The 122,240-nt window shown below is 37.3% G+C and overlaps 13 protein-coding genes, 2 long non-coding RNA genes and 2 pseudogenes across 24 annotated transcripts; 8 read left to right on the forward strand and 9 right to left on the reverse strand.

Moving 5' to 3' along the window:
• Positions 1-13,004: 13,004 nt before the first annotated feature.
• LOC126790735 (indole-3-acetic acid-amido synthetase GH3.10-like) lies at positions 13,005-14,215 on the forward strand. The gene is made up of 3 exons (XM_050517079.1): positions 13,005-13,327; positions 13,752-13,945; positions 14,031-14,215. Exons 1-3 carry the CDS (start codon positions 13,005-13,007, stop codon positions 14,213-14,215), a joined length of 702 nt encoding a protein of 233 aa, XP_050373036.1.
• Positions 14,216-16,115: 1,900 nt separating this feature from the next.
• Positions 16,116-17,094, reverse strand: LOC126790736 (L10-interacting MYB domain-containing protein-like). Its single transcript, XM_050517080.1, has 2 exons — positions 16,777-17,094; positions 16,116-16,667 (listed from the first exon to the last, which is right to left on the reverse strand). The coding sequence occupies exons 1-2, from the start codon at positions 17,092-17,094 to the stop codon at positions 16,116-16,118; spliced, it is 870 nt and encodes a 289-aa protein (XP_050373037.1).
• A 181-nt stretch (positions 17,095-17,275) lies between these two features.
• On the reverse strand, positions 17,276-22,633 carry LOC126790737 (transcription termination factor MTEF18, mitochondrial-like; annotated as a pseudogene).
• Positions 22,634-23,808: 1,175 nt separating this feature from the next.
• Positions 23,809-29,423, forward strand: LOC126790523 (stomatal closure-related actin-binding protein 3). The gene is made up of 12 exons (XM_050516789.1): positions 23,809-24,105; positions 24,227-24,355; positions 24,752-24,844; positions 25,157-25,297; positions 25,559-25,627; positions 26,256-26,339; positions 26,985-27,165; positions 27,578-27,694; positions 27,844-27,902; positions 28,512-28,646; positions 28,863-29,012; positions 29,108-29,423. The coding sequence occupies exons 1-12, from the start codon at positions 23,821-23,823 to the stop codon at positions 29,138-29,140; spliced, it is 1,476 nt and encodes a 491-aa protein (XP_050372746.1). The 5' UTR covers positions 23,809-23,820; the 3' UTR covers positions 29,141-29,423.
• A 615-nt stretch (positions 29,424-30,038) lies between these two features.
• On the forward strand, positions 30,039-32,647 carry LOC126790530 (uncharacterized). The gene is made up of 5 exons (XM_050516799.1): positions 30,039-30,252; positions 30,336-30,458; positions 31,430-31,540; positions 31,976-32,042; positions 32,137-32,647. Exons 1-5 carry the CDS (start codon positions 30,142-30,144, stop codon positions 32,424-32,426), a joined length of 702 nt encoding a protein of 233 aa, XP_050372756.1. The 5' UTR covers positions 30,039-30,141; the 3' UTR covers positions 32,427-32,647.
• Positions 32,648-33,502: 855 nt separating this feature from the next.
• LOC126790524 (E3 ubiquitin-protein ligase PRT1-like) lies at positions 33,503-37,517 on the forward strand. The gene is made up of 7 exons (XM_050516790.1): positions 33,503-33,642; positions 33,939-33,967; positions 34,076-34,255; positions 35,272-35,643; positions 35,737-35,919; positions 36,532-36,647; positions 37,091-37,517. Exons 1-7 carry the CDS (start codon positions 33,557-33,559, stop codon positions 37,460-37,462), a joined length of 1,338 nt encoding a protein of 445 aa, XP_050372747.1. The 5' UTR covers positions 33,503-33,556; the 3' UTR covers positions 37,463-37,517.
• Positions 37,518-40,555: 3,038 nt separating this feature from the next.
• LOC126790532 (cyclin-dependent kinase inhibitor 5-like) lies at positions 40,556-43,336 on the forward strand. Its single transcript, XM_050516802.1, has 3 exons — positions 40,556-41,064; positions 42,489-42,692; positions 42,804-43,336. Exons 1-3 carry the CDS (start codon positions 40,691-40,693, stop codon positions 42,871-42,873), a joined length of 648 nt encoding a protein of 215 aa, XP_050372759.1. The 5' UTR covers positions 40,556-40,690; the 3' UTR covers positions 42,874-43,336.
• Positions 43,337-47,033: 3,697 nt separating this feature from the next.
• Positions 47,034-49,719, reverse strand: LOC126790533 (cytochrome b5). Its single transcript, XM_050516803.1, has 3 exons — positions 49,514-49,719; positions 47,880-47,946; positions 47,034-47,456 (listed from the first exon to the last, which is right to left on the reverse strand). The coding sequence occupies exons 1-3, from the start codon at positions 49,598-49,600 to the stop codon at positions 47,206-47,208; spliced, it is 405 nt and encodes a 134-aa protein (XP_050372760.1). The 5' UTR covers positions 49,601-49,719; the 3' UTR covers positions 47,034-47,205.
• Positions 49,720-53,344: 3,625 nt separating this feature from the next.
• On the forward strand, positions 53,345-59,749 carry LOC126790517 (26S proteasome non-ATPase regulatory subunit 1 homolog A-like). The gene is made up of 13 exons (XM_050516779.1): positions 53,345-53,632; positions 54,700-54,769; positions 54,868-54,973; positions 55,160-55,271; positions 55,345-55,513; positions 56,096-56,559; positions 56,682-56,817; positions 56,903-57,151; positions 57,232-57,452; positions 57,544-57,802; positions 57,907-58,139; positions 58,338-58,851; positions 59,134-59,749. The coding sequence occupies exons 1-13, from the start codon at positions 53,490-53,492 to the stop codon at positions 59,464-59,466; spliced, it is 3,009 nt and encodes a 1,002-aa protein (XP_050372736.1). The 5' UTR covers positions 53,345-53,489; the 3' UTR covers positions 59,467-59,749.
• Positions 59,750-64,542: 4,793 nt separating this feature from the next.
• LOC126790519 (type IV inositol polyphosphate 5-phosphatase 7-like) lies at positions 64,543-69,905 on the reverse strand. 2 transcript variants are annotated; one of them, XM_050516782.1, is made up of 14 exons: positions 69,507-69,905; positions 69,313-69,400; positions 68,823-68,891; positions 68,621-68,705; positions 68,418-68,522; positions 67,880-68,329; positions 67,564-67,840; positions 67,284-67,477; positions 66,803-66,911; positions 66,552-66,700; positions 66,161-66,425; positions 65,587-65,653; positions 65,293-65,491; positions 64,543-65,198 (listed from the first exon to the last, which is right to left on the reverse strand). In XM_050516782.1, the coding sequence occupies exons 1-11, from the start codon at positions 69,534-69,536 to the stop codon at positions 66,203-66,205; spliced, it is 1,779 nt and encodes a 592-aa protein (XP_050372739.1). In that variant the 5' UTR covers positions 69,537-69,905; the 3' UTR covers positions 64,543-65,198; positions 65,293-65,491; positions 65,587-65,653; positions 66,161-66,202. The 2 variants fall into 2 exon arrangements, with proteins under 2 accessions (XP_050372739.1, XP_050372738.1); XM_050516781.1 differs by having other exon boundaries at positions 67,564-68,329.
• Positions 69,906-87,295: 17,390 nt separating this feature from the next.
• LOC126791679 (uncharacterized) lies at positions 87,296-88,720 on the reverse strand. Of its 2 annotated transcripts, none has more exons than XR_007671844.1 (3): positions 87,987-88,720; positions 87,796-87,872; positions 87,296-87,605 (listed from the first exon to the last, which is right to left on the reverse strand). It is a non-coding gene; the product is annotated as an uncharacterized LOC126791679 (long non-coding RNA). The 2 variants fall into 2 exon arrangements; XR_007671843.1 differs by having other exon boundaries at positions 87,796-87,881.
• Positions 88,721-90,978: 2,258 nt separating this feature from the next.
• On the forward strand, positions 90,979-93,922 carry LOC126791618 (DExH-box ATP-dependent RNA helicase DExH16, mitochondrial-like). The gene is given in 6 exon segments (XM_050518095.1): positions 90,979-91,288; positions 91,746-91,802; positions 91,805-91,883; positions 92,253-92,374; positions 92,459-92,649; positions 93,803-93,922. Coding segments are annotated over 6 exon segments (633 nt in total). The 5' UTR covers positions 90,979-91,224.
• A 687-nt stretch (positions 93,923-94,609) lies between these two features.
• On the reverse strand, positions 94,610-96,584 carry LOC126791619 (uncharacterized). Its single transcript, XR_007671836.1, has 3 exons — positions 96,462-96,584; positions 95,942-96,005; positions 94,610-94,714 (listed from the first exon to the last, which is right to left on the reverse strand). It is a non-coding gene; the product is annotated as an uncharacterized LOC126791619 (long non-coding RNA).
• An 857-nt stretch (positions 96,585-97,441) lies between these two features.
• On the reverse strand, positions 97,442-98,739 carry LOC126791772 (pentatricopeptide repeat-containing protein At3g22670, mitochondrial-like). The gene is given in 5 exon segments (XM_050518245.1): positions 97,442-98,046; positions 98,048-98,180; positions 98,183-98,340; positions 98,342-98,581; positions 98,583-98,739. Coding segments are annotated over 5 exon segments (1,116 nt in total). The 5' UTR covers positions 98,735-98,739; the 3' UTR covers positions 97,442-97,613.
• Positions 98,740-99,315: 576 nt separating this feature from the next.
• LOC126790285 (protein RDM1) lies at positions 99,316-107,420 on the forward strand. Of its 8 annotated transcripts, none has more exons than XM_050516465.1 (6): positions 99,316-99,460; positions 99,815-100,057; positions 100,319-100,565; positions 100,673-100,813; positions 101,033-101,090; positions 101,168-101,517. In XM_050516465.1, exons 2-6 carry the CDS (start codon positions 99,882-99,884, stop codon positions 101,299-101,301), a joined length of 756 nt encoding a protein of 251 aa, XP_050372422.1. In that variant the 5' UTR covers positions 99,316-99,460; positions 99,815-99,881; the 3' UTR covers positions 101,302-101,517. The 8 variants fall into 8 exon arrangements, with proteins under 8 accessions (XP_050372422.1, XP_050372424.1, XP_050372427.1 ...); XM_050516467.1 differs by having other exon boundaries at positions 99,863-100,057; XM_050516466.1 differs by lacking the exon at positions 99,316-99,460 and adding an exon at positions 99,481-99,584.
• Positions 107,421-107,793: 373 nt separating this feature from the next.
• LOC126790286 (flavanone 3-dioxygenase 2-like) lies at positions 107,794-109,573 on the reverse strand (annotated as a pseudogene).
• A 3,692-nt stretch (positions 109,574-113,265) lies between these two features.
• LOC126791134 (disease resistance protein RPV1-like) lies at positions 113,266-119,552 on the reverse strand. The gene is made up of 10 exons (XM_050517540.1): positions 118,890-119,552; positions 117,684-118,800; positions 117,209-117,502; positions 115,920-117,082; positions 115,767-115,826; positions 115,239-115,501; positions 114,733-114,861; positions 114,424-114,566; positions 114,251-114,310; positions 113,266-114,112 (listed from the first exon to the last, which is right to left on the reverse strand). Exons 1-4 carry the CDS (start codon positions 119,411-119,413, stop codon positions 116,015-116,017), a joined length of 3,003 nt encoding a protein of 1,000 aa, XP_050373497.1. The 5' UTR covers positions 119,414-119,552; the 3' UTR covers positions 113,266-114,112; positions 114,251-114,310; positions 114,424-114,566; positions 114,733-114,861; positions 115,239-115,501; positions 115,767-115,826; positions 115,920-116,014.
• Between the last annotated feature and the right edge of the window lie 2,688 nt (positions 119,553-122,240).

The raw sequence follows: 122,240 nt of genomic DNA on the forward strand, positions 1-122,240 counted from the left end.
ATGTGGAATGCAGCAAGAAGTAGTACTGAAACTTGGTATAAGAAGCACATGGATGACTTAAAGATGTTGAGTCATGATGCATTTAACTGGTTTCATGACAAACCTCCAAGGCATTGGAGTAGAGCTTTCTTTTTTTATGACTCAAAATGTGATATTCTTCTCAACAACCTGTGTGAGTCCTTCAACCATGTCATCTTACCTTGTAGGGATAAGCATGTTCTTAACATGTTTGAGAAGTTGAGGATGGATATGATGGTGAGGAATGCAAACATAAGGGTTTCTTGTGAGCAGTCGAAGGGAGTTGTTGGTCCTAGGATAAAGAAGATAATAGTTAAGACTGCAGAGATAGTAGCACAGTACATAGCACATAGGAGCACTAAGTACAGCTACCAAGTTACTGGAACATGGGAAAATGGTAGCAAGCATGCAGTGGACTTGGGTCTTCATACATGTACTTGCAGAAGGTGGCAACTTAGTGGCATACCTTGTGTACATGCCCTCTGCGCAATGAGATTCAAGAAACATGATCTTGATTTGCACTGTGATGACTACCTCATGGCTTCTACCTATTTGCAGACATATACACCTGCCATAAGCCCCATTGCAGGGCATGATGATTGGGAACAAGTTGACTTCTCAATTGCTCCTCCTCCATATAAGAAGCAAGCTGACATGCCAAAAATGAAGAGGACTAAAGAAGTGGTGAGAAGAACAAGGGCATGGCACCACCAGCTCCTATCCAGGGGAAATTGGGATTGAAAACTGATAAAACTGGTATTCAGATGACTTGTGGAATTTGTAAACAACAGGGACACAATAAAACTGGTTGTCCTATAACTAAGGCTAAAAAACTTGCATCAGTAAGTTCTTTTCACTCACCTACATTGATTCATTGCATTAGAGCTAAGGTTTGTTGTTTATTTTTTTTTCAATTAAATAATTTGATTTGTTATTGAAACAGGGGGAATGACAATCTAGTGGAGCTAGCATAAAGAAGAGAGTTAGAGCTAAGGTTTGTTGTTTTGACTTAATTATAGAGTAATGAGATTGTTGTCTTGCAATTGTTGTGACATTGAATATGTGATTTTGCTTTGAAATTTTACACTGATTTAGGTTACCAGAGCTGCAACCCCATCTACAGCTGCTACTAATGTCAAGGACCAAGTCATAAGGTCTGTGAAGGGCTGGTATAAGAGAAAGGCAACAGAAGGAGGTGCTTCTGCTGAGTTTGTTGCTGCTTCTTCCTCAATTCAAACTCAACATGTAGCTACAGTAAAAAAAATGTTGATTATGAGTCCTAAAATGTGTAATTCATCCAACTAGGTCCCTTTATTATACTCTTACACTTATGGTGTTTAATGACAATATTTAGTGTACTTAGAACTCAAAGTTATTTTAATGACGTCTCTTTTTGAATGCATACATGCAGTTCAATTTCCATCCATATGTTTTTCTTCTTTGTATTTGTGTTAGTCAATCACAGTACCCATACTTTTACATGGATGATCAATGTAGTACCCAGAAGATGGAGGGAAAATGATGTAAAAGAGATATGACAATGGGCAGGAAAATTTGATTTGGAACGCACATAAAATAGGGTTATTTCAATAAAAACCTTTTTTTTGTGGTCAAGTGCGGAGCACGTGACCAAACAAACGGAGCCGTAACGGAAATTGGCGTCAGACCCCTCATTAATAGCGAATAACTAGTTTTGGTACTACATTGGTACAACTCAGAATTTGGGTACTACATTGATCTTGCCACAAGAGCTTGGGTACCGATGGTGAAATTTTCTCTTTGTTCAACTCCACGCCAAGAAATCATCAATCTTCATTCCACTAGCCCAGGCTATAATGATAGATTGAAAAGAAGAGTTAATCATATAGTTACTTAATTACTTGATAGAGTTTAATGTCCGTAGCAACTCGATCTGAATGGTTCGAAAAAATAATCATTAACAAAATCAAATTATAATTATAGTTCAAAAAAATAATAATTATATTTTAATTTAAATCAAAATGTTATCAAATGAATTTTTTTTTTGAATACGCCTATCTAGGACCTAATTTATTTAATAATGATAAAATCTCACAACTAGGGAGGACATAGAGCCTAAATCCTGAGCTACAGAAGCACCACTACATATATCCTCGTAGAGAATGTCCTGAAGCAAAAGTCTCCACGGTCAAGTTTAAAATCATGCCTACTGATGATGATGTTAGAACATGAGTAACAAATTAGATACCGATCAATCCTCTTCCTTCAATCTATTGAAATATAATATATAAAATCTTACTGTAATTGAGAAAACTAAAACATATAATAGAATTACAAATAAATCTATATATGTAATGAAGTAAACACTAGCAATATATATCATTAACTATTGTAATACGAGTAACAATATTTAAGAGAAGTATGAATGAAACTGACTTGTTTGTTCGAATTGATAGAGGCTTGCGGTTGCAATCTCTTAAGACAGAAATTTGCCCGTATTAGTGCTCGTACAACTTGCAGGATACAACTATCAAGTTCTTGTTTATGCACCCAACAAAAACTTCTAGCAAACGCTAGTTTGTGTTTTCTCATAAAATAGAATAGGGAGAGAAGTAGAGATTGTTATGCCTTTATGCCTTGATCACGCCCAATGAAGGGATACGATGGTTTTGTCATCCCTTTTGAACAGAACCAACGTTTAAAATCAAATTCTTCCAACAATTACAACTGTTTGCAGATCTGTTGGGTGTACTAATCAATTTCAATGAAGGCAATCTACAAAAAAAAATTCCGTTTTGGGCAAGTGCCCGCTAAACCCCAAGGCCCAATGCCTGTGGCATATATTCATCAAAAAAATGCCTGTGACATATATAGAGGCACATACAGGTCCATATCTATTTAACAAGTATTCCATACAACTAGTTATAAATGATACAACTAGAAGTTTTTCTCAGATGTGGGGTAAAACTCCAACAAACTCCAACATTGTTATCTCTTCCATTGAGCAGGAGGAGGGTGGGGGTAATGAAGATCATGCGTCGATTATCAAGGAGTACAGGAGCAAGAACGAGACTGAACTGAGCAAGATCTGTGATGGGAATTTTGAGCCTCCTCCAATCCCACCTTATCCCCTCAGCATCATTTACTGAGTCCAAGGCGTTCATGATATTTAACTTAGTAATCAATATGATGATATTTGTTGTCAAATGACTCAAAATGTAATAACTAATAAATTTGTTCACCTTATAAGGTACTGTATATAGTCAATAGTAACCTTATAAATTAATTGCATTCATAAATACATAATGTTGGTTTTCGTAAGTTTTCTTCTTTCATTGACTGTGACAATCCACATGTATTCAACAATTGAAATTGAAATTACCTATTATGTTTCTTTAAATATGCAAATGACCAATTCTTCACATGATAGTATAAGTAAGAGTTGCACACCACGTCTTTCTTCACAAAAGGATTCGGAAGTTAAAAATGGCTACCACCGCAGAAAATCATGTGCCATCATTGTTGCTTGTCTCCTTTTTATTTTGTCTTGTGTGTGCTTGCAATGCGGCACCGCTATATAAAACAAAGTTAGTCGAGGTCACTAATGATTTAGGTGGAGGATATAGTCTTGCTATGAACTGTAAGTCAAACGAAGAAGGTGAATTTGGTCTTCATATACTGCCCCCGAACGGTAAATATGAATTTAAATTTCGGGATTCCACTGCAGTCTACTGCAATTGGAAGTGGGATAGTGTATTTCACAAATTCAATATCTTTGTCCAGTCCAGAGAAAAGCCTCAGTGTACTGATTATCAATGTACTGTTTTGTGGAAAATATTTACCTCTGGGCCATGCCAGTTTAACCCAGACACCAAGAAATATGATTATTGTTTCAAATGGAGTTAAATAAGTATCTCCATCCCCATTTTCTTTATATAATTGGTTTAGTTTGTTAAAGTTCGACCATTAGTCTATTCAATCACCTATTTCGGTCCGTGTTGTCATGTACAATGTTTGAATAATAAAAATGGGGTACTTTTTTTATTTCAATAAAAAGAAGTGGTACTTTTTCTGACCATGTTGTCTTTTTTTTTTTAAGACATGACCATGTTGTCTTGTAGTAGATTGATATTTGTTTTTTCAATATATGAGATTGTTGAAGTAGAGTCTTCTAACAGCAGCGGAAGGGTTAAATATTTTTGTTAAATTTGAATTTAACTGATGATGTGGCACAGTTAATTTTGATAAAATTCTTCTCTAATAAATTGTTTTTGTATGTTTTTTCTATCATTGACCGTTACAGTTTTGATGTATCTAACTATTAAAATTATGAAAAAACTTGGCAAACCGGGCATGTGACCACAACCATTCATGTGATCACACATCTATTTTTAAGTTCGGGGTCTTTTATTGCTGTTAAACAAGATAGCATATAGGCTGTGTTAAGTTAACCCAAACACTTACTCTAATTTAGCACCCAACCTGCATCTGCATCCAACCATCTCTTTAACTTTTCAGGCCTCCATCCATCTACTCAAGGCGGCCACCATAGATGGCATTGCCGTCAACACAAGAGCTTTTTGGTTCGTACAGGTACCAACTTATATCTCAACTCAACTTTTGAAAACAAAATTCAATTACGTAGAACCAGAACTGGGTTTTATTGGTTTGAGTTGAAATTGCTTGTACATATCTCAATTCAACCCTGATTCAAATTTTATATATTTTTTTGGATCAAACAGCTCTTTAATTGGTTGATGAAGATTGTACTGGAGACACTAGAGATCGACTGTAGCAATTTGTACCTTTCACAAGCAACATAGCAATTTTCAAGTTATATTGAACTAATGAAAGAAGGACTTCTGGAAACAATAACGCAGAATGAAGGGGAGAGTTGTTGAAGTGTTTGGGGGTTAAAGACTCTGTCATCACATGAGTGGCTATGGTTAGTTAGAACTGATCATGCCTGGTCTGCCAAATTTTATCCTTAAAATTATATTAATATTATGTTTCCATAAATATGTAATTGACCAAAGTCGCCCCCTACATCCGAGACACATGTGTTCAGCCAAAGAGGATTATATAATTTTTAAATGTTAAAGTTGTGCACGAGAAATTTAGAATAATAAGAATGTAACCCGAATTCAAACCCAATGATTTCAATTATCGGAGAAGCTGTTGACTAAGGCCAGTTTGACACCGATGTGAGTTTTTTATAATCAGTTTCAGTTAAGTTGATTGAATAATTAACTACAATTGAGCGGTGAGAATAATTATTTGTGAGTACTTGAAGTGTTTGGTGAATATTAGTATAAAAGTGTGGTGAATTTATAAAAGTGTGGTAATAAGTTAATAAACATATTATAATCTCTCTCCTATAATCATAAGCTCTAATTTGTAGCTTTTAGAATTTGTCTGTGTGTGTGAAATTCTCATATAATCACCTACAATTTCTATTTATCAAACATTTCAGTCAAATTATTTGAGAATTTAAGCTCATAATCTAGCAAAAACTTAGGATCGAACTAGCCCCTAATGGTGATACTTGTTTTTCCATAAGCCTAAAACCAAAACTCGGGGTCGAACTAGCCCCTAATGGTGATACTTGTATTTCCTTATTCTAGCAGATTCACCCCATCAAACCTCTCTCTGCACCAAGCATCTTATTTCTACATGTTGGCATAGGCTTATACCCGCCATAATCAGCACAACTATCAAGCGCATTAAGGCTAATGTATAGCACAGTCTTACAATACTAATAGCAAGTCAGCCGTACTAGCTACGCAATGGGCCTCTCCGCGATCCAAACTGACTACGGATGCGCCCTCACGCGCATCTCAAAGGATACTCTAGAGAACACCTTAATCGGACGTCGTCCCACATCGAAAGATAGATAAACGATATATCCCAACTCAACAATAAAAGGTCAAACTCCTGACCTCATAAGGTAAGTACACTTAGCTCCCTACTGTAACTTTGCATAAATTACCATCACTCTAACTTAAGCGTCAGAGAGTTGAAGACCACGCCGTCGTGGTCTCTACTTTGACGACGTGTGTTACCTGTGACAGGAAGGAGACAAGGAATATGGCGTATCATATCCACAAGGAGTACGGCGTAATAAATCGAGTGCAATCACAACATTAACACTACAACTCATGTGCTTCTAGCTCCTACATCACACACTATTTTGCAAGCCCTTATATGTTATCCTATTCATTGGAAGTTTAGAAATATGCAAAGTGTCTGCCCCCAAATCAGAAGAATCATGCAACCGCAGTTCGCAACAAGCCGATATTACCACAGGGAGATATGGGGAAACACAATGAGCTTCTTAAAGCTTTGGGCTCAGTCCTTTAACTCAGATGAGGTTTAAAAGATGAAATCATGCCATCAAGCAATTCTAGCTACCTCTTTTATAAAAACCCTCTTACACTTAATCCACTAGGATTTGGTGATGGAAAAACCACTAGAATTTATCATGTATCTAATAGGTTTTTAAGAGAGAAGTTGCCAACATTTTGCTGAATAGTACGTACTGCACGTAGAAGTTAGCATAACTTCAAATTTTAAACCCAACACTAAAATTTTAATTTTTTCTCTAGATTCAATTGTTACTTCGTTTTTATAAAAATAACACAATAGTATGTAAAAATAGATCGAATACACAGTGTTATACGCTAAGAGTAAATCTTCACACTTCTCTCTTTTGAGAAAAACGAAACCAACAAACATTTTCAGTAATTTTATATTTCAATTTTATCGTTTCAGATTACTAAAAAATAGATTTTCCATACCTAAAACTATAATCTCTCGCATAATAAAGGGGAAAATAATATATATTATTTGTAGTTTGAATAAAATGCTATGATCGGATGACTCATAATATAATATGTATTAAGTTAAGTTAAGTTCATTTGGAAATATATTTGAATATAGTACGAGAATTCATTTACTAAGTAAAAAATTAAATGAATGATTAGATAATATAATTAATAAATAAAATAAGGAAAAGATGGAGGTATAAAGGAGTTGGCATAAACCGATATAGGGAGGGGATTAGAACAAAAGGAGGCGGTGGAAGAGATAAGGGAGAAGCACACCGACTTTATGTGGGGGATTGCTAGGGTAACTAAGCTCAGACCGACCGAGGTCGAGAGCTCTGGAAGTGGATGAAGTGGGGAGGAGTTCTTCGTCGTCTGGTCGTTCCCTAGTGACGTCCTCGTAGCCACGGCTTCATTTGGACGTCGCCATCCTTTCGAACTTCTAGTTCCATCATTTGAGCTTCAGGGAAAGAGAATCAAGGAAGAGGAAAGCTTGGGTTTCGGGTTATGTGTTTACAGCCGTGTTCTATTCTTTACGGTGACCGTAGTTTTCAATTCAGGTGGTTTGGGATATATCAGTTTTATCAATAGGCAATGGTTTAAATAACATTTATCAATCTTGTAAAAAGATTATATAACGGAGATATATCAGATTTATCATTTTTATTAATTTTTAATTAAATTTAATATATTTATAAATATATACATCAAAATATACCAAATAAATTTGAGAAATTAAAATTTATAGAAGTAAATGTACTAAATAAACTTCATACATTTTTTTTCTTGTTTTGACAATTAAAATACATAAATATTATTAATTAATAAAAATAAAAGGTGATCATTCATCATAAACTCTCTCGTCATTGAATGCTATCGAACAAACTTTCATTTTCTTTAAATTATTTTTTCAAAACGACGTGGTTTTAAAAATAAAATAAAAAAAGCACCGATATATCAGGTCAAACTCGGTTTGACCCGATATATCGTCATTTGACTTGATTTTTCGGGTTGACCGATATAATAAACTGATAAGCAACTTATCGTATCGTTTTTTTAATATCAGAGATATATCGGGGATATGTCGATGATATATCAGTAATATATCGAGGATATATCGGGATATTTAGAACATTGCATATAGGACATCCCGGATAAAACTCGGAACCCAGATCCTAGCTCATAAATGCTCTCTTTCATTTATTTGTCTAAATTTCTAAAAAGTATAAATCAGTGATCAAATATGATGATATTCATTGTTGCGACAAATTTGTTCCTATCTCATAAATGCAATAAATTTGTTCACCGGTCAATAGTAACATAAACAACAAATTGACTGTATTCATAAATACATAATGTTGGTTTTGGTAAGTATTATTCTATCATTGACCGTTACAGTCAAGATGTATTCAACTCTTGAAATTTAAATTAATTATACTATGTTTTCATAAATATGTAAATGACCAAGTCTTCACATGTTAGTATAACTGTATAAGTAAGTGTTGCACACCATCGTCATTCTTCACAAGGGGATTCAACAAATCAAAAATGGCTACCACCGCAGAAAATCATGTGCCATCATGTTGCTTGTCTCCTTTTTATTTTGTCTTGTGTGTGCTTGCAATGCGGCACCGCTATATAAAACAAAGTTAGTCGAGGTCACTAATGATTTAGGTGGAGGATATAGTCTTGCTATGAACTGTAAGTCAAACGAAGAAGGTGAATTTGGTCTTCATATATTGCCCCCGAACGGTACATATGAATTTAAATTTTGGGACTCCACTGCAGTCTACTGCAATTGGAAGTGGGATAGTGTATTTCATAAATTCAATATCTTTGTACAGTCTAGAGAGAAGCCACAGTGTACTGATTCCCAATGTACTGTTTTGTGGAAAATATTTACCTCTGGACCATGCCAGTTTAACCCAGACACCAAGAAATATGATTACTGTTTCAAATGGAGTTAAATAAAAATCTCCATCCCCATTTCCTTTATAATTGGTTTCAATTTGTTAAAGCTCGACCTTAAGTCTATTCAATCACCTAAAAAGTGTTGTCATGTACAATCTTTGAATAATAAAAATGGGTTACTTTTTTACTTCAATAAAAAGAAGTGGTACTTTTTCTGACCATGTTGTCTTGTAATAGATTGATATTACTTTTTTTTTTCAAGATATGAGATTGTGGAAGTATATAGTCTTCTAACTATTCCGCTACCATGCTTTATTGCTTTTCTCATTTTTGTTCTTCCATAACGGGTATCTAACAACGTTTCTCTTGTACAACCAAGAGAGCGAGAGCTCTCATAATTTCATTTATTGGTCTATAATTTTGAAAAGTTTAACTCAGTGGTCAAATATGATAATATTGGTTGCCAAACACAATAAAATTGTTGATCGTATATAGTAATTGTAAAATAAGCAATAAATTGATTTTAATTATAAATACTAAATGTTGGTTTTCATAAATTTTCTTCTTTCATTGATCTTTTACAGTCCAATGTAGGGCTTTCAATTTCGACACGACCCAAAACCCGCACGAAATAAAGCGGGTTGAACCCGCACGATTAAAAAACGGGTCAGCGGCGGGTTAACCCGCCATGACCCATTTAATAAACGGGTCAACGACGGGTTAACCCGCTAACACGAAATGAACCCACATGACACGTTTAATAAAAAAGTCGAACTAAATTCTATATAAAATACGCGTACATAAGCTATTTAAAATGATAATATTATATGTATATAAAGGTTTAATAAGTTTTTTCTCATTTTGAACTAGAATTTTGAGTAATACAATGAATTTTTTTTATTTGATTATTGTTTTAGTTAGTTATCGTATCTAAAACGACAAATATATTTATTAAATGTGTTAAACGGGTTGGAAACGGGTAACTCGTTTAATAAATAGGTTGGGTTTGGGTTTACATTTTTTATAACACGCGAGACACCTTGACCCGACACGACCCATTGACAGCCCTAGTCCAATGTATCCTACTCACGATATTTAAATTAATTATATGGTGTTTCCATAAATATGTAGATGACTAAGCCTTTTTTTTCTCATGTCTTCGCACACCATCATCTTTCTTCACAAAAGGATATTCGACAATTTTTTTTTGAAAGATATTCATTAATATACGCATGTCATGATAATCATTACATATCCACCAGATATCATCTTTTTTCATGATATGACAAGGCTTCATGGTGTATACACCATAGTGATACATATGATATGTCAACTATCACTAGGCCAATTATGCCTTCAAGCGATATATCTGTTGTGTTGCTGGATAAAAACCAAATATGTCGCATAATAGCTTGTCGCCGTTATAGGTATCAGGAGACACATATTACATGTTGGCAGAATTCATATCAAGCGACACAAGACATTTTTTTTATTATATATCGCCTGATATGAAATCCGACGACATATAATATGTGTCGGCTGACACTTATAACGAGGACATGCTACTAGGCGACATATACAAAATTCAACGTAAGGCGACATAATTACATAGGTTATAAGAAACCTTTTTTGGGTTAGTTAATAACAAATATATTAGTTAATAACAAAATATTTTAACGAGATATTAATATATCGATAAATTAATAATTTATTAATTTATAGATTAATTAATAACATATTAATTTATTAAGGTATAATAATTTTTTTTTTCACTTTTTCAAAGAAAAAAGTCTTACATTTTGTTCATGCATGACATTGTTGGATTTATCATAGATACCATTGTTCAAAATATTTATATTATATGATGTATTGTATTATTTTATTTGATAATAATTAAATCAACAAAATTCTTCAATAAAATCCTCATAAATGTAAAATTTATTATATAAATTATTTCATTATTAATTTATATATTCGATCGGGTCTATATGAATTTTCAAATTTCTATTATCTTACAAATTTAGCGAAATATTAACTTAACACGTTAGCCCCGAGTTGAGACTGACAGAAAGTATTATTTTAGTGAGGTTATTAATTAATCGGTTATTAATTTAACGAGGTTCTATTGTACGTGTATATCCATGTAAATACTAATTAGTTATGTATACTGATGTCAACCCTGCCTTTATATAAATAGAGGTATGCTACCTATAACTTATGGGCGTTATGTTATTTTTCTCCTACGATGAGGGTTATTTTTATCCCATTGGATTTTTGTTTATCCGACAAGATTTTTCACGAGACAACATTAAACGCGTCAAGTTTAGTGCTGATCCAAATTCATTTGGCAACATTATATATATGTGTATGTTCACGTAAGTACTCATTAGTTATGTATATTGATGTAAACTCTACCTCTATATAAATAGGCTAGGCTAATAAGAATGAGTCAACTTTCATTTCCTCCCGACTCCTCTCTTTACCTTTTTTTTTTCAACTTTACAAATTACACAACATAAACATACATGTGCCAAAATGACATAGGCCCACCTAAATTGACCTAATCCCAAGTATAAACGAGCCGGCGCTTGACACACACACTACCCCATTCCATGACGGGTTTGGTGTAGTGGTCTTGCCTTGTCGGGTTTTGATCCCCGGTCTTGGTTCAACTTGCCAGCAAAAATGGCTAGGCGCTCTGCTGCAATGCGGGGCTGGACCATTTCACATGGGCCGACGAATTAGTCTCTTGGGCCTAGATAGGCTTTGGGGAACCGTGACTGTAAAAAAAAAATGACGACAAGACAACCACCTGCAAGAATTCAAACATGCAATACATGCATGATGCATTGGATCGACGCAATGTGCTTCCCCATCTCTGAGCGCAACACCGACAACATCTCAGACCGCCATGGATCCCGACCAACGCCCTCTAGATCGACAATCACGCACCACCGTTGTCCAACACCGCTATAAACCAAGGACGAACCGCTTCTTATAACCCGCACCCGAAACTACCTGCCTCCCCTCATCTACCACCATTAACTACCCATGCCAGGCCACGACTAACCCGCCTCAACTCCCGTTTGACGGTAGCGTTAATGGACGCATTATTGGAGGGAACAAAACTTTTTTCCAAAACAACCTAGAACGTTCCAATTTTGGCCGTGAGCAGCAAGCAATCCTAATGTTTGAGATAGTGTATTAACCTATTGTGACCCAAAATTTGGAGAATTAAATTCGAAATTTAAACTTTTTCTCAAGATTCAAGTCACACTTCGTATTTGGGGATCACTCAGAAGCATGTAAAATATATCGAATAGATCCCCTTATATACGCTAAGGGTAAAGATCTTCTCATTTTCTAGTTACCAGGATCATCATCATATTATGTAAACAAGTTAAATCTTCTTAGTCTTCAAGAAGAATCAGTCCGCTTTGTCATAACTGCTGGGGAGGCAATCCCTGTAATGACTGGTGATGGTGCCAATGCTCATATTAAATTTTTCGTACAGTTGGTCTCAGTAATCAAGCGCTCCAATGACTGCAAGCGTATAAGCGTAAAGAAAAAGTTTCATTAGCATCCTACGTATAAAGCTTATTTTAATCTGAGCAAATGATCTTGAAAATACCCCCTTTTTTTCAAATGTCGTACTCCACAAATTAATATGGAAGAGCATGCTTGATAGTGCTGCAGAGAACTCTTTTCTCTGTTTAAAAAACAAATGAAGTTATTTTGTAAAAAAAAAAAAAATAATAAAATAAGGACAAAATATTGGTCACTCCTCATATTTTATGGGTGTTTACAGTTTACTTATTCCACTTTCAATTTCGACCAACCACTCTTTATACTTTTAATTTTTGACCAACTCCATTCCGTCTAAATTAACCATTAATTTACAGATATTATAATTTAAATGACATTTTTACCCCATTCTTTCTTCTCCTGTGTTTCTTTCTTCTTCTTCTTCTCTCAGACAAGGATGACTCTATACATGTTGAGTGGTCTACAAATTAACGTACTGTTTCTAAGATGGACGGAGCTTCTGCAACATGAGGAGGTTGGTTGAGCTTTTCAGTAAATGACAATAAACACAAATCTATCAGAGGAGATGATTGAATATAAGCATCTTTATGACTTTATGTTTATATGTACAGGGGCCTATGTATAATCATATATATGATGTGCAGTGTGCACTACCATATAGTATGGAGAATTAGAGATACTCGTAGAAACTTCATTTCTGTAGTACTTCTCAGGTAGCCTTCTCAAATGGAGCCCGATGTAGTGTGCAATAACCACAGCAACGGCCATGACATCATTCGGTGGTTTGAAGATGTATCGGAGAACGCAGAGTCGGTTCAAACGCAGACGCTGAGGCGAATAGTTGAGCTGCATTGGGGGGTGGAGTATCTCAGGAAATGGTTGGGGGACGTCGACATCCATAAGGTTGATGCATGTGTATTGGAGTCACTATACACCTCTTTGGTTCCTCTTGTTTCACATGCGGATTTAGAGCCTTACATTTTGAGAATTGCAAATGGGTACTCGTCTCCTATACTTACCCAACAACCTCTGACTACTCTCTCTTTGAGGTTAGTTCCTGTGTGTTTATGTTCTGCATAAAGGCTATAACTGAAGGATTCAGTGTTTAGTTTTAACCAGACCTTGTTGTACGTCTTATATCTGCTATGAACATTTCTGCTGTTACATTGGTTTTTAAAGAATTAGAACCAAGTTTTGGACTTTGGTGTCATCTTTTGCAATCTTGATGAGTCTAATAAGCTTCCTGTGTCATTGGTTTTTAGTTCCGGAACGACCGAAGGAAGACAAATGTACCCTTTTCTCGCCATAGCGCACAGACTACGCTTCAAATTTTCAGGCTGGCTGCAGCTTAACTTATGTCGTTCTCGTCATTAGCCTTTTAATATGGCTGAACTAATTTATTAGTGTGTGTTAGACCAATGATTAAAATGAAAGTACATTTCTTTTACTGGCTATTTTTCATAAACTTGGTAGGGTTTATCCAACAAGCGAAGGAGGAAAGATCCTAGAATTCTTATACAGCAGCAAACAGTTCAAAACAAGGGGAGGACTAACTGCAGGAACGGCTACAACCCACTACTACTATGCAAGTCAGGAATTCAAAATCAAACAGGAAAACACCAAGTCATTCACTTGCAGCCCAAAAGAAGTCATTTCAAGTGGAGACAGTAAACAAGCTACATATTGTCATCTCCTTCTTGGCCTCTTCTTCTCTGATCAAGTAGAGTTCATAACCTCGACTTTTGCCTACAGGCTACAGCATAGTCCAGTCCTTTATCGCATCTGAAGGGCTTTGGAGTGACTTATGCATTGACCTTAGAGATGGCACTTTGAGTAAAAGAATCAACCTACCCAAAGTGAGAAAAGCAGTGTTGGATATCGGCTGTGTTTTGGTACAGCTGAGCTTATTAAAAAAACTGGCTTATGCTGATTTCTGAAAATAAGTGGCTGATAAATAAAGTAGCTGACTGTTTGGTAAACTGGCTTATATAAGTGGCTGTTCGTGGCAGAAGCCATAACAGAGTGTTTGGTAAACTCAAACTGACTTATGCTTTTAATTTGTCAAATGACTAATTTGGACATGTAAAATAATTTTTGGTCAATTTTAATTTAAAACAATAAACAAAAAAATGATATATTAATATTGGATAGTTTTTAAATTATCTTAAAACCAATATATTCTTATATTAATAACTTGGTTTTGATTAGGATCATGTAGATATATAAATACTCAATCACGCGCATCCATTAAACTTTGAGTAATCATATTTCTTAATATATCCATTTCTTGTGCGCCATGATGATTTTGTTCTCCTACGTCATCATCATTTTCTTCCTCATCTCCACCACCTTCCCTTCCTTCGCCTCGGACAAAATGTCTATCACGTTGTGCATATCTTCGGATATAATTATGAAGTGTCATAGTAGCGATGACAATCTTCACTTGCTTCTCAAATGAATATCCTTGCATGTCTTTTAAAATCTTCCATTTTTTTTCCAAACTCCAAATGACCTTTCAATAATTCCTCTAAGTGAAGAGTGTGCTTGGTTAAATAATTCTCTTTTATTTCTTGGTTCTCGCCCACGATATTGTTGGAAGTGTTGTGGTGGCCCTTTATAAGGACCAAAAAACCCAGACATCGTGGAATATCCTGAATCCACAACATAATATTTTCCTACAAAATTATCATGTAATAAAATTTTAAAAAATGTCATTTGAAGCATGAATTGAAATGAAAAAAAATGACTAAAATTAAATATATTACCTGGTGGAGGATGAGGAAAGTTCATATTAGGATTTCGAAGAACCGATTATAATACTCTTGTATCATGAGCTGATCCTTCCCAACCCGCACATACAAAGATAAATTGCATATCAAAATTGCATACCGCCATAACATTTTGTGATGGAAATCCTTTCCTATTGATGTATGGAGTTTTTTCGTCATCACATATTGAAGCAGGAATATGCACTCCATCAATAGCCCCAATGCAATCCTGTAAATAATGTTGTTATTTGACAATTATTATAGATAATTATATCCTCAAATATTTGTAAGTAAACAATAAAATTACCTTAAAATATGGATAATATCTTATATCCCTCATTATCTCCGGCGCAACTCCATTGAACTCAGGATCTTATGGTTTAATTAACTTTTTGCTTAGCTCACACACTAGATCAAGTGCTTCACTAATATATCTACACACGGTTTCACTAGAATGCTGAAATCGTTCTCCTACCGATCTAATTCCACATCCTTGTCCTAACAAATACAATAACATTCCTAAGACCTCCATATGACTAGTTCTATTTGAACCTAACAACTCCTTGTTTATAACTTCCAAATCAGTACATAAGCGATAAAATACATTTTTTTGCATTCTAAAAGCATTATAACACCGAGTTTCATTCCCACCTAAAACTTCCATTATCCACCTATAACCTGTTTGTTCAGATGTCATGCAAGGAGTTTTGTGAACATACTTCTCATAATAATGTTGAATCAGCAGAGCATTAAGTTGTACAGCTCGCAAGAATATCTCTTCGTCAACTTCATCATCATGACCTGAATTATTCATAATTCAATGACAAAACCTGCAAATTTTAAGGGCTAAACATGTAAATCATATAAATGAAAAATATTCATATAATTTAATGATCAACAGTTTAATAAAGATACAAAAATATAATAAAACTCAGATACATATATATAAAGGGTGTCAACATGATGAAATATAGAAGATAAAATATAGTTTCATGGTCTTAAGTAACATTCAAACTTGGGGTATGATATGAAAATACAAAACCAATTATCTCTCATAAATAACATAAGCTCATTTCTCGGTCATCTCAAACTTCAACCATTCTAACTTCATGCTAGGATCATCCATAGTACAATACATCTCTCTCTTCTCTGGACTCAAAAACAGTCGAGTAGCAAAGAACCACAAGCTAGTGCCTTGCTCAGCTCCAGGCAATGCAGTGACATCTTTCATTACTTCGACAATATTAGTGCGGGCATTATGGACTGCTGAAGATGCAGTACTTCTACTTTCAATTGCTGAACACATTCTACCAATTTCTTTGGCCAACTGAGCAGCACCTCCAACCTTATCCTTCTTTGCAGGAAGTTTTCCCTTATCTTTCATAGCTCTATCACTTCTTCTCCTCTTAGGCAAAGTGTTAGTGGATACATCTCTCTCATCAGAGTCACCACTACCTTCACAGTGGATATCATTATCACCTTCCTCTGGACTATCTGGGATAAGAAGTGTAGAAGATGGTGCCCATGCATGTTTTCCAGTGGCTGTAGTACCTAAGAACAGCTGATCCAACTTAGCTTCAAACTCAGGTGATATTCCCTTTTTTCTAAACCTTGCATATTCCTTTGTAATATACATAAAAACAATATCATTTATCATAAGATGTTTGAAAAACAGTCCATTGTAAAATATATTTATCAATAAATAAATAGAAAGAAACTGATTCACATACCCCAATTTGTTCACGCCAAAACTCCTCATCCGCATCAATAGTGTTGAGGATGGGATTCCACCCAAGACCGGTCTTTACACTCTTCAATGTTTTCCATAATTTCCAGTCACCTTTAAGGGAATCCCACTTATTTTTAAGTTGTTTTCTAGTATAATCTTTTCCGGTTTGTTCAACAAAACATTTGACAATAGTCTTCCATCCATTTGAACTAAAGTGAGAACCTGACTTTGAATTTTTATGCACCTCCTTGATACATAGGTCAACAAAAACTTCAACTAAATTCTCATTCCAACTAGCTTGTTCTTTGGAATTTGGCATCTATCACATATACGTAATGAAAACACACAATCAAGTACATAACTATACAAGAACATGCACATGTCACCAAATACATAAGTTAACATGATGTTCAAGTATATAGTTCATGAGTTGTTAAGGTTTGAATTTGAGAAGCATACTTGGGAACACTACTGATTTTCTTTTATTGTAGCTCTCTCCTTAAAAATTCTTTGTATCCAAGTCCTTGAGTTTTTCCCTGTAAATTGAACAATTTGAAAGAGTTATACTTGTTAAAGTTGTGATATGATTAACTTACGGTGCAATTATATTGATTAAGATTTCATTTTATCATTTGCTTGACTGCATTCACTGTGTACAACTTGGGTTTGTACACTAACAAGGTACCTTGACAGAATATAGATTGATGGAAACTTAGAGAAATATATCTAAACTAGCCAGTACCCACATAAAGCAATTATGTTTCAGAAATTCTAGTACACAAACTCTAGGAAAAACAGAGAAACAAGCACAAAGGAAGAACAATGTATATAAGATAAGAATCACATGAATTCAACATCCAAAAGTACCCCCACTATACAAGTAACTACCAGTTTCACTGAAAAACTGTTACAAACACCCTTCCTTACTCAGCTCATTAAGCAGCAAGACTGTACACTACAACGATACTGCTTATTGCAAACACCCCCGAGCTGCATAAAGAAATTAGAAAAACGAATGCCCAACACCCCAACCAAAGCTCTTCTCCTTCTCCAGTTCTGTTATTATTATTGATTTTAGGAAATTTTTTGTTAGTTTTTGTGTTGTTTATTTATTTGTATTTCCCCCCTTTGTTACAGGTAGCTGCTCCATGTAATTTAGGTATGAAAAATGCAATGATGTTGAATTTGTATTTGGGTTTCATTTTTTATTTTGCTTAGTGGAGATTTTCCAATAGAATATATATTCAAATGTACATCATCATTCTGATTGAAGCTTGGTACAATTATCAGTACATAAGAATCATAGTTTTAGTTCACATCCTATTAATAGTTAAGCACTTGAATGTGTTTTGGTTTTCCAGGTCCTCTACATATTTGATTACTTAGGCAAATTGGATTGGGACTGTTGTGTAAGTCTATTTAAACCAATTTTTAAGCTTTTTAATAAATTTGTTTGATGACAGGCAACTTGTTAAATTCATTCGACTTGATTTAGATGCATATCAAGTGGTCAAATTATAATGAGTAAACTTATGGGAGCAGATTCCTAGCTAGCTTGTCTGCCAATGATTTCAAATTTAGGACATATTTTAGTTTGGTAGTAGATTAGTTCAAAAATGTAGCAAGAAGTCTAGAACTATTACTGCCTCCAAGTGTTATGTTATGATCAATGATAGGTTGTGGGATAGTTCTTAGTCCTTCATGCTCATGTACCTCACTTTGCAATATCTACTTTAGTGATATTAAGTTGATTTCGTAAAATCCATATTCTTTAAGCTATATATGTTTCATTAACTTTCAAGCTCCTAGATGATTTTAGAACCTGCTTGCACAATGACATACAAATGAAAAACAGGTAAGAAAGTATGCATGAGTTTTGTTGTGTGTTTCTTGGAGAAAGTATGGATTGTACTGGAGAAAGTCAAGAAACTCATGGTTACAGTGAGTTTTGAATTGAACACTGTGAGTTGGAATACAAACTCTTTTGTTTTGTTACTTATAACATTTCAGTTTTAATTATTCTTCTTAGGTGGAATTATCTACTAATTGGTTTCAATTTGTAGTTTCAATGGCTATGATAAGTACAACAAACCAATGTGGACAACTACGACATTTGATATCATGATATGGTCAGTCAATTTAGCATTGTAATCTAATTGATGAAATTATTTTTCTCGTATAATTTTTCTTTGTTCATTTAATCTGGTATAATATGCAATTCACTTGGCTCTTGTCATCAAGATTCAAGAGCATGTCAAGCTATTTAATTGCTAGCAACTGAGGCATATAAACAAAAAAAACAAAACTAAAGTAGAATCTGGAATAACAATTTAACAATCCATACACAAACATAAAAATATAAACATAAACCCTCATTGAAAATTACTAACTGGTCTCTACCATGTAAGAGATTTGACTATCCTTAAAGCACATGAATCAAGATTCCATGAAAACCAAATGCATGATTTCTAAATATGCATCAACAAACACCCATAAATTCATAGACGTCCAAACTTACAACCTGTCTACTTCATTCCACATAGTTTATTTATGTCTGGTTTCACTTACAAGTTGCTTTAAGATTTGGAAATCCAAACATAAATTTCCAAATGAGACTAACATATTGTAGAACTTTGAGGAATGTTACAAGGGTCCAACAATTATTAGGTAACCAATATATATAAAAAAAGCTAACAAAGTTTACTTCATAATGCCAAATCCATACACAGCTCGTAATCAATCTATTATAACATTTCAATAAAAAGGTTTCACTATACAGTAGCTAGTTGCAGGGACAGAGCCAGAACTTAGAATGAGACTGGGCTAGCTAAATGTTCATTTGATTAAAATGCTAAAATGAGTTTAGTTTTGCAAAACCAAAAATCAATTCATACAATACAAGTATATATAATAAAACATATTCACGTTAAATGTGTAGAACACATTAAATTTTGATGCAATCTGAATTAGGAAAGTGCAATTACAGTGAAAAAAATGAATAATATTTAGGAAAAACATGAATTGAACAATTATCAACAAGCTAACTATGTTTGACACAGATACACGACTGGGCTAACATTCTTCCCTCTCACTAATTAGGATAATTAAGCCTTGGTGATTCAAAGATATAGAAAACTTTGTCTGGGCTACAACCCAATGATAGGTGTACTATCCTTCATCACTGGCTAGTTGAGAACTTGAAAGCAAAAGAAGAAGAGAGACCAGATCAAGAAATATCAAGAGAGATTCGGTTAAATTGCTGAACAAATTTCATCATAAACATATATAGCACTCACATGCCGAATTACATACAACCTAGAACAAATTAAGAGTCAAATTTGAAACTGAGATTGCTAAAGGACTAACCTTGAATCAGATTGCCAGGAGTCTAAGACCCAGTGCTTGATTTTGATTCTTACACACAAAATCTTGATTGATGATGAAGATGACAGCCTGCTTAAACCCAAAACTGTGATCGGTCATTCACGAATCGTGATTGAACCCAGTGTCGATTGATGTCGTTCAAAGAGAGAATGGAGTGAGAGATTCAGAGAGCGGCGCCCTTGTTAAGAGAAGACGAGGGTTTCATGGCAATTCTCTGTAATTCATGGAAGCATACAAGGGTACCTATCGGTATTACAGAAGATTCATTTTACTACAGTGTTTACCGCTACAGTATTGCAACGGGCTTCTGCTTCTAAAAGGAGGTGTCGATCAGCTTTGGCTTATAGAAAGAAAAAGCCATTACTTATGGAAGCCACTGACAAGAAGCTGGATTACCAAACACAACATTTGACTTAACTTATAATTACCAGAGCCAATAAGCATTACCAAACACAGCCATCATCTCCCCAAAACCGGCATTGGCTTCAAAAATCGAAGCTGCGTGCAAGGAATTGGAAGACTTGGATTGTATTCGATTATAAGTCGGTTTATATCGAAAGTCTTGTGATTGGTCAAGCCTCAACTTGTTAGATAGACTAACACTGCACGCATATACAAATATATGGTTGGCTACTTCGATCTCTGGCCGGGCCTCTATCTATATCTCGATCATGAAGTCTCATAATTTGATAGGAAATATCCATCTCTCTATCATCATGCAATATTGACTCGTCAAAAGCTACACAACACTCTGGCCTGGAACGGCAGAAACACGGTTTTGAAAGGTCCAAGACCAACCTAGAGAGAGAGAGAGAGAGAGAGAGAGAGAGAGAGAGAGAGAGAGAGAGAGAGAGAGAGAGAGAGAGAGAGAGAGAGAGAGAGAGAGAGAAGAAAGAATGGGGTAAGAATGTCATTTAAATTATAATATCTGTAAATTAACGGTCAATTGGAAGCATAAGGAGTGATCGGTCGAAACTAAAGTAGAAAGAGTAAATATTTTGTCCTTAGAATAACATGTCGCATACATACATGTTGATCTAGACCCAATTTCATATTACAGCATTTCTTAGTTCTCATTTGCATTTTGTTAAGGTCTTCTACACATTCGTTGATCAAGATGTAACCAATTTTATCATAATTTCCCTTTAGATGTGACCTAAATAGCAAATAAATGTAGAATCATGCAAACTACAAGGAATTGAGAAGGAAACTTGGGAAAGCATTCAGAATTTAAAAGGTAAACTGGGGAATTTTAAAAACTCTAACTTGATAACATTAACTGAATTGTAAAGATGGGGATACAAGGGACTACCAATGAGTTTGTGTGGCAACAGACACCAATCGGAACTCGAACGATCATACATCCTGCACATCGAGTACTGCCTGCACATCAAGCTCCCCTTGATACACACTCAACAGCTCAGGCACTTCTCTGACATATTTGGTCACAAACTTCTGCTTGAATCGCTTCTCTGCGGGCAACACAGCAGTCATCAGGCTCAAATTTTCATCCACCAATCCTTTCTTCATCAAAAGTTTGAGAACGGAACACCTTGGGATGATTCTGTTCTCAAAACTGAAACACAATATGACAGGGTATGTGGAAATAATTGATGCAGACCATCCCATCTTATTCACCAGAAAATCCATTGCCTGCATAACTTTCTTCTCAGACAAATTCATGCATTGAGGGCACTTCCTAAAAGCAGACAGAACATCATCATCAGACCAACCCCAACTGCTTTTAAAGATGTCTCGATTTAGATTCCAGATTGCCCTGCAGCTCTCCCCACACAATGCTCTCATTGCCACAACAAAACTCGACTTCTTCAAATCAAATCCCATCCCCCTAAGCTCATCCACAAGCTGATCAATGACCTCAACACTGTACATCAAGACTTGAGGCTCATGAGCAAGCAACAGAGAAATGCATGAGCTCGGCATACCCAACTCTCTCAAAATGCTCAATATTGGGTACCACATTTTTTGAATAATTCTGCAAGAACATCCAAGACCTGCGTCTCAAAACCGCCACAACATTCTCCTGGGAAATTATAACAGGGCTTAATCTGATTCTCCAAGCTTCTACTCAAAAGATATGGATTGAAAACCAGAACTCCAGCAAGGTCCTCCCTTGAAATCCCAACAGATCTGAAAATTTCAATCTTGGGTGAAAGGGTCTTCTCAGGATCAGCCACAAGGATATTTGGTTTTGTTCTGACCAAGTTCTGATAAGCCATGGCTGCTCAAAAGAGCCAAAACAGAGTGTGCTCTTTTTGGGGATTGCAGCTCTACCTTTCTGGCTGCCAACTTTGCTTCTTCTGGAGACAACCCACATGAGTTTCTGAGCTGATGAGTCTCTGAAGCCACTCAATCTGAAGTGAAACATAGGAGGGTCTTAGATTCCCAAGACCCAAACTTTTGATGTCGGAGGAGAACAATCTGCGACAAGCTGATCTGAGCGCCACCACCATTTTAGGCCATCAACTCTTCAATGTTGACAGATAACTCCAAAACCCTAGTGTCTCTCTCTCCCTATGTTGGGTTTTAGTAAAGTTGGGACCTTTAGTCATTTTTAATTCGATCCAATTAGAATACTACAATTTCTCATCTGAGTCTGAGAGACTAGACATAGGATACTATAATAATGTCACGCGCAAGTTGTCACGCGCCACTGTGGACTGGGCTACCAACCTGGCCGTTGGGGCTGGGTCCGGAGTCAGTACATGGGGCCGGCGCGTGAACCCAAGTAGAGCGGGGACAGTGTTTCAATTTGCGACACTTATTTACAGAGTTTACAATGATGATGAAGGTTAAAAGAAGAACTGGAATGCAAAAGGGACCATTTTGAAGGCTTTTTCTTTATGCTTTTGAAAAAGCAAAACCCAACCCACTTCTTTAGATTCTTCTCCTGCTTCTTCTTCCTCTTGTTGTTTCTGGCTGGGCTGTCTTATACTTTCCTGTGTTTCTATACTTTCTAGTTGGAAGTTGGAACAACAAGAAACAGAGGAGGATCTCTTACCATATTGTTCTGGTTGGACCTTCTGTTATGATCTGTAAGTATGCTTAATTACACTTTATGAAGCTACATTTATATTTTTTCTTTTCTTATTTTCATTTTGTTTTGGGTGCTCAGCTGGGTTTTAGTTCATGCATTGAAGTGTTTGATTTAGGCTGTGCTGGATGGAGTTGCATGTGTTTGAACTTCTGGGTTGCTCCTATTTGCATTTGTGAGCTACATATTGCATAGTGATTAGCATAATGTTTGTACTTTAGTATACCTTTTTAGATATTTTGTGGTCTGCTTGATGACGATCATAATATGTGGAAAAACTTTGGAATGTAGTTTCCTATGATGGTTCGGTTTGTAAATAGGAACAGATGAGTGTTATGGGTATTGAGTTAATCTCTAGTCATCAGAGATACTAAGATTATCTGATCTAAGATGGATGATTGAATTTCAATCTTCTATCTCTCTTTTGGATTGAGCTTCCCTGATAAGAAGTCTGGGAATAGGTGGGATGTCGAACATGTATGCATCTGCTGGTTTGATCATTAAATACTTTTTATGGTTCTTGTTAAGAAGATCTGATTGTTTTTTAATAAATATTACTGAGGTCTACCTTTGTTTTGGCTTCAGCAGAGGATATAATCTGAAGTAATGACGAAGATAAGTCCTGAATTTGAAGTGAATTTCACAACAGGGGGGGTTCTTTCAGTTTCAGCTGATGTCAGCTTCATTTCTAATGGTTTCCCGAAGTACAAATTAGGACCTGATAATCAGATACTGGACGAGCCGAAGGGTGGTAGCGATGGTCCATCCTTAAAAGAGGTAGTGGAAGAAGAAACCAACCAATTGTCAGAGCAGCATAAACGCCTTTCAGTTCGCGACCTTGCCAGTAAATTTGATAAGAACTTGGCTGCCGCTGCTAAATTGTCTGAAGAGGTTCCTTTTTTGGCTTTTTCTACACTTTCATCAGTTTTCGTTCTTGATGTCCTAAAGCTCATACAAATATAATGGAATGATGACAAGTTGCGCTCTTCCATTTTTAATTTAAAAAAAACAGGCAAACATTAGAGAAGTGGCTTCTTTGGAAGGACATGTTCTTTTGAAGAAGCTTAGAGATGCATTGGAATATTTGAGAGGGCTTTTAGCAGGGAGAAACAAGGAGGATGTGGAGGAAGCTATTTCAATGGTTAGTTCTCCATGAACTTTGGTTTTAATTGCCCCGCTCATATTAACGAACATTGTGGGATGCGTATGATTTCATTCACTTTAACTACCACAGTGCTTTAATAATTAAATGAAGTATCCTTGTAACATATTCCCTTGTATGTTTTATATTTCTTTGAAAACCAAAGTATGAGTGACCGTCTGCCGGTTCAGAGGTCTTTTGGTTGTTTCAATTCCAGGGTTTGAAAGGCATTACTTGACCAATTGACTTGTGAACTTTTGATAATACTGTGTAGCAAATGTAGTAGATAAAATTTGATTATGTAAACTACGTATACCTTCAGTTTCATTATCTTTGGTATTGTATTACATTTTGGTGAATTGGAATTCTAAACATATCCATCTGTCTTCTTTGCAGGTGGAAGCTTTAGCTGTAAAGTTGACTCAAAAGGAAGGAGAATTGATACAGGACAAGTTTGAAGTGAAAAAGCTAGCCAGCTTTCTCAAACAGGTCTGTTGCGCCTTAAAGAATATGCATATGTCTTCTCTAGAAATTTATTTCTGTATAGGACCGTCAGTAACTCTTAGGAAGAGAAAGATAACAGAAACTCTTCCATCTTAGAATTCTACATCTAGCAATCAGATGTGAATCTGTTGTAATTGTGATAACATGCATGCAACTGAATGACCAGCTTCAGTTTTCCTAATCCCTCAGCTTCAGTTCCTTCCAAAAGCCCCTAAATTGGATCGGCTCACCCATTAAATTATTATAAATCAAGTAACATGAAATTGCTTCTGATTTTGTTTGCTTTTTCATATATAGACTTCTGAGGATGCTAAAAAGCTGGTCAACCAAGAGAAATCTTTTGCCTGTGCTGAAATTGAAAGTGCAAGGGGAATAGTCAAAAGAATTGGAGAGGCTCTTGAAGAACGAAGCAGAGCTACAGAAGATCCTAAAAAACAGGTTCATATAAAGTCCATATAATTCTCTTTCTCATCATATTATACATCTTTTGTAGTGAATTGAATTGGGATATCACATATACCCATAACAGGTTCAAATAAAGTCCATATAATTCTCTTTCTCATCATATTATACATCTTTTGTAGTGAATGGAATTGGGATATCACATATACCCATAACAGAAAGTAGTGTCAGAAGCTTGACCGTTCATTTCTACATCAAAGAAACTGATGGTCTCTTATGTTGTATTTGAAAATCCAGGATGTGGAGGAACTAGTTGAGGTGGTCCAGGAAGCTAGGAGAATTAAATTGATGCATCAGCCAAGCAAGGTGTTGTGCTATTCACTGAAGCTCAAGTCCTTTTTTCAGTATTGGATTTATGCTATTCTTGATGCTACTTGTTTGAACTAATCCATGAGTTTGTAAAGTTTATTGAAAGCATTACACGTGGGTCTATCAAAGGAAATTAATACCTTATGGTTGAACTAATAGTTAATAAAGCATATGCCTCACGTACATAATTAAAACTCTCAGTTTAGTATTGGAGCAGCTCTAGTAGTGAATTAGAGCAACACTTGCAGCAACTTTCGTGTTTTTTAGTGATAAACCATTATAGCAACACTTCAAGCATATGTAGCCTCATTCCGTGCTTGTTTAAAATGATTTTTTCTTAATATTTAATCTGACAAAGTATGCCTTTCAGTTGTCTTATAAATGGTACTACACTACTAATTAGAATTTTGTTGAGAACCACTCATTATTATATGCTGCAAATTTTCTTGGACTTATAAAGTAGAATGATTTTGTTTACCCTTCAACACGGTAGACCTGCCACTTTCTTATCATTGCGACTCCATAGCTACACCTACTGATAAGAAATTTAATTTTAGTCAGACTAGCCAGCATTTTTTATTCTATATTTGGATTACATAACTAACCTTGGTGCAATAAACTTCAGGTCATGGATATGGAACATGAGCTTCGTGCATTACGAACACAGATTCGAGAAAAATGCATAGTCTCAGTGAAGCTTCAGAAAGAGGTCTGTACAGTAGAGATTATACTCAGATATCTCATTTCTTTTTGGTATGCATGTATGGCTTCTATACTATAATCCAGATAAACATGAACCTTAAGGTTTAATAAAGAACTCACGGCAGAACCAAATTGTTGTTGGGGTCTGCTGTAGAAACAGCTATCTTCCCTCAGGAATTTTTTTAAAAAAAACACTATGTTAGAGACCTAAAGAACCTGTATGAGTTATATTGAGAGTTGAATCTCTTAGTAGAATGAGGGAGAAGAAAGATCCTCCAACAGTTGTCCTTTTATTTCCAAGTAGTGATTTGATATCAGTATCATTTTTGCAATCTACATAGGCATCACTCTCAGAACAAGTGCTGCAGGTCCTTTATCTGCATCTTGAAACTCTATCCCTGAGTGTTCGACCCATTTAGAAGTTTATTTCTGCTAATTTTCTGGTGCTATTATGAAAGCTGTGTAAAACCAATATTGACTCAGTTATGGGTTGAGGTCTCAGCAAACTTTTCCTATGTTTCGTGTAATTGTTCGTGATTACTCTGATACAACATTTCCTTTTCATTTCGTCAATATCTCTATTGTTTATGCAACTTCCAGAAATCCTGATGTTAGTATTTCTATGCCTACTTTATTTCCATATGCTTCTCAGCTGGCAGTGAGCAAGAGGGCAGAGGAAAACAAAGCTCGTGGATGTGCTATAGTTGGTTCTGAGACTCTAGGTTCGTATCTGCAAATCCAACCTTGCTCAGAAAATGCTCCACAGCTTTCAAGCTGTTCAATCCAGTGGTATCGTGTTTCACCAGATGGCAGCTTGAATGAAGCTATTTCAGGTATTCATACAACCATAGTATCAAATCTGAGTCCTGATTCATAGGTTTGAGATATATCAATCCAATACCCCAAATGTCAATTAAAATGCTAGACATAATATTTGTATCCCTTTAATGAGGCTGCATTTGCAGCATATGATGGTCAGGTGGTTCTCTCGCACTATTATAGAACTTTTTCTCCAACTGCTGTATGACAATGTCAGCAATGAAATTTTAACCCCTAAAGTTTACTATCCTATATGCTTTCCCTGTTGATTTGTTCTGTGGAGAATGGTTACCTCCTTCTGTTTTTCTGTTGTTGGTTCACTTGTACAGGGTTCCTTCAAAAATAAATATGAAAATAATGAATAATATCTGATACAAAATCTAATACAATGTCCAACTTATATTGTGTGTAATCCTACCTCATCAGGTGCCAATAAATTAGGTTATGCTCCAGAGCCTTTGGATGTTGGAAGAACCTTAGGTGCAGACATTATTTCCAGTGTTAAAAAAGTGACCGTTACGACTGCTGGCCCAATTGATCCTGGTAGGGTTTTTTGTTTGACCTCGATTGTTGTTGATCTGCACTTAATTTTCTCATTGGAATCTGAGTTGGATCTCTTGACTTGGACATCCTTACTGATTATCCATTGTATTCGAGAAAATGAAACAAAAAAATCTAATTACTTTTAACAGCGGCAGGACTTGAAAGCTACATAGACACACTTCTGCGAAAATCTAACACGGAATTTCATGTAAGTTCCTACTTCTTTCCTATATCTCATTGTTAAGTGCTTGATGATCTTATTCAGCTAGTATAAGTACTTCATGGATACCCAAGTGAAGTTCTATTGATAACGGTGACGACTCCAAATGTCTTTTACGCTTTAATGCCCAAAATATATGGGCTAGTAATTTCTTGGGGCTTGATCTTGTTAGTATTCATTTATTGAATCCAGCAAGAAATTCAGCTTGTATCCTCAAGTCAATAAGAAAGTGAAGTGTTGGATGTGTTTTGATCATTGATTCAAGCCGATTTTCATCTGCTCCTAACTTAAGCTGATTAGCATTAATCTTTGCTACCATATGAATGATATGATCAAGGTTTTAATTCAAGTCTAGTGTGTTGTATCATGTGTTATGGAGAATCAACTAATGATTACTATTATGCAATGAATTGTAATGGAAGAGTGCAATTAGTATCTCTTGATTGTACAATTTAGTATTGACTGACTTGAGAGTCATTTTCTACATTTCTCCTTACTTTTACCAACATGTTTGTACCCAAAAATAAGTAGATTCATGGGTTATCTTTTGGTGACACTTCTTTCGTTTCTTATGTAGCTATATATCTAATCTTGTAGGTTGTTATTTCACAAATGAATGGCCGTGATTTTCCATCACGTTCTGTTCATGTCTTTCATGTGGGGAAGGTGAGGATGAAGCTATGCAGAGGATGGATTACAAAGTCTAGAGAAATATATTCCTCATCGATGCAGGTAAGGGTCTTTCTGTTTTGATAATGTATATTATTTGAAAACTACTACCTCTTTTTTGTTCCCAATGAAAAACTAAAACATAATGGATGACTGAAACATGATCTCCATAATAATCCATGGAAATGATGCAGTTAATCTTTATTTTCATAACTTGTCGCTACAGCATTAGTTTCACAGCAGAAGGGAACGTATAGACTTACTATATCCTATGTACAGCTATGTGGCGCTAGAGGAGATGTTGCTAATGCGACCAAGGGAGTGTATTGGCAACCAAGGAAGGGTCTTTCATTTGTATTAACTTTTGAGTCGGAGCAAGATAGAAACGCAGCAATACTCCTTGCCAGGAAATATGCTCTTGATTGCAATGTGAGTTTTCTTGTCACTATGACATCGACTTCCCTTGCTCCAGTGAAGTTGAATCCCTTAGCATGAAGTTTGATGTAAAAATGGTCGAATGACAGGCCTTGCTTGCTGGACCAGATGATAGAGTATAGAGGGAAGGCCGACTGAGTTTGCAAATGTGTGTACAATCAGGAATTAGAGGTTGAGTGTGTGTTGTGTGTATGTGTGACTGCATGTTTGTTTATTCACGAATCACTGTATTGGGTGTCTACTAATTCGGGTTGCATCATTTAGGCAGTGTTTTTGTTTGCCTAATTAGCGTTGAGACGGTCTGAGTTGTAACAAGTTTCTTTCTCTATTCTTTTGTTTGTTGGTAAGAGGTTTTAACAAGTTTTCAATTCATTATTAATTGGTTCTTTGTGGCTGATTTGCTTATAGATCCTTGCATTGCATTAATTGTGTTTCTTATATGTATGTTTCTTGGTACACATTCAGCTGCAATTCGGTTTCTTAACCAATTCTACGGTTACTACCAAGTGAAACAAGTTCCATGAAAGAATACCTTTCTGTGCTAAGAGGTGAGCAACTTGATTGGCATTGTCGACGAACATGAGTAATCCAAGTTTGAGTGATTAAATGTGGTGTTGCTCAAATACATAAACAATATCCTGGCAGTCGGACTCAACAAGCAAAAGGGTGAAGTCTTCTCACGGAAACCACCCATGTTACAGCCGTGAAAGAAAGATTTGCACTTCACATTTTACAATTCACACTCGTCATTTCTATATTAAGGTAAAATTCACATGTCACTAAACAAAAAAAAAAGTTAATTTACTATAAGGCATCCCTTACTGTAGAAAGAAACTACAGAGTGTTGAACGTAAAATTAGGAGTGCAAATTTCATTTCTCAGTATTAATGGTTCACTTTGTAAAATTTAATAAAAACCGAGTCCGTTTCGTAATTTATCAGAAGTTGGAGTAATCCCCTAAACCCAGCCTTGTCGCTCTAAAATCAGATCAGAAGCCGTTATAATTCTGTCTTCCTCCTCCGCCGAAGGCGAACCACCACCACCACCTCCTCTAGTTCCACTCGAGTAGATTGCTTAGGTCCTCCTGCTACTCTACTCTAGTGAACTCTCTGATTATAAAGCCATGGTTGGCTGGCAGAGGAATTGCATTCAATCCCTAACCCATCATTTTCGGAAAACAACACTATCCGACACCCAACTGCGCCGCCCTTTTTATCTCTGCTCCCAACACTCGGTATAGCTCTGACCATTTGTTTTGTTTCAGTTCCGAGTTGCACTTGTTTAACTTGGTTTGTGTTTGGGTTTTTGTCACCGCAGGGAATCTCCAGTTCAAGGAACTTACTTGAGCAATCCTCATCTCATGTCCCATGTCCCAATACCCAAACTCCACCGCCTCAAGCTTTAAAACAAGTTCAATATGTCTTGAAGGGTGTTACTCAGGTACACTCGATACGTCGATTCGCATTTGTTTTTGGGCTCAGACTCAAACTTGGTTTTGTTTACAATGTCTGCAACTAAATATCTGTGGCTCTATAAGAGTCGTTGTCTTGCAAAGTTTGTTTCTTTTGGGTAAAAGATGAGCACTTTGGAGCATAGAGTGTCAATTAGGATTAGACTCTTGCGTTTTCGTGTTAGGAAATGTTTATGTACAAGTCACTATGGCTCTCCATACATTCGATTCTGCTACCTTTAAGACATAGGTTGTATTTCCATTGAGTGCAGCAGCCTTTTCCAACTATGAGAACAGCTATTCTTTTGCACCATTGATATTGGTTGCAGCAGGACATTCTAAATTGAGACTTAGAGGCAGGTTCATGACCTCTCCAGAGTCCTCTCACTTTCAACGACCGGGAAGCGCCTTTGTCAATAAGCCAAGGACCATTTTCCCCTGAGAGCGTGTGTTGTGAACCCAGAATACGTGGATTACGTGCACTATGTAAAAGCCTCGCAATTTATTAGCCAAGCACACTATATGTGTTTGGATAAAAGTCATCTTCTCTAGGCTCGTCTATTCATGTAATTGGAGAATGGAGAGAGAGAAATTGCAAGTGCAGCATGCTCAAGCAATATTATCTCACTGATGCCCGAAACATTGAGCTTAGATATTATCCTCATCACATTTTAAAGAGTCTGAGAGTGTGTTCCCACATAGAGAAAATGCATTGTGGGGGGGGGTGTTACAGACCACTACTTTTCGGTATTCGTATTTCTATTTTGTTGGTTAAGATTGCCTTTTGTAATACGTAGCCATGTTTGTTATTCTATGCCTTTAGGTTGACAGCTAAAATTGGTTAAGATTGCTACTAGGTTTTTGATCTTTAAGTTTAAAGATCTTATTATCTTATTGCCTAAATGGTTTCTCAATAAGTACTATGTATGGGAACATTCTCAAGTTTCTCCCTTTTCCTCAGGACCCTAACAAGATTGATCTGGTTGGCAAACTTGTTCGTGGTATGCGTGTTGAAGATGTGTTGTCACAATTGTCAGTGACAGACAAGCAAGCTGCAAAAACCGTGTATCAGGTGAGTCAGCAATTTTGCACCTTGTTTGGCTAAAAAGCTTGTTTAAGTAAAATTAATTCCTGGTTTACATTATTTGTGCAATACAAAAACATTTCGCGTTGAAGGCAAGATGGAGTGAATGGTTTTCATTGATTTTTATAATTCTAACTTGTTATGTGCTATACGAGTTGGAGTGCAATATCCTGTGATCAACTATTTCATCTGGTAAGAAACCATTACTTTCACATTTACATCCTATATATAATTTAGTGATTTGAATATTGAAGATTTGGAATCAGTTTAAGTACATAATCCTCAAATGCTTTAATTTAAACCTCAACTCGCAGATGCAAATGTCTAAATGCTTGAATGTATGTATTTTAGACTCTCCAGGGGAGATTTTCTTTTTTATATTTTACAACCGGATGACTTTATTCAAGAAGCTACTTTTTGCAGGCTATTTTCTCAGCTCGAGCAGATGCGACTTATAAACATGGGTTGGATCCAGATCGTCTACTTGTTGGTAAACAATGCATACGAAGTGAAATTTCATTTCTCTATTTCTATTTTGTCAAAAGTTCTGCCCTCCTTATTATGGATTCCCTCATAAATAACAGCTGGGGCATCTATTGGAAAGGGATTTGTGGGATTCAGCAAAAAGAGATTAGCCTACCACGGTAAAGGCAATGGAATTAAAGTAAGACCAAAACACCAACTGACGGTGATTTTAAGGGAGATAGCCCCTGAAGAAGAGGCGCAGATAGCCGAACAAAGAGCTGACAATTTTCTTTATCTCAGTAAGCGCCTCAGGCTCACAAAGGAGGAAAATCAGCATGTTCCTCCCGAGCTTCTTCGGAAAATCAAAGACAAATACTGTAATGCTCTGCCAAGTGGTGTAGCTTCATGAGCAAGCTACTTCCTGTGCCTCAGCATTATAAAGAAAGTTTTGAGATGCATTATAGAACTCCCTCTCGGTCTTTAGATCTCAATAAATTTGTTTTGTACAACTGCTAAAGACCAAGCTTCTTTGTTGTTTCAGTTTCATGTAGTGGCCTTGTGTGATTTTATATTCCTAACTGTTGATGACATTTGAGTTGTCTGTGATAATTTTGAATCCTTATCTATTCATCCTTGGCCATCATTGAAGCCAGTAAAAGAAATCGCTCAGGTCGTTTATGATTGTGAACTTGCTTACCATGCTTGTAAACTTTATTATGACCGTCCCTCATTGGTTGTCCACGAATTCCAATGATTTTTATTAGTACCAAGTTATTTATTTTTGGTTCATAGACTACAACATTCCATTCTTTTCGTATATACGTTAAAGGTTCCCTACATGTGTTTTTTTTTTCGACAAAACTCTACATATGTATTGGATTCGCTTTATAGTATACTAGCCTCATGACATACATATGTGTATGTTATGCATTGTTACCATTTGACTTTTCTTCTTTTATCAGAATATAGAAAAACAAAATCAAACAAATTTTTAAAATTAATGAAAATAAATATACTTATAGTAAGTAGTTTATGTAGTTATCTTCACAATAGTTGGTAGAATCGTAGTTTTCTCATTATTTTTTTCTTCCGCATAAATCTTCTTTTTTTCTTTTCACCTTTTATAATTTGTAAATTACAATCATACCCTTAGCACCATATTCACATAAAATTCAAAGATTAATAAACCGTGTGTATTTTGGGTAATTCAAAAATTTAATCAGTTAACATATCAACTCTCTTTCCTGCTTTATTAATAGATGAGAAATTTTAAATACAAACACCCATATTTACTTAATACACACCCTATTCTAGTTGAAATTAGCAATTAAGGATATATATTAATATGTGTGTATTAAGAACTTAAACATGTGTATTTAAAATTTTTCTAAATGTATACAAAACAAAAAAAAAACAAAAAAAAAACTATTCAAGCAGTGAAACGCACGTGTTAAGATTGATGCTGTATGAAGGGAGGAATCTCAGTTGAAGAAAGAACCATCTTCTTCTCTTGCGACTCTGAAAAAGACCCTATTCGATATGGATAACAACAAGGAAACCTTAATGAAGCAAGAAGAAGAAGAGCCTGACAATTTCCGAGAAGACTTTCAGTGCTGTGTTTGCCTGTCAGTATTTTCTGTCTTCCTCTTCAATTCCTGATATCTTATCCAATGTCTTTTATTGCTTTCAAGATTGAAATCATTCGTTTTCATCGATGTAGCTTAAAGATTCCATTTTGGTTTATGATTTAGCCCTATGTAAGTTGATGATAAAAATTCGAATGACCCTTGATCTCTGTGTGGTTCAATCTTGGATTAAAGCTTCAATCTTGTTCTACGGTGTTAAACTTGATATGAGCTGAACTTTTTTACCTGCAATTTTCTTTGGTAGTTACATGTCTCACTCTTCAATTACTTTTCAGGGAACTTCTTTACAAGCCAGTTGTTTTAGGTGAGGGATTACAAGATTAAGAGAATTTCTATTTTTTGTTTGTCTACTTAGCCATTAGCTCTAATGAATGCTTAGTTATTCCTGTTGAAGTCATTCTGTTGTTTGCAGGATGTGGCCACATTTCATGTTTCTGGTGTGTCTTCAATTCAATGAATGCATTCTATGAGTCCAGCTGTCCAGTTTGTCGGCACCCATATAATCATTTTCCTAGTATCTGTAATTTGCTGCATTTCCTACTCCAAAAATTGTATCCGACAGCATATCAGAGAAGGGAAAAGCAAGTGGGAGGTGTGTTTCAAAACTTTCACTAAGCTGCTTTACTGGCTATACCACTTTTTATTAGTTCTCTGCTCTCTTAATAACATAACAGACACACACACACACACACACACACACACTATTTTGCCTATATGTAATGTAATATGTGCGTGTATCTTGCGTTTATAATTATATATGCTTTTAAATAGTGAAAACATGTTGGTCTTCAATACCTCTATGCCTTTAAGATAATTTATTAATGCATTTTTTGGCAGACGAAAAGTATCCATTTGCTTACAATATTAATTATTAAACATGTGCATGTATGGTTCTTTTGACTCCTTGTGTACTGTAGTACTTAAGCATATGTATGCTTTAAGATGAGGTGATCTGTATCCAGAAATTTTGTATCCAATGAAACACAATGCCTGTAGATATATATATATATATATATATATATATATATATATATATGTAAGAATGCAAGAACTGTATTTGGTTCAATGACCTTCAGTTAATCAGGACTAATAATATGAGTAAATGCACACTAGAGGAAGGAACAGGAAATGGTGCCTTATTTGTTAAACTTAGTCAACAATACAATTCTTGTTTTAAAGGTGTGCAAATGCTTCTCCTGTATGTGAACTGTTCAAAAGGAATGTGTCAAATTTCTTCAGTTTATGCACAGACGATCTTTGATTTTGGGAATAATACATAAGTTGTATTTGCACCCCCTTTGTAGTTTCTTCGTCCTCTTTATATACATAAACTCATAACTAGAAACTTTTGGGCTGTCAGTTTTTATTATTATAAATATATAAAATATTTTCTTTTGGAATATTATGAGGTGAGAGAATAGCTTTTTAAATGTTACTTATGCCTCACAATTTTCTGTATTGCTCTCATAAGTTGATGTTCTCTAATATGCTGATGTCCATATATAAGTTCTTTTCCAGCTTGTGGTTCCTTAAAAATGCATTCTCATGGTATGCGACATGCTGTTGCCTCATCTAATCATTCACTGTATTGTCTTCGTTGGCTTCCAGATGAAGAGAAGGAAGCTGGCAACTTCTCACCTGAAGTTCAACATCCGCTAGCCAGACCATATCATACTGGGTCCAATATTCCTCAACCTTGTCCAGAGTCAAAGATATCTGAATGCTGTTCTTCTGGGGTAGGAGAATCTCCTTCACATGTAAATTCACCAGAAACAACGATAGACCATGAAGCTGATATTTCAGTTCTTCTGACATCTTCAAAGAATGTTGAACCAACTGAAAATGCAGCCATCGAAGAGCACTGTTTACATGGTAATGATCTTGATAATGGAACTCACAAGGAGATTTCTGTTTCAGATCTACTATGTGTTGCGTGCAAGAGTCTGCTCTTTCAACCTGTCGTTCTGAATTGTGGCCATGGTAACCTATATAACTTATAAGTTATAACTGTTATGATGACCTAAAAGTTGAGGTATATACCAATACTTACTAATCCAAACTTTTCTTTTGCAGTATATTGTGAATCTTGTATAATTATTCCAGAAGATGGAACTTTTAGGTGTCAAATTTGTCAAAGCATGCATCCAAATGGATTTCCAAGTGTATGCCTAATTTTAGAGCATTTCTTGGAGGAGCAATATCCTGAAGCTTATGCACAGAGACGAGTATCTTCAGTAAAACAAGCTGATAGTCAGGGTGAGAATCTAAATTCCATTATTTCGATGCTTTCATGTTTACTTTCTTTTTTATAAGTTTACATTATTATCTAGTATTTATGGATAACATCTCGGCAATTAAGATTGCTTTAGTAATTGTTTGTTTTCAAACTAGTCTAGTCAGCTATGCATCTGTGAAAGCTCTTTTCAATTGTCAACAAGTTATAGGGCCGAGATCTTCTTTGAGCTTCAGAGTTTTGATTTTAACAACATTCTTCTTTTATGTTCTTATCAACCATATTAAAGGCCAAAAGGGAATGACCACAACCTACAATTTATAAACTCAGGTTGAGGGTTTGTTTAGAACATCTTTAAGAAAGATGAAAAATTTTATTCTTTCTTTACTCAAACAAAGAAAAATGAGATTATAGTGAACAGATTAAATTGCATGGTGGAAGGTGAATTTCTGAAATCTTTAAATGTGCGGATGTCCACATTGATTCTGCAAGCTTTTGACTAAACCGAAGATTTTCCTAATTTTCAGATGTGTGGATGTTTTAAGTTTTTCATTTTTTATGCCTCTTTTGTTTTAGTTTTTCTATACCTGTTTGATTTCTGGTGTTCGTATGAGAATAACTTACTTTGCATCCAGTGAATGTTCGTCGACGTGTGGGCCAATCATCATCAAAACTGTTTGATGAGTACATCTCCGGCTGGTATGGTGTCGGGCCAAAAGTTCACTTTGGAATTGGTTGTGACTACTGCGGGGTAATGCCTTTTTATGCCTCTTGCCAACTTTTCATTTCTGAATTTTAGCACCTAGGGACCTGGTTTATTGGTTGCCTTTCTCTCAATGAGTAGTGCATTTAACCTAAAAATCACACCACTTGGTAGACGCCAAGATGAAGGATCAACAGCATAGGATGAAGAAGCTGCATCAACCTGGTGATTCGTCATGTGTTAAAATCTTTCATGGTGCTCATTGTTTCCCCAGCCAATTTAGGCGATTCACCAATTGCCTTGCAATTATTTATGTAATATATTTTTTTGAGCGATGATTTATAACTTTAATGTTAGAAGACTTCAGTAATATTCCCAACACATGGTTTTGGAATTGAGGTGGTTACATTATGTATATGGTGGATATATAAAATGATGCATGTTCTTTCTCACGAGCGTATAAATACTCAACTCTGTTCTGTTCTTTGCAGATGTCTCCAATTATTGGCGAGAGGTACAGATGTAAAGACTGTGTGGAGAGGATGGGTTTTGATCTATGTGGAGCATGCTATAAAGCCCCATCCAAGATCTCTGGTCGATTCAATCAGCAACATAAACCAGAACACAAACTTGAGATTGTAGAGCCAGTAAGAATAAACTTCCTTACCTACCAGTCAGATGAAGATGGTGCTGAGGTGCTGGAACACTTGGGAGATGTCCCTCCCGTTCCACTTCCACAAGAACCAGAAAATGGCTCTAACAATCAGCAAAATGATTCTGCTGCTATTCTGATGTCAGCTGATACTTCACGAGATCCAGATGATGATTTTAATGATTGTTTACCGGATTTGACTCAAGAATGAAAAGGTACCGAACAAAATTTTTAAATCAGACTATATTCAAAATTCTTTTCAGATCCATCACTTAGTCAATGCATAAGTAATGTGGTTTCATTTTGCTTTCTAGTAATGCGTGAGAAAAATATGTGCATTGAACTTGAGATACGCTTTCGGTAGGACATGAAAAAGAGAGCAACCAGTTGCAAATTGCTTAAAATTTTTATAGTCGAGAACAGTCTGTTGCTTCTTTTTGGTTTCAAATGCAGAGATTTCTACATTTTTCGTTTCATCTTGTTGCTAGATAAGTAAGCAGGTGGAACTTATTTTGACCTGTGAAGTTCTGTTTCATATCAGTTTTGTTTCGATTAGATATCGATGCCTCGATAGTTCTTCACACAATTTAAGATACAAGTTTGCTGCCAGAGACCCAGAGTTGGAGAATTTCTTTAGATTTAGGCAAGAATTAATGTGTTAACTGCCAATGCCATAGGACTATATTGCTTGGGAAAGAAGAGGCCATATGCTTTTGAAGTTGGTCAACAATTCCATTCTAAAAAAAGAAGTTATCCAGCAACTCGTGTGAGCGTTTTCACCTCTGTTTTTTTATTTGTTTTCCAAATCAAAAAACTTGACTTGTATAGATTCTTGATGAACTTGTTGCCTCGCTCTGGATTATTCGAGTAAACCCCAATCTTACATAGTCGCGCATTTGAACTATAATTTCGTCGCTCCACCTCCGCTGTCACCCCCATACCTCGGCACTTGACCGCTGCCTTTCTTCTCCGATGACACCATCCACCTCCGGTGAGAAACTATAGGATTGTTGTACCAAAGAGTATCAAAGTAATATAAGACAACAAAATACACAGCGGAAACAATTTGCCACAGCAGTAGCACTGCAGTAATAGAATCAGAAATAACAAGAACACGAGAGCCTACGTCCCGGAGCAGCAGAGACAAATTCACTATCAAAGTCTGATTACAGAGTTACACACACTATGAAACTCACACCACACACAACAACTAACTGTAACAGCTGCTCTTTTCTTTCTTATGTAAACTGCCTGAGCAGTTACACCTATAACTACATATTCCCAGCAGCTATTAATAACTACTTAGAATAGAAAACATATTGAGCCACAACACAACAAAGATGATCTGTCGTACTGTAAAATTGTGTGAAGTAGGTGATTTCCACAGGGGATTAATGTTTGTTATCAAGAGTTTGAATAAGAGTACTGTAATTTGATTTAAAAGAAGAAAAAAAAAAGAGCTCGAATAAGTAATGGTTAGTGTTCAACATTGTTATCTGCTAATCCAAGAGAGCTTATTTTCCTTGCACCATTTGCTCTAAGGCGTCTTGGTAAAATATCTTCGCGGTTGATCACAAAATGACACTAGTTTTGTCTTCTCATCTCATTCAATAGAGCTCTTGTTTGTTTTGAATCCCAGGACTTACTGATGATAGCTCTGCCGTAAGTACAAGGGCAAGTCCAAGATTTATCATAAGATCAACTTACAAAGCTTAGTGTACTGTTTTTACATCATCCTAACAATCATCTATACCTTGACAGGAGAATTTCATTATACTGTACACCCAATTTCTTACCCCTTCAACGTCACACGAAACACCTCAATGACCTTCCTTTTCGTGTTTATATAATCACAGAAGAGCTTACAATATGATCTTGTAGCTTCTTAAGAAAGTAACAAAAAAATAGTGTATGTAAGAAATTGCCATATTTAGCGAAACTCAGAAGAAGTAATTGTTTTCACATTTTACCTAGCCTGATTTAAGTTGTGAGAAAGACACTGCTGAATTTGATGGGAAGGGATACAGTTACAGGCTTCATAAGAGGCATTTGTTTCTACTGTAATTTCTGGGTCACTTTCCAAATCGATGCCCTGCCCTGCACCAGGTTCACTCTCTGGACCACTCTCTCTCTCTCTCTCTCTCTCTCTCTTACTGTCCGAATTGGGCTACATGACAATGTGTGCAGGCGCGTGTCGGTCAAGGGCCGGGTTGCGCGGGTGGCGGATGTGACAGGCTATAAGAGATGAAAAATGGGTACTGGAAAAAATAAAGAAAATTTTAAAATGTACTTTCCAACGTGGCCACTGAGAAGGGAATCCAATGACTTGTGCCTTTCAGCTCTGCAGCTTCTTCTCTTCAGCTCGTATCGCGATATCATGGAAATGTGGTAAAACTCATGAGAACTGCGATTTTGGAGATTTCAATTATGATTGAAGTAAGGGAGGAGATGTTCATTTATGATGAATCTCGATTATAGTTTGTTTTTTTTATAACGAAAAACACATAGATGATAGATTACACATACTATTTATTACAGTTTTCACCATGATCCGAACCAAATAGTGAAATATTATGAATTTGTTAATATCTCAAATAAGTCAAGCTAACTGTTTTGAATCCATACCACTAATATGATCCTTTGTATTAGGAATTTAGGATTATAAATCTTAACTCATATAAGTGATTGTACACTTAATTGGTATAATAAACCTTAGTTGTCTTATCTAAAACATAGCGCAAGTTAGTAACTAAAACAAAGGGGTTGAATTTCAACTCAATTTGTTTTCTTAAGTTATTTTCTTAAATTCAAAAGTATAAGCAATTTAGGTAGTAAAATTCAAAATCAAATTGCTTTGGTAATAATTCAAAATAGTATCTTTTGTAGTAATAATTTGAAAGAAACAGATAACACTTTGAGAAAATACAAAGGTGTACTAAACATCCCAAAAGAACCTTGTTTGGCAACAAAAAGAAGTTTTGCTCTAGTAGAGAAGCTAGATCTTATCCAAAATGATTGAATCCCCTCTATATGCCAAGAATCTAAACACCAAAAAAAAAATGAAACAGTCTTGTAAGAGAAATAGGAGCCAGAGAGAGAAGAGGAGAAATTGAAAAAGAGAAATTGAAGTGTGTGTGGGGGTCTGAAATTGTTGTCCTTAACCCTACCCTAGGCCTCTCCCTTCTTTTCCTTCTCCTACAAAACAGAGAGAGAGAGAGAGAGAGAGAGAGAGAGAGAGAGAGAGAGAGAGAGAGAGAGAGAGAGAAGGCTTGTTGTGTGTATTAAGGTACCAAAAAAACAAATTACAAATACCCACCTCCACCCACCCCCACCCAACCTTCTTCTCTCTCTCTGGACGACTCGATGAGACCCAGCAGCAACGCCAACAGAGGAGCCTGACCGGAAAATAACGACTACCAGAAGAAGAGAAACAGAAGAAATGGGCAAGTACATGAGGAAGTCCAAGCCCACCGGTGACGTGGCGGTCATGGAAGTCACACAGGCCGCCTCTCTCGGGGTTCGCACCAGAGCCAAGACCCTAGCTCTCCAGCGCTCCACCTCCTCCTATCTCCAGCTCCGCAGCCGCCGCCTCGAGAAGCCTCCTATTCACGTCCCCAAGAGGCACCACCACCACCCCAAGCAGCAGCCCTCGCCGCCGAAGCCCGAAAAAGTCGCCGAGGAATTGTCGCCGCCGAAAGCGGAGGAGGAGGAGGAGGACAATAATGAGTTAGGTGGCGGCGGAGAAAATCACGGCGAAGATGAAGAAGAAGCTTCGTTCGGTGAGAATGTGCTCGAGTTCGAAGGTAGAGAGAGGTGGGTTCTTCATTTTTCAATCTCTTTTTTCTTTTTTTTTTCTTTTCTTTTTTTCTGGGAAGAAATGAAATTGGGGATTTGGGGGTTTCAGATTTCTGGCCAAGTTGGGATTTTTTTATTGAATTCAAGTGTCGGGTGGTGTTTTGATTTCGACCCTTTTACATCTTTCCAATTGGGGATTGATTTTTATGGATTTTGGATCAAAACTTTACTGAATTGAGGACTAATTGCTTTGGGGAAAAGCTAATGGAAAGTTGTAAATTGAGAAATTCGGGTTGCTTTTTTGCATGACTTTGCTGTTTGATCGTGGATTTTTCTTTTGATAAAAGCTCTAATTTTTATGATAAAAAGCTTTGTTTTTTCCGCCAGAGAATTGAGATTTCCTTTTTTCTTTTTGTCTTTTTGGGTGTTCTTGCATGTACAGTTTGGTAGCACTGGAATTGGGAAAAGTAGTGAACAAGTAACATTGCTTGAATTTTACCGAATTGTGTAGCCCTTTGTTTTCGTTGAGAAAATCAAACCGAAACTAAATCTTTTGATTTTTTAAAGCTGTCTGCTTCAAATAGAGCAAAACTTGAATCTAAGTAGAAAAAAAAGTTAGGCTTTTGATTCACTGAGTTTTAGGGAAAACAAGATTTCTGTTTTGTGTTCACAACTTTATCACTCAATTTGATTTTATTGTTAAGCCATCCACTGGAAAATGAAGCTGAGACTAATTGAATGCAGTGCACCTTCCATTTGGAGCTTTTGTTCCAGTGCTCTACCAATGTGGTTCTTAAACATTCCTTTGCTTGTAGTTTTATCATTCTGTTATCTGTTGCCTTTTTTCCAAGGCTATCCATGGCCCAATACAGTTGAGAGGTCATTCAACCCAACTTGGAGCATAGGACTTAATCTCTTCATGTTCTCAGTTTACATAGGTTCAATATATCACAATCTAATTATCAAAACGATTCAGTATCTGGTTGATACTGGGTAACAGAGGAATGTTTCAGGATATAAAATGATTGATATATTGGTGAGTGATGCAAAACGAGGTTGGGGAAGGGGACCCAAGTTAGAGAGCTGCAGTGAAAAATATGGGATAGAAGTTGTCAAGTGAAAATTTTCACCTTACCATGTAATTGCAGGAATGCATCACTTTAATGTTTTAAAGCATTACAGCATATGGTCGGTCAAGTCTTGTTTAGTTGACGATACATATCAGATATCCTGCATTTTAAAGTGGGGGTATGAATAACAAGGATAATATTAGTTGTTGTCTGTCACTTTGTTAGTCATGTTATTGCATTAAACTTACCTATATTTGACTACCATTTGATGCAGAATTTGTATGCCTCTTTTTATAAATTTCTGTATCATCTTACATTAGCTTGGCTTGCTTGGTTTTGATTTTACATGGAAGTGAACTTCTTTTTTTACAGAAGCACTAGGGAATCCACGCCTTGCAGCTTGATAAGGGACCCAGACACCATCAGAACCCCTGGTTCTACTACGAGGCCTACTGATTCAGCTGATACTAACAGGAGAATACAGAACTCATCACAGAGACACATACCAACAGCACATGACATGGATGAGTTCTTTGCTGGTGCTGAAGAAGAGCAGCAGAAGCAATTCGTTGACAAGTTACTATTACTCTTTAACTCCTTCAAGTTTGAAGTTACAGTTTAAATCTCCTTGCATATTTTATCCTCTCCCCATTCAGTCTAAATTTACTATTATGCGTTTATCTGCAGATACAACTTTGACCCTGTGAATGATAATCCGCTACCAGGACGGTATGAATGGCAGAAATTGGATCCTTAGAAGACACACTAGCTCTCTGACAGGAGACTTCCTTTCCTGCTCATTATGGGTTGATCTTGGGCTTAGGATATCTAAACTAGCAGGTTTTAGTTTTTAGTAGTTGTGGTGATGGTGTTATTTCGATTTTCCGTCGCCCTTCTTTTACTTGTAAAGAATTAGGACTGGCTGAGATGTGTAGATTAATGGTCTGTAACATAACAATATGTTATGAGTACACAACAAATACAAAGCCCTTTGTCTAACAGATCATGTGGGAGAAGAGGAAGGGAATTGAAGAGGGTAGGGGATGTAGTAGGGTTTAGGGTTAGGTTCAGTCGATTAGGTGATCAGTCTATGTGGTACAGAAACTTACTTAGATTGGTCCTCTTTTTCTCTTGCACTGTAATTTCTTCTTCCCTTCTTTGTCTATACTTGTACTGATGCAACTTTAACTTTTGGAATAAATATCACCCTTTTCCCCTCATTTCAAGTTGTAATATTTTTCTTCTGATCTTGTTTACATCGGTTTTCTTGAGCAACACTATTAAGTACCAACTGCTGTTTCTGATATTCCCTGGTGATTCGTTTGGTGGATTTGACGGTAGTTGTAGGGTAGCGTCCAAGCTTTGATGCTTTATGGTTATTAGAAGAATCTTCTTCTACTCCATTGCACTTGAAAATTTAACATGTATTACCAACCAGAAACGTGAACATTTAATTGATTGAGAGCAACGCCTGTACCTCTTAAACTTCCTAAGCTTTTGTGTGGCCATATGAGTCATGGAGGGTGATGGACTGTGACAGTGGGAAAGTGAGTTGCAACCATTTGTTGCTTGAAACAAAGGCTTTATCGACTTTTCTCTAACAAGATACGAGGGAGATCATTCATTGTCTGGATGCATGAATGTTTGCAATTAGATGAGTGTAGAATATCCTTTAGCATATGCTATGGGGTTTATGTCTCGGTTTTGGGTGGATTAGGAACAATAAATCTTGCAGGTTGCTAAAACGAGGCATCTGAAACTCAAGTCTGTAACGCAGACTCACAAATTATCCGCGGATGAGGATGCACAAAAAATGTCTTGGATGATCACAGAAGTAGTGTCATTTACTAGGTAAGATTAAACCCTACATTGTATATGGATCAAAACTCAGCTCCTTGTTATAGTCAAGGTCTTGGAATGGTTTCAATTCAGGTTCATTCATCTATCTGCTGGTAATGAATTTCAGTCCAGAATCCTAGACACAGATTTCAGTAAAAAATTGCCCATCTTTGCAGCATAAACAGTAGAATGAAGAACCGTAAAAACAGTTAAAAGCACCAAACATGGTACAGTCTGATACTTTTTCCTTCATGATGAATTGATGATATTCATAAAGTTGGAGATTGCATCAGGAAAGTAGGAGTCAGAACTTCGTAGGTTCTGATAGCAACGCAGCAGGTTATGTGTTGCCTCATTTAGAAAGGTGTAACAAAGCATGGTGAAGTGTTAATATCAGGCACTTGAAATCACAAGGTAGCAGTGATGGGAAATATGATGGGGGTCGTTTGAGTGGAAGTTGGTACTGCTTAAATGGTATTGGATGAAGCCAAGGAATCTTCAATTTCCAATGATGATTTTCTGGTTTTCATGGAGTGAGGAAGGACTATTTATTGTTGTTATGTATTCAACTGTGTATTCATTGCTTTGCTTATCAATGGAAGACCAAACAAGGAAGCTGTCTCCCACATGCACCAGTCCTTTTTTTGGTGTTCATTTGTACAATCTAAATAGACATTTGATTGATGGATTGAATCACATAATGAAATATGAATAACCAAAATGATGTATACAAATAATCTTATGGTTGAATTATATATAACCGTTTATTTCATTACAAATAATTCTAAGAAAATTGGATTCTATGTTGTACCTGCTTTTGTTTTTTGTATGTTTTTATCGGCTGATATTTGATGATAAGCACGCTCACAAGTCACAAGCCACAAAGTATTGATGATTCTACCACAGCATGAAGAAGAGAAAACACCAACCATGCAAGAATTTGGACTCTATTTAGAGAATAGGTTACGGTTAAACATGCATTAGATTATAACATAGGGTTGACAATTACCGACCTCTTTGTCTTATATTACTTTGTTCGCGAATTTAAAGTTTAAAGACACAATTCATCTAACACTTTGCCCTGGAGGAAACGAGTTATAAAAATTTCGGTAAATTTCATCCATAGGTCACATGTTGGCAAAGACAAAGAATGCTTTCGCAAACAACATCATCAACCCCCCAAAGAAAATACCCCCATCAATTCCCCCTAATATAATTTCCCTCACCAATCTGTGGCGGTGGAGGTTGGTGAACTTGAAAGGAATTGAAGACGAGCACATGAGACAGGGTGAGGGTCTGGTAGGGTTACCATTAGATGTTAACATGTAACATGCATGCTTCTGGAGGAGGCAAATGCCTCTGCTTATCATCAGGCATGGACTCACTGTCTGGCCATTTCTGCATACATAACTGTTTAACGGTAAACTGTAAACCCTTAACAGTATTCCTTCTGATACACACATGACCAGTATCAGTCTCACAGTCACAGTTGCAGAGGCTCATCAATGCTCAAGGTAGCAGCCATGGATTCACAAATAGAAGTGTTGTATTGAGAACTCACTCACCTTTGGCTAGCCTCTGCATTGATCAATGATTATGGCAACCCCGGCCATAGGATGCTCTTCATTTCTTCAAAAATATTAAAACCTAGGTCCCATTAGGCCTTAGATATCATGACCAGGCTACTATTGTGTTTGGAATGATTAGACCCAATGATCATTGAATTATCCCCTAGCTAGTCAAAGATACATTGAAATTAGTATTTTCTTCTCTGAATCTATTCAAGTTCGAGCTTAGTGCTAGACTGTTAGTGGTTGTTCAAGAATTCTGCAGATTTACTGAACAATTAGTCTTTCTATTGGTGATTTGCTGCTAAATAATTCGAGACACTCGAAATGATGGTGGTTCAATCCCACCAAAATGCTATTCGTTACCTATAAAATGAAGGTGAGATTTTGTAAACCACATTACATTGACTTTGGCTGTAACTAGTTCTACACTAATAGCATAAGATATGGTGTATATCGGTGTGATAGCCACAAAAATCCTTCTGAAGTAAATTGGAGAACAAGTTAGAGACGACACCAAAATTTGAAGAATTGAAATTTCTGGACAAGGGTGGTTATATATCACTGTCAGTCAGGAGTAGAAAAAAGTTTGACAAAAGTGGGGATCATGGTGTGTTTTGGTTGCAGAACATGCATGGTTCAGGGTTGATTTCAAAAGCCTACACTTAAGGAGAAGTAGCCTGGAATGGATCCACTGCCGACCCCATCTTCCGTGCTCTCTGCTGCATCTACTTTCTGGTGATGGGTCTCCCATGCCATACCCCAGCCATAAGCTCTGGCCGACTCCTCTGTACTTGAAGAGTCGTGCTTCTTCTCAATTTGTGTTTTCCTTGTTGACACTTTTTCTCTACCTCCCTAAAAACTGAACAATGGGGCTGCGATTATTAGTCTGTTGTGGTGTTTCCTTTTGAATCTGTTGTAGTGTTTCCTTTTGAAATCATTCTCATTTCTAACTTGCGGAGCAAGCATCACCGGCAACTGTGTTGGATGATCTCTAACACATTCTACATTATAGCAGACAAAGCTTAGCCCGTCTGAATGATGCATATAAGAAGAGGACGATCACCTACAAAAAAAATCCCTAAAAACTGCAGTATCCCACCAATTCCTGCATATCCACTCCCAACATTGCATGCTAAATTCACAGTAAGAGACCAACGTGATAAAATATAGAACCAGAGGAGTAGGGTCATGCTTCTTCAGAAAGTCTCCCTCGTGGTTCTCTCACCTAAAAATATGAATGGGTGAAGGGGATTTCAATCTAAAAGACCCGACTGTGGAGCTATGTGTTATATGAGTACAACCACTTGTAGTTATAGGCTTAAAAGAGCATATCCCCTATAACCACACATCAAGATCTGAGTTCGCATTATCCATTTCCTTTTAACCTGAAGAGCAAAGAGAAAGACATAGGCAAATAGTGCACTACTTTAGGTTTACTATTATTTGTGCCAAATGATTGAAACATGATGGACTACGGGAGGTAAAAACTGCAAATAAAAGGATGATGAGACGAGCAAAGATTGTCAGTAAAAGAACAATCCAAATGCAAGAAATAAAGAGACAACAAATCAAGTCGATTGCAATCCTGATCGGGTAGTAAATATGTGAGTCATCACAACAGCTTTTGTCCTGTAATTTTAATTAACTGCTGGAATAACATAACCTAGAAGACTCTAATCTTAAGATGACTTGGTGTAAAGGCGGATGCCAAAAGCCAAACCCAATATGGCAATGGGGACAAGGAATTGGAGAAGTTTGATGATGAACTCCGAAGTCTTGTCTTGATTGTAATGAGGCTGTTTGGGAGGAGTGTATTCGGTCTTCTTGGTGATGGTAGAGACATCGATCTCTCCCACATAGAAGTCCTTCAACATGTCTCTGGCATTATCACTGTGACCAACATCTTCAAAATCATCAGTTGCATCCTTCCCTGCATTGGCACATAAACACATGAATTAGTGGTTGTATCTAAAGATCAGCATAGAGACCATCAACAATATGTCACACAAATTCTTGCATACGGATGCCCCCACACACCATTTTCATTTGGAATTCAGACATCAGATTAACGCAGACCGTTGATTGTGTTATTAGAATGGCAAAGTCAATGGGGTCAAAAGCATTAAGGGATGTACTTAATACATTAATGACTGAGAGAGAGAGAGAGAGAGAGAGAGAGAGAGAGAAATTCATCAAAGCCATTCACATTTGACCTATAATTAGAAATATGATTAATCATCTAAGGTTCTAACAAAACAACTTCATCCTTTACGGTCACACTCGTTTTATGGAGTTGTTTGAAGCAGTCCCAGAATTACAGCATCATGATGATATATCTTAATCAATTACATACCTGTAGCTGACAACAAAACATCATCACCACCAGGATGGTCCTCCATGAACTTGGTCACATCATAAACCTGTTTTAAGATATAATTTGGCAGTAAGAACATGATATCATTGGCAGACACATTGTAACATGGACTGCTGCCTAATATAGGTTAATTCTTAGTGATGTTTCTTCAAGCTGTTCAAGACTTCAAGTAAACGTTCTATTTCCTGAAGATGCACTTTTTAGCAGTTTAAGTATATGACACAAATAAAGTGGCTTATACATCAAGGCAATAAATTTAGTACTGTTTTGTAGTTGGTACAATGAATCCATAAATTTCATCCAGAATATCATGACACGGAAGAAAAAGGCAAAAGCATATCAAAGTTTGGCATTAAAAAAAGGCTGGCAAGGTCTATACTGACTTACTGAGTGATCATCTTCAACCCTACTTAGGACAGCTAAATGTAAAATGAAATATGACAGGAACAATAGATTAACTCAGAAGAAGCTAAAGAGCATTAAAGTTATTTTTGAAAGTTCTAAGATATAATTGCATCCTTTTGGCTTAGTTGAACACCACATATATGGTATCAATCTCATATTATATACAAGGAAAAAAGACAAGACATCTTGAAAATTTCCTCGACTATTCTAAAGTCCAGTACCCTATGAACATGTTCACAAACCATAGAAGGATGGTAATGACTATTTGGAAATTGATCATTTCCAGCTATGTGAAACACAGAAATGAATAAGAAGAATTTTTATTTTCAGTACCTCTTATTAGAAAAGTAATATTGGTTGATGGCTGATGTGAATAATATAATCAAAAGAGCTCTTCAGATTTATCCTTTTATTGAGTCAAACTATCATGGAATCTCATGACCAAACCAGATGTTCTGAAAAGTAATGAACCTAATCTCTCTTTTTATTTGAATCTCTAGAGTGAAGTTTGACAGAATAAGACAATGAAGAATATCATCTAAGAATTCTTTGTAACTACAGATTTTGGGAGTACACTTGCAAAGTTCAGGAGAGGGTGAGATCCCTCTAGCCAAATCACAAAGCTTAGAAGACGGAATGAAATTGACAACTTAGCCAAATCACAGGCATTGATAATTTGATAAGCAATCTAAGACCCAAGGAGAACATATATTCTTATGAACCAATGTCAAAGGGTTTGATTGGAACTGACCATTTTAAAGATCAAGGTCTACATCCCATCAATCTTGTCAGTTACTCTTTTCAGAATCAAGCTACTGACAAGCTATGAGAATGAACTCTAATCCGGGCTATCTCTACCTCAACACCGTTATTAATCTAAGTTATCTATCCGCATTTACAAACAAGAATTGAACATCGGATTGTAGGAGATCCAGTATTCTATCATAAAGGCTAAAGCTTGAGTATTAAATTGCCACAGATTCCAGGTTGACTTATCCCTATGAACATTAACATGCACCAGCCAACATAAACAAAAGGCAAAACAAAACAAGATCCGCAGTGTCCCGATTGTCAAACTTGATCATATGTATGACTAAACAAACATGCAAGGCCTTCAAATTTCCCCCTTTAAAAAATCAGATTCATTTGATGATCGAAGAAAGAAAAAGGAGAGAGCTTTATGTTGAAAGAACGGGAAAAGTGAGAACCTTGCCATTGATGATGAGCCAGCAGTCCTTTGGGGCGTTGTGGTCGGAGACCTCAGCCAAAGTGAAGACCTTTCCATCGCCACCCATATTGCTCTTTCTTGAAATCTCCGATGCAATCTGGGTGGCAAAAGGTTGTATGCTCCTGAACCAATGTGTAGATGGATCGGTTAATAACAAGGGTTGTGGAGGGGGTTGGTGTTTAGTCGAGAGAGTAAATAATGAGGAAAGAGAGTCGTGGTAGGTAAGATGGACTGGGTTGTGGCCTTGGTGGGTAGGCAAATTCAAGACCCAGAGCAATGGGGTTGGTGAGTGAGCTGTGTGATTATATATTTCTTTTTTTTTTTTAGAAGGAAAAAAAGGAAGATAATATTTAGCAAAATAACAAAGGTTATATTCATACTTCCTAAATTTGACAAAAAAAAACTTCCTAAATCGGTATTTATACATTTTGCTTAATGGACCTCTTATTCTCTTTAACAAAAAACAAAACTGTTTTCACCTTCTTAATTTTCCTGAAATACCCATAATCTAATAAATTAATTTAAAAAATTCTAAAAACTTTTCACACTTTAAAAATTCAGCAATTAAAGTTCTTTTAATTTTTGAATCTCATGAACATATAGTTATACTATCAAAATAACTACTATATATAAATTCATAAGTAAAACAACAAAAATAAATAAATTTTCTCTGATCAAACTTTGAAGATGGTGAGAATTGAGTTAGGTTAAGCAAGTATGATTATAAGCGCTTATAGTTTGTTAGGTTTTGTATCATGTACAGTAATAAATGTTTGATTTGAGTCAACCGGATGAGTACGTTAAGGATTATCTTATATCTTCTATTAATAAAACAAGAATGAGATTGCAATGGTTAAATTTTTGAACTATCAGAAAAACTCATAGTTTATTAATTTTCACAAAATTGAACTTAATATATATAAAATATTATCGTAATTTAGATATAAAACTGAAAGCAAAACCACACAGAAAATTGTGAGAGGGTAGAGAAAAAATTAGGAGCTTTTGCACACGTACATATAGAAAGATATTATAATGAAATCATTATCTTGATTTAATATTTTTCCTTTTTTTGGTTCAACTGTTTTGGTAAATGATATGAATATTAATTGTGTTTCCATATTTTAATTAACATATATGTTTATTGCTATATTTTTAATTAATATTATGTGTATTTATTTGTAATTTTATGTTAATTGAAAAGGTCAACAACAATTTGAAGAAGAAAAAACTAAATATCGTTTTTTGAGGTATGAATATAAGTAGACTTGTAAAATGGGTAGGGTATGGTCAGCACGACCCTAAGATATGAAAACTCACATATTACCCAGCTCATGCCTTTTTAGCCGTAAGAGTAAAATGGACAGAACATGGCTGGCTCTATCAAGATATGTGAAGCTCGTGCCCACCCTTTAGGCAGATAAAGTTTGGGCTTAAAAAACATGTTCATAGCCCGGCCTACATTTGACCTGTGATTTTTAGATAATAAAATATTTTACCTTTCATTTGAAAAAATTAATTGAGATAAAAGTTGAACTCATAAACTCATTCTTATAAGAATAACACATTTGTCAATTAAACCAACATAATTTGTTGGTTATATCAATAACTCATAAATTAATAAGAACAAAATACTAGTCACTCCTCAAACTATCATAAACTTGACAGTTTACTTATTTAAGTTTCAATTTCAACTGATCACTCCTTATACTTTCCAAATTCGAACAATATGGTCATTCCGTAATTTTTCCATATATTTTGAGTGTTAAGTTTTTTTTGGGCAAACATAACTTAGATGGACTTAACACCCAAATTGGATGGAAATATGACTGAATGACCAGATTACTCGATTTTGAAAAGTATAAGGAGTGATAAGTTGAAATTGAAACTTGAATGAGTAAACTGTCGAGTTTGTAAAACTGTAAGGAGTGACTAGTATTTTATCCAATTAAATTTTATATTTGACATTGAGAATGAGACAGATTATGGGCCGGCCATATAATATACCATATGGGCAGGGTTTTAGGTCGGCCCATGACATGAAAAGTGTTGTTCATACCCTACCTATTCCAAAACGGGCCGAGTAAAACCCACCCATTAGTTTGACCCGCGTCCTAATTTTTTAGGCTAAGTTTGGGTATGTATGTCGGTTTTAGGCTTAATTTACAGGTCTAAATATAACCTCCTTTTTTAAAAAATAAAAGATCTTATGCAACTATGCATAAGTTGTCATCTTTTAAGCCATTTGAAACCATGATTTTAGGGAATTGAAGAATAATCATGTAGAGGTTAAAGAGTGTTGGGGATTTTGTGGCGTTGAGTCTAACTTCAGGGTCAGCTTCTGGGGTGGCGGCAGTGACATTGGTCTTGGTTGAAAAGGGGAAGAGCTTCTCACATTCAAAAGTCTAGAATGGCTCTCCGATCAATGGTCGATGATGTAGTGGTGAGGGCGCCGCTGGTGGAGTAACAGAGTGGCCATCACCATACGGCGTTTTGGGTGTCATCGGCGGTAATGCTGGTCGTTGGTTGGATGGGTGCTTGTACGTTTGGAGTTAACGATCCTGGTCTGGGTGTGGGCTTGGGTCTTGGCTCAGGCCTAGTGAGGTTAATTATGGCGAGTCTTGGTTTCTTAATGTGGGTGATGTGGGGATGGGTGCCAACAAGATGTTGATATTAAACTACTTCACCTGAGCATGAGAAAGAAGTAGCGGTACTTGATCGAGTTGGTTCCTTAATTTACTAGGGTTACACCCGTTGAAGTCCTAGGAAACTAGTTTATTTTTGTTCAAAACTTAAGTGGTGTGGATTTTTTCCCCTTATTTGTAATCAGTGAAAGTAACAACGATGGTGCTTAAAACCTCAGTTTGCTACTTAGCCTAAGGACAAAATGATAACTAAATGAGTGGCATCCTCGAAATCGACCATGAGACTCACCTAGATAGAGAAAGGACAGTTTCTTGAGACCTAACACTGCCTCACAATTGCACTGTTGCCCCTAACCTAACCAGTAACCACTTACCCAACTCAGTGACTTTTGGTCCAAATTTTTCATAACTCATCAAACTCATATTGAGTTCAAACATTGCGATTGCTTATCCATATAACCAACAATGGCAATATGTTGAGGGTCAAAATTCTCATACATCTCTTACGGTTTATCGCCATTTTCAGTGTCCCAAGCGATAAACTCATTTTAGCGTCCCAAGTATTTCCAGTGTGTGTTTAAGTAGGAAAAATGATATTTCCCTTGTAATTTTCATTTCCACATGGCAGTAGTGAAAATTCCTGTCCATATCTAGGCAATGTGTGCCCTAACGAGGTTTAGTTTTATTTTGGTCGACAAGTTATTCTTAAAATTTCTTAATGTACACGGTTGTTTTTTACTTGTTCGCTGAATTAAATAAAATGAGTTTAGTAGACTTAATACATTAGCAATGTACCTAGGTTTTTGTTGCTAGTTATACCATTCTTTGTTGAAAGTCGATACAATCAACCCTTTTCATTTTAGATGACAAACATAGTGACAGAGTGAGCTACCACTCCAAGACACATAACAATTTAGGTATAAAAATCGTCTAAATAGATGTATTTAAATGAACAAGGGGTTTAAAACAAAAATCTCATATTACCAAGAGGATCCATCCACATAGCGTTATCATCATAATTTTATCTAAAGCCAAACTTTTTATTTTAGTTTTCAATTTCTGGCTTGTTGGGTAAGAAGAATACTACTGTGGAGAAACTATTTTAGTATTTAAAAGGAAATCGGGGCGAAGAAAATAAAAAGAAAAACAAAGAAAAGCCTAGCAGACTCCCCAACACCTCTCTCTCTCTCTCTCTCTCTCTCTCTCTTCGTCTCTTCCATTATTCACTCTTTCTGCTTCTTTAGGGTTTCGAATCTCCCCAAATCGATTCAAACCCAATCCCAATCGAATCGGCCCCGTCTCAGTCCAGCAATGGCGACCTTAGTGAGCTCGGCGGGTGGCCTACTCGCCATGCTTAACGAGACCCATCCGGAGCTCAAGCTCTATGCTTTGTCCAACCTCAACAAATTGGTCGATGGCTTCTGGCCCGAGATCTCCACCAGCGTTACCATCATGTACTCTCTCTCTCTCCTCTCTCGCTTCTTCTTTTTCTCTATTTTTGCTCAGATTAGGGTTTTTTAATCATCTGTTTTGATAGATTTAGGAACTTTGGGTATCCAAATATGTGCAAGTATTGAACTTTGCTTAGTAAAATTGCTCATGTTAGGTTGCTTTTTCTAATTGATTTGATTTTTATGTGTAATTTGGAGTATTGAGTGATTGAGGACGTGTACGATTGGGAATTTTGTGCTCTATCGACTTTAGTACTTTTCGGATTGTACTGAAAGACGATTCTATATATGTATGTATTTCGGCGATAATGGTGAGATCAAGAATTCAAATTGGGGTTTATGGGTTTTCTGAATCCCAGTGAATGCAATGTAAAATGTACTATGATGCAGTTCAGATTTCGTCGACTGTTTATGTGTTTAAGTAAAGGAGAATGCTTGGGAATAGTTATCGCGCTATGCTTTATCGAAGCTTTACATGACAGCTGCTTTAGGATTGGTGCTGACTTTAGGTATTAGTTGTCCAGTGCAGCTGTAAGGGTTGTCATTTGTTTGTCATCTTCTATCTGTACCCCCTAGATTAGTGGAGGTCCATTCTGAAACTGAATTCTAGGACTATATGCTTGGAATAACTGGATTAGGTGCTAAGTTGTTAGATTCGAGAACATTAGCAGGATATCCTGCTAAATCACTTTGGCAAGGGCTATATACCAGAAATGATAGTTTGATGGTGTTGCACTGTATCTGACTTCAGCTGAAACAACAAAGTCTTTTTCTGATTCAAACAGAGCTGCTGCATATGTCTGAAATGGGATGGTCTCTATTGACTAACATGGCTTTCACCGTTCACTGTTCAATCTCTCTCTCTCTCTCTCTGTCTCTCTCTCTCCTATTATGTTGTTACAGTGGATCGGCAATCTTTTGTCTGTTTTGTTACAACAAATTTGTTTAAAGATTGGTTATTCTAGTAGACCTCTAAAACCTAAGCTATCCTCACCTTCAAGAGTTTCGATTATGAATGCATTCAGCTATGCTCCTTTTAATGCTTATATTTATGTAATTTTTTGTTTCAGAGAAAGTTTGTATGAAGATGAAGAATTTGGTCAGCATCAACGACAACTGGCTGCATTGCTTGTTTCAAAGGTAAAAGCTTACTTGTTGTTTGTCAGAATTAATTTTAGTCCCAAATAAATGAGTTTGAGAAATTCTTTACATGACTCATGTTTTCCCTCACACCCCAGGTCTTTTACTATTTGGGTGAACTTAATGACTCTCTGTCCTACGCCCTTGGTGCGGGACCCTTATTTGATGTGTCAGAGGATTCTTATTACATTCATACTCTTCTTGGTAAGTAAACGTGTTATTTTTATACTAACACAAAAGACACTGTATGCTAACTCTTAGATATTAGATGTGTCTGAAAAATCTGGTATTATGCCATTAATACATAGAACTGATAAAAGTGAACTAGTGGAAGTTGAGAGAGTATTTCTGTGACATGATTTGTTTTTTTTTTTTCTCCTTTTCTCTCAGCTAAAGCTATAGATGAGTATGCCAGTCTTAAGTGTAAGGCGGCACAATCAAATGCTGAAGCAGCAAATGTGGATCCTAGGTTGGAGGCTATTGTGGAGAGAATGCTGAATAAGTATGCAAGCTTATATGCTCTTCTAAGTGTAAAATTTGTTCTCTCAGCTTTCTGACCATTTTTTTTACGACAGGTGTATCCTCGATGGGAAATACCAACAAGCTATGGGGATTGCAATTGAATGTCGAAGACTGGATAAACTTGAGGAAGCAATAATAAAGAGTGATAATGTTCAAGGAACCCTGTCATATTGCATCAACGTCTCTCATTCATATATTAATCTCAGAGAATATAGACGTGAGGTAAGGCTTTGTTCAACCACTCATGATATGTTGGTCTATATGGTTCTGATACTTGCGACTTGGTACTCTCTCTTCAGTCACTTTGTGGCTTGGATTTTTAGATATATGTGCTGTCCATATCCAAGATATTTTATTTTTATGAACATGCCGTGATACATTAATTATTTATAGCAGTTCGCTAATGATGTTCTTACAGTTCCACAGCGTAGTTTATATGTACCTCTTTCACAGTAATTTCATGGTTGAAAGAATTGTAACCCTTTAGGCTTTAGGTTATATATATTCAAATAAAAGGAGAGTATTTAGACTGCTGGTGTTGCAATATGGTCTATTTTTTGCTCAATTAAAGATATTATAGTTAAAATAAGAAATTGATATTATTAATTTAGAACCAAGACCATATTCTTCCAGACAATTTTGTTTGAAACTTCTATGTTCATATAATTCCCTTTTGATCACGCTTCTTGATGCTTTTCTTTCTATACGTTCATGCTTCTATCGTGGTTGTTAATGCTAGTCATGCACTGTGAAATTATAATTTGTCAAGGAGAGTGACAAACATCTCCTTTGTTCTTTGTGCAGGTGCTTCGTCTTCTTGTCAGAGTGTATCAAAAGCTGCCTTCTCCAGATTACTTAAGCATTTGCCAGTGTCTCATGTTCTTGGATGAAACAGAAGGTGTTGCAACCATATTGGAAAAGCTCCTGCGCTCGGAAAACAAGGAAGATGCACTTTTGGCATTTCAAATAGCCTTTGACCTTGTAGAGAATGAGCACCAAGCTTTCCTCTTAAATGTAAGAAATCGCCTTTCAGCTCCCAAGACTCAAGCTTTAGAGCCAGTGCAACCTGAATCTAATGAAGCTGCGGAAAATGAAAGCACTGCTCCAGCGGATGTTCAAATGACGGATGGAAACTCTACTACCAGTGTGACTCTGCCTGAAGATCCCAGTGAAGTGATGTATTCTGAGAGACTGACAAAAATTAAAGGAATTTTGTCTGGAGAGACGTCAATAAAGTTGACTTTACAATTTTTGTACAGCCATAACAAGTGAGTTTGCTCTATTCTTCCCACTTGATTTTATTTATTGTACCTATATTTTTCTTTTCTTTCCTTCTGAGAAGCTAGAGGTTGAGAAGTGCTTAAGACTGTCTTTTGTGACTTGCTTATAGGTCCGATCTGCTTATCCTGAAGACAATAAAGCAGTCTGTTGAAATGAGAAATAGTGTATGCCATAGTGCAACGATTTATGCTAATGCAATTATGCATGCTGGAACAACTGTGGATACATTTCTGAGGGAGAATCTGGTGAGAACCAGTTATCTTGATTTTCTCTTACCACCCTTTGCCATATATCACTTTTGCTGACAAATTTGTTTCTTAAAATCCTCAGGACTGGTTAAGCAGAGCCACTAATTGGGCAAAATTCAGTGCAACAGCGGGGCTAGGTGTTATTCATAGAGGACACTTGCAGCAGGGAAGATCTCTGATGGCACCTTACTTGCCTCAAGGTGGGGCTGGTGGTGGTGGAAGTCCATACTCGGAAGGCGGTGCTCTGTATGCTCTGGGACTCATCCATGCCAACCATGGGGAGGGCATCAAACAGTTCCTTCGTGATAGCCTACGCAGTACTAATGTGGAGGTAAGCACTGCATAAATTGTTGATCACAGTTCTGTGCAAGTTTTTTTACTAGATCATTCTAATGAGTTCTTGTGACGCAGGTTATTCAACACGGGGCCTGCTTGGGTCTTGGCTTGTCAGCTTTAGGAACTGCTGATGAAGAGATTTATGATGACATTAAAACTGTGCTATATACTGACAGTGCTGTGGCTGGTGAAGCAGCTGGTATTAGTATGGGTTTACTCATGGTTGGAACTGCAAGTGAGAAGGCCGGCGAGATGCTTGCTTATACACATGAGACATCGCATGAAAAGATCATCAGGTATAGACTATCACCTTGGAGTCTGCAATAATATGTCAGGAAAATGGTTCTATCTGGAAATTACATTTCCTAACTGTATTGTATGTTACAGAGGGTTGGCATTAGGGATTGCCCTGACGGTATATGGAAGAGAAGAGGAAGCAGACACCTTAATTGAACAAATGACAAGAGATCAAGACCCCATACTGCGTTATGGTGGTATGTATGCATTGGCATTGGCCTATAGTGGGACAGCAAACAACAAAGCTATCCGCCAGCTGCTGCATTTTGCTGTATCAGACGTGAGTGATGATGTCCGGAGAACTGCTGTTCTAGCCCTTGGTTTTGTCTTATACTCTGAGCCAGAGCAGGTCAGTATTTGCCAAAGAAACTTATTTGTTACTTGCTACCTTCTTATTTTTTATTTTTCCATATGTTGTTCTTTTATCTCTTACATTGCACCGATGAACTGCAGACGCCTCGTATTGTCTCCCTACTATCTGAGTCCTACAATCCCCATGTTCGATATGGTGCTGCTCTTGCAGTAGGAATCTCTTGTGCTGGTACTGGCTTGAGTGAGGCCATATCTCTATTAGAACCTCTGACTTCAGATGTTGTTGATTTTGTGCGGCAAGGTGCACTCATTGCTATGGCTATGGTCATGGTTCAGATCAGTGAAGCTAGTGATTCCCGTGTTGGAGCTTTTAGGTACTGTGTCTATTGGATTCTGCATCAATTATAATCTCTCTCTCTCTCTCTCTCTCTCTCTCTCTCTCTCTCGTGTGTGTGTGTGTGGGTTCGTTCTATGTATATATCTATATAGTTTTCAACTCATGTTTTCTAGACATATAGATGTATCTTAAGTGATGCCAGCTCATACTTATCTTCATCATATTTTTTATATAGGCGACAATTGGAAAAAATAATTCTCGATAAGCATGAGGATACCATGAGCAAAATGGGAGCAATCTTGGCCTCGGGAATTCTTGATGCTGGTGGAAGGAATGTGACAATAAGACTGCTTTCTAAGACAAAACATGATAAAGTCACTGCGGTGGTTGGCCTTGCTGTTTTCAGCCAATTTTGGTACTGGTATCCCCTCATATATTTCTTGAGCTTGGCATTCTCACCAACGGCTTTCATAGGACTGAACTATGACCTTAAAGTTCCGAAGTTTCAGTTCCTGTCATATGCAAAACCTTCTCTGTTTGAATATCCTAAACCAACCGCTGTGGCAACCACTACATCGGCTGTGAAACTCCCAACTGCTGTTCTGTCAACATCAGCAAAGGCCACTAAAGCTAGGGCCAAGAAAGAAGCTGCAGATCAGAAGGCAAATCCAGACAAGACCAATCCTGGGGCAGAGAGTTCTTCTGGTAAAGGAAAATCATTTAGTGAGAAAGATGGGGATTCTATGCAGGTAACTCATCAATTTATGTTGTTCCTCTTTCTGTCCGCATTTACTTTAGAGAGTATTGTTGCTCCTAATTGGAAAGTAGGAAGGAAAGAGATAACACATGTTGAAAGATTCTGTAGCTTGTTGTAACAAGTTTCATACAACCATTTTACCAATCTTTTATATGCATACACATATCGTCCAAACTAGGCACATGTGGAAGGCAAAACTAGTGGAGCTAACCTGTACAGATCTAGTTTATGACTACATATTCATAATTTGAGTTCCGTCTTTTCCTTTTGGCAGGTTGATAGCTCAACAGAGAAGAAGTCAGAACCTGAACGGGCTGAACCTGCTTTTGAGTTTTTGACCAACCCAGCTAGGGTGGTTCCTGCTCAGGAGGAATACATTAAATTTATGGAAGAAAGCAGATATGTACCTATCAAGCTAGAACCTTCAGGATTTGTTCTCTTGAGAGACCAGAGACCTACTGAACCAGAAGTGCTCTCACTTACAGACACACCCTCTTCTACAGCATCCACCGCTGGTGGACCAGCCACTGGACAGCCAGGATCTGCTTCAGCCATGGCAGTTGATGAAGAACCTCAACCTCCTCAGCCTTTTGAATACACCGTCTGATTCTCAAACTCTACTTATTTCTCATGTTCAGTTGGCATATCTGCTATTTGTTGTACGCTGCTAGATTATTAAATTTTCATGTATACAAAGTTTCAATGAGTTTCAGTTCAGCGTCATTAGTGATACTTATGTTGTCTAGATTTACTTTGCTCAGATGATTGCGTAGATTATGATGTTAAGATTTATGATCTAAAGCATACAGTTTGATATCAAGAAAATTTCTTAACATGAGCATTGTCTATTTGAGCTTTTGAAGGCAGGGAGATCCATTATATTGTCTTTAGAGGCAGCGATATATAAAGTTCTTGACTTGGATACGTGAGTTTGTTTCATGTGGTGTTTGGCAATTTGGCAAAGATGTGTAAACTTGGAAACCTGCCTTATATCCTACAAATTTAGGACGCGACCTAATTTCAGAATTCACCTTTTTTTATGTTAGGCAATTTCGTCGTACAATTACTCGCCCAGAGGATGTCAATGGCTGAGTTGTATGGACGACGATCTCTTCTTTCAACTTGAACAAATTGGTTACCTTTTGCCCCGTGCACGCATATTTTCATGGATATTGCATTTCTAACTTCTAAGTGGCCGGAAACTTTAAAGCACCTGTCCTATGAGCCGACGAGAAATGCTATTTGTACGCAGAATAGTCTAGTTAAGATCAGGTTTAAATCCAAGTCTGGACCTGAGGGAAGCCATCTAGGACACAATAATAGCTAGCCACGAGTTATTGAAACAATAAAACTAGAGCCATGAAAGTGAAATTAGCATAGCACATTCTATAGCAAGTAGAGAAAAAATTATTATTACTGCTTAGAAGTTTATATTTAGCAAGCACGTTCTATACCCTGCTCTTGTTGACCTTGTTGCTCCTGTACATGTGCCTCTTGTTGCTGACCCGGCTCTTGTTGACCTTGTTGCTCCCGTTTCTCTTGTGCCTCTTGCTGCTGACCCGGCTCTTGTTGCTCAAGGCCCGGCTCTTGTTGACCTCGTTGCTCTTGTTCTTGTTTTTCTAGTTGCTCTTGTTGTTCTTGTTCAATTTTCACCCTACACTGTGTCTGGCATTGCTTTACTTTTCGTTTTGATTTTCCATTTGGTTGCCTCTTGTAGCTTAGCCTGCATTGCTTGTATTGCAGTGTATGTTTCTTCTGGCAACTTCTCTCACACAGTTTCTACTGTTGCTGATCATCTCCACCCACATCTCCGCCGCGCTCTTTCTGCCGCAGACAACCCATCTGGCAGCGGACGTCTTGCGTCGGACACTGCTGAATGCATTCGTCTAGCTCATGATCATCGAAGGATACGGATGGAATGAAAAGAGTACAAAGGAGCAGTAATGAACGGAGACTAGACCTAGCTTTGAATGCCATGGTTATTTCGTTTAACAGCTTTTGCTCGCTTGCTTTTAAGCCCAGTTAGAAGTCTAGCAGAGAGTGTTGTATTGTATAGAACTATAGATCGGGCCATCGGGGATCGGAAATTAAGGAGCATGATGCACGTACATTTGTCTAAGCTGATAACATGCCAGGTGACTGGTGTCCTACTTGACCCTAACTTATGTGTCATCAAAGAAGGAACCTTGCAGAGATGGATATATCATATATGTGAATATGTGACTGCATGCATGATAATCATGTGATACCGCATGGACTGTACACTCTGAAACTGAGTCTAAACTCACGACTTTTTACACTAATACATCGACCCCATGGTATCAATTGCGTATTCTCAATGTTAGTAAATCGAAAGAAAAACAAGAAAGAAGATTTTCTTAACAGAGCTAGAAAATTAAATACAGACAATAGAACCGCACAACCCTAATTCTCCACGAACAGTTTCAAATTAGGATTGCGGGTGGTTTAAGTCGTGCTTGGCTCAAATGAAATAGATGAAGCAAAGGAAAGAGCCAACCAAAGGGACAAGAAGGCCCAATCAATTAGCCCACATCCTAAGCCCAACAAATCACCAAGGGCCAGCTGTGTGGCCTAACAGGGAAATTCTCCGCCGACCATCAACGCCGTCGGTCGGCTTTCTGTGGTTTGATCCGACCCTCCACCATTGAGCAGAATCACCGCCTACTCACCAAAACAGATGGTGTGGATTGAACAAACGTTCTCTGAGAAACTTGAGAACTCCAACCCCTGCACAGTCGCTCACCAGCGCTGTCTTGTCAACCCCCAAAACGCCACTCACCAAAGAGTAGGTCGGATGCCGCCTCTGTCCTGGAGATCTCCTGGGTTCAGATCTCAAAAAAGAATTTGAGAGTTCCCCACCTCCCCGCCTTGGAACCGTGAGCGAGCCCCTGCCAAAGGAGAAACGCCACCGCCCTAGCACTCCACGAGCGACGCCCTGGCGAAGCAACTATGCCGTTGTCTCCACAAATTCCAAGGAGGGCTTTGGATTTCGCTCCGAAAAGGACGGAGCTATTTTTTGTGAATGGTGTTTTTTTACTAGGTAATAAGTTCATCTATTTACTGTATACCATTTATAGGCGATATATGCAACCTACTGAGCATGAGTTCTTTGTTACGTTGGAAATTAAATGGTGCGCGCTTACTTGTTAATTAGAAACTCAAGCAACATGATCGATCTTTGTTTACGTACGCTTGCTTTGAGATCGAACTGCATGCCCACTGTGAGCTAGCTAGTGAGAACCAATTTATAATGTCTATACATATATCATTAGCATATATTGCATTCAGCAGTCGTCCGCACGGTTCACACCTTGATTCTAACGGCGGCGCGGATGGTGCCGACCATACTCTTCTCCTCCCGACACTCCTGTCTGTGTCGGCCGGAGCTATAGCGCTGGCCAACACAGATAAGAGCATCGGGAAATAGAGTACAACCGGCACCATCCGTGTCGTCATTACGCGTCGCCGGTGATAAATCACCGAATCCGCACTGTGCGGATATCCGCAATTGAGAAATTTTCTTGCATTCTCATACCCATAAGGAGAATTGGAGAAATAATGAATATTCTATGCTTGGTATGGTTATATATAGTTAGTTGCAACTTAGTATATCATGTCGCGCATATACTGACATACGCATACAGAAAATTACTTCTCATTTATTTATTTATTAAAAAAAAGCTCTTTCCAAAAGCAAAATTCCAGTTCACATGTATGTGAGCTAGCGACTTCAAAGCTCAACACACCATACGTACGTACATGACTCTACATGCTACTACGATCTGCAGTCATGTACATTATTTATTTACATGTTTAACCCCTCAAGAACATACATTTCACCTTCTTCAGATGTCAGTTTTGACCGAAGGATCTCTGATTCTCTTTGCGGGTTCTCGCCCCCTCTTCCTATTTGTTCTTGTTGTTCCTTTACTTGCTCCTCAAGTTGCTGCATTCTCTGGCATTGTTCATGATCACCACGTCCCTGCATTTGGCAACTCCGCTGGCATTGCTTTTGCTCCTTCTTAAGCTCCACGCAGCGTTGGTGACACTGTAGCTTCTTTTGTTCGCCAAGTTCCAAGACACAACGCTTCTCGCATTGTTGCTCCAATTGGTCTCCGGGATATCTACTTGGATTAACCATGTCTGGTTCTCGTCCTCTGTCTCCATATAGATCCTCGCACCTTGTTTGCATGCAGGTTTCAGTTATAGAATGCTGGCTACCGTATTGATATATTGGTAAATGGGCGCATGCATAAATAAATATGTGATGCAACTTTGAGATGTACTAACTTGAGAGTTGAGATGTAACTTTATAATTTCCAATCTTTTCAACCTTATATCGGAAGATACTGAGGTCCAAATCCCCAGTCATGTAAAATGAAATGGTACAATAATCTAATTAGCTGGTACAAATATCATATTTTTGTTTGATGTAGCTAATTATACCTAATATATTCTATGTGAGCGCAAGTGTATGTTTTGATCATATAAAGTTCTTACACCATGCAGCAACTGAAATGATATAATCATATAAACAATCTACATGTACGATCTATATACCAATAATGCAAATGTTAATTGTTAATTTGGATCATCTAGGCCATGTTGAGATATCACCCACTCTGATTGTTTTTTGTTTTGTTTTTCTTTACCAATATGCTGAAATGGTAAAGTAGTGCCCAACCAATAGATCAATTTTAATTTGATAATGTATTGATCAATCGATATACTGATACCTATGAGTTGAGTTTTCTCTAGCTTAATTTAATATATCTGCGCTAGATCGTTTGTTTTCTATCATATCATACATACCTTCTTCGGCAGCGTTCTCCACCAGTCTCTTGCCTCTCGCAACGCCGGCGGCATTGCTCAATCTCGTGACGAGGATCAACTGGCCTTTCGCCCCCTGGTCGATGACGATGACGACTGCAAGCCGCCACACAAACTTGACGTTCATGTGCTGGTCTGTCCGCACAGCGCCGAGAGCACTGATCATAATCGTACCGGTCATCGCCGAGAGTGAGAGATCCGGAGCCAAGCAAAAGAGAGGAGATGAGGATTAATGTGAACATCAAAGGAACCCTCCCTTTGATCACCATTGTAGCTAGCTATACTTAGTACTATAACTGTACTATCCAAGTGCGAAAATTAGCTAAGTAGACCAGGAATCTGTGCAGGTATTTATGGAAGATGATGATCTGATCGAAGCGGTGAAGGTTGATATGGATGAAGCATGCATGCAAACAAATAATGTTGAACATTTGTCAATGCAGGCTACATGCAAGGTGACACAAACTAAATCGACATGTCCTTGTTAGATTAGGGACACCACGTCCCAATTCATCTTCACGCGTGATAGCACAATATTAAGAGCTAAATTGCAAATTGTTCCAAATCATCAATAAGCATCATCGATCTTCATACTATCTACGTTATTTTCAGAAATTGCACCAGTAGACGCATACTTGAAAACTATAGCTTACGAACAACAGCTAGTTGAGGATATCATACTGGCCAAGTCCAGTTATAAAAACGATGATGGAAAATTTCGGGTTGAATCCTCTCCCGAGTGTTCTTGATTTTCGTTTACATACCAATTAAAGAGTTCAGGTACTTACAAATGGAGAAGAGAATGCAATGCTTTGAATACAGATGAAATTAAAAACCAAAAGGATTTGGCAATTTCAGCTGGGGTGGGATTGCAAAATGCAAATGCATGCGAGGAAGATTATATGCATGCTCATTATGGAGTTCAGCCATTTCCCACTTAGTTATGCTGCCATTCAAAATTATGGCACTTCTCTTTTTGATCATGCTTGCATCTGTGCTCAGTGGTCCTTAATGGAAACTAAATCAGGCCAATTTGGTGCAAATTGCTAGAGATAAATGTGATATGCAATCCCCACTACAAAAGCAAAGCAGATTGTAAATCATGGCTGCAGTGTATTACCTGCCAAATCTGTAAAAACTGACTCATGCTTTCCTAGATTGTTATTCACCAGTGTTAAAAAAGCAAAAGTACACAGCACATAACAGAGCACCAACTTTTTTCAGTAAAATCAGAAGCAAAGAGAACAGTGAGAACAGATGGGCTTCAGATTTCAATCATAAACACCACTGTTTCATTTTCCTCTTCTTTCTTTCACTTTGACAATAGCCTCAACAGAGCATCAATTGATGTTCTACTTCTTTTGCATTTAAAACAAAAAGGTTGCATTTCAGTCATCATATCTATTCCTAATTCCTAAACAAATAAAGAATCTTGAATAAAAGAATCCTCATCTCCTCACTCAGCAACTTCTGGTTGGACAGTTAATCCTGCAAGAGAAAAGCTTGTTATGGTAAGCTCATGAACAAGTCATCATTACTATAAGTTTATGAGTAATCACTTTTCAAAACAAAAATTTAGTACCTAATAATCGTGCAGAACACAAAATGGAACACTTTGAGATGCCAAAAAGGCAAGTGTCTGTTAATTGGGTGACCAAATAATGCACAGGGCTGGCTACTGGAGCTGAGTTTAACCGCTACCATGCTTTGATAATCAACTGTAGTTACTGTACAATTTGCTGTTGATGTATGTATACTAACCAAAATTTCAATATTAAAACCTGATGAGAGAGAACAAAGATAACAATTAGACAAAGAAACAAATGCATACAACAAAACAAAACCAACTAAAGTGAAAAGGAAAAGAAAGACCAACCTTTTTCGATTTGTGGGACAAGGAATGTCTCCATCAGACTTCATGAGTCGTTCAAAGTGATTCCCGCCTGCAAACGGGGACCAAATTCTTAACAAGAACAAAACCAAGCAAGTATATACAGCTCAAGAAAAAAGACTATGAAAGACGCTTTCAACTTTACTTAAAAAAGGCCCTATCTCTCTCAATTCATGAGAATTTTAGGTATATTTCATCAGGATTTGAAGGCTCAAAGTGAGCCTGACAACTGCTGAGGTAAACGACACTGATTTACTGAGCCATTGATACACCTCAAGACAACCAGAATGGTCAAGATTATGACAAATGAAAGAAGGGTCCATTTGGAGAAAGAGAACAATACTTGGTTTGCAGGAAGATAATTAAACCTAATAAACAGGAACGAAATCATAACGAAAATGATCAAGTGAAACATAGGGAGATTACTATATCATTTTATTTTATTTTCTGTCAGACATATCATTTACTCCTGGGTATTAGCTTTCATAATGACCATGCCTATCATCAAAGATCCAAACTTTAGTGTGTAAATAAACTAAATTTGAGTGAAGGAGCATACTTGATATGGGACAGATGTGGGTCATCATTGTTCCCTCATCCTTCAGAAAAAGTTCAGATCAGTATATCCATGTGAATATGGCAGAAGCTCCTCTACTTCAATCCTAGAACTAGAATAACTGGTGCTTTTCTTCAGTTTGTTGTGACTTGACTCAACCTCCGCCCAAAACATGCCATATACTGGTCTATGATCTGAGAACCGAGACTCCCCACGGACATAAGATAACTGTTGGAGACCTTCGCCATACCACAATATTCGATCACACCTTCATGAACACAGAAGTAAAAAATTTAGCAGGTGCAACATTTTGGGAAATTAACGGCATAGCTTCTTTCTATAATCGAATCATTTTCATATATAATTCTACATGAATTAGGAAAATTAGTCTTACCAAGCAGGTGTTCGACGTTTCTCTTTCGGGTGCATATCATCCCCTGCATATCTATCTGAGTTAGTAGAATACTTGTAAGTAGGTGGGAAGTAAATCTTCCCCTCATTCCAGCCCACAAATGCACGACCACGTTTTTGCTCTATCCTTAACTGCAAAACAATCGACTTCAGTTTTAATGTAACATGCCTTGTTCACTAGTATTTAAGACAAGGTATAGAAAATGAAAGAAGTAGGAGGACTTAAAATCATACCTGGTCTCTCTCCAACAAGGCCCTCCAGTTTTGCATCTCAACTAATGCCTTAGCAGAGCGGTAAGAGAGGGAAATCCGATAATTCAAATCCCCAAGCCATATAACTCGACTAGATAAGAAATAAAAAAACACATGATTAGGTAACTAAAAAGAATTATGTTTGGGCAATGATCAAACAAAAAGGAGATATATACCGGCAGCAGCTGAATTATTTGCTAGCATTACACATAAGTGCTTAATTGATGATTTAATCAGATGAACTAAATCTCAAGTCAAAAAAGAAAATGATATTTACAGATGCTTAAATCAATTAGATGCCTTTTTTTTGTTTACGATTGCTTTGAGTCATTAAAATCCCAGGTAATTTTTCAACTATTTAATCAGTTTAATTTGAAAGAGGAACATTTCCAGAAGTTATTGTACATATGCTCAAGATGTAACCATATTCGTTAAATCAATAGTTGATGAGAAAGACTCTTACTCATGCTCCAGGATTGTTTCTGGGTTTTTCAAGGCACTAGTGCCATTAACCTTTGGAAACCTTGTCTTCCTAAGGATCTCCATTACATCAGAATTCCTTCTTAGCTCATCACCCTCCTTCTGTCCTGAGGTTAAATGAGTACAGATAAAGCAAAAGGTTGTATCGTGCAAGGACATGCTGACTGAAATGGATCCCTGTTAATCCAAGCAGAAGATTGTCATTTTCTCAATTAATAAAATTGAAAAGAATCAAAAACAACTACAATCAAGACGAGTATTACCTTATTTCCAAGGTATCCCATTAATCCTCTTCCAACACATGATACTTTCATGTTTTTGACATGATCCCTCAGCTCACTTCTGACCCATACTGTAAGGAATATGCCCACCATTTGCTTGCTAGCAACTAAGTTGTACCTTGAATGCCCTGGCATTCTATATCCAGTTTCATTGGATGCAGATCCAGCATAGGACATTGGTGAGAATAAAACAGTACTTGGTGAATCTCCTGGTCCATTATCATCATCAGACGAACCCCACCTGGAAAAGTCACTCGGCCTTGAGTAGTCACTAGGCCTAGCATAATAGTCACTCGGCCTTGAGTAGTCACTAGGCCTAGAATAATAGTCACTCGGCCCTGAGTAGTCGCTAGCCCTTGAATAGTCACTTGGCCTATGACCCCATCTGAAGTTGGGATCATAGTCACTTGGCCTGTGACCAAAGATCACCCGATCACAAACACTGAATCTTCGATCAAGTCGGGGTTGTGAAGCTGAAGGGTCATTCTCTGTTCTCCAGCTTGGGGTTGCCTGGAATGATCTTCTTTGAAAAAAAGATGAGCTCTTCTGTCTAGCAGATCCCTCAAAATCAGCATGTAACTCGACAATTGGCTGTGGGATGGGAGATGGTGTATAACAGCCACCCCCACCACTAGTACCAGGAAGATTGTTTAAGGTCTTCCGAATGAGGGCCAACCATTTCTTGGCAGGGCCATTGTCTTCTGCCCCCAGAACATTACCAGCATTTAATGGAACTATCTCTTGAAACCTGAAAGAGAGAAAGAGACATCCATTCATCAGTAAATCAAAAGGTAATTTGTTTAGAAGATGTTTATATATAAACAATAAAAACATACCCGAGAACATAAATGTCTGCAGGAGGAGCGGCATGAAGCCACTCATCCATATTTAAATTGCTTGGTGGAGATCTTCCGGCCACATTCCAAGTAGCAACAAAAATGCTGGAACAAAACCAAAAGAAACAAAAATTGTAAATAATACAATTGGGAGAAAGCTCTTCATGAGAGTACTTTAGTAAATGGAAGAAGTAACCATATACCTATGGTTCTGCACATCTATAATTCGAGGGTGATCAAGATTCATCTTTCGTCGACGGACCTGGTCAGTGTTCTTGCTGAACTTCTCTGCGCATTAAAGTGAGAACAAAATGAGGAAATGAGACTAATCACAACTTCTGAAACTTGCCTAATATGTAAATTGTCAAATTCCGGTTTGTCATAGAAGAGAACAGTAAAAAAAACCTGTTTTGCTTTTCTTAATCGTGCATGGTTCCCCCTCTGAGAAGCTAGTCCTGTATTCAACCTCAGCTCCTGAACAAGAAAATTATCCGCAATGTATCAGTTTTCAGCTCAAAAACCAGAGCAGAGATAAGGTCAATAAGTATCTAAAACATTTTCAATGCTTAGAATAGATTTCATATTAGCAAACACTAATTTGGGAATTATGCGGTAACAGATAACTATGATTCAGAACAGAAACATTGCCGAAAACCCGAGACATTTGGAACCAAATTATGCCATAATTTTAATTTCTCAGCCTTCTCAGCAACCAAATAGTTGGAGAAGAATTACAAGAAGGGACCATTCTGAGGGAGAAAAGTGAACACTGAAATGCTGAAGTTAAGAATCTTTAAGATTTGACACCCAAAACCCCAATAATGATTAAACAAACAAAAAACCAAACATATAAGAAACCATGGGGAAGGAAACAAAAACAAAGATTCTGTCTCACCTCCATAAACAACATCATCTGCCTGAAAGTCCTCAGTTTTGCTCTTGATATTGAACCACTTCCTGACCATTTTCTTTGACCATGAGAGCTTCACCAAACAACAACAAACACACAACCAGCTAATCATTTCCACAAGTCAAAGCAAACCAAAAACAAAATCACCAACAAATCCCTTAGTATCTCCATGAAAGTACCTTGCTTTTCTTGGAATTCCCATCTCCCATTGTTTCACTATCACTTCATACAGCTATATAGGCCTTCTGGGTTCCTCCCCGCCTTCCCCAGTATCTGGGTTTTCACTATGATAACCCAAAAAGCCGAGTTCTTTGTGATCTCCCAATGATCCCAAAACCCATGAAATAGGCGTCAAATGTTGAAGGAATGAAAACAAACAGCAAATGGGTTTTCTTGTTTAGCTCTTATTGCATACACACTCTTTAAGGAAGTCTCAAGCAGAAAGAAGCAAAGGCCCAGAAGACCATGAAAGACTCGAGGAGAGAGAGAAACAGAGACAAGCTACCCTTTAATGAGTGGAAGTGAGATGAGAGATTCTGAAGAAGAACAAGACAATGCGGCAGACATAGAGAGAGAAAGAGAGAGGGAAGAAAGAAAGCAAAGTTTTCTCGTTCTTAGTAACAACAGCAAAGTATCGAATTTGAACAGTTTAAAGTGAAGGGGTCTGGTCTTTGGGGGCTTTTCTTTTTTTAATTACAGTTTCAAATTAATTTTGATTAAGAATTAAACTCCAAAGCTCAAGGCAGGGCCAACATGAAGGGGGCAACGGGCATATGTCGTTTAGCTTTAAGCTCTGAGCAGAATGACTAGGGTCAGGAGAGCAAAGGCTGCCCACGGTCAGCAAAGTGAAGCAAGAAGAAGAAGAAGAACGGTTGGAGATCTATATTACTCCTCTAGTAATGCCTCTATAGATTGATAGCTGTATTCTTGCACCCATTTTGGTCTCTACCCAGCAAAGTTAAAGCAGGCAGGTAAAGATAGAAAAAAAGATAAAGAGAATGTGTATCTGCGCGCGCTCTCTCTCTCTCTCTCTCTCTCTCTCTCTCTCTCTCTCTCTCTCTCTGCTGGTGGTAGAGACTGGTGCTGACTACTATATTTGGTTTTCCTATTAATTTTTGTATTTCTTTTTTTTCTGGCAAAGAATGTTTGGAGTTGAAGGTATTTAGTGTGACAGTGTGTATTGACAAATTGATGATCTGCCTCTCTGAGTTTTAAAATTGTTCTTGTGATGTTGTTGGGTTTTGGGGTTTTTCTGGGTTTACATGGGTGGCCAAGGTGCTCTGTAAACTAATGTAGCAACAACCTTTAGCAAGTATAATTCAGTTTCTTCAACAACTTAATTCATTTCTTGTCTTTACAGGTTTGCAGACCTAACAAAGGTAGATATTCATTTTTGGATAGATTTCAGCAAAGCCACAACAAGAATTGGCTAATGCATTCATGGTCCTTTATCACATAAACTGTGTACGTACCTAAAATTGATATGTCGCAAGTGTACAAAATGATGTTCTTGATAATAAGATAAACAAACAGATGACAAACTTACGAAGTTAGCCTTTAGTTGCTTGCTTACATTCTCTGGGGGTTACATCATAGAAGATTTGCAACATCATTTTCAGATAGATTTTTCCTACTCAACAGCATTATTGGTTTGATTATTCGATCATCTTCGTAGATTATTAGCTGAAATGACATGCACGTTGATGGAATGTTCTGTGAACCAGTTTTGAGGTCTTCTTAGCTCAATTTAGGTGTCTTTAAAAACATTGGCACCCGTCCCGAATTTATGTGTTGGGGTCCTTCTTTTAGTGTTTGGATAGAAGCTAGAAGCTCTTTCCAACGAAAACCATATTGTTAAGGACTAGTTGATGACCACTTTGTTTCACAGAATTCTCGATCTCATATTTAGATCTCTACTATTTAGTTTGTAGATATATATGAGTAAATCATCTCTGCAATTTTTTTTAATTGACAATTGTTAAGATATTCATAAATGTGATTTACTCATTATGAACTTAAACGGTTCATGTTCGACAGTTTTGATTCGTTCATTAATTTAACATGCTTTGATAACGTAATGATCATTAAATTGGGTGAAAATTGTACATCTAATCTACTCATATGTACCTAATATCTAAACGATTTAGATGAAAAAATGTGTTCGAAAAATAAGTTTAATTAACAATTAATTAGAAGTCTTCAACAAGATGGTCCTCTTTGGAAAATCTCTGAAGCTATACCAAGTACCATCTTCGATTTGTATTATTTATTTTGAATGGATAGCTAGCTTGCTCACTTGGATCTACTCCCTATATCTATGTGGTGATTGTGGCAACAGAAAGTGTCCTAGTTCTTCTAGTTTGATGTGCCTCTCCGGCCGCCGTCCATGCTACATCTAGTAAGCTCCTTCCTCAACTTGAGCGTTCAACACTCCCATGTTTGAATTGGTTTGAGCAAAACAAGGAGGTATTTGCCTCTTTTGGGGCTTTTAGAGGCTCTCAAAGTTTGAAGTCTCACCTCAATTGTGACTCGTATTAAACTTCCTAATACACATGACTCCATGAGCATGTAAGATGCCAAGAGCTAAAGCTAGACTAGCTAGGATGTCTATCTTTGTTTTGTTACAAATATATATATATATATATATATATATATATATATATATATCCTCAATTTATCATGATTGTTGGGTTCTAACTTCTAAAGTCTAAACCATTTGATTAGGGCCATTACTTATATGTTAAGAGGACAAAAATTATTGAGCTGACGGCGGAACACTCCTAGTTGGGGGGTACCACAGCAGCTTATCAAATCAAATCGCACCCACACATACATTCCAAATGGAAATCCTTTAACAACTTCATTAATATCCACTTAACCATTTCTGGTTCGTATGATGACTAGTTGGTCCCAAATGGATATCCTAGATTGGGACGTATATAAATACTTGTTGCCTTTGCTATTGAGATTATACAAAAATCGAAGTGACATAACATTTTTGATTTAATTTTTGAGTAATGTTTGTTTAGAGCAGATTCCACGCACTAAACTAAATTTGCACCATCAAGTCATATACAATGTTAGTTATTTTCAACTCCATTATTGTTCCTAGTATTGGGTGTTATGAACACCGTTTTTCTTGTCTTGTTCCGGTGATATCTATTCACTGACCATGCTAAAATTGTCCTATATGCTATTTTTCTTATTTATTTTAATATTTCATAACTTTATAAATATTTAGGCAACTTTTGAATATTAATAGTCTTTCTCAAAATCAAAAATCAATATAAGTATCACGTGAATAATTTGTAATTAAAATAAATTGCTGACATTGCATATTAATTGTCGATTCACTTGCAGTTTGGTGCGTAAAATAATTTTCATGTTTGTTTATATGTTTCATGAAGCTTCAATATATATATAACTCACCAAAGCACATAAATAAATAAATAAATAAATAAAAGTATTAACTTGAACACACTTTATTTGTTATTGATGCTTATGAATGACTATTTAATCTGCTTTGATGTTGCGATGACAAATGAAAAGATAACTTGACAATTGTGAAGTATAGAAATCAATAACACAGAATAATTACCACCATGTTGCTATTGGAAATATACTCGACAACACTTAAGTTCGTTATGTCAATAGGAGGCAACGACCGTGATGCCGCTGGATTGATGTTAACGATTGTAACATATCAAATGATTCTATAAACAAATATGATTTTTTTAAAAGAAATTAAACAAAATATTAACTTCATTCAGGATTAATAATACCTACTGATGAAATGCATCAATATTTGGAGATGAAAAAAAAAATTATGAGGCACTAACGAAAACGTTTTGTCCTATTTAAAAAAACATGTATAATGAGTGGACTTCCATTTTGTCTATGAAGGCTATCTAATCAGCCTCAAATCATTAATCACTCCTTGATGCTGAATTATGTGCTTTTGCTTTGTGTGGATTTCAGAAGGACATTGTTTTCATCTTTGGTTTCGACTAATGTAGGTCTTAGGGAATGATTTGAAGCAACAACGAGAAAAAGTGATTTCTTGAAATAGTGCAAAGAAACTTGTAAAGACAGAGCTATGGGTCATCCACTGTGATTGGATATGCATCTAATTCAAGGGAAGACTAAATAATCGACCCTACAATATTTGAAAATAATACTCCATTCTCCACTTTGAGAACCTTGACGATTCGATGAAGGATCTCATGAAATGCTTGGTACCTCATCAAAAATCAAATTCTTTACGGATTCAATGAGGGCATGATGAAAGGAGAAATCTGGACATGCATACGCACCATATTAAGGAGAGGGAAGGAGGCTTACAAAATGTTTGTTCTACATGCATGATTTAGTTTGGTTTTGTACAAATAAATAGTTTTTTTTAGGGGTACAAATAAATAGTATTAGTGTCAAATAAATATACGTATGTTGCATGTCTTACTTTAACAAATACAGCAACCTTTTCTCCTAAAACTCGTCTCTCTCGTGCTCTGCTGTCAAGGGAGAATTCTTGTTGTGCGGCTTCCATCCATGGATGTTTCGCCAAGACCTCTGACTACAAAGCTTGCAACGGAATTGTTTCTCAAAGATGTAGAAGAAGTTGTTGCAACCTGCGTGCCGGGAGATGGATTTCTTAGGCCAAAATTTCTTCTCGGTAAAGAAAGTGTATACCTCCCGCATGGTACCAATTCCTTTAGCACCACCATTAGGGCTATGTGGCGGCTCATGGTGCCAGTTCAAACTCATGATTCAAGTTTGCTAAGGAACATAATATGATTCAGGTCAAGTAGTGTGATCATTGAATGTATGAACGCACAATGATCTTACTCAATCACTACAGTAGCTCTAGCTAGTGGCGCATGCATAAAATTATATAAATAGGGACAAAAAATTTAATGTTTATATTGCGTGAAGCCCAGAAAAAAAAATTTAGGTGAAGATAAGTGTTGTTATTTCAACCATTAATGCTGCATTGTCTGATCAGCAGCAAGTGCAGCAGCTGTTGCTTGCAGAGCAAGTCAGCTGCAATCTCAGTCTTTTTTCTGCTCAAATCAGCTGATTAGTGACCTTACAACATTTAGCTTCTCAATGTATATCTCCTTAGGTTTTACCTGCTAGATCCTTAATCTCGTTTTAACCTAGCAGTCTTTATCTAGTTCTTGTTGTTCTATTTATTCTAGTATTCTCCTTGTTGAAGTGTTCAAGATATATACAGAAACATTCAAGCCTTGTTCTTAGCTCTTCTCATATTTCAATATGGTATCAGAGCAGGTATCCTCATAGGACCTGCTTCTGCAAAATCCATTACTTCTTCATCTACCTTCTCCATTAAGTGATAATGGCTGGAGGAAACAAACCTGATGAGGGAGACAACAGTTCTTCTTCAAACCATGATTCAGCTGACACAAGTCAGCGTCTTACCTCAACCCTCCTTAATGAATTCAATTATCTTCATTGGTCTCGAGCGATCAACCTTGCTCTTACTGGTAGATACAAGATTGGCTACATTAATGGCACAATCAAACCTCCCGCTGCATCTTCTCCTGATTATAATCATTGGATGGGCCAAGACAAGTTAGTTATGTGATGGATACTGAATTCCATGGAACCAAAGATGAGAGAGATCTTTGGCTATGCAGACACTGCATTGAATTTATGGCGGGAAGTCAAAGGTATGTATGGTAGCTTGAATAATTTTGTGCGTGTTTTTCAACTAAAAAGGGAGTTGTCCGAGCTTCATCAAGGTAACTACTCCTTCATCCAATATCTTGGAAACTTGAAGTCAAGATGGAACGAGTTAAATCAGTATCGTCCTCATACCACCGACTCAAAGATCTTGCATCAACGTGCTGAGGAAGATCAAATCTTCATGCTACTTGCTGGCCTCAACTCAGAATATGAAGATCTTAGGAGTCACATCTTAATGTCTTCAACTCTTCCATCACTTGAAACTGTGGTCCAAACAATCACGCGTGAGGAAACAAGGAAGAAGGCTATGAGCACAGATGAAGCTGGTCATAATCATGAGGCAAGTGTATCTGAAGCTAGGGCTTTTGCTAGCACTAGACCATACAAAGGGAAAAGGCCAGACCTAAAGTGCTCCCACTGTGTTATTATTGGGAGATATGGTATTGGCCACTTAAAGGAGACATGCTGGATCTTGCATCCTGAACTTAAACCTAAGTTCAATGATGACAAGAAGTATAGAGGCCAAGGTAAGCAGTCATACATTCCTAAAGCACATGTTGCGAGTAGTAGCAGTCGAGAAGGAGGAAGGGATTTTACTTTGAGTCTTATCAGTCTCATAAACGAGTTTGCCTCGTTTCTGCAACAACGACAAGGAGGAACTGAGAGCAGTGGAACCACAGCCGTGTTGGGACAATTTGCAGGATATCTAGCTGATGGAAATTTTGCAAAACATGATGAGATCCCAGGTATCATATGCGCTATCTCTACTGCTATTGAACTTAGTCATAGTCATGATCTATGGATTGTAGATTCAGGAGCCTCTGATCACATGTCACATGATGCATCATGTTTAAATGATTTTCATACATTTGAAAAACCAACTTTCGTGTCAGTAGCAACTGGAAAAAAGGTCCCTATTGTAGGTAGAGGAAAGATGAAAATGTTCTCTCATAATATTGACTCTAGAGTAATGTTTGTACCGTCATTTCCTTTTAAACTCCTATCTGTGGGAAGGATAGCTCATGATTTAGATTGCCTTGTGTGTTTTACAACTCAAAGTGTGAACTTTCAGGATCGTCAGACAGGAAGGAAGATTGGTGAAGGTTTCTTCCTAAATGGTCTATATTACATCTCCATCCTGTCTTCGGTTTCCAAAAGTCTCCATGCAAAATCATCTTCACCTAGTCAGCTCTTATGGCACAAACGTCTTGCTCATCCTTCATCTCAAGTGTTGTCATCTTTATTTCCATTTTTGTGTAATGATCTGGATCATTGTGAGACATGTCACAGATCCAAAGCTACTAGGTTGCCCTTCCCATCTCTAGGTTCTAGAGCTACTAGAGTTTTTGAAATTATTCACTCAGATGTATGGGGTCCTGCAAGAACAACTTCTTTTGATGGTTTTAAGTATTATGTTACCTTCATTGATGATTACTCAAGAACCACCTTTGTGTACCTTCTTAAAGCTAAGAATGAAGTTGCAACCAGCTTTACAAATTTCAATAACTTAGTGAAAAATCATTTCTCATCTAACATATGCATCCTGAGATCGGATAATGGCACTGAATATACATCTAAGACTATGACTAATTATCTTAATGATCAAGGCATCTTTCATCAGACAACTTGTGTAGGAACTCCACAACAAAATGGAGTTGCTGAACGAAAGAACCGTGATCTGTTGGAGAAAACAAGAGCAATCATGCTTCAAGCAAACGTGCCTAAACGTTTTTGGTCTCAAGCCATTCAAACAGCTGCATACATCATAAACCGACTCCCCAGTAGAGTATTGGACTACAACTCCCCATTTGAGGTACTTAAAGGGAGAAAAATCAACATTGATCATCTTAAAATATTTAGTTGTGTGTGCTATGTTCATGTGCAATCTCACAACCGAGATAAACTTGATGCTAGAGCCATTAGATGTGTCTTTCTTGGTTATTCATCTTCTCAAAAGGGTTACAAATGCTATGATCCTACATCTAGAAAATTGATTATTTCTAGAGATGTTCGTTTTGATGAAGGAAACTATTTCTATCAAGAATCCGAGAATGATATTGAGGGGGAGTTATTTGAGCAGCTGAGACCAACTCCTATCATTGCAACTGAGGGTTCAGAAAATGTCTCCACAAACCCGGGTGACACTTTTGTTTCTGAGACCAGAGTTGAAACTCAAGATCATGGGAATGAAGATCACGAGGAGGCTGAAGAAGAAGGTGACATTCAAGGTGAAGCAGAAGCTCAAACTGAAAATGAATCAGTTACAGTTCCAAATCCACAAACTAAGAGGTATCCTAGTCGGACTAGGAAACCGAGTACTAGGTTACAAGGGTTTGAAACTTACAAGCCTCGACATGCAATTGGTAATGCTGTGTATCCAGATAAGGTAACAGCTTCTCATTATTCCTTTTTAATCAAATTGCATGATGTTGTTGAGCCAAAGTCCTTTGAAGAGGCTAACTCCTCTTCGGTTTGGAGACAAGCCATGCATGATGAGCTTAAGGCCTTAGATGACAATAAGACATGGAGTATTGTTAATCTACCTAAAGGTCATAAAGTTGTAGGTGCAAGATGGGTGTACAAAGTTAAATTTCACTCAGATGGCACTGTGGAGAGGTGTAAAGCACGGTTAGTTGCGCGGGGATTCACTCAAACATTTGGAGTGGATTATAAAGAAACCTTTGCTCCAGTGGCAAAGATGAATACAGTGCGTGTTCTCTTATCTGTTGCGGTTAATTGTGGCTGGTCATTGTCTCAAATGGACGTGAAAAATGTGTTCTTACATGGTGAGCTAGAAGAAGATGTCTATATGAAATTGCCTCCAGGTCATCCTCAAGCATCAAATCCTGGAGTGGTATGCAAGCTTCATAAGGCAATCTATGGATTGAAGCAATCTCCTAGAGCTTGGTATTCTAAACTTAGCTCAGTTCTTTCTACTTGTGGTTTCAAGAGAAGTGTTGCAGATTCTTCCATGTTCATTCGAAATGGTCACGCTGGGAGACTAATTGTTTTGGTGTATGTGGATGATCTCATCCTCACTGGTGACAACGCAGAAGAGATTCAAGCTCTCAAACAAACTTTGCATGCTACATTCTCCATCAAAGATCTTGGAGCATTAAAGTACTTTCTTGGGATAGAAATGGATCAATCTACATCCGGTCTATTTTTGAACCAAAGAAAGTATATTCTTGATCTTTTGGCAGAGGTTGATATGGTTGATAGCAAGCCTGCACATACTCCTCTTCCTTCGCTCATCAAGCTGGAAGAAACTAGTGAACTTCTCACAGATTTGTCCTCTTATCAAAGATTGGTGGGAAAGCTCATCTATCTTACCATCACTCGTCCGGATATCACTTACGTTGTGAGTCTTGTAAGTCAATTCATGCATGCTCCCACTCATTACCATTTCAAGCTTGTTAAACGTATTTTGCGATATCTTAAAGGCTCAGTCACTAGAGGAATTTTCATGAAAAAACATGGTCACTTTAAACTTGAAGGTTACACAGACTCGGATTGGGCAGGTAACTCACTAGATCGAAAGTCTACCACTGGCTATTGCACCTTTGTTGGAGGAAACATTGTTACATGGAAGAGCAAAAAACAATCAGTGGTTGCACGGTCCAGTGCAGAAGCAGAGTATAGAGCCATGGCCTCAACAGCATGTGAACTGATTTGGCTCAAGACCTTGCTCATGGATTTGCAAATCTCTTGTGCAGAACCTATCACCTTGTATTGTAATAATCAAGCCGCTATGCATATTGCTGCCAATCCTGTGTTTCATGAACGCACAAAACACATAGAAGTGGATTGCCATTTTGTGCGAGATCAGGTGCAATCAAAGACTTTGTCACCAGCGTATGTTAAATCGTGTGATCAACTTGCCGATATTTTTACCAAGATCCTTCCCTTGGCACAGTTTGAATGTTTATTGTCCAAGCTTGGCTCGAGAGCTGCCCTCGATCCAGCTTGAGGGGGAGTGAAGAGAAGTGTTGTTATTTCAACCATTAATGCTGCATTGTCTGATCAGCAGCAAGTGCAGCAGCTGTTGCTTGCAGAGCAAGCCAGCTGCAATCTCAGTCTTTTTTCTGCTCAAATCAACTGATTAGTGACCTTACAACATTTAGCTTCTCAATGTATATCTCCTTAGGTTTTACCTGCTAGATCCTTAATCTCGTTTTAATCTAGCAGTCTTTATCTAATTCTTGTTGTTCTATTTATTCTAGTATTCTCCTTGTTGAAGTGTTCAAGATATATACAGAAACATTCAAGCCTTGTTCTTAGCTCTCCTCATATTTCAATATTAGGTGAGTGAAAGTAAAGAAAAAAAAATTTGGTAGGAGAAAGGGTCACGTTCTCGTATCTACATGATTTGGTAGTCGATTAAGGAAAGTTTTGCAAAACCCTAACTAAAAACATAGGAGGATCCGGAGAAGTGTGATGAAACTATACGACTATTCTTAGTGCGAAGAGAGAGTTTTATTTTTATTTTTATAAAAGTGTTAAAAATAAGGGTTCGTTTGAACTAGCAGCACCACTAACCAACCCTGTCTGGGTTGTGATGTGTCTATTTTGACCCTTTCTCTCTCTCACTTTCATTTAGTCATTCTCGTTCTCTTTATAGATTTCATTCTTGGACTCTTCATAGGAATCTGAACCGGAAGTTGGAGTTGAGTTTCTTGAGGTCAGTAAGATAAATGAATCATTGTAAGATAGTTAACACCATGCTTATTAGTTTCAAGAGAAAAGGCTAAAGCAAATGGGTGCTACGGTGAGAAATGTTTCAGCACACATGGAGCGAAGGAAGATGGGTGAGGAGAGGGAAAAAGTTTTTTTTTTTGATCGAGGAGAGAGAGGGAAAGAGTTGCAAGGGCAATCATTGGCAAGATTCATAGAGCAGATATCAGAATTGATGTTATTCTACCGCATCATGACTCAGATATGCTCCTGACTCTTTAGAGAAGAAGATAACCGACCCAACCAATTGATCAATTGCTTAGTTTCCATCTGCATACGAAATGATACTCGAGAGCCATAACAAAGTATTCTAAGCTTCATTCCAAGCTGGTGCTTCATTTAATATTATTACTCTACAAAAGAATGAAGAAGAGAAGAAGAGAGAGTTGTTGATTGATCCACAACCTAATAGGAGAAATAGCCTAGTAACAATCATACAATATATTATCATGTATATATGATTATGATTGAAAGCGAAAAAAAAAAAGGGAACCAAATGCCAACATGTCAAAACTGAGTGGGGGTAGCTGCCGCCGCTCACCCTCACATGTATCAGCTTATGGATAGCTCCTCACACATCGTCGTTGTGCACTCGTGCCGTTGGACTTTGTTTGGATTTGGGCTGCCATCTCTAGTTTCCCCTTACTCTTCTCACACAACCTACGGTGATTCTACTACGAGAGACAATTGGTTCAGTTTTGGTTGTTGATCATCATGGACATGGAGTGTGGTTGCTCTTCCCTTGAATGAGGAGGTACAACTGACAAGAAAGATTAGGTTTTCCTTTGTCCGCGTCATCTCAGTCTCCTTCAATTATGAACATTTGTTGGGAAGATGTCGTGAGTGTACCATGATCAATCATGTCAGTCTTGCTACAAAGGATGATATATGTTCTTCTGGTCATTGCTACTCCAGTTATGGTTTTAATGTACGAAGAAATTTTAGCTAATTTTAATTAAGAATCTTGAAAAAAAACAAAAAACAAAGTCACATTTAGAAGAATTAAATGGAATAATTTATAAACGACTCTTTGGATGTACCACGATTCTCAAGCAAAAAATCAGATTTTATTTGTGAATCAGATTTGAACATTTTTTTACAATAATCTATATTTACAACGCATAATACATTTATGGAACATGAATGAGAAAAATGACATCTTATAGACTCACGTTAGTGAACCATGTTGGATTTAAGCCGAACAATGTTGTTTTAGTGATTTGATTAGATATTATGTTTTCATTAAGGTTTTAGTTTTCTTTAGAATATATCTTAGCATATACAATATTAGTTCTTAGTTCTAGTATGTTTCTTTCATGGCTTATATAAGACACCTTTTAAGTTGTAATTTTGGAGAGTTGTGACGCCTGACTTGGAAGCTAGCAGATAAGTAAGTCACATATCTCACACATCGCCTGAAGGAGAGTAGATGTTGTGCTTATATAAAAAGACTCAACTTCTTATAGTAAGACGCGTTTTGGTATATGGTGAAATCTCAATAACAAAATCGTGTTAGTGAGTGGGGCCATAAGCATACAATATCTCAGTTATGTAGACTGAATTGTTACATATGGTATTAGAGTTTGTCTTCGATCAGAATTGGGCGATTCTAATGCCTAACTAGGAAGGCTTAGACAAGCTGGCTATGCATCAACATCGCCTAAGAGAAGATGAATATTTTGCTTTTATGTGCAGGGTCAGTTTCTTATAGCGAATTACATGTTGGGGTGAAACCTTAAGAATAAATTTTTGCGGGTCAGTGGGTTTAAAATGGACAATATTTCAACTATATAGACTAGACTATTACAATACCTAAGTGTTATATATAGAAGTTTCTTAAATTTTTTATAGATGTGCTTGTAGTTGTTAGTGATTCACTACTTGCGCTAGTAAATCCTAGTTGATCTCATATAGGATTTCAACGCTTGGAGCATCATATGTTATCATGTTCAGGCCTCATGAATCAGGTTTTCAGGGATTTGTCCTCTTTTCGGTGCCAACTCTTTCACAATTGACGGTATCTCTTCTTCGGTAGCACAAGAGGAGGCTGGTTGTGATCCAAGATAACGTACATGATGTGAATTTAGGTGTGAATTGTAAAATTATTGAGGTTTCACTTCAATATTGCAATATGCATATTGAAGAGAAAGGAGGTCCCACACACAACGCACCCAATCATCAAAATTTTGATCCATTTTGAATAGAACTAGAGCAGTCGAATTCCATGAAGTGGTATCTAGGGAACAATACGTTCGTGGATTCAGTTTATGCATTTTAATTAATGTATGAAAATCCATGAGATGTTTCCGGAGAAACGAAGAATGGTCTTGGTCGAGCATATCTTAGTTCCACCCATTGACTATGAGAATGAGCTAGCCAGGAAAATCCTTAGTTCCACTGGAAGGACTTAAATCTCTTATTTGAGTGATGGATCGACTCGATCACAATTCACCATCTCGATTAATTAGCACCATCCATTATGCTTGAGAATGCAGATAGGCTAACTAATTAGTTCTAAGGGTTTGTTTTAGTTGACCCAATTCAAACTATATGATAATAAACAGTATATAATTAACTTGATTAGGACGTAATAAACCTCAAGCAATCAACAAGTATATATAGATCAGTAACACTTCGCTAAAAGTATATATAACCTTTAGATTTTCCCACATAATGATTGCTTAGTCTTCTTAAGAGAAAAGGATCGAAAACTTGAGATTGCGTTTATCACAATAGAATAAAAGATAATTAAAGAAGTCGAAGAAAGAAGATCTGGTCATTCTGGTTCTGCTTTTTCTTTCTGTTTCCCTAACCAACGTACCCATCTTGTTATCTTTGAATTGTTGAATCCATATTGGTGAATCATAAGTATAAACACAAGCAAGATTTACGAGGCAGTCAAAGTATGCAGATGAACTTCATTTTCTTGCAGATTCTTTATCGCTTTTGTTTTCTTGGCTTTGAGACTCAATCCGTATTCTCCTCTTTGCTTCTTTTACTTTCCTGAGATCTTGTATCCGTTTTAAGACAATGTTTGGTTTGTTTTTTGTTTTAAAAATGTGACAAAGCTTTTCTCACATGTCATTTTCTTTGGCATCTTCTCTTTATCTCAGTACTGATCGATTCTCAGGAACAAAGTTCATTTTTCCTCTGTATTTGCACCAAATACGTACATTTGTATGTATGTAGATTCGATGTAGACCTCACATGATACTATTTTATATAGTTTTAGTACTATGTGTACGGATGACTTGTCTATATAAGTGCATGTACACGATTTTGCAAGTGTAACCCATATATGAGATTTTGCGTGCGTTGGCTGCATTGAGTTAGACAACACATATAAAATGTATATATTTTTATAATTTAGAGAAATTTTTATATTAATTTCACAGGTACATGCTACGTACATAATAGGTGAGATAAATGCTTTCAACTCTAGCTATTATGCACATCGATCATTTTGAGAAAAGTCTCGAGCGTTAATGTATGTACAAATTGAATGATCAACCCTAAACCATATTAAGTAGGGTTATTGGGGGTTCAACGTTCACAATAATGCATGCCAAGATTATGGTCCTTGCCTCATTTTTGTGGTTCACATCCTTCTGTATATGGTGCATGTAAGTTTCACAATGATTAAGATGATGAAGATCGATCAACATTAATTCCAGTGAAGTTACAATTTACGATGGCAAAGAATCTGCACATGATTTTGCTATATCATTGAACCCACGTATAATAGGGATATATATCTAATGCGAAATGATTCTAACTATTGATAGACAGAGTATTTCAAATCAATATCAAACTTTTTGCCTTGGAGATCTTACGTCGCTTTTACTCTTACCAATGCCTTGAAACAAGAAAATTCTTTTGGCTTATAACTATAAATTACTGGCCTGTAGCTAGTTAGCTATATTCCTCTATGAATAATTGAATAATTAGTATCCCTTTCGCTATGAATGTCTTCTTTTGAGTTCTATACGTAGTCGATCTCCTTTTGGAATTTACGAGAACATTGTACATCTTTTGTTTCTTTTGAACATACCCAGATTCATTATTTCCATATCTGTCTTCTAATTGGTAGGTATGTATACCTTTCACGAGAATTATATAAAAAACTAGGGCATGGTCCAGACTCAAAGTACGTAGCCATCTATCTTGTTAATTTAGGACCACAGTTTTGAGTTTGAATGGAATAAATGGAGCGGAGTCTATTCAGTGCTTCACCGGTGCTTGCCCATTGACAACACGTGGTTAGGCACGTGATTTCTTTTCAAGCCTTCCGTCTACCACCGTCTGCTCTATTTTTTTGCAGAGCTCCGACCAAGCTCTCCATGTACTTCTTTGCATATTGGATCTGGGCAAGGAAGATCGTCTACCTCTGTTTGGTTAGTCAAAAATCAAAGTTTTTGTCAAGAAAAAAAAAACAGATATGATGATACGACTTATGAGATAAGATAAGATAAGATAGACAAAGTCAATTCGATTTGCAGCAATAATTGCTCTTAGTTGACCACCATCCCAAGTTCTCTGGTATGAGAACCCAATCCCGGCAACATTTTGAAATTGAAAATCATGGAAACCTTGTCAATCTCTACCGCATAACACTTTTTCATGATCTCTGGAGCTTCAAAGATGCTAGAATAACAACAAATGTATTTACAAGACTAAATAAAAGGAAGTAACCCAGAAATCATTGAGTTGCAACACTGATTGTTGACGCGAGAATTTTCTTCCTTGTATTAGTATTATGAATCATAAGCCAGATATCCAGTATCCCACATTCGATTATTTGTTCATCTTCAAAGATCTATCAGACAAATAGATTGGTAGTCTTCGCCGGGTCGGCAAGCCTCAATCCCGACGAGAGCCTATGCACTCACCGACTTGGTGTCTCACCCAGAATCAATGATACCTCCCTCCCTAGACCCAGTTTGCTATCAGTCGAATCAAGTCGTGTCTACTTCCTCCTTCCTCCTAATCTCATTACTTACTCTGATTTGCCTCATTCGGTCTTTAGAAAGATAACGGCGTTAATGATCAAAAATGCCTCAATGTTTGAAAAGGCAAATAAATGGCTATGATTGGTTCTTGGTATTAAAATATTCACCGGTGACTGCACTCCATGGTGTATAGAATCCGTTTCCTAAATGGAGTCATCTTACCTAATTTGCTGCCCCTGAAGAGACTGGAGATCGAGTGGAGAGGCAGAAATTAACAATAGAAGTTTTGCCCTGAAATAATGTGTGATAAGACAGTCACAGTTCTAATTGATCCCGAAAGTGATAATGATTATAATACCCCTGGTTACTGAGGCCTGGAGTCAGTATTCATAGTCTGCATGCCCTAATTCATGAGTCAAAAACTCATAATGCTAGCTTATATTCGGATTCAGTTTTGCTCACCCCCACTCTTAGTGTCATATTACCACCCCTATGAAATCTTGCCACATTAGCACGAAGAGGCCGATGCGGGGGCCAATGGTGAAGACGCGTGTGATGATGCCAAGGAAGCTGATGTGGTTGCGGACGCGGATCACGAAAAGTGTGGTGGGTGTGGAGGACACGGCAAAGGGTTCAGAGTCTTCGTTCAAGTAGGAGTTTTCCACGGTGACGAAGAAGGAGGAGGAGGAGGTGGTGGTGTGGAGAGGTTTGGAGGCATATGAGGACGGTGATCGGCGGAGGGAGTGGAGTGGAGGAGTGGGTTAATAATGCGAGGAGGTATGGTTGGAGAGAGAGAGAGAGAGAGAGAGAGAGAGAGAGAGAGAGAGAGAGAGAGAGAGAGAGAGAGAGAGAGAGAGAGAGAGAGAGAGAGAGAGAGAGAGAGAGAGGAGGTAATATGACCCTCTAAGAAGGAAGTAAATTTGCCGACCACCCTTCATTTGTCAACTTTATACCCATCATTCTAAACTCATACCATATGTTTTTTCTCAATTCATATTTAGATAATAATTGAGCAATTGAACACATGTCATAAGGTTAGAAGGGTGGACACAAAGTGGGCAAATAGAGGGTAGTCGGCAAATTTGTTTCCCCCTAAGAGTGGGGGCTGAGCAAAACTGATCCCTTCTATTCGTATACTTGGTCAATTATTTATAAGTTGTTTAATGATGGTTGAATTTCAGAGGTCATTTTCCTTAATTATTAATTGATGAATGAAATATTGGTCATTCTTTTAATTTTTAGTAACTCGACAGTTTAGTATTTCATGTTTTAATTTCAACTGATCATTCCTTATATTTTCAAATTTTAAACAATTTGGTCATTCCGTTAAATCTGCGTCTAATTGCACCGTTAAATTGCTGATTTGGCAAACATCACATAAGAAGGAAAAAAAACCATTTAACGATATAATTGGACGGAGACTTAATATAAACTAAATTGTTTAAAATTTGAAAGTATAAGGAGTGATCAGTTGAAATTAAAAATATAAAAGACTAAACTGTTGAGTTACTCAAAATTAGAGAAAATGACCGGTATTTTGTCTTTAATTAATTTATGGCAATCTCAATCATGACATTATTCGCTTTTGACCTTGCGTTGCATGATTACGAATTTACGATGCGAACACTATCAAGGCCATTCGTCACATGATGACTACGTATGCAAGACTAGCTACTGCTGTAACTATCGATGGCATGTAATATCTTCAGCAGGATACATATAACTTCTCGCTAGCTAGCTACGATAGCATGTATACTTTCGATCCTTAATTAGCTTCCTCACGGTTTTGGGTTCCAGGGTTTTATAGACATATAACTACAAATTATGCTAGCTTATTTGTATTATTTCAATTCTTAGGAAAAAAGCTCGATCGATATCCTTGCAAATGATCAGTACGCAAAATTCTTAAACGTGTTCATGTGTTTGACCTAGAAACTATTATCACTCTACTTTATACTCACGATACGCATATGTATGCATGCGTATATACATGCGTGTACAATATATATATATATATATATATGTATGTATAAGAATATATTGTTCATTTTCCTACCTGAGCAAAGTAACAAGTAAATGTGGCTTTGAACAAAGAATAGTGTGGATTAGTCAAACTTTCTCACTCATGCAATGTTAGCCAATGCTGATTGTCACCTCACTACAAATAACCCATTCAGAGACAAAATCAATTTGACTCTAAAAACTGAGACTTTGTCGCCCAAAAAAAAGACAGAATTGGTTTGTGGCTAAAGTCATCTCCTAAAGCTCGTCCCTAATTGTTTAGGCCAACGAATGATAAATTATGTCTTCTAATATATTTAGGGTACAAATGTAAATGACCCCTAATTCAATAAACTTTCATCTCTTATTTTTTGAGTCAGACGGGAATTTAGCACCTATGATAAAAAATGGGAGACAAAACTCAACCTGTCTCCTTTCATTTATTAAATTCTGAACTTTCTTTTTAAAATTCAGTTTTAATTTATATATAAATTTTTGATCATTGTAGGCAACAAATTTATGTGTCACTTATTATTGAAACAAATGCTTTTGCATCCTGGACAATATAGAAACAATGTATAACACCAACTTTACAACTCAAACTAATGAACTTGAGCACTTTTACTAATATCTTTTATACATCTTCAACTAAGAACATTCATGTGTTAATATAAGATAGACAATGCTCTAATAAACAATTAACTTATGAAAATCTAATAAGCACAAGGCATATAGCTAGCATCCGCCTAATCTGCAACATCCTTTCATGAACATTCAATCCTCATCAATACCATCATCACAGGTAGCTAGGCTGACCACATTGCTTTTTAATATGTCAAAGCTTGGTTTCCAGCTCCTCTGTTGTATATACCATCTTCAAAATCACACCTGCATATAGGTTTGCACACGTTTCGAATTATCAAACTCAGAGAGAACTCAATACCTTCTAAAAAAGTCACAAGAAAAAAAAAAAAAAAAAGAAGAAGAGAAACTCAATACAACAAAGTGAAATTTAACTTTCCAATTGTAAGTGACTAGTTTATATGCTGGCATGTTCATATTTAGAGAACTTAGTTACCTACAATGAGAGTGATGCTTCAAATAAAGCTAGAAGACAAGCTCTTACTACAGATGGATCAACAACATCTGTTTGCCCTGAAAATTCTAGAGATAAAAGATAAGTAATAAATCTTAAACTAGAATAATCTACAACTAAATAAGGACATTCAGATGTGAACAAAATAAGCAAGTTCATGAGTAATCACTTACAAATGCTGAAAGCCGATTACCAACCTTGAGTCTCAGAAAAAATAATTTCCTGCACACAAAAAAAAAGACGTGCTAGCTAATTGAATTGTAAGTATTAAAAGTTGAAAAAAATTGAAAAAAGTTCTATGTGCACAACATATCCTTATACGATATAGAGTCAAAAGACTTGGGTTATGGAAATAGATCATTTTTATATGAAGCTAGCTAGACTAGACATTAGATAAAAAAAAAGTACTTATCCAGAGATAACATGCATGACTCCACACGAATGAAACTACAGATAGAGAAGGTAGACATTTAGCACTGTGTTTCTTTTCTTAAATTCGTAAGAAAAGTCCATGATAGATGTGAACAAATCACACCAAAACCACATGAAAAAAAGATCACATCCTGGTTTCAATTAAAAACTACATGGAAAGGTACTCACCTACGCTGTCGTTTGGATAGTCGTAGTACCACTAGATCAAATGCTATGGTATCAAATAAGTGGATTATGAACTAATTCAGTAATTCCCATTGAAATAATTCACATCAGGGTTGAATAAAAACAAAGCATATAATAAAACTGAAATTTAACCCTTAGCAAACTTGTAATCACGGTAAGCAGTCAGAATGACCATTTTCAAATCCCCCATCAATGCCTCACCAAATCTCTTGACCCTCGGAACCGACAACAAAACAACAACAGTAAAATGATTGAAAGCTCTAATATCATTCTTCCCGAGGCCCATCACCTCCTGAAGGATCATGCTTCACCGCAAAGTTAACATGCAGCAACACAGTCCCTTCCCCCTGCCTAACAATAGATCCCCCCTTCCTCCTCCCCATTTTCGCCCCGAAAAACACCACAATCCCCTCAATCACATCCCTCTTAACGAACCCCCTCGACATGAGAACCAGCCACTGGTACACGAGCGACGTCAGGTCCTGCAAGTCCAAGCCAGAAATTCCATCGCACACCTTGTCTACAAACTCCTTGGCCTGTAGTTTATCAAGAACCAGAAAGTCCCTCACTATTGAAACCATCTTGATCAACACTCCTTTGGAGTATCAAATTCTGAATCAAATAAATCACGACGATACAGAGATTATTGAATTACAAAATGATGAATCGGTGTTCAAATTCTCAATCCGAACAATCGCAAATTTGAGTCGGATAAGTACTTACTGAAAAACCAGACAGTGAATTTTGGGATCGAAAGCTTGATCGGCGTTTCTGGCCGTGGTGGTGTTCAAATTTTTTCTTATTGGTCTCCTCAGTTGGTTTTTGGGTTTCGATATTGAGTCTCGTTGCTTCGCTTGCCAAAGCTACCAGTTCCTCTGACTGCACATACCCTAAATCTAGAGATTTGAAAGAAAACTAGTGTTACTGTTCTGGTTGGTTACATCTTTCGATCTGATGTTTTGTATTTCTTTATCTTTCAATTTCCTTATGATTTCATATTTTACTGTTTCGTCCTTTACTTGAAGGTTGGTTTTACGTAAAAGTATACATAGTGGGATAGAGAGTTTTGAAAACAAAACTTTTAGAAACGAAATTCTTTTATCTCTAATCACATGTATGGGGGACAATAAATTGGTCCGTCCCAAAAAAATTATCTCCAAAAGGGTTTGCTCTAGTAGTGCCTCCATTGATGCTCAATGAATCTGTCATATAAATGATGGCCCAATGAGAGATATAGTTGAGGAAAGAAGCACCCACCAAGTTTTCATTAACTACATATGCATGGACGTTTGTGGTAGTCATCACTTCTCCAGTTCTTCTATTCCAGGCCATTCAGGCTTGTATTAAATCATCTTCCATATTGTTGATGCATATCGATCAAATCGATCATCATGAGAGGTTCTGACCATTTCATGAGTCTTATCATCCATGAAATTCTCTACATAGCAATTATCATTCAAGACGAATACATTTAGGTCACGACAGCTATGGCACTTTATTGCTGGAGATCAGAGAGGAATATAACTACATAAGGTAATAATTCAATTTCAATGCCTTTCTCAGTTTCTTTCGTGATGGAAAATGAATTGCTTCCACTGGATGTGGAGCATGGAGACACTGGAATGGCCTATAATTGTGACAATACGAGACTTCACAACACCACTGAACACAACAGACAGACAACCAATAGAACAGAGCAATTAATAAAGAAACAACCCCAACAATATTGGAGAGTTTTTGTTTTTTTTTCGATGGATGAGAATATTGGAGAGATGCATAAGAGTGAGTACCCATTGGAGAGATGCATAAGAGTGGGTACCCAATATGTTATTTTACAAATGAGTAGACTCGATCTAAAACCATGCATTTGTGATTTTTCAGTGGCTAAGAGCATTAGTCCAAAAATGTCCATTTGTTCATAGGGCCGGGATTTCTACCTTCTAGACGAGCTCACTGATTTGCTCAATACACCCCAATTACTCCGATTTAGTACAACTTTGTCACTCCAATATTACATGCTACAAATAAGCGAACATAATTGACAAAAAAGAAGAAATAAACAAGAGTAAACAAGTTTGTTTTACAGAAAATGAAAAGCTAGCTATATTTCTTGATGATTAGAACATGGAATAAAATTGGAGCTCAAGAATTCAAGGCAAAAAAGTCAATCGTGTGTCATTTAGTTGCATATGGTAGTTTTGCTAATTGATGTTTTCTCATGGAGGGAGTCACATCCAACCATACTGCCAATCTCTAGTCCACATGAATTTGTATCATTAGGAATTACAGTATGTGAAATATGAGGTGTGTGCTTGTTAAAATGGAGTGTGATTTGGGTCGTATACCTTTAAACCAAAAAAGAAGAAGAGAGTGTCGTATACCACCTTGTTTGGGTCATTTAGGTATAAATTTTGCCAATTCGGGACATTTGCGCGAAGCCCACATTGTAAAAGGCCATTCTTGAGCTCAAAAGAGAAAAGCTCGTATCAATTAGGTTGACCTCTTAAATCAGGAAGCAGGCAGACCTTTTATTGGATTGACGTTTTTGAGAGCCTAGTATTCCAACGTTTTCTACTTTTAGGACTCAAATTTGAATGTGAATGAATTCAAGTCCACGAAATCCCAAAGAATATGAGTTCTGGCACTTTGAGTGTTCCACAAAATGAGAATCAAAGCCTTTTCAATCCCAAAACCAATACCCAATACCTTGATTCTTCATTGCTGCTTCTCCAGGCTTGAAGATTGTAGTAAAGTTTCAACCTTTAATTGTTTTTGACATTCAGTTCAATTACAATGGCGGCGTCCTTATTACTTCGCCGCAGAGTTTCATCTGCCGGTGTTTCTCGCACTCTCCAAGGTTCGTTCTTCGAACCCACCTTGTTTTTCTTTTCTTTTCTTATTATTACCCTTATTTTTTATTTGTTGAAATTGTTGTATAAGGTGTTTGATCAATGAGTGAACTGTGGAAAACATAGGAAAGTTTTCATCTTTGGATTCACAATGTCTTTGAATGGATATAACGTGACCCAGTTTGAAAAATTTGGTTATAATGGCATTACTGAGCATGTGTTGAACTAAAAGATTCTACATTGGCAATACCTTCGTTTGAGAGCCAAGGAATCGAATTTGAAGTTATGTTTGATGTTCTGTAACTTTGAGAAATCTATTCTGGAATGAATGTTAGTATGTTACTAGTTCTTGGGATTTTCCAATTATAGAAGCCATGGAATATTACTAGTCATGTAACAAGTTACAGGCGCGTTCATGCTCATGCTCATGCTCCATTCAATTGTTTGATTGTTACATCTCCATAGGTCTAGCAGGTAGTGTGGAGTCCTTTTCTCTGCTGCACTTAGAATTGAAGGTTGGAGCTTTGTGAGTTCCTCTGACAAAACAAGGCTATACAGCACCTTCAGTGGCACCTCCAGCTTTGATTTTTTTTTAGACCTGACGTAAGAAAAATTGCTTCTCTAAGTTATTGATTAGTTTTTCCATGATATGTACCTGCAAGTTATGTAAGACTTGTTTGACAAAAATATAATTACTGATCTTGTAATGTGCTTCATAGCAGTCTAGAAGAGTGCTTTCTATGATGTTTTCAATCTTTACTCTAGTTGTTCAATTTCTGATATTTATGCAATCATGAGTTTTCTATATACTTTCACATATAATATAGTGTCGACAGCTCTAAGGATTTGATATAATGTGAATTCAAAAATATCTAAAATTTCGGGCCCAACTCATTATGTTAACCATGGCGTTTACATACTAGGCTTATTCCTTTTGGTTTGTCCCCATTATTGACTATGGCCGATTTTCAGTTCTCCTCATACATGGTATCCAAAAGCTCGAAGTAAGCCTCGCAAAGTTATCTTGCACATGGGTCACACAAATAGTGGTAAAACGCACAATGCTTTAAAGAGACTCGAATCAAGTCCATCTGGTAGGTTGTGAGTGTTGAGCTTGTAGTGTTTTTAATTATTCGATTCGCTTAGGTTTCTGATCGTTATAAGGTTGTTTTCTGCAGGCATATACTGTGGTCCTCTGAGATTGTTGGCCTGGGAGGTTGCAAAACGGCTGAACAAGGCAAAAGTGCCATGTGATTTACTTACAGGACAAGAGAGAGAGGAAGTCGATGGTGCTAAACACAAGGCTGTGACTGTTGAGATGGCTGATGTAACCTCCAACAACCATTGTGCCGTTATTGATGAAATTCAGGCAGGTTAATGATTTATGTCAGTCCAGGAGATTGGCTTCTTAGCATGTTTTAATAAGCTTATGAAATCATTTTGTGTTGTTTCTATTCATATTGTTGAACATGGTGGACAATGAATGTATATGAACTAGTAGACATTCCAAGCAAAGGTTTCATGTACTTGTGTCCATATTTTCTTCAGGGTTATGGGTCCAGATGGCCAAGAAAGATTTCCATTTACAAGCTGTTGATTCAAAACTTTTTTTTGTTTTGTTTTCTGGGTTCAGGGCAGCAAACCTATACTCACGCAACAGTTCTTAGGAGCATTCTAGAATGCGCCTTCGCTCCAAGAGTCGAACTTTTTCCTTGGCTGGTCTGACGGTATTACCCTTGTACTTGCGCTAACGTTACAAATGGATGGCGTAAAATCTATTTGCTGCTCTGATTCGAGTGAGTTCTACCTGTGTTCTTTGGTTCTGTTTCTTTTGCCTCTGCATTGAACCAAACATCAACCAGACAAGAAAGTTTCAAACTTTACAATAATAATTCACCTTGAAATGAGTTTCTGGGTCTGTAAGTAAATCGTGCAAAGGAAGAATCGGAGAGAGCACATGCCTTCCTAAATGAGTTTTTGGTTGGCAAAGAGAGCCGGTTGCAGAGAATTCAAAGAGGGGGTCGTGCTCGTGGTAATGAAGAGATCGAAGATTCCCGACGCGCGGTATTTGGGTTTGGAGTTTGGGTAAGATATGAGATTAAATTTAGGGTCTGAGTTTGGTGTTTTGTGTTTGTGTTTGAAAAACCGGTCCGATGGGCACAACAACGGAGCCAGCGGCATCAAGTATTTGAAACCAAAGAACCCAACTTTATGTCATACACAACAAGAAAAACACAGAAAAGATTGAAACTTATGTGTTATGCGAAGAGAAGGATCATGCAGTAACCCAATTGGACAGAGTGACTGAATCGGGCTGTGTATTTCGAGAGGTCGGAATAACTCTGATATTTAAGCTTTACATTTACCCAGGGTATATTGATCACTCTGCTAGAGTGATGCGTGTACATGGAATCGGTCTTTTAAAGAAATTCCGAATTTTGATGACTAGGCCCAGTTGTTACTAGTATTTCATTGTTTTGCATTTTACTGCAGATTGATGATCTTATTTTTCTTTTGCTCAGATGCTGGGTTGTAGGAGCAGAGGATTTTCCTTCACACGTACTCTATTAGGAATATCTGCTGATGAACTTCACCTTTGTGGAGATCCAGCTGCCATTTCACTTATTAGAGGAGTCATGTAACGATCCCTGCTTACACAATTTACTGGAAATACTTTGTCATATACTATTTATTCATCTCTAAGACTTGGTTTTCCTTGTCCTTTTCTTCTGTTACCTGGTCGTGGACAAGTCGAAAAGCTAATCGTGCTGCTGATATGGCAGCTCATTTAGCTTCTCAGTCGGAGTTAAGTCTGAATTGGATTCAGAATCCTCCTACTTCTTTACTTCATGTTCTTCAGTGTGATGCAGTTAGTGCTCCCCCATGAGGGTTTGTTCATGGCCCCTGTTTTGTTTTTGTGTGGTTTATAAAGCTTCTGTTGTCAAAAAAAAAAATCTCTAAGACTTGGTTAGAAAAAATAAATGGTTTCGTAGGCTAAAAAATTTTCAAGAAGAGGTAGCTTTTGATACGTGGGATGAGTTTCTTACTTTCTTTTTGACCTGTCTCTTTGCTGCTGCCAAAAACTGAAAGTTATTGGATCTGTATGATTGGTTGAGTTTCCGATTAGAGGAGTCATGTAACGACCCCAAAATTTCGAGTATAAAAACTCAAAATTTCAAAGTCGTTAAAGACCAAACAATCTCGATGAAATCGAAATCATTTAAAATGCCACAGCGGATCATCTCTGAGTTCAAAATACAACTCAGTCAAACCGATTATTACAACCAAATTATAATTCAACATTATAACAAATGGAAATGTATAATCCTCACAAGATAGTCACACAAAATCCTCACATAAGCTGGAGATAAATAACTTCAAGTCCTCTGAGTGGTCCGTCAATTCCCGCTAATCCACACCTGCGGAGTTATCCACTACACCATCGAATTGGTGCACCGGGATTGTAAATACAAACCCGGTAAGCTTTACAGCTCGTATGAGTAAAATGAAAATATATAACTCGCATATCAATATATACGAAAATTCACAAATCAAACAAATATAAATGCACTCATGAGTCAGTGGACGGCCCATCTAGTTGTCCCAAAGAAATATGAAATAAAACGCTCATGAGAAATTAAGTAACCCTTCTGGTTACCCAAATGCATTTATATTACGGGTACCAAGAACGCTGGTACACATCTGTTACCCCTCTCGTAATACACCGCCGACGTTGGATAGCCACCCGCTACCCAACATCCAAAACAATCTGAGTACCCATGAGCAGATAACCACCCGTTACCTCACATGCAGTACTAAGGCAGACAGACTAGAGCTCTAACTGTATCGTAACTTTCGCCTGGCCAAAGGCTAGGTTCCGACTTGCCAAACACGTACAATAATCTCACATCATATTGTACCAATCACGTCCGAAGACAAATCAACATTTTAACAATCTCAATGTTAAAAATCACGTACAATAATCTCACATCATATTGTACCAAAAATCATGTCCGAAGACAAATCAACATTTTAACAATCTCAATGTTAAAATCACGTACAATAATCTCACATCATATTGTACCAAAAATCATGTCCGAAGACAAATCAATATTTTAACAAACTCAATGTTAAAATCACGTACAATAATCTCACATCATATTGTACAAATCAAAATCACATGCTCGATATTTAAATCTCGTCATCGAAATGACATAAATCACGATAAAATCATAACAGTATATTATATAGCAAACTATATATATATGTACATATTTACCATTTATACAATATATATATAATCCATTATATCGTATACATGTCATATTTCATAAACACGTCCGAAGACAAAAACTCGTCCGAAGACAAAACATTTTAACAAACTCATGTTAAAACCACGTACAATAATCACACCTCATATTGTACAAAAATCACATCACATGCTCAACATTTAATTCTCGTCATTTGAAATGACCAATTCCAATGAATTCATAACAGTATATAATATAGCAAACTATATATATATGTACTTATTACCATTTATACGATATATACGTAATCCACTATATTGTATACGTGTCGTAATTCAATATTAAAAACTCTTGCAAAAATCTTGGAATCACCGCAAGGGTAAATTCGTAAATAAGTGAGATTTTACTCACCTTCTTTCCTGCGTGCAACTTCCACGACCCTGAAAGTAATTTCCTCACTCGTTTCGTCAGTCACCTAATAGCACGATAAATGCTTAGAAAATGATACTTAAAATATCAGGTGACGAGTTCAGCACAGCTAAATGTTGTTCATAAAACATTGTTCACGGAACACTGTTCATGTTTACTAATCACTGTTTACAGTTACTGTTTTACCAAAACACTGTTCAAAGTTAATGTTGTACCATGATACTGTTCACATTTACTGTTACAGATCACTATTCACAGTTACTGTTGCAGATCACTATTCATGCGGAGTTACTATTCCCAGTTGCTATTCATTCGGCGTTACTGTTCACCGACGCCACCAATCATCACCAAATTTCACCACCACAACCTAAACAACATTTTCAACAACTTCCTAGTTGACACCAAGGTCTAAATCCGAGTCTAAACAGTCCAAACAACGAAGAACATGAAATCGGCACTATTCACAAACCCTAGAAATTGAAATTTTGATTCGGGTACTTACACTTCGATTTGGCTCGATTCCTTTTGTGGGAATGTTGCTGGGACTGAGACAAGCAAAACCCCCCAAGAATCTTGAGCCATGGTGGCCGGAGGAGGAGGCGCCGCCACAGCAGTAACTTCCGGCGGTTGCTACACCGTGTGTGGTTGTCGCCGGAGTGCAAGGCGTAATCCAAAAGATGGAGCTCGTCGAGCCCGTCAGTTTGATAGGTGGCACGACACCAGGCGACGTCGGATGGTGGAGAAATCGGCCAGAGAAGGTTTTTGGGTCGGGTGAACAGTATCCGAGCTCGGGTGAACAGTACCCCGATCTGATTTTTAGAAAAAATCTGATTTTCTGATTTTTAATCTCCTCTCCTTCCTTTTATACTATTTCCAAAATCGGAAACGAACTTCAGACGTTAATAACTTTTGCATCCGACGTCTGATTCGAACGCATGACGTGTCCACAAATTCGTATCGATGAGCTCTACGACTTTCGTGAAGGAAGTTTTTGCAACCGAGCGACGGAATAAAAGTCGATCTATACGTTGCGGTAACGTTACGTTTTCTAATTAAACGATCCGAGAACGTTTCCGTTTTTGTTTTGAAATGTTGCAAACCTCCAATTGTCGTCTTGAATTAATTTCACAAGTTTAACATTTAAAAAAAAACTCGACATTTAGTTTCTAAAAATTCGGGTTATTACAAGTCATTCCCAGACCGAGAGCTGGCATCTTCACAGAGGTCCATCTGCCACATGTGAGCTTACCTGCAATTCACATTGATTTCTTGGTTCTTGCTTGCTTGATGTTCATTGTTCACTCTACTTCAATATTGTAGGTTGATTGAAGAGTTTCTAGAGATTTGGTCTGCAAATGCACGATCCCAAGGTCAAGATATTAGGCTCACATACTACCCTTAAAATCCCTGTTGTCCCAAAAAGCCAGACCCTATATATATATGAGACACTTATCATCCCCTATTGATCTATTCATTCCCTTCTCTGCTCAGTTAGATCATGCAGATGCTTCAGAAAACACTGAATTCTTTGAGATCTTCACCTTCAATCAAGTTCTCAGATTAATAAGCTCCAATCTTTCAAGAAAAGCTTGTCGCGTCTCATTTGTTTCATATTTTTGCCTTTATCAGAATGTATAGTTGCTAATGGTAACCATTATATTGTTTCAGGAGGAGTTTCGTTGCCTTTCTCTTTTGCCTGCAACATCAACTTCTCAATATCCTTCTTCCTTTCCTCCATACTCTTCTCCCGTAATTCCTCTATCAACATCTTGTATGTGCTGTCCTTGGGAACAAATCCCTTCAGTACCATCTCCTCAAACAAGGCACAAGCGTTTTTGAGTTTACCATTCTTGCACATCCCACGTACCAAGAGCGCATAGGTTCCAGCATCGATACTTATGTCATTCATAAACATGTGGTCTAACAAAAAGTAGAGCACCTTCATCCTCTTCTTTCTGCAGCACATCTTCAACAATGGGGCATATGTCTGAACATCCGGCTTGCACGAATCCTCATCCATTTCCTTCAGCAACTTGAGAGCACCCTCTTCCTGCGAATGCTCGCAAGCACAAGAAATCAGGGTGTTAGGATATAACATCCGCTTTTACACCCTGCTTTTCCATGTCCTCGACCACTTCTTGAACATCCCTAAGCCTACCGGCTTGAAAATCCGGGCGAAAACCTTGCCTCTCCATCTCCTCCATTGAGCTCCTAGTAACATCCACCCATGTATCAGAACATTAAAACTATGATCATTCACCGATATAGCTTCCTTTAACTCCAAGAAAGCTTCTTGTGCAAGCTCAACACTCCTCTCCTTCACCAATGCACTCAAAAGAGTGTTCAATGCCACAACATCTTTCCTCAATCCGAAAAGAGTGTTCACTGGACACCTCAAAATCGAATCTTTCCAACGCGTCGGCTGCGTTTTCCGGCGAGGGGTACCGGAGTTTGAGGATTGTACTGATGCTCTGGAGGCAGTCGGAGTCGAAAGTTGAGGGCTTGGGGGGTTTGGCGGGGTGGTTTAGGTTGTGGGTCTCGATCCAGTTGGCCAGAGAAGGGATGACGAAGTCGTCGTTGTCGGAAGAAGAAGAAGAAGGTGGGAGTTTTGGGTGGTTGGAGTACGAACTTGACCCAGGTTGGAAGCTCCGGTGACTCGGGTTGGACATGGGTTGGGTCGAGTGTGGTGCAGAGAGGGTTTAGGAAGTGACGCAGGGAATTGATGTGGGTTTTTGAAGTTGAATGGAGCTTGAGATTGTGCAGCCTTGTGAGCATTTTCGGGTGAGGGCAAAAGTGTCATAAAACTAATGAAGGAGGGAGCAAAGCTTTATAAAACGAAACGAAGGAGAAGGTTTTATGAAAATGACAAATTTAACCATTTTGGGGCATTCTTAAACCCTACCAGACTACCAATTTGCTTTTTAGTAGAAATGATTGAGGTTTTACACCTCCACTGGATGAAGCTATCAAAGGTTTTTGTGACTCATGGACCTCCATTTGAGGCTTAAAAGAAATCAAATGTTAAATCTCTCCAAGTCTTAGATTTTCTTTTTCACTTATTATTTCGTGTTAAGGATTATCTGTGAATGATTTAAGTGAAATACAAACAAATGACCCGAGGTCATAGGCTCATAGCGTTGAAGCATAATATCACCTTAGAAACCTGGATTTGATTTAAAAAAAAAAATAGACTTATGTCATGTACATGTCTTGACTTGTAGGGCAAGGATGGGGGTATACTCTTAAGCAATCATTTGCAACGAATATCTGTCGGATACCATTTCGCATTTTACTACTAGAGCTTCAAACCTTTCTTCGTGTAAGAAAAAAGATGGTGCCAACTATTTCATAATTCCTAGCCATTCGCCACAAAATAAAAAAAACTTACATGAATTGAAACAAGAAATAACTGCGGCGTGTTGGTGAAATTGGCACTGCGCCGCTGTCACATTCTCACCCAACAACAAGAACAGCAGCAATTCTCTTTCTCTTTTTCACAAGGTCAGTCCCTCTCTCTTTTTCTCTTTCTCAGCTAATTTTGACTCGTTTCTTGTTCTTGCTTTCTGGGTACTTCTTGTGTTCTAAAGCTTTCTGGGAACTGGGTTCTTTTCTTTTCCGATTTTGGGTACAAGGGGAGTGTTCGGATGAAGTACTTTCTTGCCTTATGTGTCTTAATCTAATTAGGTTTCCTCATTGAAATAGATTTACATTTTTGTACTTGATTAAGATTCCTGATATTCCGGGATTCATCTATGTAATGCCTATATATATATATATATATATATATGCTCATATATCGTGAGAAACATATCTCCGGTGTTCGTTTAACTACTGGGTGGCTATTTTTTAGTCCAGGTCTGAACATCCGCCGCTATTCTCTTCTTTTCTTCTTCGGTTATACAGACCTCCCCGTCTAATCAAGATGAACAACTTCATCAAGCTCTGCTCGCTCAACGCCGTGAGATCCCTCCGCCACTCTCAGTCGCCGGCGGCGACGCTCCGGACCATGACCACCTGCAATTCGCTCCTCCGCAGCCACTCGATTGCGCCCACCCCGCCTTTTTTTTATGAATACCTCCGACACTTGCCTGAATACAGGTAATTTCTGATTTTACAAGTATCACGTAATTCTGAATTTCTGATTTCGGTGGGTGCTAGGATTTAGCGTTGGTCTTGTTAAGATCATCTCCAACAGTAGCATCTATTAAATTGCTATATTGAGTAACAATGTTATTTCTGAAATAATTTCTAAATATTATGTTCAAATCTGAGGCTTGCCTGAAAGTACCAAGATAGGATTTAGGGTCAGTTTGGTATAGATAAAGCTTTCCCAATAATTCAATTGACAATTATGTGCAGCTACCCTAAGTTTGATCTTCCAAAGAATTGGGGTCATCTTACTGTGCCGGAAGATAAAGCTTATGTGATTGAGCGCTTTAGGGAATACCATCGGGCACTGCACGCTGGGTCTCATTTTTTAATTCCACTAGTTGACAAAGTTGCTTTCATATATTCACTCAAAGAGGAGGTCTTTCATCTACCAGAGTTCATACACTTTATCGTGGATGGCCAGAGGGTGTACGCTAATGGTGTTATCCACCTAACGGTGGGATTTCACATTCTTAAACTGATAATGGTGAGCTTTAATGTAATGGTTTGACTTAAAAATGGGACACTGAAAGTTTCTATTTCCATTTCCTTTCGTTGATGCAGATTGTCGAGCCCCTTTATGTCTCCAGAAGATGTGGTGGCCGTCCTTTCAAACGCGTGCTTTCATATGCTCATACCATCATGTGCTCTGAAATTATAGACAGCTCTCTTGAGTGTATTGAAAAGCTCGAACAACATATACAAGTATGTTTGTCTTCCTTATCTGATGTTGAAAATATGTGAATTGTTGTTGGTAAGATTTTATGTAAATAAGAGTTTAGTAACTTTGTTCTCATTTTAAACTAGAATTATAGGTAATACTATGATTTCTTTAGTTTGAATCTTGCTTAGTTGCTATTATTTGTTATTTTCATCCAAATGATACTGATATCTTAACCCAATGGGTCAACTATTATTTTGTAGAAAAATATCACCAGCGTTGTATCGGAATTTGGGGTCGAATGCACGCAGTGTAGAATTAGTAAGACATAAATTTTGCAAATTATTTTTACTCATCTATGTTGAAATGTTGTTTTACGCTGCCATACTTGTTTTCAGGGGTCAAAGCCGAGGAGTTTTACCAAGCAAAGGAAGAGATCCGAGATCCGGAAATCTTTACAAAGGTGTGGCCAGAAGAGTTGAACGAGGAAGCATTTAATAATTTAAAAAAATTTATAAATCTAGACGCCTGAATTGGTCATGTCCAAAACAAGGATATCAAGAAGTTTCTTGATTGCATCTGTGATAGTGAGAGGTTCCTAATGAAGGCTGTTTATGTTTTATGTGGTATTGCCGAACTAGTTTACTAGTACGGACTTCCGTAGTTTTCTTAATGTTGTGGACAACTTCAAAATTTTGGTTACATTTTTGGTGATCGAAATAATATCTAATGTTTCATATGGGTATGAATGCCAATTTATTGTGTAATCTGGTTGGTTATTAACTGCCTTATATATGTCTATGAATGCCAAATCTTTTGAGTTCTATATTTTTTGTGTACTCGGCGGCGTTCGACATTTCCATTGCAACTGCAGCGGGTAGCCGGGCAATAACACCACCCTGTATATTCACTATATATTAGACGCGCTATAGGTGGTAAATAAGGAAACGGGTCGGGTTGCCAGGTGTTGGGTTTTGTTGCGCCTTTTCTTCTACGTGTCGCTTCCATTCTTTTTCTTTTGAATCAGTACACACAGAGAGGGCCTGCCGGCCTGGCATCTGAGACGAAGTCTGCAAGAGAAGTAAAGAGGAGAGAAACCGGTCGGCAAAGTACTGCTGGTTTTTGGTTGTGTTGCCTTCCCATTATGTTTCTACTTGTATGGAGATTTATTGCCAACTGGTTTGTGTGAGTGTGTTAGTGTTATATGCATATTATTTTCTGATTTTTGTTTTTATTTTCTATAAGTATTTTCAATTCTTCATGCTGATATGGCTATACGGGAGAGTTCAAAACCTGGGATGTTACATATAATTTCTTACAGGTAACATGCAAGGTGATAAAGCTGATTATCAAGCTGTGTCTTAGTTTAGGGTCATTTTAATAGAATTGGTATCGTCAATAGGGCTTTTGTGCAAGTATTATCAGAGGCATATTACTATAGTACTGTACAGAATCTAAGTTAAAGTGGCTAAAGGAAAAAGAATGGATTTAAAATAGAAGTGGGAAATAAAAGAATAACGAAGCACTGGTAAAACATTGGTTGTCTAGGACCAGTTTAAGGAAAATGGGATTGTTTGCTTCGGCTTCTATGAAGTGCTACATATGTGTAAAAATGGTTGGGAGTGCTTGTCGTGATGAAGATGTATGAGTTGTATTGGCCAGGATACATATACAGAGAAGATTTTACAGGCAGTGGCTCACATGGGGAAGCAGGTGCCATTTTGGAACTTCTATTTAAGGGGAGTAGTATAGAATTGAGTGAAAGAATGAGAGATATATTATTCTGATCAGCTTGCGTGGGCAATTATTCTCTTTTGTCAGGGGTAGTTTTTGTCAGACAATGTATGATATTTTATCATTTTATGTATGATATTTTTGTAGAGTGCCTATGTAACGTTCAATATATATAAAAAAGGAAAAAAAATTGTAAAGTCTTCTACCCACTCTTCTGCTCATTTACTATCATCTCGTTTATGCATTTTCAATATATTTGATTTGTTAGCATGGAAGTTTCAGTTGACGTTTAGGAATCCTTCTAAATTTGCGTTTATCTTAAAATGAAAATGATTAGACTGATAATATGACCAAATGTATTCCGATGTGCATTAATCAACTAAAATTATTTCATTGAAAAGAAGTAACCAACTTCTGAGAGTTACTCATTAACAGCTTTCTAAATTTATGATCAATCAAGCATGTCCAACTCTATTCAACCAGTAAACAAAGTATAGGCCTACACCTGTTTGGAGAAAAAAAAAACGGGCGTTTTCAATATATACACTCAAACTCAAACAGCAGCTGGCTTCAACTTCTATATGAAAGTTGCACTCCTGCATACCACTATATAAAAGTTCCAATGTCTTGGTCTATATGGTCTACTTGACTCTTTGATGTTTCATATTTTCAGTTTGCTGCATGCCTGCATCTAAGGTGTTCGATGTAATGCCTACCAGACCACAAAAACCAATAGAAAGAAGGGTAGTTTATAATATGAATTGTTTCCATTCATTAGATTTAAAAACATTTCAACTGTATATTTTGTTCTTTTTTTTTTTGGTTGAATAAGAACACAATTATTTTCAATGTGGCCTCAACTTAGTTCTTCTATTACTTGATTTTTTCCATTCCTCTTGCAACTGGATTTGAAGGCTTTTCTATAGTGTGAGTTCTGGAAGAACCATAATTGATGCCTTTATTCTTGTAATGAGAGTGGAAGCAAGATGATTGATATCTTACGGAAGCGACATCTTCTTCCTAACCTTCTTTCTTCGAAATGAAATAATAGTTCATTCACATTTTTGAAGGCATACATTTCAAGACTTAAAATGCTATGAGAGCAACTGCTAAATATATTTATGATTACTACTATAAATAATGCAACATCAACTTAATTCTTCTATTACTTGATCTTTTATCATTCTTCCTACAATAGGCTGATTGAGTACATGGCTAAATAAAAAATGTGTAGCATCATGAGTTACACTAACTACAGACCACAACCCTTATATTTGCCCTAAATGATGATGCAAATGGAATAACAAGTAAAAAAAAAAAGATGAGCTACTAAACTGATGCACACTACCAATATTATCATACAATCTCTATATCAAAATTGAGATGCACAACAATGTACGTTAATAGATGAAATAACATCAAAACAATGCATTTCAAAACTCCTTTCACTTAATATATCATGAGATGATTATATCACAAACAAACATGTGATCAAAATAATAAAAAATCATTATCGTCAAAGTGAAAATCAAAAGGGTCCAATTTACCAAAGCATGAGAAATCCACCGCAAACTAACAACACTACTAAATCATGTATACTTAAAGTCAAATTTTCTATGAGTCAGTTTTGCACTTTGTGCATTGAATAATTTTCCATGAGTTAAAGGCTCTGTTAACTCACACGTCACAACGCACAAATCACAAAAACAAAGCACGCTATGTGAGTAAGAGCCGCTGGTGAAGGTCCACTAATGGCGTCAGTGTTTTTGACCTTAACACCATTGGTGGGGTAATTTCGCTGCGGCGTGTTGGTGAAATTGGCAACTGCGCCTTTTATAGCTAAATTGCTTTCATCTTTCTGCCACATGCTCACAGTCTCACTCTTTGACCCAACAGCAAGAACAGCAGCACACTCAATTCTCTTTTTCACAAGGTCAGTCACTCTCTCTTTTTATCTTTCTCTGCTAATTTTGACTCGTTTCTTGTTCTTGCTTTCTGGGTAATTCTTGTGTTCTAAAGCTTTCTGGGAACTGGGTTATTTTTCTTTTCCGATTTTGGGTAAAGACCCATAAACAGATAACCCAGAAAGTTTGTTTCTTTCTTTGTGATTTGGATGAAAGAATTTTTGTGGTTGTTGGATGTTTACAAAGCTGCATGCAAATTGGATTAGGCAAATGCGCAGAGATGAGTTGATTGATGAGTTCAAGAAATCTTTTTGTATGAACTATGAGGATAGAGAAGAATTGTTGTGTCTAGAGTGTGAGTGGCTCTGGTTCATGTTAGATTTATCTGTTTGGTTTTATATAATGGCAAGAAGAAAGATGTGTAGGTTATGATTGAATAGAATGAGTAGCTTATCTGCTTACGGTTTTGTTTGATGTCCTATTGATGCGAATTCTAAGTTAGTCTTGTATACAGGTTTACAGTTTATAGATCATGAAGAGGCCATATCCATCAAATGAACCCATAACGGTTGATGTTATATCATCAGATGACTCGTCTTCCTCAGATGCAGAGATGGAAGTCACCACTGAGTATGATGATAGCAAGCAGTTAACATCTGAAGGTACTTGCACAATAGAGCCTTTTCTTGCTGAAATTACTCAACAGTAGTTAAATTGTACTGTAATTCAGAATTATTTGTGACTTTGCACCCGCATCGATGTATGTTTCTTCATAGAGTATCAATGATTCTGTAGTCCGATTGAGCTTGTAACCAGTAACTTTCCCATTAATGTCTTCACTTGTAAGTTTGGAGAAATTTATTCTTAGAGTTTTTTTCACCAACAGTCCCTCAACTCTGGTGTACCTACCAATGTGATACCTCAACTCTTAATCGTACCAATGTGATACCCAGACTCTAGTATTGCTATCATTGAAGTACTTCCGTTAGTTTTTTTTAACTTTTCCGTTATCTTGGTGACGTGGCAGTTACGTGAGGCCCACAAAGAGGGTTAAAAGAGAAAATTAACCTCATCTGAGAGGAGCAATGTTTTTCCCGCCCTTTACCTTGAGAAAGACACCCAACAATTCCAATTTTGGCGCCAATTTTCCCTCCCTACTCCTTAATTTGTGTCTCTTATCTAAACTAAAGAACTACCGCTAACCAATCGACCACAATCTGATAAAACCTAGATCAATCTCATTTTCTATTTTTACCCTAGCACTTGTTAAACTAACAGAATAAATATAGAAATTTATATGGAACATCTCATTTTCACAATCTCATAAGAATAAAAACACATAACTTAACGAAATTCAAATACATGTTTAAGTATCATTAGTTGCCACCTTTTATGTTGATCTGCCATGATTTTTACTTGTAAGAACTAATGGTACATGTAGTTGAATTTCGTTAAGCCAGAGGGAATAATACCAGCAGATAAAGCATTGTACTAATGGTACTTAAAAGTTCTTACAAGCAAAAATCATGGCAGATCAACATAAAATGTGGCAACTAATGGTACTTAAACATGTATTTGAATTTCGTTAAGTTATGTGTTTTTATATTCTTATGAGATTGTGGAAATGAGATGTTCCATATAAATTTTTATATTTATTCTGTTAGTTTAACAAGTGCTAGGGTAAAAATAGAAAATGAGATTGATCTAGGTTTTATCAGATTGTGGTCGACTGGTTGGCGGTAGTTCTTTAGTTTAGATAAGAGACACAAATTAAGGAGTAGGGAGGGAAAATTGGCGCCAAAATTGGAATTGTTGGGTGTCTTTCTCAAGGTAAAGGGCGGGAAAAACATTGCTCCTCTCAGATGAGGTTAATTTTGTCTTTTAACCCTCTTTGTGGGCCTCACGTAACTGCCACGTCACCAAGATAACGGAAAAGTTAAAAAAAAAACTAACGGAAGTACTTCAATGATAGCAATACTAGAGTCTGGGTATCACATTGGTACGATTAAGAGTTGAGGTATCACATTGGTAGGTACACCAGAATTGAGGGACTGTTGGTGAAAAAAACTCTTATTCTTAAGAACTGGAAAATCATGCCCCTTTAGCTCGTTTAGATTATTTTCATTAATGCCATGGACAAATCATCAATCTTTTAAATGCCTGATCCAAGCTAAGCAAATGCAGTGCTGCTTGTTTTGGTGAATGTGATTAGTAGTTTGACATCTTTTGCTTCTGGGAATATTTCAGCAAGTGTGTTTGGGTGTGGTTGTAGTTATTTGCTCTAATATTTGGAGCTATCATTCACTAAATGAGTATTGCCAATGTATGAGAACTTATTTCAAAAACACGAGTGACCAACGTTCATGTATCTGGCATTCTGAGAAGTTTTTTTATATCTAGAGCTATGTTGATTCCCTATGTTGCTGTTGCATTGATTTTATAGCTTTGTTTCCTTATAGGACCCCCTAAGTTATCTAAAAATGCTCTAACTTACAGGCGCTTTGATGAGAAGGGCAGAGATGTATCAGGACTACATGAAGCACATCCCTATCCCAACACACCGTGGTTCTGTTATTCCATTTACCTCATGGATGGGTTTAAGTAAATCCATTAAGCAGCTTTATGGACAACCTCTGCATTACCTCACCAATATTCAGTTAAGACAGTGGGACCAACTAAGGATCGGCAGTGAAGACGAATTCAGGCCCTTGGATGCCATCATTCATCCCTGTAAAGCAGAAGCTGCCGTCTGGCTCATTGAAGAAGTTCACCGAAACACCTCATCTCATCATCATGTAGCCAATCTGTGGCTATCTGATCCAATGCACCATGCCTATGTTGATTCCATCTTTCCCCAATTAGACAGTAGCTCGTGAAAGGGTGAAAGGCCTTTTACTTTGCTATATTTTTCTTGTTAAATTTTGTCATGTAAATTCTTTTTGGCTAAATTCAAACGTATTTTCCTTTACATCCCTTATAAGCTTGCAAAAAGCCTCAACTAACGTGCACACAATAGACATGACATAGGGATGTTCATGATAATAGAAAAAAGCGACTGAAATATGTTATATTGTGAGCTTTGAAGCAGCTTCTGAGGTAGATTGTCGATTTGGGTAAGGTCTTTGTGTAGGTATGTACTGTTATATAGTTAAGTTTAAGCATCATCTACACCATGTGCTACTGCAGAATAAGGATATTAGGAAGACTAGGGCATTCTATCTTTAATGTTGAAGCAAGACAGGGAAGTTAATAGTATGTTTTCCCTTCTGCAAACTATTTGTATTTTGGAACTCTCTGGAGCTAGTAATCACAATTTAATCTACCTTAAACTTGTATTTATTAACATCATGAGCTAAACTCGTGTAATCTCCTGCTTCCTCAAATATTTATCACAAGTGTGATACCATAATAGTATAAGAAGTGCTTATATCTTTGAACTCTTTTTGCAGTGAATCTACCACAGCCAGGACTCTTGTGGCTTAGGTAGGAGATATAATTCCACATAAAGCAACAAGACATTATTCAAAGTCACAAGAATGTTGGATTATTTATGCCCTCTTAATCGTTCACTACTTCACTCCACCAGCATCAACCGCTAGCTAAATTTGGACTTTAAAAGGCTCAAGTACCACTTCGGTGTTGCCCTGCTTCATTAGGTAGTTCGAAAGAAACTCTTTTTTTTTTAACAGTCACGGTTCCTCAAAGGCTTTCTAGGCCCAAGAGACTAATCCGCCGGCCCATGTGAAATGGTCCAGCCCTGCATTGCAGCAGGGCGCCTAGCCATTTTTGCTGGCTTCGTGAGTCGAACCAAGACTGGGGAGCAAAACCCGACAAGGCAAGACCACTACACCAACTTGCAATGGTTGAAGAAACTCTTTGAATTGGAAGCACTTATAGAGTTGGGGACTGCTTCCATTGATAAGAGCTGTTGCAGGTTGTACATGACAATCTTGGGAAGGTGCAATGAAAAATGCATCAGAGGTCCGAGAATTACTAGAATTCGACACTGCTCGATGTTCAGCACACTTCAGCTTCCCATTACTTATTATCTGCATCCTAAGTAAACCAAAAGCATTGCCATTGTAAAGAAGAGTGATTGATTTGCTATGATTTTCAGCACAAGAAAACTTGGTGATGTACCTGTAACTGGTATCCTATGTTAACCACAAGTCCGTTTGGAAGAGGTTCCACACCAATCCATTCCCCATCCTTCAAAACTTGGAGACCATGTACTGATGTACATCCCCTTGAAGCAGTATTGTGACGAGGTTTGGGTCACAGTGTTTAGTTAGTATTAATGTCAAACCTGGTTCTGGGCAAGGTGGATAGCAATTAACTGACAGTAGAGTCTCTTGGCTAAGTGCAGCACCAAAGTGCCCATATCCGATCCCAAGTCCTTCACTGATCAACTCCAAAATGCTCAAAACTACTTTCCTCACTTCGGTGGAATATTTGCCAACATGCTCTCTGAAAATATCATAAATTTCTAGCAGTCATTACATGAATATATATTTAGTTACTTAAAATGACAGCATATACGTCATGCAGGGATTGCAGGCTTACCGATATTTAAGCGGTTGTTCAGGCCAAAGTGGAATGAATTTTTCTAAAGGATGACAAGGGTGTAGGAGGGCATCGCGCCAGAGATGAAGATTCTCCCTATCATAGTTGCCAGTACTTGTTATGAGTCTGCAGAGTTGATTGGGGTCCTCGGTGATTAACCTTGCCTTGGCCTCTGGAGGCAACGCAAAAAACTCCCTGAATACATCCATGGTGTCATTCAACAAATTTTTTGATATGCCATGGTTGATTACCTGCATAATTCATGAATAACCTTCAGAAGCGGATGATGCAATAAGCATACATATGCTATATAGTAAGTAAAAGTTGATGCACAATTAAAAAACATGTAAGACTAGATATTGAAGCCAGCCTCAATAACCTGAAAGAATCCAAACTCTTGGCTAGCCTCAAGTATTTGCTTAACTATTCGAGTTCGATCATGACCTTCTGCTGCACCACCACTAAGATCAATCACTGGAATGTTGTCAGATGAAGGAAGAGTGCTAAGCTTCCCTGGTCTTGCATCGAGTGGGAAGATGTAAGTTTCAGCCTCTCAGGCAAGGGTTGAGCACTATTGTACCAGCTAGAAACAAGCTTCTCCATTGGTTTTGCCCAATGTGTTAAAACTTTCAGTGTGATCTCACAATGATGAATATTGATTGAAGGGAAGTACTATATCATAAAGCCGGCCATCTGATAATGGTTTGTAATTCCACAAAGTCTTGCACATAAAAAAATAACAGATACCGATTAACAAATTTAAATTCATAGAATCTGACTATTTATGTATATGTTAAACAGATGCCACTTTTTTTTTTGGTCAATAAACAGATGCCACTTCAACCATAACATATCCAATTGTTGTGAACAGAAAGACCATAGAACCAGCTGAATATGGAAGTGCTTGATTAATGAATATCGTATAGGATTGTGTAGATGGTCTTCTGCTTGGCATTGATCTATCAATTTTGGAGAAGAATTCTATGGTATAAGGTCATTGTCATGGCTTTGTTTATAACTAAGGCCTTGTTTATAACTAAGAATTCTATGAATAAGTTCGTGTTTATACTTATTTTCTAACACTTGAAAGGGCTAGCATACGCTTGGCAGCCAATGTAAAAATCGGTCAATGTAGCAATGGATAATTCTATATAATCTTTAGAATTAAATGATGATGATATAACTTTAAGCAGTTAAGCACACATAGATAGAGAAGGTGAAAGTTGAAGCTAGCTAGAAAGGCTGGATTTTGAAGCCTGCAGCCATAGTAACCTGAAAAAAAATCCAAATTCTCGGCAAGACGATCAAGCATATGCAGATCATGACCTTCTGCTCCACCTTCACCAAGATCAATCACTGGAATGCTGTCGGATGAAGGAAGAGTGCTAACTAAGTCCCACCGGTCTTGCATCCTGTGGGAATATGCAAATCTGAGGCAGAAGCTGTACATTTACTAGCGGGGTAGAAAAAAAGCTTCTCCATTTGTTTTTGGTTGATTTTATGTGTAAGGAAAGTATATACTTTAATGTGTGCCTTGGTCAACAGGAATAGTTGTTTTTTTTAAAGTATTGTTCCTTACACTTACCTAAATGAATTCTTTGTGATCTTTTATAAATAGATACATCACCAACATGTGCATTAACTCATATATTATATTTAAGGCGCGTCAACGGCCCCGACACATAAGTAATGGGTCCGAGTCGGACCTTAGTAAATTTAAATAAGTGACGGACCAGCCTGAGGCAGTTATTTTCACAAATATGTAGATCCAAGCTCGCCCACCTAAAGCGGGCCTTGTAAGCTTTTACAGACCGAGCCATGCAGGCTTGTATTAGAAAAAAAAAACATAATACTCTAATTTAAGGGTTTGAAGCAATAAAAGAATTATTACAAAAAAAATCACAAATAAATTATAGTTTCGAAATATTGTCGATCGACACCAGTAGATGTGATCAATATATATATTTAGGGACCCTGTAAAAATTTCATCAGTTTTGAACTTGGTTTGACCGTCTGTACCTATGGTTAACAAAAAAAGATGCGTTTTGACATAATAAAACCTCATTGACCAGAGCTTTGCTAAATGAGTTTCCTCATTGCGACCACGCACAATCGGTGACAAAATTAGGTGATTTTTAAATATGTAAATAACTTTCTGCATTCGCATCTTGGTAATGGGTCCCCCCTTAAGGTATATTAGTGTTATTTTTGGTTTACCGAAAATTCCGACTGTCAAACGAGGTTCGAATTGGATGAAATTTTAAAATGGTCACTAAATATATATACCGATCAAATCAAATGGTGTCGATCGATTCCGAGAAGTTTCTTTCATATAGTCGTTTCATAATGGGATAGTTTTATTATAAAACTAATATAAAGGTTATGATACATTAGTGAACACTTAGGCGATCGCCAACTCCAGTTCGAAATATGGTCGATCGACATAGCAGATGTGATTGGTATATATATATTTAGGGACCCCATAAAAATTTCATCCGTTTTGGACATGGTTTGACCGTTCGTACCTACGGTCAACTAAAAAAGAGGCGTTTTGACATATTGAAACCACATTGACCGGGGCTTTGCTAAATGAGTTTCCTAAGTGCGACCGCGCACGATAGGTAACAAAAATTAGGTGATTTCAGATATGGAAACGGCTTTCGGCGTTCGCATCTTTGTAATGGGTTCTCCCTTATAGAGCATATTAGTGGTGTTTTCGGTTTATCGGAAATTCCGACGGTCAAACGAGGTCTGAATTAGATGAAATTTTTACAGGGTCACTAAATATATATGCCGATCTCATCGAATGGTGTCGATCGATCCCGAGAAGTTTATTTCATATATTCGTTTCATAATGCAATAGTTTTATTATAAACCTAATATAAAGGTTATGATACATTAGTGGACACTTCAGGGATTGATAACTCCAGTTCGAAATATGGTTGATTGACACCGGTAGATGTGATAAGTATATATATTTAGGGAACCAGTAAAAATTTCGTTTGTTTTGGACATTGTTTGACCGTGCGTACCTACGGTCAACTAAAAAAGAGGCGTTTTGACATATTAAAATCCTCATTGACCGGGGCGTTGCCAAATAAGTTTTCTTGGTGTGACCACACGCAATCATTGAGAAAAGCTAGGTGATTTCAGATATGCAAACTGTTTTTGGTGTTCGCATTTTGGTAATGGGTCTTCATTTATGACATATTAGTGTTGTTTTCGGTTTATCGAAAATTTCGACGGTCAGACGAGGTCCGAATTAGATGAAATTTTTACAGGGTCACTAAATATATATACCGATTATATCGGGTGGTGTCGATCGATCCCAAGAAGTTTCCTTCATATATTTTCTTCATAATGCGATAGTTTTATTATAAATCTAATAAAATATGTATGTATAATATTTTATTATTTGACAGGTTTTTACAGGCCAGGCCTTGCGGGCTTTCTTGCGGGCCGGGCCTGGTTTCACTCCTCTAATCTAAGCCGGCCCTCTACCCACGGAAGCGGGATTTGACGGGCTTTCTCACGGGCCGGACATGGTAAAAACTCATCGGGCTTGCGGGTCTCCGCTGGCTTTTCGGATCCGCGGGCTAAATGATGAGGCCTAATTATATTGTAGAAGATTTCTCTACAACATGGGAAAGATTGGTTTGGGTGAACACATATCTGTGATGAACGGACCGCCGTTTTGGCTAAGAGATGGAACAACTTGTGGACTAGTTGCATTACGACTATTACCAACCTTGACTTCGACATGTACGACTACCCTTCATCATGGATTAACTATGGTGTTTTCGTCAGGTTCGTTGATCGGGTGTTGGCCTTACGCGACTCTTCATTAGACATGAGAAGATTTCGTGTTGGTTGGGTGCATTGTGAAGATTTCTCTATTATTGATCGTTGGATACAGGCTGCGGTCAAGGCTAATGTTGTTGAGCTTGATGTTTCTTTTCGTGTGGAATGTCATGAACCTGGCTTGTCGCGTCCTTTCGAAAAGCCTCCAAGAGTCCAAGTGTTTTTACCTGCAACTCACTGGTGGCTTTGATGGTCGAATCAAATTATCTTACCTATTCTCTTCCTGAGACAGGTTGTTGTTTCCCAAATGAATGTGCCTCCATCATTCTTCTGGTTATGATTCTGACCGTGCCTCAAAGGAAAATCTTTTCTGTAGCCGCCCTGTACTTGAAGAGTTGATTATAGAAGCACATCATGACAAAGACAAATATTATTATGAGAAGATGTTGGATTGAATTTCAACATCTCTGCACCTGAATTGAGGACATTAACGAGCGTAATTACAGAACAAGAATTACAAGATGATTATTATGATGAATGTGCTGCTGAAGGTGGGGTGCCATGCAATTTCCTTATCGACGCCCCGAAACTTGAAAACCTTTCTGTTGCCGGAAATGTTATGTCAAGGTATTATTGGGAAAACTCAAACTTGTTAGTTCAAGCCAAAGTTCAACTCCAAGACTTTGAGGAAGCTTCTGCTGACCGTGTTGCTGAGTTCCTCCATGGTATTTCTAGTGTCATCAGATATATGACCATCTCAGTTCCTGATTTTGAGCCCGATTTGCTTCATGCTTTTAGTAATCTGATCAAGCTAGATCTGGTTTTCAATAAGAAGTAGCAGAGAACTACCATGAACTGGCTAGCAGACGTGCTTAACAAATCGCCTAATCTGGAATCTCTTGTCTTAGACTTTGCAAACGCAGAAGCGGATGCTTCGCATCGACCAGAGTTTGTGCCTACTTGTTTGGCTTAAAAGCTCAAGACTCTTTCCATAAAGGGATTCAAAGGAACACCGAATGAGATTGACATGGCGAAGTATTTGTTACGCTATGGTGAAGTTCTAGATAAGATGACTGTTTCTTGTGCAAGTTGTTCTCATACTGGTGGTGCAAAGGAGAAAATCATTTAAAAAGGGTTCGACGGCATGTCTGGTTGATTTTATCTAAGATGTTGATTAATTGTTATTCTTTTTCTCAAAGGTCGACACATACGGTCATACCAATTGATCAGCTTTGCTGAATAGATATGTTGGACAGAGCCAGACCTGGAGCAGCCTCTAAAGAGACTCATGATACTTGCTTATGACTCTTGAAAACCCTCATCAACCACAACATATGATCTCTGCCACAGAATACAAGTAGTCAGAATGTTTCAAGAATAATTAGAAATCATATTTTCCATCAGTCAAAGCAACCGTATATTAAGAACAGAATTCTTTCGTGTTATAAGTACTTAGTAAAATGTGGTCATGTTTCTTACGTTGCCAATACAGCTTGGTAATGGTAGTCCAGCTTGCTGCTAGCTACTGATTATGTGCTGCTGCATTGATGCAAATAGTTAATGCAAATAGTCATGTTTCTGATATCATGTGCTAGCATCAATGCCTCAATTCCAACCAAAAGATAGAAGAGGGGAGAAGAAAACTTGCTTACCTGTGCACAGGGCTCGGAAACTTTCTACTTTTAGGACTAATCCACAAAAAAGGCCAAATCCAACCCGACCAACAGCTTCACCAGTAATGTCTTTAAAAAAAAAAAACAATTCGTTGTAACTTTGGCTAGCAGCTGCTCCTCACCTCCAAAAACCAAACAAAGAACATGAACTATAAATCAATCCTGTTTTCTCAAACTATGCCACTCTCTTTGGTTTCCCTTTATGTAAAGTGAAAATCTTCTAATCCATCCAATTCAACTTGCATTACGAATTCATAGAATAGAAGTGGAGAAAGAGAAAACACTCACAGTAGCTTTATAGTTAATCCACACCATTCTTTGAGGCTTCACAAAAAATGATGCACGACGAGGCGTGCAATTGAATAATACACTAGTCATCGTCTGTAACCTTTCACCAAAGAAAGCTTTGGAATTCACCTGTAGATGACAAGCAAAAGGATCATGATTACTACGTCTTTTCTAAAAGTAGACAGGATACAAACATGGAGCAGACTTTCTTTATGAAATTGGGTGCAATTTGAGAACTTAAATATAAACGAGACAATGATGAAATCGCCAGTCTAGATATTAAGTGAGGGAATTCTAAATGTTGAAATGATTTTACTAAACGGGGTTTTGAGTTCTGCAACATGTCGGATTAGTGGAATAAACCTTAAACTGAAGTTAAAACACCGTGTTATTCAGAAACAACCTTGCATAGAGAACAACAGCAGTATCATGGAGATAATTTCACTGCTTCAGAAGTTAAAAAGAAATGGAAAAGAAAGAGATAATAAGATGACATGTGAACTTACCGATTCTAAGAAGTTGGAGAGGGCCTGCATCAGCATCTAAACCATAAAAGCTTCTTCATCATCATCTTCTATCAACAGTGTCAACGAGCCTCAGAGTTTGCTGGAAGCTCCGGAAATTTTTTGAGTCTCTTGCAATCCCACAAGTAAAGCCACCTCAAGCTAAAAATTCTGGAACAACAGTTGCTCGGCTGGAAATTTAAACTTTCTCTTAATGATACTCCTACATTTAAATCCATAGGTATCAGTAGAGGGTACTCCTGTCCCTGGAACCGTTTCACAGGAATAATAAGTTTTGTTATTAAAGTGAGGTATTTTTCAATGTTGTATTGATATTACATAACAGATTTCTGAAAGATGTACTATTAAGATGCCATAAATCATAATATATACACACTTGATATGCTGAAACAAACACTCATACAATACAATACACACCAGCATCAGGGAGATAGTTTACTGCTTCAGAAGTTAGAAACGTTGGAAAATTCTAACGAAAAAAAAAACTAAAAAGGTGACATATGGACTTACAGATTGACCAACACCATGAAGAAGCCCTGCATCAGCCTCTTGTTTGCCTCATGCGGAACCCTGAAAAGTGTTCTTGTTGAGCTCTGGCACACGCAAAGCTTCAAGTTTGATGTATAGGAGGGTGGAAGTTCAGAGAGGTTTGCTCACACTTACATGCGTAAATCATATTATTGTCTCAACTTTGAAGTGGATGGTATAGACAAACACAGTTACTGGTTCCTTTCAAATGTCGGAGGAAGTGAACCGGTTCAGAAGAAATTAAGCCTTGGCATCTCACGTGCTGGACGAATAGATACCGGTTCAGAAGAGAAAGAAAGCCATGACGTTGGAATTGACTTGATCAAGTTGAAGGAAGCTCCTGTGTAGTAAATTAGGTTTGGTGGAAGCTCTGGAATATCTCGGAGTCTCTTGCAACCCTCTAAGGAAAGCCACCGCAAGTTTCCACTTTTCCTGATGCAGTCAGGAAGACTGACAATATTGTTTCTTGAAAGATCAAGTTGCTCTATTGTTTCCCAGCAATTAAGAGTAATAAGGAAATCACAATCTGATAAATTGCATCCTCTGAGGGCGAACCAACGTAAACTCGGAAGTGATAGTGAGCAATCATCAGTGTAGGTATTTGTTGGAAATCTTACAAGTTTTGAGCAGTTAGAAAGATGAAGCTTCTCCAAATTTTGCAAGTCGTAAATGCTGCTTGGTAGAGTTGTAAGATTTTTGCAACCATTGAGGAACAACCATTCAAGTCCAATGAGATTTCCAATTGACTGGTCCAATTCTCTGATATCAGTACGTTCTAGAAAAAGTTGTCTCAAAGAATCCATCTGCATTGGAATTGCTGGAAATGTAGCCAGTTTTGAGCATCCACTCACATCAAGAACCTTAAGATTGTGCAACTCATATATATCAGACGGCAGAGTTGTAAGATCATGACAATTCACTAGTTTCAACTCCTCCAGGCCAATAAGATTTGTAATGGACGCAGGCAATTCTTTAATCCAAGTGCCTGATAGATCCAAATTTGTTAATGAATCCAGCTCTTCCCCCACTTCTGAAAACTCCTGAAGCTTACAATGGTTAATAGAAATAGTTTTCATAGATTTCCAGTGGATTTTTCTCGGAAACATAATTAGATTAGAACAGCGGTTAACATTCAAGGAAACAAGGTTACCAAGAAATCCAACGGAATCAGGAACCTCAACTAAACTGATACACTCAGATAGATCTAACTCTTTCAAGGAGGGGATCCTACTGAAGTCTGGGAGTTGAGTCAACGATTTACACCCCCTTAAATTTATACATGTAAGCCCTGAAAGATTCTGCATGTCAAAAGAAGAAGGAAGAGATTAACAAAGTGGAGGCAGTACTTTACTACACAGTTATTTGATATTTTTATCTTTTTATTAAAAACGTCTCAAATAAAGTAGAAAATTAGAGCAAAGTACCTTACGCCCTTCCCATAGTCGTGTCAGTCCCCAGCTGTCAGGAATATTGAGCTTTACAAGTTTGTTTGCACAAAACTCGGACGGGAAGGATTGCAATGGACATTGAGGCCAATCAAGCCACCTCAACTGATTGGACATATAATCAATGCATCCAGAGAAATGTTCATATTTCAAGTCCTTACCCATAGAAATATATTTCAAACTCTTCATTTCGGAGAAACTTTTAGCATTCAAAGATATTGTAGATGATAGCCACAAAAACTGGCCATGGATGGCTATAATTTTATTTGTCCCCTACAGTAAAAGAAAGCAATTATATTACCCTAGAAACATTTATGGTTGTAATATATAACCGATACAAAAGAACAGCAATTTCTAGTGGAAGCACTCAATAAAGTTATCTTCAAGGTCTTAATAAGAAATTATATTCAATGTAAAATGTTTCCCGAATTCAAAACATCACTAATATACTTACTGTATTATTTGTTAGTACGTGATCGGCATCTTTTGCACTCCACACTCTGCTGCGCTCCCCAGGTTCATCAGGTGACTCTTGATACACAATGTCTTTACCAATTTCTTCTATCAAGTCATGCATCCAAATCCTTTCTTCACTCCCCTTCCCATCAATTCTTATTAAGGCCTTTTCTTGGAGTTGTGCTATACCCTTCACTGATTTGAGGTCATAGCAAGCATCTAGTATAGGTTTCACATCATCTACAAGCTTGCCCTTGAAGAAACAAGCAATATCAAGAAAATGTCTTTTCAACTCTACCCCCAGAGCATCATAACTTATTTTGAGCACGACGCTTATCTCTCTATGAGGATCTTCTCCCCTACATCTATCTAATGTAGCCTTCCACTCCTCTCTGCTTCTACGATACAGATGAGAGCCTAAAACTACCAAAGCTAATGGAAGGCCTTGGGCATAGCTTACTGCACGTCGTGCAAGTTCGAGGTAATCGTCTGGAGGTCTAATTCTTTTGAATGCATTCAAGCTAAACAACTCCAAAGCACGATAATAATTTAACATTTTGACCTCATATACTTCATCAACGTCATGAGCTTTTAACAAACGTGTATCTCTTGTTGTTATGAGAACTCTACTGCCTGGCCCAAAACATTCAGGGGACGGAGCTAACCTCTGTAATTGGCTAGAATGACTCACATCATCAAGAACTAACAGAACCTTTTTATGTCGCATCCTTGCCTTTATAAAACCGACTCCTTGATTAACACTGGTCACCTTCAAAGTTGAGTCCTTTGAGATATCAAACAAAAGTCTGTCTTGTAATTGTTCTAGGCCATTTGAATTAGATCTTACATCTTCCAAGAAACAGCTACCTTCAAACTCATGGCGAATTGAATTAAACACATTTTTGGCAATTGTGGTCTTTCCTATTCCACCAGGCCCCCATATACCTACCATACGAACATTAACATTTTCCTTCGTCAACTGTAAAAGTTGGATGACATATTTTGTACAAGAGCCTAATCCAACTGGATGTGTGGCTACGTGCAACTCACATGAAGGGTTTACTACTCGGGCGGACAACTCCCCAACAATCTTCTTAATAAATTTGGCCTCGTACCTAAGAATTTAAAGACATATGTACCAAATGTTGATATCAAATACTTCAAACTTATATTTAACAAGGTTATGAAGGGATTAAAGACATACTCGCCATCCTTGTAAGGCCAACCAGACAAATCTGCTGCTTCCGTAAGAGCTGCTTTCCACTTCTCCATGCTATCCTTGTGTTTGTGTTGATCAAGCTTAGCAAATGCCTTCCCGAAAGCGCCTCTCTGGTATCGTACGTCTGAAGGATCCACCTTGTAAAAAACTGATCTGACCTCTTGCCCTTTTGATTTTCTGCATTCAAGTATCTTGACCAGTTCATCTAAGCACCACCTTGACGAAGCATAGTTTTGCGAGAAGACGACAACTGAAACTCTGGACTCCTCAATTGCTTTGACAAGGGCTGATGATATTTCTTCTCCTCTCCGGAGCTCATCATCAATGAAGGTCTTGATTCCTTTCTCATACAAAGCGCTGTGCAAATGATCTGTAAAACCATAGCGAGTATCCTCACCCCGAAAGCTCAGGAAGACCTCGTAGGTGTAATGATTTGGCTGATCAGTAGATAAAGGTGGGAGAGATGTAGATGAAGAACTGGCTGCTGCTTGAGCGGCCGGAGAAGCCATATTCCGCTTGCTTGGCTTTACTCGATCCTACTGATCTGCCTTCCTTGAGTTCTTTTGTTTCAAAGATTGAGTACTGAGATCCCAGCTCTCAATGGGAGAGTGAGGTTGAAATGAGAACCCTATGATCGTTTTGCTTTCTTTTGCAAACACCTTATCTCAATAGTCAATAGTCAATACAACATCCTTCAACTCTACATTGTCTCTCGTAAGCATTTCATAACACACCTTGCAGCAGGCACAATCCAGTCCCCCATTCTGCATAGAAATGAGTCAAAGAACATTCCCAATAAACACATGTTCCTCCATGCTCATAACACATTGTCGAGAAAGCCACCATCGGCAGTTGCACTAGTCACAATTGATCCATTGTTTGTTGTTCGTGTTCGAACGAACAAGTCGAGGCTTTTCGGGCCGCATGTGGTGATGGGCTTGGTGACATCAGAGGGTCTGTGGCTGAGGCAAAGCACCGTCTTATGATTGGGCATTCCCACAAAATGACAGTTCTAACCTTGAAGTCGGTACGATGACAACGTAGCAGTAGTTGGACTGGTTTTGATTTAGAACTACCCAAACTAGGAAATGATACAGAAACAGTGACACCCAGAGTTTCTTAGCACAAATTAAGCACAATCATACCACAAGGAGAAGACATGGGCATGAATAATGATACAGAAACAGTGACACCCAGAGTTTCTTAGCACAAATTAAGCACAATCATACCACAAGGAGAAGACATGGGCATGAATAATCAGCTCTAAGCTTCTTTATCATATATATTATATTGGTGTAAGGGTGTATTGGTTCCGCTCAAAAGTACTATTTACAATTCAGAATGTCATGGTGTCAGAGTAAGAATAGCCTTGACATCAGAGACGAGTGATTGTGCAATGCTAGGTCACGATTGGTACTCCACGAATGCCTTTAAGAAATTACCCTCTCCATGGTTGAATGTTTTTCGTACTCTATTTTTTTCCGTATCCTCCGCATTTTTAATACTTGGTAACTTAATCTTCAAGATAGTGAAATTCAGAAGTAACCCTGGTTTCCCCCTGTGGCACATCATATAAAAGACATGTTAGTTAGATCAATTTATTATTTACAAAGACTTTAGAGTTTAGAGTTTTAGAATAAAAGTTATAAAACTGATATGCCTGCAGCCTGTCTAGGAAAATTTAGCTGAAAGTGACTTCCATCTACTCAATCCATGGACCATTTGGATACTGCGATACAATGCTCTCTGAACATGATATGTTTTCATCAAATTGCAGAAAATAACATCAAGGCACTTGAGCATAGAAGTACAAGAAAATAAGTACATGCAAGAGTACAACGAAGAGCGCAATGTCTATACTCCCCACTGGAAATGGAAAAGCAACTAAAATGCTCGATATTAATAAACTAGAGACATAGTAACACAGTCAACAGCTGAAATCTACGAAAATGAATCAAATGGATCAGAAATTAGTTGACTTGGAATCTTCATAATTATATGCTTCTGCGTTGCCTAATATATATTGTAACGACCCTAAAATTTCGAGCCTAAAAACTCAAAATTTCAAAGTCGTTAGAACACCAAAAACAATCTCAATGAAATCGAAATCATTTTAATGTCACAGTGGATCACCTCTGAGTTTAAAATATAACTCAGTCAAGCCGATTATTACAAACCCAAATGATAATTCAACATATAACAATGAAATTGTATAATCCTCACAACAACCTCACAAATAAAATTACACCAAATCTCACACACAATCCATGCTAGAACCTCACCACTACTGGATGCGAATGACTTCGAGTCTTCGGAGTCGTCACTCAATTACCACTACTCAGCACGTGCGGAAGTATCCCCTACACCATTGAAATTGGTGCACCGGGATTGCAACACAAACCCGGTAAGCTTTACAGCTCGTATGAGTAAAATATTAATATAACTCCAGTCTCATAAAAAGACACAACTCCACATCAACACAGTATAAATGAAAATCATGAGAAAACGAGCAACCCATCTGGTTACTCTAATACTTTCACAAAATGGTAACTAATGAGCGCTGGTACACATCTGTTACCCCTCACTTAGTATACCGATGATGTTGGGTAACCACCCGCCACCCAACATCCAAAACAAGCTGAGTACTCATGAGCAGATAACCACCCGTTACCTCCCATGCAGTACTATGGCAGACAAACTAGAGCTCTAACTGTATCGTAACCTTCGCCCGGCCAAAGGCTAGGTTCCGACTTGCCGAACATGTACAATAATCTCACATCATATTGTACCACACATCACGTCCGAAGACAAATCACAATATTTAACATTCTCCGTGATAAAATCATGTACAATAATCACTCATCATATTGTACGTTTTAAAACTTTCACGATATCACCACAATAAAAATCATAACAGTATATTATATAGAAAACTATATATATTCGTATTTATTTACCATTTATACAATATATACATAGTCCACTATATCCTATACATGTCATATTTCATAAACACCTGAAGAATTACGTACAATAATCTCACATCATATTGTACCATTTAAATCACATACACATGCCCAATTTTCCGTCACCGAAATGACTATTTTTAATGAATTAATAACAGTATGTAATTTAATGAACTATATTTATATATGTACTTATTACCATTATACTGTATATATGTAGTCCACTAAATTATATACATGTTGTAATTCTTTTAATAAACACACTTGCAAAAATGTTGAATCACTACGAGGGTAGATTCGTAATTCAGTGAGATTTTACTCACCTTATTGACTTGAGCGTAATTCCACAATTCCCGATGCTAATTCTTTT

Source organism: Argentina anserina, chromosome 4 (assembly GCF_933775445.1).
Source record: "Argentina anserina chromosome 4, drPotAnse1.1, whole genome shotgun sequence".
NCBI classification, from domain to species: Eukaryota; Viridiplantae; Streptophyta; class Magnoliopsida; order Rosales; family Rosaceae; genus Argentina; species Argentina anserina.

What these genes read in the sequence shown, in the direction of transcription:
- LOC126790523 (XM_050516789.1), top strand. Translation starts at nt 23,821, where the DNA reads ATGACGAAGATAAGTCCTGAATTTGAAGTGAATTTCACAACAGGGGGG. An exon ending in TGGAGGAAGCTATTTCAATG is followed by an intron (nt 24,356 to 24,751) that starts GTTAGTTCTCCA and finishes TCTTCTTTGCAG; the next exon opens with GTGGAAGCTTTAGCTGTAAA. An exon ending in TGATGCATCAGCCAAGCAAG is followed by an intron (nt 25,628 to 26,255) that starts GTGTTGTGCTAT and finishes AATAAACTTCAG; the next exon opens with GTCATGGATATGGAACATGA.
- LOC126790736 (XM_050517080.1), bottom strand. Translation starts at nt 17,094, where the DNA reads ATGCCAAATTCCAAAGAACAAGCTAGTTGGAATGAGAATTTAGTTGAA. An exon ending in TTTGGCGTGAACAAATTGGG is followed by an intron (nt 16,668 to 16,776) that starts GTATGTGAATCA and finishes TATATTACAAAG; the next exon opens with GAATATGCAAGGTTTAGAAA.
- LOC126790532 (XM_050516802.1), top strand. Translation starts at nt 40,691, where the DNA reads ATGGGCAAGTACATGAGGAAGTCCAAGCCCACCGGTGACGTGGCGGTC. An exon ending in GAGTTCGAAGGTAGAGAGAG is followed by an intron (nt 41,065 to 42,488) that starts GTGGGTTCTTCA and finishes CTTTTTTTACAG; the next exon opens with AAGCACTAGGGAATCCACGC. An exon ending in CAGAAGCAATTCGTTGACAA is followed by an intron (nt 42,693 to 42,803) that starts GTTACTATTACT and finishes GTTTATCTGCAG; the next exon opens with ATACAACTTTGACCCTGTGA.
- LOC126790519 (XM_050516781.1), bottom strand. Translation starts at nt 69,536, where the DNA reads ATGGGAGATGGGAATTCCAAGAAAAGCAAG. An exon ending in GGAATTCCAAGAAAAGCAAG is followed by an intron (nt 69,401 to 69,506) that starts GTACTTTCATGG and finishes TGTTTGGTGAAG; the next exon opens with CTCTCATGGTCAAAGAAAAT. An exon ending in ATAGATGTGCAGAACCATAG is followed by an intron (nt 68,523 to 68,620) that starts GTATATGGTTAC and finishes GTTTTGTTCCAG; the next exon opens with CATTTTTGTTGCTACTTGGA.
- LOC126790285 (XM_050516465.1), top strand. Translation starts at nt 99,882, where the DNA reads ATGAACAACTTCATCAAGCTCTGCTCGCTCAACGCCGTGAGATCCCTC. An exon ending in ATGGTGTTATCCACCTAACG is followed by an intron (nt 100,566 to 100,672) that starts GTGGGATTTCAC and finishes TCGTTGATGCAG; the next exon opens with ATTGTCGAGCCCCTTTATGT. An exon ending in AGCTCGAACAACATATACAA is followed by an intron (nt 100,814 to 101,032) that starts GTATGTTTGTCT and finishes ATTATTTTGTAG; the next exon opens with AAAAATATCACCAGCGTTGT.
- LOC126790517 (XM_050516779.1), top strand. Translation starts at nt 53,490, where the DNA reads ATGGCGACCTTAGTGAGCTCGGCGGGTGGCCTACTCGCCATGCTTAAC. An exon ending in TCCACCAGCGTTACCATCAT is followed by an intron (nt 53,633 to 54,699) that starts GTACTCTCTCTC and finishes TTTTTGTTTCAG; the next exon opens with AGAAAGTTTGTATGAAGATG. An exon ending in CATTTCTGAGGGAGAATCTG is followed by an intron (nt 56,818 to 56,902) that starts GTGAGAACCAGT and finishes TAAAATCCTCAG; the next exon opens with GACTGGTTAAGCAGAGCCAC.
- LOC126790533 (XM_050516803.1), bottom strand. Translation starts at nt 49,600, where the DNA reads ATGGGTGGCGATGGAAAGGTCTTCACTTTGGCTGAGGTCTCCGACCAC. An exon ending in GGCTCATCATCAATGGCAAG is followed by an intron (nt 47,947 to 49,513) that starts GTTCTCACTTTT and finishes ATCTTAAAACAG; the next exon opens with GTTTATGATGTGACCAAGTT. An exon ending in TGTTTTGTTGTCAGCTACAG is followed by an intron (nt 47,457 to 47,879) that starts GTATGTAATTGA and finishes GTGCCAATGCAG; the next exon opens with GGAAGGATGCAACTGATGAT.
- LOC126791134 (XM_050517540.1), bottom strand. Translation starts at nt 119,413, where the DNA reads ATGGCTTCTCCGGCCGCTCAAGCAGCAGCCAGTTCTTCATCTACATCT. An exon ending in TGGCCTTACAAGGATGGCGA is followed by an intron (nt 118,801 to 118,889) that starts GTATGTCTTTAA and finishes TTAAATTCTTAG; the next exon opens with GTACGAGGCCAAATTTATTA. An exon ending in GACTATGGGAAGGGCGTAAG is followed by an intron (nt 117,083 to 117,208) that starts GTACTTTGCTCT and finishes TTTGACATGCAG; the next exon opens with AATCTTTCAGGGCTTACATG.
- LOC126790530 (XM_050516799.1), top strand. Translation starts at nt 30,142, where the DNA reads ATGGTTGGCTGGCAGAGGAATTGCATTCAATCCCTAACCCATCATTTT. An exon ending in ATCTCTGCTCCCAACACTCG is followed by an intron (nt 30,253 to 30,335) that starts GTATAGCTCTGA and finishes TTGTCACCGCAG; the next exon opens with GGAATCTCCAGTTCAAGGAA. An exon ending in TCCAGATCGTCTACTTGTTG is followed by an intron (nt 32,043 to 32,136) that starts GTAAACAATGCA and finishes CATAAATAACAG; the next exon opens with CTGGGGCATCTATTGGAAAG.
- LOC126790735 (XM_050517079.1), top strand. Translation starts at nt 13,005, where the DNA reads ATGGAGCCCGATGTAGTGTGCAATAACCACAGCAACGGCCATGACATC. An exon ending in CTGACTACTCTCTCTTTGAG is followed by an intron (nt 13,328 to 13,751) that starts GTTAGTTCCTGT and finishes TAAACTTGGTAG; the next exon opens with GGTTTATCCAACAAGCGAAG. An exon ending in AGTCATTTCAAGTGGAGACA is followed by an intron (nt 13,946 to 14,030) that starts GTAAACAAGCTA and finishes TTTTGCCTACAG; the next exon opens with GCTACAGCATAGTCCAGTCC.
- LOC126790524 (XM_050516790.1), top strand. Translation starts at nt 33,557, where the DNA reads ATGGATAACAACAAGGAAACCTTAATGAAGCAAGAAGAAGAAGAGCCT. An exon ending in TTACAAGCCAGTTGTTTTAG is followed by an intron (nt 33,968 to 34,075) that starts GTGAGGGATTAC and finishes TGTTGTTTGCAG; the next exon opens with GATGTGGCCACATTTCATGT. An exon ending in AAAACAAGCTGATAGTCAGG is followed by an intron (nt 35,920 to 36,531) that starts GTGAGAATCTAA and finishes CTTTGCATCCAG; the next exon opens with TGAATGTTCGTCGACGTGTG.